Here is a 144,179-nt window from a genome sequence, read left to right on the forward strand (position 1 = left end):
TGAAAATTCAGAATAGATAGTAATGGAAGGACATGAACTATGTTAGAACAGTGGGAGAAAACATCAAAAAATGAGTTTTCATTTCCACTATTTTTCCCGTTTTTTCACCAATGAAGAAGGAAGCCTCAATTCTCAGCATCCATTGTGAGGTGTTATGGCTCCTAATTCATCAAAATTTTCAAGTCTCTTGCTTATGTTCTTCCCTTTCTTGGCAGCCCCCTCTGCTCATCTGATCGTCTCCTCACCTTTCGTTAATCAGCTATAAATTCATCTCTTGATATCTACAGTAACCCCACCAGATAAACACACTTCTTTTGGCTTTGGATTCTAGAACTATTGGCATATACTTTCTTTTTTTGCAGTGCTAATTGTAATTAGTCCTGCAAAGATGTGTCTTACTTATTTTTTCTAGAGTTGATAATGCATAAAGGAAGGTATTCAATATTCACACATTCACATGTATTTATGGAGCACTTACTGTGTGGTAGAAGCTGAATTAGGTGCTGAATCTTCATTTATATGAGGAATTAAAGAGACTTTTTTTTTTTTAACCTCAAAACTGTTGACTTCAATGGTGCCACCTTTCCCTCAAAATATCTCAATGAAAGTTCAGTGAAATAGCCTATTTACTTACTAATTGCTCTTTTCCTATAGCCTCCTTTTTAGTTTGATGCTTTAGGGACAGAGGATAAACTCAACTATACATTCATAATCACACCTCCCCCAGCCCTTAATCAGTGTTCCTGGATCCAATTTGGTCCAAACGCCGGATGAGTTTTTTCCCTCCAGAAGGCACTTGATTTCCTAATATAAATAGACTTCTGCTGGGACCACCTAATCTTCCCAAACAACTGCATTCTAGACACATCTGAATCCTAAAGTCAATATAACTTGAGTTCTTGAGACTCTGGAAGCACCTGTATAAATGAGAATGCTAAAACAATTTTCTTGAGATCTTTTTGAGAGCAGAACTATGTCTTATATCCTAAATGCTAAGTATAGTTTCTGGTACTGTGTAAACATTTGTTGATTAAATAAATCAATTTAGGATCCTTTCTTCATAGAGATGCTTCTTTTCTCATTAGAAAATATTTTGCTTCAAACTTTTTAAACCATTGCGTAATTGTGAAGTATTTCCATAGACAGTCCACTAGGGGCAGCACTGTGTATGTGGAAACTGCGTGGTTGTGTTCCCGGCACATGCTTTAAGAAATCTGTCAGCCCCTTGTGTGTAAATCTTCATGCTTATAGAGATAACATTCTATTGTCTCTTTTTTGAAGGATTGGGGAGAGAACAAATATTTATTTTTTGGTATTTAGTAGACATTACCTATTTTAGTTCTTATGACAACACCGTAAGGAGGCAAACTCCTCTTAGTTTAAATGAATGAGAAAACTGAAGCTCTGCCATGTAGGAAAAGTTGTCTCAGGTCTCACCAAAGCTCACAAACAACTAAACTAAGATTTGGAGTCAGATTTCCTTAATGTAGAGCACATGTTCCATCAATAGCACTAGGCACCATCCACATAGCCATGAGGGATGGTGAAGGGCCCTTCCAGGAATGTATTTCTCCTTCTTTGAGTCCAACATGGACCAGGAAGCTCTGGACTCAAGGAGCACTGGCTTTAAGAAATCAATTAATTCCAAACTTAAAAAATTCAGAACATATTTGGTAAATATTGATTAGTAAATGCCTATAGTTCTAGATGATAAAAAACAGATGACATAAAGGAGTGAAGAGGATATTAAATGAAAGAAAAATAATCGAAATCGAAGACTCATTTGGCATGGTGCCAACATAATTCCTAACTTAGTCTACTTTGAGACAGCATTGTCTTAAAACTTATTATGTATACTATGTGGATCATCATCCTATTTTAAGATTTACTGAGACCCTCAAGATGGAGGTGTTGAGTAGCTAATGGCTCTACTGTATTTTGTACATTATTTTGCTGTCTGGCTATTGAAACTATGAAGTTGATATTGAAGGGTGTGCAAGTTTTGATTTAAAAAACATTTTATTTAACACATATTCAGGAAAGAAAGTTTCAGTTATGTTAAAGTTAGGTAACTAGCTTGGAGATTTCAGCGATTTATTTTCATCATGGAATGAAAGGAAGAAATGAAGCATAGAATATTAGATTATTAAATCAAATTTTCCTTTTTCTTTTTATTTATTTATTTATTTATTTTAACTGAAGCACAAAGTGGCTGAGTGACTTAGTTGGTTGCATAGTTCACTAGTACAGATCTGGGACTAGTCCTAACTCTCTTGATTCTTGATTCAGTGTACTTAGTAATTAGTAGATACATGTAGTTTTCAACTAAAGAATAAAATGTAAGGTAGCTTGTTCTTGCTTCATATAAGTAAATATTTAAAATAAAATTGATACAATAAATTTCAAAAGTTTTTATACACTGAAAAGGAATTGTCTTTTATTCTTATGATTTGACTCCACACAGACATTCATTAGCTTTGCTTCCTTTCCAATTTGGCCTGGATCCAATGATCAATTGCTTCAACTATTCTCAACCAGCATCCTCAATTCCCTTAAGACACTGACTGTCCATATCACCTCCTTTCCAGGCCCCCAGCTATAGATCAATGATCTGTTTTCTGGATTTCTGCTTCTGGGTTTCTGAGAAGTGCTCAAGAAAGTTGCATAACCATGCTGATGGTGTCATTACTAGTGAAAATGTTCCAGACTCACTCAGGCCACCGATGATGCTTAGCAATTCTTTTATTCATCCGTAGCAGGGTCCCTTTTCCAGTCTTAAAAGGCTTTTGTAAACCACTCCTTTTTTTCTTAATCCCTAGCCTCATCCTTGACCTTTAACTGGGCAGATGATGTTTCCTTCTTGACTCAGAACATCAAGGCCATCAGAAAAGCATTTCTTCAGTATTATCCTTGTTCATTTCTGAAATTAAATATACTTTCTTCATCTTTCCTTCCTTTCTTAGAGGGAGGAGAATGGTCAAGAGCAGGGGCTCTGTAGTCAGACTGAGCATCTCAACTCTTCAACCTGTTAGTGTGTGACTTCAGGCAGGTTATTTACTTGTCCTGTGTGTAAGTTTTCTTCTATGTGAAACGGGGGCAATAACAGTATCTGCCACCCAGGCTTGAGATGAGGAGTAATGAGGTACTGTTCCTAGAAGCATAAGAAATTGCTCTGCTCTTCCCATAGTAAACCCTATCGCTTCCCTCATTGGTTTTGAGCAATAATTATTTCCCATCCTTCTTCAATGCCATCTTCTCTTCAGTTTAAGAGCACTTCTAACTGTCCCCTACCCTAAGAAGGTTAGTGCTTGCACTCTACCTATCTCTTTAGTTTTTATCTAACTCTAACTCTTATTGTGAACTTAATCTTGTCTCACCCTTGTTCTTCCTGTTATTACATAAAGCTGGAAACTTTGAGTAGTTTCTGAGCTGACACTGGAACTCAGGCCCAGAATTCATGGTTGGGTGAGATGGCCGTTGAAATCCACTGACTCCAAGATGTTATGATTCTGTGAGTAAAGATGTAAGGTAGAATTGATTCCTCCTCATAACTAAAAAGAGTTTGTGTGACAACTATTTCTGTGAATCCTTGTGGGGCCAATTAGAAATGAAGTCATAGCAAACCTGACAGAAACAAGCAATGGGGAAAGGATTTCCTATTTAATAAATGGTGTTGGAAAAACTGGCTAGCCGTATGCGGAAAACTGAAACTGGATCCCTTCCTTAAACCTTATACAAAAGTGAACTCAAGATGGATTAAAGACTTAAATGTAAAACCTAAAACCATAAAAACCCTAGAAGAAAACCTAGGCAATACCATTCAGGACATAAACATGGGCAAAGACTTCATGACTAAAACACCGAAAGCAATGGCAACAAAAACCAAAATAGACAAATGGGGTATTATTAAACTAAAGAGCTTCTGCACAGCAAAAGAAACTATCATCAGAATGAACAGGCAATCTACAGAATGGGAGAAAAATTTTTGCAATCTATCCATCTGACGAAGGGCTAATATCCAGAATCTACAAGGAACTTAAACAAATTTACAGGAAAAAAACAAACAACCCCATCAAAAAGTGGGCAAAAGATATGAATAGACACTTCTGAAAAGAAGACATTTATGCAGCCTATGAACATGAAAAGAAGCTCATTATCACTGGTCATTAGAGAAATGCAGATCAAAACCGCAATGAGATACCATCTCATGCCAGTTAGAATGGCGATCGTTAAAAAGTCAGGAAACAATAAATGCTGGAGAGGATGTGGAGAAATAGGAATGCGTTTATACTGTTGGTCGGAGTGTAAATTAGTTTAACCATTGTGGAAGGCAGTGTGGTAATTCCACAAGGATCTGGAACCAGAAATACCATTTGACCCAGCAATCCCATTACTGGGTGTATACCCAAAGGATTATAAAATCATTCAGCTATAAAGACATATGCATACGTATGTTTATTGCAGAACTATTCACAATAGGAAAGACTTGGAACCAACCCAAATGCCCATCAGTGATAGACTGGATAAAGAAAATGTGGCACATATACACCGTGGAATACTATGCAGCCATAAAAAGGATGAGTTCATGTCCTTTGCAGAGAAATGGATAAAGCTGGAAACCATCATTCTCAGCAAACTAACACAGGAAGAGAAAACCAAAAACTGCATATTCTCACTCATAAATGGGAGTTGAACAATGAGAACACATGGACACAGGGAGGGGAACATCACACGCTGGGGCCTGTCAGGGGGTGAGGGGCTGGGAGAGGGATAGCATTAGGAGAAATACCTAATATAGATGATGGGTTGATGGGTGCAACTAACCACCGTGGCATGTGTATACCTACGTAACAAACTAGCATATTCTGCATATGTATTCCAGAACTTAAAGTATATATATATATATGTACATACACATATACTTTATATATAAATGAAGTCATATGTATATACTATATACTATATACATATGCATGAAGTCATAGAAGTTCCTCTGTTCCTCTGTAGACAAGCTGAAAGTCTCTGTAGAGCCCTTCTAGTACAAGCTATTGCTATTCATAATATACTTGAAGAAATGGAGTCTTGGAAACATTAAATGACTTGGTAATTAAAAATAGAGTCAGGCTTAGAACCCAGGACTTGAATTCAAAGGATGGAAGGTAGTATAGTGAAGGTCGATCACTGAGTTTATCAAGTTGACTGACAGTGAAAATACATAAATACACTTCTGTGAGAGCTTAGGCATAAGGATCATTTTCAGGAAATTTTACAGCTTTTGTCTATACCTCATTCTATCTGTTTGTGATGTAGTTGTATCTCCTGAGCCCACAGAGAAATTGAAGTGTGCTTTTCAATTATCCAAAGCGATGGAGCCTTGCTGTAATTCCCTGGTAGAGTCTAGGCTACATCAAATTGCCCAGGAGGTTGATATGTCTTGAAGGATTTTGGTAGGCAAGGTCTCTAGGATTGGACCCAAGACCAATCCACCTTTATTACCAGAGGCTGGGGGTGAGGTGGGGTGGAGGGATTGGAGAGATGTTGGTCAAAGGACACAACATTTCAGTTAGACAGGAGGAATAAGTTCAGGAGATTTATTTACATCACGGTGACTATACTTAATAACAGTGCATTGTATACTTGAAATGGCTATGAGTAGATTTTAAGTGTTTTCATCTCAAAAATAATAAGTATATGAGGTAATGCATATGTTAAATTGCTTGATTTAGGCATTCCACAATGTATGCATATATCAAAACATCATGTTGTACGTGATAAATATACATGACTTTTACTTGTGATCTGAAAAATAAAGACTAATTTCAAAAGTAATTCTGTGTTCTTCTCACTGCATTCTATCACTTGGTATATCATGGCCGTTTGTCCTATAACTAATCATTTTGATTACTCAATTTAGGTGGTGTCTGTCAATCTTCTTTACTGTGAACTTATTCTTTTTCTCTTTGCAATTAATAAGTTTTCTGTGGGAAGGTATTTTGAAGCTATGTAAATATCCCATTTCTAATCAATCTTTTGTTTATTGATTTATATCACTATGGCTTCATGGTTTTCAATTTTTATTTAATGGATTATAATAATCTATTACTATTATTATTTATGTTGATGCTCAAATTGTCACCTATTTGGTCAGTCTTTCTTTAAATTGCTTTTTGTATTTTCAGACCTGTCCCTATCATTCTTTGATTACTTCCTTGCTTATTTTGCGTATAATATTCCTGCCAATCCTGTGATCAGCCATTTCTTCTTTGAGCCTTTATCCCTTTTAATGGAGAACAGTATCCAGAAGCCAAGATCTGGTTACTAGGAGTACTCACTGCTATTGGGGTATTGCTGCTCCCAGTCCTTTGGGGTGGACAGAGGGAGGTGATGTACACACATACTTATATTCACATATACACATTTATACATGCATATACACATTTATGTTCATTTTTTGATATACATCTAGATAATAAAAATTATGAGTTTACACAGGTATTTCTGTGTACATTTACTTATTTGATCAGTTTTCTTGAATATAATTAATCTCCCATCTCAACCATTACTCCTTCCCTTGCATGGATGTTTTCCTAGCTCACTCAGGCTCCAACACCTCGTGTTAGGCACTTCCTTTCCACGGAAGTCCTGCTTTATCTTTCCATGGGCTCAGTAACTGATGTCATGCTATACGTCCAAACCCCCCATGGATGCCCTCTCCAACCTGCTCAAGCTCTGACTTCCCACACTGGGACACCCTGCATAGACACCTTCCTTATCCTCCTTGGCCCCAACATCTATGCCAGTCTGCCTCTTTTTATTGATGCCCTGCTCGCCTTCCTTGAGGTTTGAAATCTCATTTTAGGTCTCCCTCCAATCTAGATGCCTTCCTCATCCCATCTCCCCATCACGTGGTTTTCCTCCCTACTCTACTCAGGTTTTGATACAGCAACCTCCTCCTCTAGGTGGATCCCCTCTTCACCCTGAGTGAGCTCTGATAGTCTGCTCAAGGTCACCATGGCTGCCTCCTACTTTCAGCAAATACTGTATGGCTATGCTCCCACAAATGGCTTTAGAACTGAATTTTTTGGGAAGGCAAAGAAACTGAAAGGGAAGTTGACAATTGGAATTTGTCATTGGAATTCATCCCTAATTCCAGTTTTTCCCTCCAGTTCTGACCATTCCTAGTCCATCTTGCCAGCTCATTGCATCATTTGTCTTGCCCGGTTATCTTGGTTTCTTACTAACTCTTGTTTGCAGTTTGCTTGATTTTGGTGTGTGTCCATTAAGACATGCCTCTGGCTTAGCCTCCCAGGGCTGCATCACCACCTCAGCTCCAGGCTGTTAGATGACAGTTCAGGTTCCGGCTGACTCAAGCTGCTTCTGCGGCAACCACAACCATTCTCAGGAGAAAGAGCTAGAGCAAGTGATACCAAAGAAAGGGTTGTCTCTGAGGGGTGGTTGTTGAAACTACAGGTGTGGAAGAAGTTGTCCAAAGGAAAAGTGAAGAAAAGGAAGCGGAAATTAAAGAGTATCTTGTGAGGAATGTTTATATGTTTATATTTAAGATAAATAAGGAGAAAAAGAAAAAAGGAGTTAGAACAGAGACATTATGGACTAACCTACAACCTGGAAAAATTGAAGTAGTTGCTGTAGGTGAGACTAAGTTCACTTTGAGGAGAATTTGACTCAATGCTGTGTCCTCAAACAATTAAAATGGGAAAATAGCATTATCATTGTTATAAAGCCTGAGTAAACCAATAAATATGACATAGAATGCCTTATTACAGTAAAAATGACTCAGTAGGCTGAGTCAAACTAAGTGATTCATCTATGCAGCCTGTCCGATCATCTGACAATTATTTTGCCTGACTTTGGAGTTCAGGGTCAGTTAAAAGAGACTTGCCTCTTCTGTTTTAGTCAACTTTCAGGGTGGATAGTTTGTTCTGATAATAACACACATGAACTTATTATAAAAAACCTTGGGGGAGAAACCCTTCAAAAAGCATAGAGCTGTCACTTGGATAGCTTGGGTGAAGTTATTTGCCTAGGTGACCTTGTTCAGATGGGCAGATTCTCTGGAAATATAAGTAGTATGTATGTCTATCTTATTCACTGCTATATCCTCAGCACCTAATACAGTGCCTGGCACATTATACATGCTCAGTCAGTACCTGTAAAGTGAATGAATAGAGGAAGATTTGTCTGTACTTCTTTGAGAAGTCATCATCTGATGGTGGAGAGGACTCACCTCAGAAATTTTTTTTGGATAACAGTGGTAAGATGGTCACGCTCTAAACATTTTTCAAGATGGTCATCAAGGGCCAAGCGCAGTGGCTTACGTCTGTAATCCCAGCACTTTGGGAGGCTGAGATGGGCAGATCACGAGGTCAGGAGTTCAAGACCAGTCTGGCCAACATGGTGAAACCCAGTCTCTACTAAAGATACAAAAAATTAACCAGGCTTGGTGGTGGGTGCTTGTAATCCCAACTACTTGGGAGGCTGAGGTAGGAGAATCACTTGAACCTGGGAGGTGGAGGTTGCAGTGAGCTGAGATTGCGCCATTGCATTCCAGCCTGGGCAACAGAGCGAGACTTTGTCAAAAAACAAAACAAAACAAAAAACAAAACAAAACATCATTATTTGGTATATTAAAGTTGTTCTCTGCAATAAGGCTTTTTTTTACTGTGAATTTCCTTCATAGAAATTGATGCTATTCTTTGGTGCTTGTAATGTAAAACTTTCCCAGAAGGTCAGACAGTAAATCACCTAAGCAATGGGTGTCTAGATCGTAGACGACAATGTAACAGTTGGAGGTTCTTTTAGAAGCAAGTAGCTATCTGGGTTGAAATAACTGAGGAGTAATGTATAATCAGCTTATTGGGCCTGAAGATGCATTCCACCCAGGAAGGCAGTTGTGCTGATCGGGTCTTTTCCTCACATAGCAAAATTTCCGTAATTGTGGTGACAAAACCATGACCATTTATGAGAAAGTTATTGCAGTGATTAAGTAATATGTCTTTGAGATGGCTTAATAAAAATTATTATAAAGTGGTCTCCTCCATCACAATTATTTTTCATTTTTATGTTTACCAGACCACTGTAATTTATTTATGTATTTATTTTTTAAGAGATGGAATCTTACTATTATGCCCAGACTGGACTTGAACTCCTGGCCTCAAGTAATCCTCCTGCCTCAACTTCTCAAGTAACTGGGACTACAAGTATGTGCCACCATGCCTGGTAAAAAATACTAAAATTTAATTAGCATATACTTTATGCCTAGCATATTTAATTTTTTTTTTTTTTTTTTTTTTTGAGACGGAGTATTGCTCTGTCGCCCGGGCTGGAGTGCAGTGGCCGGATCTCAGCTCACTGCAAGCTCCGCCTCCGGGTTTACGCCATTCTCCGGCCTCAGCCTCCCGAGTAGCTGGGACTACAGGCGCCGCCACCTCGCCCAGCTAGTTTTTTTTTTTTTGTATTTTTAGTAGAGATGGGGTTTCACCGTGTTAGCCAGGATGGTCTCGATCTCTGACCTCGTGATCCGCCCGTCTCGGCCTCCCAAAGTGCTGGGATTACAGGCTTGAGCCACCGCGCCCGGCCATATTTAATTTTTAAAGATTTATTTAGCTGTTGAGTAAAACATAGATGATGATTAATAGTGTATGCTTCACTTAGAGAAATCAGTTATGAAAACACCCTAATGGTTAAGAGCTATTGCTCAAGAATAGACAGATATAAGTTTAAATTTTGCCTCCTCTTTTTTTTCTAGCTGGGCTTTTGGGTGTGTTATCAAATGTTTCTTTGCCTAAATTTACCCAGCAATAAATGGGATTTACTAATATTATTTACTTCATGGAGATGTTTGGAGCATTCAATGAGATAATGTATTTAAAGCATTTAGCTTAGTATCTGGCAAATACTGAGCATTAAATCAATATTAATATTCTTTTGTTATGGAAAGATTTGTCATAGATTTCCTTCAAACGCTCTGCTCCCCTTAATTGTATCAATTTACATGGAACTTCCTAGGAGCTCAGATATTAGATAGGATAAACAATATATATATGAAAGAATAATATTTTTCATTAAATTTAACCCAGGGACATGTGGTTCTCAATGGAAGTAGGATGGGGAGGAGGGCAGTGCTTTCCAGTGCAATGGCTTTTGGAAATGTATGAGCTGTCTTTGGTCCACATATACTAGTTAGAGATCTCTGGGTGAGTGACATTTACCTTTCATAATATAAAGAACATTGCTATTTAGTATTATCAATATAAAATGTATAGAATGTTAACTGATTTAAAAAATGGCAGCAATGCTCATTTTCACATAGGCATTTAGAATGAAACATTGATGAGATTTGTGATATATGTTCTTATGCAATTACTATTTTTATTCAGCATAATGATTTGGAATGATGCCTAATAAAATAAATGGTTGACCAGAAGATTAAAAATGTGTTGGTTTCTCAATAGAAGAGAAGGAAAACATGTTTTTAAGATTCTTACCATAAGGTAAAGTATTCATTCAGGTTGTTCATTCATTCATTCTGTTTATTTATTCAGCAAACATTTAATGAATGTCTGTTATGTCCATTCTGCTTTATTTATTTATTTATTTATTTTTCATTCATTCATTCATTCATTTTGTGTTTGCTTTAATTTTATTCCTCTTTTTTATTTTGGATTTTTCCTCTTACCTCGTCGAGGGAGAACGTTCTGCTTTATTTAATCTGTGTCTAGTCCAGTGATTGACAGATTGTTAAGCACAATAATAGGTGCTTAGCAAAAGAACATTGGATCATGGCTTGATGAATGAGTGGTAGTTGAATAATAAATACATGATCCCTGCTCTCTAGAAAGTTATAACCCAGTGGATTAGAGAGATGGTTTGGGAGACAGAAAAAAACTCTTTGATAATGCCTTTTATGCTTTCTGCCTTAGCTTCAAATTTTAGTACGTAATATATAAAGTAGCAAATGTGCAGATTCGAGTCTGATATACAGAGATCTGTCTAATAGGGATGGGAGAGAGCCCTGGAATCTACAGTATTAGCAAGAATTCCAGGTAATTCTTATGTATGTGCTCCATGTTCCAATCTTTGAGAAATAATGTTTTAGTCCTCAAAGGGTCAAAATTATTGTCAAATTACCTTTACACTTACTTTTTATTGCTGCTACCACCACCACCAAGAACAACATAGCAAAGCAAAGAAAAACAAAATAAAACAAAACACACTTAGATTGCTCCAGGGAAGGGAAGCACTAGGAGAAGCAATTTGAGTAGCAGTGTGGGCATCTTTCTGAGTTCAGGAGTGTATGGCTTCTAATCTTCTCAGTTGGATTTCACTGGTGGATGAGTGTGGACAAGCAGCATTCTGAACCATTTTTTTATCCTTTGCTGCAGTATTTTCTCCATCTTTTGTGGGGAGAAGTTACTGCTTATACTAATTTTACAGAACTGATGGCTATTTGGAAAGGCTGGCTTATCTTACCCATTCCCGAGTTTCTGTTACTATAGCTATGGTTAACATTAGGGCTATTTGACCTTGGTGACTGTAAATGTCATAAGGCTATTCATACAAGATATGATATTCTCATAAACAGCTTCTGGAAAAAGAAAGACACATACTTACACAAAGTAGCAGGCTCAACCAGTTGGAGAACTGATAGCAAAAAAGGACTTTGACTACTTTTCTGTCACTTGGTGTCACTATACACAGTCTAAGCATAACAATGTCTTTCAATTTCCAAAGTGCAAAAATTTGACTACCTCACACATTGGAAAGAAGATGAAATTAAAAAAATTGAGAACCCCTTGTCTTTTTGAGTATCTTGAAGGAGAAACTGAGTCTTGCTCTTTTAAATTTTAATGTGTAGCTTTAGGCAGAGGGATTTGTGGTAGCTGAGCGGAAACTGGTCTTGGGGAATCCTGGCTCACTGTGGAGTCAATCACAAGTGCTAGAACATTCATCGAGCTGTAGTTGATCTTTTGGAGGGTGGATTTCCCACATCCCCAGTGTTATGGGGACAAAAACAAGAGGGCTTTAAAGGTTGGGGTGGGCCACTGGGCACCACTTTCTGGCCAGCTCAGAAACACGACAGTGGATAAATCTCTCCCATGGAAGATGCAAAGCTCCTCAGGGTGGTGGTGGCAGGTGAGACTTTCCAGCAGCACTGAGCCAAGGAAGACTGCTTCTAAAGCTAGTTATAAAATTTGGGCCAGGAGCACATGGCTAAGATGATTAGATCCTTCACTTAAGTTGCTTGCATAAATGTTGGATGGAGGCCAGTGAGAAAAGATATTCCCTTAGTATTAATACTATGTTTCATTGCGGAGCCCTCATGCTCTATCAGGCATCTGCCCAGGGCCCTGCCTGTTAGTTTTTGAGTTCAAATTCAGTCACATCCTAGGGGGCAAGCAAGTCCTGGAGTTCTGGGCTAGGACTGGTTTTAAAAATCAGCACTTTATGGATCCAAAACCATTAGCTTCCCTTTCTCTTTCAGCAACAGGTTCCTAAGGGATGAGGCAAATTTTCTATTTTTAAAAAATTATTTAATTTTATTCTTATGAAAGTAAAATTCACATAACATGCATTAGTTACCATTTAACCATTTTTAAAGGGTTTGATTCAGTGGCATTTAGTACATTCACAATGTTTACAACAGTTATCACTATCTAGTTCCAGAATATTTTCCTCACCCTCAGAGACCCCATACCCAATAAGCAGTCACTCCATTTCCCCGCTTCCTCCCCTGCCTGGATACCACTAAGCTGATTTCTCTCTCTACGAATTTCTCTATTCTGGATATTTCATATAAGTGGAATGATACAATACGTGTTCTTTTGTATCTGGCTTCTTTCACTTAGTATAGAGTTTTCAAGATTCATTCATGTCAGAGCATGTATCAGTACATCAACAGTTGATGGACATTTGGGTTATTCACATCTTTTGGTCACTGTGAATAGTGCTGCTGTGAATATTTGAGTGCAAGTTTTGTCTGAATACCTGTTTTCAGTTCTTTTGGGTATTTACCTAAAAGTGGAATGGTTGGCTCATATAGCAACTTTATGTTCAATTTTTTTTAAGGAAACACAAACTATTTTCCACAGTGGTTGCACCATTTTACATTCCCAGCAGCAGTATAAGGGTTCTAATTTTTCCACATTCTTGTCAAAACTTGCTATTTTCCATTTTAAAAAAATGATAGTATCATCCTAGTGGGTCTAAAGTGGCATTTCATGGAAATTTTGCTTTACATTTGCTTAGTGACTAATGATGTTGAGCACTTTAAATGTACTTTTTGGCTATTAATGTCTTTTTTTTTGAGAAATATCTATTAAAGTCCTTAGTCTAATTTTTAATTGGATTTTTTTAACTTTTTGTCATTGAGTTGTAAAAGTTCTTTATATATTCTAGATATTAGACCTTTATTAGCTATATAATTTTGAATATTTTCTCTCATTCTGTGATGAAAAAGTTTTACATTTTGACAAAGCCTAATTTATTTATTTTTGTTGTGCATGCTTTTGGTGATGTATCTAAGAAAGCATTACTAAATTCAAGGTACTAAAGATTTACCCTTAAGTTTTCTTTTAAGAGCTTTATTGTTTTTGTAAGTTTATTACAGCTGTGTTCTTTGTTGCGTGTGGCCATTGAAATCTGTTCTGTCAGCTAGTGATTTGAGACATTTCCTTAAACACTGAAATGTAGCAACTTCTTTCTTCATTAAGCATGTCACTGGATGCTGTGCATTGTTTATTAGATTCTAGAGTTCCAAAGTGATTCAAAAACTGACATCCTTTGCTTTTGTGGTGGAATGGAATATTGGAGTTCCTTCTCTGCCACTTTTGGTGATGACACCTATTCCTACTTTTCTTTGTTAAACACGAATTTTTAAAAACATCCTACATTATGCTGAATAGTGACATTCAAAGATATAAGATTCTGATCCCTGGGCCCTGTAAATTTTGCCATGTAAGGGAAAAGGGTCTTTCTAAATGTGATTAATGATCTTGAAAAGAAAATAATATCCTGAATTATCCAGAAGGACTTTAAATGCCATCACATGTATCCATGTAAGAGGACAACACAGGAAAATTTAAAAGACACACACAGAGGAGAATTCAATGTATCCACAGAGAAGGAGATTGAAGTGATGTGGCCACACTCAAGGAATGCCAGAGCCACGAGAAGCTGGAGGAGGCAAAACCCAAATTCTTCCTCAGAGAATTCCTCAGTTTCCTGAGGCAGTGCTGCTCAGCCATAACCTTGATTTTGGCTCAGTAAAACTGATTTCAGACTTCTGGCCTCCAGAACTTTGACAGAATACATTTCTATTGTTTCTAAGATACCAAGTTTGTGCTAAGTTATTGTAGTAGTCCTTGGAAACTAACACTCCTTCTATTATATTACTGGGCTATTTTATTTCATTTATGGCTGCTGTCAAAGGAAGCTACCTTCAGTGATTTCAAGGTGACTTTTTGACCTATTATGTAATTTACTTCACACACACACACACACACACACACACACACACAGAGTATCAATGTGTATATGTGTATATATATACACATACATACATATACAACTATGTATATATACAACTATATATATACACACACACACACACACACACATATATATAGTTGTAACTGGTACGTCCCTTGCAAAATAAGAGGAAAGGAAACAAAAAACCCCAGGAATTTAATCTTCGGCTTGGCATCTGTTCACTAGAGTATTCCATTACATACCCTATGTATTTTCCACAAACTAGAAGGAAGATGTAAAATATTTATTTGGCATTCAGCCTCAGTGAGAAGGAGCCCAACACAAATTACAAATATGAAAACCTCTGTATTTCATACAGGCAATATATAGAAGAATAATTATAATTCAATGTGATATTATAATAGTATATTAGCAAAAACTCATAGAATCCCAGAGAAGGGACTTGATTATTAGGGATACTAGATATTACTTCTTGAGGATGTCCCATTAGGTCAAGTCTAAAAGGATGACAGGATTTGCTAGGCAGGGAATGCATAAATATGGAATGTCATGTGCAGGGACACTGAAATGTGAAATGGTGTGATTATCTGAGAGATGTAATGGGAAGTTTTGTTTGTCTAGAAGTTAGGAGGTAAAGAAAAATAGATGATAATGCTGGAAAAGTAGGTGGGTCCCAAACTGTAGAGGGTCTTGAATGCTCTGATGAGCATTTGATGATATGATGATTAATCTCTAGGAAACTGGGAGCCAACAGACATTTAAAAGCAGAGAAGAAAGATGATGTTGGAGGTATTGTGGATGATGAACTGGATCAGAGAGTTAGACGTAAGAGAAGATAACAACTTAAGCTAAAACAATGGTAATGGGGATAAACTTTAGATTGGAAAGACAGCCAAATTTAGAGTTGATAAGGACTTATTAGATTTGCGGTAGAGATAGTATAGAGATACTGACATTGAAGAAGAAACTGATAATAATTTTATAGGTTGAATGTTTGTGTCTGCCTGAAATCCGTATGTTGAAGCCCTAAACTCCAATGTTATTGTACTTGCAGATGAGGACTTTGAGAGTAATCAGGGTTAAATGAGGTCCTAAGGGTGAGACCCTCATGATGAGATAAGTATCCTTGTAAGAGGAGATACCAGAGAGGTGGTTCCATCTTTCTCCCTCCTGTGATGACACAGCAAGAAGGTGGCCATCTGCAAGCTAGGAAGAGAGGCCCCATCAGCAACTGAACAGGGCTAGACCCTGATATTGGACCTTACAGCTTTCAGGGCTGTAAGAAAATAAATTTCTCTGTTTGAGTCACCCAATTTATGGTATTTTCTTCTAACAGCCTGAGCTGATCAACACAATGCTATTGGCTGGTATGTAATACTTAAATATGAAATATTAGTGGCTTTTGACATATTTAGAAGATGAAGGTTGAGTATGAATTTTCTGTTTTTTGATGAACATAACTGGATGTTGGGATCCAATGCCTGGAAATCAAAGTAATTACCATTATTGACTCATTTAGTTCCAGAGAGTGATGGATGAACATTTGCTGCTAGGACTCAATTATTCTTATTATTCACAATCACACATAATTTTATATTTGGGTTGGGGAGCCAAGGCCAAAAATTTCTCCTTGAAGGTCAACAAGTTATGTGTGCATTTATAAATTAAAAAAATAACCACCTGCCACTTTAACAGGATAATTATATACTATCAAAAAGTTTTGGAGATCATTTCTACAACAGTGGCCAGAATAGCAGAAATGTATTCAATAACTTCACAGTTACTGAAGTTTGGGTTTTCTTTATTACACTTGTTATATATAAATGATTGTGGGAAATATCTATGAAAATTATCATGTTAGAATAACTCTCATGGGAGCATAGTTTCTTAGTAGAATACAATTAGATATCATTAATAATAAAGTATGATTTTATATGTTGCTCTTTTTACTTCCTAATCTTTAGACCAATTTTATTCCTAAAATTTTTTCTCTTTGACATGTCCGCAAAAATTTAGCACTGGAGTGTCTGGACATTGCTTAGTTATATCTGAAATCATTGACAATATATTATTTTTTTATAAATTAACCTTCATTATGGAAATTAGAAACATTTCCATAAGTAAAATTGTATTGAACTTAATGAATTTACTTGTCAAAAATAAAAGACTGAAAATATCTTAGTAGCTTGTGAAATGTCGTCATTCAAAAAGTGCCAGCTGCCTTTATTCAGTTTCTACCTGTATACATGATTACATTCACGTGCCTAGATTCTCACTATAATTTTCTAGTACTGTTGTAACAAATTACTACAAACTTAGAGTTTTAAGCAATACACATTTGTTATCTTATAGGTCTGGAGGTCCAAAATCTGAAATAGGTCTTGCTGAGCTAAAATCAAGGTGTGAGCAGAGTTGCAATCCTTCTGAAGACACTAGGGGAGAATTCATTTTATTGCAATTCCAGCTTCTAGAGGCCATCACATTCCTTGGGTCATGGCTCCATTCCTCCATCTTCAAAACCAGCTGGTGGAGTCTTTCTTCTGATGTGTTTCTCTTGTTCTGACTCTTCTGCTTTGTTTTTCTCAATTTGAGGGCCTTTGTGATCACATTGGGCCCACTCAGATAATCCAGATAAGAACCTATCTCAAGGTTCTTAGCAACAATTCCAGACTTCAGGGAGTTCGTAATATAGTGGGAGACATCAATACATAAAGATGCTTACCACCATGCATGAGGACTGCTAAGAGGGGCTGTGCAGAACATAAAGAGAGGGCAGAAGGAGTACAATTGACTGACTCTTCCTGGAACTACCCAAGGAAGGCTTTACAGAAGGGCTAAGTGACCTGGGTCTTTGTGAGAAAGGCAATTGGCCATGCAGAGAATTGAGTCAGTGATATTTCAGGCAGACGAAACATCATAGTCAAGGGCAGGCAAGTAGGGAAGAGCATGTTGCATGTATTATTTGAATAGGAGCAAAAGAATGTCTTAGGAACGAAAATAGCATTTATTATTTATTCAAAGTGTCAACAAATTAGGGAAGAAGTCATATTTGCACTATCAGTTTCATATAAATGAAAATAGAAATATCCAAAAAATAGAAGATATCCAAATAGTACAAATATATCAAATAGATACAACAGAACCATGGTGGTGTAGAATGATCACTTTATTCTGCCACTAACTGGCTATGCAATCTTGGGCACATTAATGTCTTAATAAAATAAAAGAGCTAGAATAGATACATGTTAAAGTTCTTTTTAGCCTAACAGTCCATGAAGCAAAACGAACAAACAACTGATGCCACAGTTTCTCTTTTTGACTGAGAAATCTGTGAAAGTTAATCAAATCATAGCAATAAATTACTGAGCAATAATTTTTCGCTGAGACTATTGGTCAAAGGCTGATGGTCTCACCACTGCCTATAATAGAAGATTGTATTCCAAACAGTCATAATGATAGCTTGGGGGACACTTTTAGAGGAGTTTGGTCTATGATGAGGATCTGTTTTGTTTTTCTTTCACTAAAACACCTCATGTATAAATTAGTGAAAGAAAATCCAGAAATTTATTCGGTGTTAGTAAACAATAGACTTTGACAGTTACCACTGCAGATGTCATTAGTAATAGAACACGTCTTTATTTCTGCAAATGAAGAGGAAGGCTCAGTTTTACATTTTCCAAAGTTATGTGGCTCCTGTAAATTGGCTACTGTTGCATACTGAGGTAGGTTAATTTAATTACACTATTTTTTTCTGGAATAATTCATAATAGTTGCTGAAAATTTTCAGGTGGATACGGGTTAACTATTTTCCTAGAGCCTTACTATCATGTCATAATGAAATATGTCTTAGACCAAACTGGACCACACGAATAGGTATTTGTGCTAGCAGGCACAAAATACTTCATAGATCCTGTACTGATGAAGTTCAGGTTTCTGATATTTCTGGTGGTCTGACAATGCAAGAATGGTTCTCTCAAGGAAGGCCCAATGACATTTTAGAGGCAAGACTCTTCTCTCACAGTTGATATCAGGCAACCAGAGATCCTTCAACTGGAGCCAAGACCATTTACGGGTCAAGCCACAAACCCTATCTTGAAGGGTTGGGGCTAAAAGTCTCACTAGATTCTTGCACTTTGCTCATGCAAGGGTAGTAATGCCTCCCAAACATCTTAGCCAATCCACATATCTTGAATACTTTAAATTCATCACATAGGAATGTATTTCTATCATAACATTCACATTGCTAACAAGGCATTGGTTTCACCAATAAAACCCCATTTTTTTGGGATAAGAATTATGCTAATTAATAAAGTACCTACTGATGATCAGTGATACTGGTAACAGAAGCACTTGTAATAGCCACCTCTGGAGTGTGACCTTAACAGCATATAACTAGCTGACTTCTTCTGGAACACAAATTCCTGATTGTACCTGGCTTGTAACTCAACCTAATAAATGTGACACCACACTGTCTATGCTGAAGTCCTTTAAAGAAAATTACAGACAACAAACATTATATTAACATTACCTGTGTATTAGTTTCCTATTGCTGTTGTAACAAATTACTCCAAATGTAGTGTCTTATTCCATTTATGTTACTATGAAGGAATACCTGAGACTAGGAAATTTAAAAAGAAAAGAGTTTTATTTGGCATATGGTTCTGCAGGCCATATAAGACGCATGGCACCAGCATGTGGTGAGGGCCTTAGGAAGCTCCCACTCATGATGGAAGGGGAAGGAGGGCAGGCATCGCATGGTGAGAGAAGAAGCAAGAGAGGGGAAGGATGTGCCAGGCTCTTTTCAACAATCAGCTCTCGTGAAAAACAGACTCACTTTTGCATTAATCTATTCACAAAAGATCTGCCCCCATGACCCAAACACCTCCTACTGGTTCCCACTTTCAAGATTGGGGATCACATTTTAACATGAGATTTGGAGGGGACAAATACCCAAAATGTATCACTTAGTGGGTTGAACAGTACAAATTTATTATCTTACAGTTCTGGAGGTCAGAAGTCCAAACTGGTCTCACCACTAAAAATCAAGGTATTGGCAGAGTTGCATTCTTTCTGGAGACTGAGGGGAGATTCTGCTTCTTTGCCCTTTCCAGCATCTAGAGGCTGCCCTCATTCCTTGGCTCATGGTCGTCTTCTTCTGCCTTTAAGCAGCAATGGCAGGTGGAGTCTTTCTCATGCTGCATCACTCTGGTTTTATGCTTTCATCATCACATCCCCTTCTCTGACTCTCTGTGCCCCCTCTTTCCTCACAAGGACACTGTGTTTACATTGAGCCTGCCTGATAACCCCATCTCAGGATTCTTAATCACAGTTTAAGATTATACAACTTAAGCCTCCTTTTGCAGGTTCCGGGGATTAGAATATGGACATCCCTAGGGGGCCATTATCCTGCCTATCACACCCTGTTAATATTCTAAGTAATTTTCTTAAAGATAATTTTGGCTGGATGTGGTAGCTGATCCCTGTAATCCCGGCACTTTGAGAGGCCGAGGCGGGTAGATAGCCTGACGTCAGGAGTTTGAGACCAGCCTGGCCAACATGGTGAAACCCCATCTCTACTAAAAATATAAAAATTAGCCGGGTGTGGTGATGAGAGCCTGTAATCCCAGCTACTTGGGAGGCTAAGGCAAGAGAATAGCTTGAACCTGGGAGGCAGAGGTTGCAGTGAGCTGAGATTGCAGGGCCCCTGCACTCCAACCTGGGTGACAGAACCAGACTCCATCTCAAAAAAAAAAAGATAATTTTAATTTCACTTAATGGAATTCTGTAGTAAGAAGAAAAAAACATGGGCTTTCGATCTTACAGATTATGGTGTAAATTCTGGTTCCTTAAGAGTTGCAAGCCATGGGAAAGACAACTAAAGTAAGAAATATATATCTTGCAGAGTTGCCATAAAGATTAGGTTAAATAATGGATAAAAAGGACTTAGTCTGGTGTCCAGCACATAGGAGATACCAAGTAAAAGGCAACTAAAGTTAGCTTTCATGATGATTAATTGAATTTTGAAGCTATACAGATCTTCAGAAATCATTGTGTCTAGCAATTTTCTACCTTTTCAGCAGCAGAACTACCTTCTTATAGTCCCAAATAACATCTTACTTAGAACTTTATGAATAACCTCAATTTATAAGAAAAATAACAGCAATAGATATGTCCCTTTGATGGCATAAGTTTTTCCTGCTCCTCCTCCTCCTTCTTCCTTGCCTTCCTCTTCCTTTTTCCTTCTTCCTCCTTTCCTCCTCCTCCTTTTTCTTCTTCTTTCTTGCCCTCCTTTTCCTCTCCTCTTCCTTCTTTTCCCCTCCTCCTTTTTCTTATTTCTTGTCCTCTTCCTCCCCTTCTTCTTCCTTTCCCTCTTCCTCCTTCTCTCCCTCCCCTCCCCTTTCTCCTCCTCCTTCTTTTTTGCCCTCCCTCTTCTTCTCTACCTCCTCCCCCTTTCTTGCCCTTCTCCTCTTTCTTTTTTCTCATCCTCCTCCTTTTCCTTTTTACTTACTGTTTTCCTTCTCCCCCTCTTCCTCTTTTCCTCCTTCCCTTTCCCTTTTTCTTCTTCTTCTTGTTTATCCTGTAGTTCCTACTTTGGCAGACAATGTTTTTGCTGTTTCCACAGCCAATGATCTCTATAGTTTAAAGACAACCACTTGGAAACCATGGGTGTAGCATGACCTCTTAGTTTACACTGGAAGAAAAAGAGGTACAGAGAAGTTAGTGACTTCCAAGGTCACACAGCTGCTCAATGGAAGAACAGGTACCTGAATTCCTTACTCCTGATTTCCAGTCCAACTCTTTTCCCTATATTACATTGGAGGTGGGGTAAGGCAGAGTGACCAGCAAGCTGCTAGAGGAATGAGGAATTTTAGAAGATATAGTTAAGGCAAATATCCTTAATGATAGCTAAAGTAAACGGAGTCTCCCTTCCATAAACTCTGGTCTTGTACATCACAAAAACAGTACTCTGAAGTACAGAATCTGGCACTTCATCAGCACCACATGAAAGGAATGTTGTTTGTGAAATATACTAGATTAGAAACAACTTCTCTTCAGCTCAACAGTATTAGAAATTTTGTTTGAAGCCTGGACTTCTCCACAGAGATTTAGGGTTTTGACTATAGGTTCCAGAGAGCTGTACTCTGCTGAAAATCTCAGAACACATTGGTAGGAAAAGGCAAGTGCTTGCAAAACAGGGCATGGCTGTCTTCTGCTGCCCCAGTAGGCTCAGTGGCACTAGAAATCTTCATTTTCAACTTCCCATTCAACACTGGAGTCAGAGTTCTTTCTTTACAAGGTGCTCTGAGGTGTTACTGAAGAGACAGCATAAGTTGCTTGCTGAGTTATTGTATAAAAACAATTTTAGTTTAGCACAGCCCTGAAACACAACACTTTTCCCTTTCAGACTCAAACAAAAAATCAACAGTCCAATCAAACAGTCTGGCCCTTGTCTGAAATTAGTGAAGAATAAGGTACTAGTTTTAAAACCAATGTCACTTATTCTAGGATAAAGTATATTTGATTTAATTATCTTATTATTTCTTGAAGGAGCTTTAAAGTAAACTCTGAATTGTATGTTTTTCATGGTCCTACTCAACATGATATCTTGGGGTAGTACTCCAAGTATACAAGTACAAGTGTGTCTATTATCTAGACAATAGATTTAGTCCACAATAAAGACTGACAGTAAAACTGCTTAGCTCAGGTTAAACAAAGGCTCCGATATTTAGGATGAATGTTGGAAACTTCAGCCAAAAACTTCAGCAAGAAAACAAATGAGAGGTTAGTTATCTTGCCAAAAGAACTGATTTGTTTAGTAAAAAATGAAGATAAAAAACATCATGTATCCAAAACCTACCCCTTTTATTGTTTGAGTCAGCTTTTTTTTTTTTTTTTTGAGGCGGAGTCTCGCTCTGTCGCCCGGACTGGAGTGCAGTGGCCAGATCTCAGCTCACTGCAAGCTCCGCCTCCCGGGTTTACGCCATTCTCCTGCCTCAGCCTCCTGAGTAGCTGGGACTACAGGCGCCCGCCACCTCGCCCGGCTCGTTTTTGTATTTTTAGTAGAGATGGGGTTTCACCGTGTTAGCCAGGATGGTCTCGATCTCCTGACCTCGTGATCCGCCCATCTCGGCCTCCCAAAGTGCTGGGATTACAGGCTTGAGCCACCGCGCCCGGCCTGAGTCAGCTTTTTATTCTGACTATATTGCTCGTACACATACAACCGATGAATTATGTGGCAGAGGTGCTTGGTGAGAAATTTGAGACTAGATTTTAAAAATTACTTATTGGGCTGGGCATGGTGGCTCCTGCCTATAATTCCAGCACTTGGGAGGCTGAGGCAGGTGGATGACCTGAGGTCAGGAGTTCGAAACCTGACCAACATGGTGAAACCCCATTTCTACTAAAAACACAAAATTAGCCAAGCATGGTGGTGCATGCCTGTAATCCCAGGTACTTGGAAGGCTGAGGCAGGAGAATAGTTTGAACCTAGGAGGCGGAGGTTGCAGTGAGCCGAGATCATGCCATTGCACTCCAGCCTGGGCAGCAAGAGCAAAACTCCATCTTAAAAAAAAATTATCTATTTATCAATACTGATTTTCCTTAAAGGGCAGTTTGGTGTAGTAATACAATAGCATAAACACGGGATTTAGTTTAGCTAGAGTTGGCTTAGAGTTCTAGCTTTAGCACTTAGCATTAGAAACCTAACAACTTCAGGAGAGTTTTCTTATCTACATGATAATACAACATTCCATGCCTAGTTTTTGAGAGATTAAGTAATAGACTGATGTAAAAGTGTTTGGTGAAATATTATAGAAAGTTAGTATTATTTCTCTGATATTTTTCAGATAGATATCCATCCTGATAAGGACAATATACTCTTTTGTTGGCCGTATTATCTACTTCCAGTGACTTCTGACTTCTGTATTTTTTGGTAGGAAATTACTGGCTACTCTGACTTGTTACTTCCATCTTGGAATGTTGATGGAATGTTTCCCTTATTCCTTATTTGTGAGGTCTGCTTCATGTGTCATGTAGAACCTAGTTCCTGCCTCTTATTTGGAAGGTCTTGATTAATATTCCATGGGAAACATTTTACTCATTTAATTATTCTAATACTACAGAGTTTCTTTACTTCTTTTAACTTGGCACAAAAATTTTCACTCACCTGCACTATGATTTTGACTTTTGAATCTTATCTGTCTCCTTGAACTTTCTGTCTTTTGGCTTTTTTTCCTGATTGATTTCCTTAATTCTAAGGACAATTCAAGATGGGTATGGAAAGGGAGAGAGAAAAACATCCAAGTAGAGCTATGAAACACTTTATTATAGAAATAAAAACATCAGTGGGAGTTGTTTATAGTAATTCATCTAAGAAAATAATTGGTAAGAAAATATTCATAAAATAGCTACATAAGTATGTTGACATAGTGCTGCATAGTAATAAAAAGGAGAAAATGGTACCCAGTGGGTTGAAACCTAAAATCAAGAATCTATGTTAGAAAAGACACAGATTTGCTAATAATGAAAGATGAGTTATCCTACACCTAAAGTACCTATGTGAAAATCTGCTGTGAGGTTGACACATACTGTTGAAAATTATAATTAAAATAAAAATGAGAGAACCATAGAACTACCATTTTGAGATCATATTAAGAGGCTACGTGAACAGAGAGAAAAAAAGTGATTAATGTGCTAATTCAAAATATAAGATTGACGTGAGGTTGGATTTTAATAATCATGAGTACTTCAACTGTCAAGACATGCTCAAGTCTTCTTAGGCTAAATCAAGAGCCTCTAACAAAGAATGTTTAACTTGTGTTGCTGACGGTTTCACTTCCCAATAGGTATGAGAATTGTCCTGGTTAATGAAATGGTAATAATAAGAAATGCATGACAAAGTGTGTCATCTTAGCAGATCTTGGTGAACCAGAATTCTTGGTTCATAATATAAATTTTAGCCATGGAAGAAGTGAATGTTTGAAGACACATTAAATAAGATAATGCACACGAAACACTTAGTGTAAGCTTTTATTTCTTAGAGCTCAATTTATAGCAGTATAGGAGAATGTCAGTTTTCCTTGGTCTTGGACTTTTAGCAAAGTATTGTAATTGAATTATGGGTGGGTCTTTCTTGTGCTGTTATCCTGATAGTGAATAAATCTCACGAGATCAAATAGTTTCAGGAAGGGGAGTCCCTTTATATAAGCTCTGTTGCCTACTGACATGTAAGGTGTGACTTTGCTCCTCATTTACCTTCAGCCATCATTGTGAGGCCTCCCCAGCCACGTGGAACTGTGAGTCAATCAAGCCTCCTTCCTTTATAAATTACCCAGTCTTGGGTATGTCTTCATTAGCAGTGTGAAAACAGACTAATACAGCAGAATTTCTCAACTGTCTTTGTTTTTAAAATTTTTTATCAAGGTAAGTGCACTTTGGACTAGAAATATAAAGTATACAGAGAAGACTGAATTTCAAGAAGAATGAAGAAACTGGTTAAGTGACTTCCAGTTGTTTTGCCTTGTTGTATTAGGTTCTAGAATTCTGAGGCAACCAGCAAAGGAAATAGAAAAATAAAACCCTGATTTTAGTTTTCTTTTAACAGTCGTGAAAGCACTACAGCATGAAGAATGGGAATGAACGAATGTGGTTTTGATTTTCAAAAGGGGTCACAGGGAGATTTTGCATTTGATAGACCGATAAGCCAACCAAATTTGAGCTTGGTTTCAATCTCAGGAAAATTTCTGGATGCGTTATTTAAAGGATGGTTGGTGTGATCTCTAGGAAACAGTGTGTATTCACTGGAAACTGTTCACATTAGGCTTTTCTTAATGCTATCTTTCATTGAACTCTAGAACAGAGAAATGCTGCGTATGGTGTGTTTCTCACTATAACCTTACAGAAATGCTGGAGAGAGGTGAGTTGGATCTTTGTAGTTAGATGAATGTGTAACTATTTGACAGACTATACCAAAAGTATCTATAAATGGATTATTTTGAGCCTATGAGAAATAGTGGAAAATTCTTCCACTAGTTTTAAACTCTTCAAATTTATCAATGACCTCTGAATAGATGTTTAGTACTTATTGAATTTGTATTAGGTAAGTAGTAGGAATATATTGTGTGAAAAAATATAAAACTATAGGCAAGATCTACTACTAAAGATGAAATCTGTTGCAAATAAATGTTTTATCTTCCTCAAAATAAATCACACAACTATTAAATTGAAAAAATATGACTTAGAAGCTCATCTAAAACTTATTTAGAAAATGACAGTAACTTTAATGTGAATTAGCATATGGTCACCATGAAAATTAGCTCTACTGGTTGTTGCAATAGTAAGATTATCATGTCCAGAATTAGGGAAATAGTAGTCATTCTTTACTTAATTTCAGTTAAATTGCCCATGAAGCATTGTGGTGCCAAGTATAAACACTCAAAAAGATAAATTGGTGCACAGGAGGAGAGAAATGACCAGGATGGGGGAGCCATGCCATAGGATGATGGCTGAAGACACGTGAAAAGAGAAGACTTAGAGAACATGTGAGAGTTGTTTTCAAACATTTGAAGAACTATTTTATGGTGAATATAAAATTAGGTCCAAAAGAATGAAGTGGTAAGATAAGAGGTTTCAGCTCAACATGATACAGCATTCTACAGAGCTCCTCAGAATTGGAGAAGCAAATATTTAAGAATAGGGCAATTACTCAGCTGCGAATGCTACTGACAGATGAATAGTTTGCCTAGCTTACCTTTTCAAAGCTGAGATTGCAACTTAATAAACTTTTCAGTTTTGCCACTACACAAGAGCATTGAAAAGCATTCCTTAAGCCTGCTGCCTTCATCTAATAAAAAGGCAAGCTGCATATATAGCAAATGTGACTGGTCACGTTGGGTGGCAAACTCTTACTAAAATATTCAAAACCTGTCCCTGGAACCAGCCCAGTCTGCCCAGGTCTCTGGGTCACAAGATAAACTTTAGCCTTTTGTTGCTGGTTCTGTAACCAGTCATTTGAAAGGATGACCAGTAGAAGCCAAGCTTTGCAAATGTGGTAAGTATAACAAGTATGACAAGTCTGGAAAAATAACTCAAGATAATAAGTTTTTATTCTGAAATACTTGGATTAACTGCAGCCTGAAACAATCCTAGTTTCTGTTTATATTTTTGTTACCATGGCTTTAGCATTTAATCTGTTTAATCCTGTCATTAAACTTAGTTTTTGAACAAAAAAACCACCTGCTTTGGTGCCTTCCGTTTTAAAAACTGCATCCATAATGACTGAGGAAGGTCATGGCTTGTTCATACTGGCCTCCTAAGAGCACTCACTGGGGAGGGCTGGATGGAACATGGCACATCTCTCTTGGTTATTCCCATATGCAGGCAGCATTGTGTTTGGTGGGGAAGTGGAGACAGAAGATGACAATATCACTGTGTATAGGAAGGAAAAACAAGAGCAAACTGGGCATTTTCTTCCTGTTTTTGTGCTGGATGGAATGGATAGGAGTCGTTACAATTTGAGGGCTAAGGATAATTTGTGATTATTGAATGAAATGATGTAGATAATATAAAATGTAATTGCTTGGCACACAGTAAACATTTAGAAAATAATGATTATAATTGGAATTATGATTGTCACTATTTATTCTGATGGTATGGGATCACAGCCCCTTAGGATGACTTAGGTGCTTGGGGGAAAAAAAACTTTATTCAGATAAGATAAAATGGCTAGACTAGAGCTCCAGCTTGTCTAATGTTCTAAAAAGTTGGGGGCGGTTGTCCTGTTGGGATTCATTAATTCCCGTTAGTCCTCCACCCTAATTCTTACAGTCTCTACCCTTTAGCAGCTCATGGTCTAGGGGAGTAGACAGGCTAACCGTATACACTTATGATATATGGGTGATCCCCCTAAGCTCAATTACTTAACAACCCTTTCTTTGCTATTTGCATTTTTTCATGCTGTGACATTAACCTTGACAATGTAAATAGAGAAAGAGGTGTTAGGGGTTAGTTATGTTTCTCTAAAAGATATATTGAAGTCTTAACCCCTGGTACCTGTGAAGTGACCTTATTTGGAATTAGGGTCTTCACAGATATAATCAGGTGAAGATGAGGTCACACTGGATTAGGGTAGGTCCTAATCCAATCTTATTGGTATCCTTATAGGAAGAAGAAAATTTGGACACAGATAGTCACAGAGATGACATGTGTGTGCCTTTTTAGTGTAAAGGCATGTCTTCCTTCAAATCTCAAAAATTTTAAAACATGGTTTTTCTAATTAATGCCTTTCTGCCATTCACCATATTATCTTCTGAAGCTTCCATTGGATGTATGTTGAAGCCACTCAATCTAATTTTCATTTATCTTAAATGGATTTTTTTATATTCTTAAACTTATTGTTTTTATAAATGATAAAATTTAAAAATAGGCTGATATGCAGACTTTTCTTAATGATAAAAAACAAAGAAATATAATAAAATTTACTGAGGACTTGTTATGAGTTTGGCACTGTACAAATGCTTCATTTAACCATGGGATCTGATGTGTAGATAATGTATAAACTGTGTTTTAAAAATAATGGAACTGAGGATTTGAGAAGTTAAATAATTTGTCCAGCATCTTAGGGACCATAAATGGTGAAACCAGAATTTGAGCCCAGGCCAGACTCTACAGTTCTTGATGGCACCCACTCGGCTGTATTGCCTCTTTGTGGATCACAAAGATTAGGTGAGTAAAGTTAGCATTACAAAAGCTTTAAATTAAATTAACTTGTTTACCCCTGAGAAGTTTTCCTTAGGAATAAGTCGGTGGTTCTCAAGTTATTTTAATTCTCTATTCACTTTCTAATAAGGTTATATTCAAAGATTCTTCTCCTAAGTACACACATGCACACCCACGTGCATGCAAATACCCATATAGTTGTCCCTCAATATCTGTGGGGGATTGGTTCCAGGACATCCTGTGGATATAAAAATCCAAGGTTGCTCAAGTCCCTGATATAAAATGGTATAGTATTTGTATGTAACCTATGCATATCTTCTTGTATACTTTAAATCATTTCTAGATGACTTAAAATACCTAACACAATGTAAATGCTATGTAAATAGTCACTATACTTTATTGTTTAGAGAATAATTACAGGAAAAAATCTGTATATGTTCCACACAGACACAACATTTTCTTTTTTTGGGTATTTTTAATTCACCGTTGGTGGAATCTGCAGATGTGGAATCCGCTGATATGGAGGGCTGACCCTATATCCAAAAAGAATTTTAAAATCATTATCTTTTACAAATGTGTATTCACCCATTGTAAAAAAGAAGCCAATTACATGAAAAAGTGATTTTATGTGAAAATACATAATAAAAAATTATTGCTGTGCCTTTCCATTGTCTTAATTATTGCTGTTGTCAACATAATCTAATGATTAGAAACTAGTCTTTATGAAAGTCGGGTGAAACAGTTTGTTTGAAAAATAGTTGTTTTTCGATGTGCAAATAGATATGGTCTCCAAGTGTGTGTTTGTTAAAATTTAAGAAGGGTTAGGAAAATTTTTTTGGAGTCTCCCTTTGGAGAGTGAAGACCCATCTCACTTTATGGTTTTCACCTGGAATCTAACTGCAAGTAAAATCACTTTATTTATTGCATTTTTAGTTTCTGATTTTCTACAGTGAACATCTCTTTGTTTTATCAGAAACTTGCCTAATTTATCAGGGATATCTATTTTTTTACGTGACTTCCCTTGCACACTTTTTTTTTTTTGTTTGTTTGTTTTTTAGACAAAGTCTCACTCTGTTGCCAGGCTGGAGTGCAGTGGTACAATCTCGGCTGACTGCAACCTCTGCCTCCCGGGTTCAAGTGATTCTCCTGCCTCAGCCTCCCAAGTAGCTGGGACTACGGGTGCGTGCCACCACACCCAGCTAATTTTTTTTTTTTGTATTTTTAGTAGAGATGGCGTTTCACCATGTTGGCCAGGATGGCCTCCATCTCCTGACCTTGTGATCAGTCCACCTTGGCCTCCTGAAGTGCTGGGATTACAGGCATGAGCCGCCACGCCCGGCCTGCATACTGTTTTTGACAGTAGAATTTTATCCATTTTTCCTTTAATCTATACTTTCATCTTAGATCCCATCTAAGGAATAGTAGTTTTGGCCATTTTTAGGTAAGGGAAGAATCTAAACTTTTTACGTAAACTTATCTTGTAGTCTCATAGTTCTACAGCTTTATGGCAAATTCATAGAGTAGTATGTTTGAAAGCCACAACAGCTGATTGTTCACTCTGTCTTTCTGAGCAGTGATTCCCAAGTGTGGAAAAATAATATCAAATTTTGTGGTGAGATGCATGTATAGATTGAAAAAATACATTCAGCATTATCAAATAAGTTTATAACTGAAAATGAAAAGGAAATCTGTTATTTTAATAACACAAATAACAAAGAAGTAAAATTCAGCAGCATCTTTGGTTGGTATGGATACAGAGAAGCCATGGTGATTTTCCACTGGGATACTCTTTCCCAAGAGGGACAATGTCACAGCCTCTGGGGATGGGGGCAAAAATAGTTAGTCAGCTCTGCTCTAGGGGAAGTTCAAGGTATTCCTTCTCTGCCTTCACTTCAAAGCCACCCTCAAGAAGGAGAAGCTCTGGCCTAGTCAAGGAGAAAATGCAGTCATCAGGGTCACAAAATGGATTTTTAATACAAGGAAGTACAATACAGTGGAGTGAACATTCTTTCTTTTTCATACTTTTCTCTGTTGCCTTTCTTCTTTTCCATGTTCCTGGTGCTTAGGGAGCCTACATACTCCTCCTGCTTGGGATGATCAGAGTGAAACCTTAGGAAAAAGAATATTCTCTCTTTTTCATTCTTTTCCTGACATCAGAATAGAAAGATCCTGACACTCAAGAACCATCAGTAGATGGCGAAAAGTACAGGGTTTGTGGACAAGGCTGCTAAAGGCCTGTGTTTAGTCTAGACCTTATTATGCTAAATGGGCCAGAGAGATCCTTGAAGCTTACAAGACACAGCTTAGCTCACTAAAGAAAAGGAGGTGATAGAAACTTGGAGTTGAAACCTTAGCTAAAATAGACATACATTTACCTAGAATGTCCTTGAGCAGTTTGTAAAGTAGAAGAAGTACAAGATTTATTCAGTCCTGAAGTTGAGTTACAATTTAGCCAGAGTACAACTGGGACAATAAACAATTACCTAAACTCTCTGAGCCTTAGTTTCTTCATTTACGCAATGAACATAAAAATGAACATCTTCAGGATTGTTGAGAGAATTCAATGAGAAAATGAGTGTGATAACTTTTAGCACAGCTGAACCTGTTCCATAATGGGTACCCAACAGATTATTGCATTATTACTATATTTCACATCAGTTCCTAGTGAAGTTCTCCCTTGGAATCAAGAGAAAGTGGGACTTTCAGACAATAAGTGGAATAAAAGATTTTATAAATCAGTATAGAGGTAACATATACTGAATACCTATATAGAAACAAAGAAATAGGAGACCTCAATTCAAAAGGTGTACCTTAGTAAGCCTTTCTTTTAGAATAACCCTTCTGGGTCACATTCCATGGTTGATGGAGGAAATACTAGGAAAACAACATTAGAGTAAAATTAGGACATTTTGCTAACATGTCTGGTTTGAAATAAATAATCTCATGATCTTAAGAATAAACATAAAATGACATCAAGGGACACTTCTGTTACTCTCAAAGAAGTAGAGAAGCTGTATATTTAAATGTGATAACATAACTAGACACTATAAACAAAAAGATGTTTGGTAATGCTGGTATGTTAAGGTTCTGAAAAGTGTTAGAAGACATCATTGTAATAGTTGGCACACTTTTCAATGGAGTAGCTCTTTGGATGTTATAGGATAAATTACTAGATGCCTACCAAAAGCTGTTCCACCTCTAGTAGCAAGACACAGAATTACACAGCTACCCTGTGTTTTCCATCCTCCTTTCCAGTCTGTGGTTGGATGTGGTCTTATGACCAAGTTGTCTCCAGTGGGATATGAGAAGAAGTAAGGTGTGATACTTCCAGACTTGGCCTGTAAAACCTTTCATGTGACTCCTCCATGGGCTTTTTCCATGGGATTCCATGGGATGGTGACATCCAGAATGACTATGGGAGCTTTATGTTGAAAATGCCAGTGCATCTGGCAGCCTAGGTCCCAGATTAACTGGGTGGAGAGGACTTATCACCCTGATCCCTGCCAACCTGCACATTCTGGATTTGAGTGAGAAAACAAATAAGAAGCAAAAACAAACTCCCACTGTGCTGGAATCATTATTCAAATGGATTTATCTGAATCCAGTCATTCTGGATTTATTTGTTTGTACTTTGCACTTTGACCTACTTTAAACTTTTGGTCAGGATGGTGTTTTAAGGTCATTCTTTGAAGTTTGACATTTACTTCAAATATATAACAAAGATAGAGGAAATACAATTAATGTGTTAAAAGACACCTTGAAACAAAATAGGCAGTAATGAGAAGGAAGCATATATAAATACAAAAAGGAAACAATTAGAAATCTTGAAAATAAAACATGTAATTATTGAATTAAAAACTCAATAGAAAGGATAATGCCTACATTGGCTTAGTTAATAAACAATGGATTGGGATACAAAAGTAAGGAATTCAACTGGAATGATGAATTGAAGAGAAACAATCAGTTAAAAAATATAAAACAGTTTAAGATAAATGAAAGTTAGATTGAGTGGCTTCAGCATGCACCCAATAGGAGTTTCAGAAGATAATAGAGTGAATTCTGGGAAAGCATTAATTAGAAAAACAATGAATAAGAATTTTTGAGATTTGAAGAAAGATACTAATCTTTACACTGAAATGGCACTCTGAGTACCAAACTGGAAAGTAGGAATAAATTCACACTTGGAGACATTATGATGAAACTGCAGAACATTAAGTACACAGAGAAAATTGTCAGAACTATCAAAGAGAAAGGACACTTAGAAAAGTGCAACAAGTAAATCACTGGAAGATTTCTCCTCAGAAACGAAAGATTTCTATATGACAATAGAGCAATAGCTCTAAAGAACTGAGAAAAAATAACCTCCAACCTGGATTTTATACTGACTTAGTTATCCTTGAGGGTGAAAACAATATAGGAATGTGTATTACCCACACACAGCCATGAAATAAACTATTTACACCTTAATAAGTAGAAAAGTGAACCCAAAGAAAGAATATAGGATACCAGAATCAACAGTGATAACAAAATTTTCTTAAAAATAGAGAATAAATGCAATTAATTAATTGCTTAAAATTAACTGTGCAGATAATTTTATATGTTAAAAGCAATGTGAGAAAAGCGCTATAAATCAATTATTTGATGAGAGAGGGATATAATGGGTAGTCATATCATGTAAAGTTCTTGTTTAAATGACAAAAAGATATTTAACTGGTCTAATTTTTTAAAGAAAATTTATAATAAAGTATTAATAACTTAGCTGCTGAAACTCAGTAGTTCAGTACATATTTCTTTCCCTCTTTTCCCTTCCTTCCTTCCTTCCTTCCCTCCCTCCTTCTGTCCTTCCTTCCCTCCCTCCCTCCCTCCCTCCCTCCCTCCCTCCCTCCTTCCTTCCTTCCTTCCTTCCTTCCTTCCTCCTTCCTTCCTTCCTTCCTTCTCTCTCCCCTCCTTTCCCTCCCTTCCCCTCCTCTCCTCTCCTTTATTTCCCTACATCCATTGACTAAAATAACAGTGTTCAATATGGCAAGGAGTACTCTTAAAAGCATCTTTTATACATGTGTTTTTAAACATTTCATTACGTGCAGTACAGTGGCAACTAAGTTTGTTTCCTGATGATGAAACTGCCTTTGCAAAATTATGACAGTAGAAGAAATCTGCCATAGTTGACTCCATCTTGCTTCTAACCTCCAAGCTGCCTTTGGTCATTCCTGGGCATAGGCCAAGCTCACTTTGGGGTAAATTTAGTTTATAGTTTAACCTTAAAACAAGGATGAAAATAGCCCTGCCCAAAACTAAACTACCTTTGTAAAACTAATGAAAATTCACAAAGTTAGGATTATGAGAGGGGCCTGAATTCTGCTAAGATGTAGGTGTAGTTTCTATAATTACTTACTGCTTAGGAGTTATGTGGCCAGAGGTCACAAGATTTGTGACTTCTCCAATTGCTCCTACAGATAATATCACTATTGCAGAACCAAAGATTGGTCTTTTGAAATGTTTTTCAGGCTCACTCCACCCAGTCCTGTGACTCATGACTCAACTGGTCCTATGGGCCCCCAATCAAGAGATAGACTCAGCTCATGAGGACCATTTTCCATACCCCAAGACTGCATCCACAAGTATGCATCCCATCACCCATCACCTAGTCACCTGCCCATCATACTATCCTCGAAAATCTCTAATCTTCAAGCCTTCAGGGAAACTGATTTGAGTAATAACTCTATCTTCTGTGTGGCTGGCCTCATGTTAATTAAACTCTTTCTTTACTGCAACGCCATGGTCTCAGTGAACTGGCTTTGTCTGTGCAGCCGCCAGAAATAAACCACTGGGCAATTACAATAACCTATATTTCAGCTGGTGGATGAGCTAGGTAGTGGTGGTGGTGTCTCTGTTACATGCTATTATTCAGTCACCCAGGCTGATAAATGCTCTATCCTCAGCATAGGGCTTCCATTGTCCCTTAGGACATTGACATATAGCTGGCTAGGGGTGGAAATAGAGGGAATGGAGGTTTTAATGGGCCAAGTTTGGGAGTGGCATTCCTCACTTCTGCACATATTTCATTGACTTGACTATAGCTCAGTCATGCAGCCATATCTATCTAACTTCAGGGGAGGCTGGGAAGTAAAGTTTAGCTTTGTTCCCAGGAGAGAAGGAGAATGGGTTTTCCACAAGTATGTATTTTCATAATTAAAAGTAACACCCAAAGAGTAAAGTTGCTATCTACAATTTCCAAATTTGCAGAAGAACAAAAAAGACCATAGAAATGTTCAGTCATCCAAAAGAAGGCAAAAAAAGAGTATCAAGGAAAGAGGATGGCAAACAGAAAACGTAAAAGAAGATGGTAGAAATCACTTCAAGTTGGTAATCACGATATATGTAAATATATTAAACACATCCATTAAAAGGCTATGTGATTGGATTAAAACACTGTAGTTCCCTGTGATGCTTATGAGACACACATATAAAGCAAACCCATACATAAAGCTGGAAAATTAGAGGCATAGGAAATGACATATTGGTCCAATATTAAAAAAAAGAAAGCTTTGATAGCAAGTATTGGTATATATCTATAAAATGATGCAGTTATTTATAAGAATAAAGAAGAATCTGTTAAATTTACTTTTACTGTCCTATTGAAAGAATCATAATACTCTAAAACCACAGCCATATATTGTGTAATGATGAAGATACTTCCTGAGAAATGTATCGTTAGGCAATTCTGTCACTGTGTGAACGTCATGGAACATACTTATGCAAATCCAGATGGTATAGCCTACTATACATGTAGGCCATGTGGTATAGTCTACTGCTCCTAGGCTACAAACCTGCACAGCATGCAACTGCTGAATACTGTAGAAAACTGTATGGAACACAGTGATATTTGTGCATCTAAACATAGAAAAGGTACTGTAAAAATACAGTATAAAAAATAAAAACTAGTATACTTGTAGAGAGCAGTTACTGTAAATGGAGCTTGCAGGACTAGAAGTAAGCTGGGTAAGGCAGTGAGTGAGTAGTGATTACATGTGAAGGCCTACGACATATTCCTATACTTTGGTCAATAAACATTATTACCAATACAAGGTGTAATCTAAACAGAAGCCAAGAACACATTAAATGCAGATCCCTTGTCTAACCTTCTTCTCACATGTCTAATTTATTCTCTGACTTTGGTTAGAATGGAGTGACCCCAATTGAAAAATATTTAAATATCACCCAGAATAAATATTTGCTTGGTCATAATCACAAACTTAATTGTTAGAATTCAGATTTGTGTTTAGAAAAAGTCAATGGAAAAGTTTTAGAAAAAAAGTCACTTTCCTATTTCTCCTCTAGGGGTCTGCTGTTGATCTGGGGGCAATGTAAAACTATGTTCAAATATGTATATTATTGATTTTACTAAGTAGTTCACTTACAAGCTCTGATTGAACACTTATGATATGTCAAGCACTGTTAAGAACTAGGCTACAAAGACTATGAGGCCTGATTCATTCTTTTCAGGTAGAGGCATACCAATACAGGAAACAGAAAAGTACAAGTTGCAGGCAGTGTAGGAAATGCCATAAGACAAAGCCTGTGGTACTATGTGATTGCGGACAGAGAGGCAAGTGTTTCTACAGGCAGAAGCCAAACCAGCTGCTGAGTAAATTTACCAGATCTGCTTGATTCTTGTCATTAATTTTCAAATGAATAACTAATAAAGGAAGCTAAGTGGTCCATGCACAAATGTCTAGGGAGTTGTTCATACATATTTCTTTGATTAGCTAGATTAAATCAGGTCAGTTTAAACATCCTCTGAAGAAACACCTTTGTTGGTAAGACTTTTCAGAAGGTTTCAGCTACAAATGGCAAACAGGCATCCCGGGAATAAACTGACTAGTACATGTGAGCATCTCTTCAGTTACTTAGCTTAGTCATTGTTTCTAATGTTTTGCGGTCTCAAAGAACCATGTGAGTCAATAAACCACATATAACCAAGAACAGAAGGTGCTAGTTGAAGGCTATTTTGTATTTTTTTCTTTCACAATATTAAAACAAAAGATTGAAGGACAGAACCTTAAAGATCAGAGATAGATAGATAGTTAGATAGAATTTCTAGAGGCTAAACGTTCCTTTCTCCTTCAACATTTACCTACTCTCAGAAGTGCTTTCCTAACATGAAATGTGCTCGTTTTGCTAGAGGGCTGTTCTAGTTATTTATTACTGCGTAATAAACCACACCAAAACTTAGTAGCTTAAAATAACATTGTTCATTCTGCCTACAGATCTGCAATTTGAACAAGGCTTGGTGGAATCAATTTTGAGTTAATTTTTGTGTATGGGGTCCTACTTCATTCCTTTGCATCTAGTTGTCCCAGCACTAGTTCTTGAAGATTATTCTTTTCTCATCAGATGATCTTGACAACCATGTCAACTATAAATTGACATAAATGTAAGGATTTATTTTTGAATTCTCAATTTTACTTCATGGATCTATATGTCTATCCTTATGTCAGCATGCTAGCTGTTTTGACTACTGTAGCTTCATAGCAAGTTTTGAAGTCAAGAGATGATACTGTCCTTTGTTTTTATTTTCTTTCATTGAGTAAAGTAGTCTCTGTTCAGATGCTACTTTCCTTTCTTTCTTATATTGTATGTGATGGGGCCACAAAACTGCCCATAGCTGTGTGAGAAGGGTTTTTGGGTGCATACATGAAAAGAAAGGAGAGCATTTGTGATATTACTTGCAGTTCTCTATGCTTCAAATCTTTAAGTGAAAGTCAAATGCAATGGGAATTTTATAGTTCTACATAGACATTACACTACATGTTTTCGTTCCTGTATATTTACACAACCATGCTGCTATTTCTCTAAGATAGATTCCTTGAAATGTGATGGCTATGTATCCTTAAATATGTGGTAGCACTTGCAATATACTGTTATCAGTTGTTATTTGGACTAAGGAAATATGAAAGACTAACAACAATGCCAGCAATGATGTCGTAAAGGATTTTATAAAGAGAACACTAAGTCACAAAGTGATAGAATGAACATCATCATCAGCAATCATTTCCATGTGGTGTTATTTTACACACAAATGAGAATCAAAGCCATGCCTTTGCTTATGTTGCTCCCTCTCTTCCTGTACAGTCTTCTGGTGAATAATGATTTACAGGAAGCAAGCTTTGTTCTTCAGGTAAGTCTTCTCACTGTCTCTAGCTTGCCTTCTCTAATTCCTTTTCCCCCCAGCCTCACTCTAGAATAAAATATTCTCACTTGGGCAGTGCTTCCTTCCTTTGCTCTGTTGATTTTAGAGATGTCTTTTATAACACCTGCTTCTTTTATTTGTTCCAGTTATTTGCTTGCTTGTTGTTAAGTAAGAACATATTTCTTACTCATCTTTACCCCAGTTGTTGAATGACTGAGTAAGTGAAGGAAATAGGACTGCATCAGATTGGCCAGTGAGGGAATGGAGACTGAATGAAATGGGAATGAAAATTTAAATAAGATTACTATAATTAGTGGTAATTAACAAGATTACTATAAATTATAGTATCTCTAATTTCTAGAATTACCATTCAAATGGTATATTATTCAAATGCATCTGTAAAGAAAGGAAGGCTTGTCTCTTTCAGGGATGAATATGGTTTAGAAATTTTGTTGTTTTCACAGAATGGAAGGGTTACTGAAGAAAATAGCAGAAACATTAGTGGAGAGATAAGATAAAACATCGTTTCTTAAGCTAAGACTTAAGGAATACTCTAAGGTTCAAGTTAAAAAACCATCAAGATTTCTGGGAATTCACTATGGAGTGACAAGAGTGAGACAAATGTAATTTTGAAGTAAACATCAGTAAAAATAAAACAAGAGAAAATAGTTTAAAATATACTTCTATTATATTTCTATTTATAAAAAATAGTCTTCTTTATTATTTTATTATATATACTTGCAACTACGCAAAATAGGTTCTATAAGTATATCTTCCTCCTTTCTCTTTCATCAATTCACATACTTAAATATGGCATAAATTAGATGACATAGTTTTACTAGTAAACTAATAATATATTATTATTGAGTTACATTTTTTAAGAAATTATTTTTTTATTCAAGCTACCTATTCCCTGGCTGCCTTGTCATAGTTGCTAACATTTCTGGTGTTATATGTTAATATCTGGTTGAAAATTGTCACAGAACTTCCTTGAACTTCGATGTGGAAGTCACAATTGGTGCAAGTGAGTGCTGAGGTGGTCCATTGAGTTTCTCATCAAATTGGCCACATCCATGGATGGGATGAGGTACAGGTTGGGGAGACAAGCAAAATTATTGACACTTGCCATCATAAGTCTTACTGTATGTAACACAGAAAAATTATAAAAAGCCAATAGAGAAGAAAGAAAACTTTAACACTAAATCTCAACCCTAATGTAGAAAATAATTATATTGGGAGTACACAAGGTTAAGTGTTCTTTAAATAAAAGAAGTTGAAGACAGTTACCCTTATATTTGCCAACTTCCATTAGGGCCGCTATTGCATTAATTTCATTTGTTGAGGATGGTAGTATTAAGACTAACAAGTCTTCTGATTTGCTGAACCAGCTCATGGTTCTAGATATGCTATTGTGTGAATTTATGATGCAATCTCGTTAGTCTGGTCATATCCCTGAGACCAAAATGACCCTTCTGCTGTCTCGTATAACCATCTGAAATGCTAGATGTTTGTGTAAACATATCAAGTGGTGAGAGTTGAGCCAATGTAACATGCTGTTTGCTCCCTCAAGCATTGGAGAAGTTTGGCTCAACCTTTCATGCGGATTTCCCTGAAGTATTTTGGATCCCTTGACAATGATGCAGTTTAGTGTTTTCATTAAATAGAAATTTCTCTTGACAGGTGGATACAATTTTATTCCCATTGACTTATTTATAATCTTTTAAGAGTGTCTTAAAAGTGCTTCTTTCAGAAATTTGGAACTTACTGCAAAATTAAAGAGCTCCTAGCCTCCCAAATTACTTAAGACTGTTCAAAGTACTCAAGATAGTGCAAACTCGTGGAGGAAGGCTTGGATCTGGGGGTGTGTTTGGGGGTGATGTTACTTCTGTTGGAAGCACGGATTGGGCAGGATTTCCAGGGGATGAGTAGGAGTGGTTGCCTAAAGGAATACATGTGAAACATATATCCATTTTAGTGTTCAATAAATACCATTGGTTGAATGAATTATGTTTTTATGTTCTTCTTAAAGAGATTCTACATATAACTTTTTATCAATTTAGAGGGAGGGCAAAGGGAAAGATAGGACATGTTATTGCAATAACACAAAGGATTATTGTTTGGCATTTGAGTAACAAGATTGCACCATCCCAATGACATTTTTCACTCTACTTAATATTTACATTATTGCCTAGTATATGTAGATATGTTTGGGACCAGGATTATTCTATCTATACAGTAATTTTTGTTTCATATTATAATCTTACTGATTCATAGTTAATATTGGATGAATAAGTGATAGATTATCTGAATTGCCAAGAGGTAATTCAGTGAGGTACTAGTGATGTAACATGAGAGAGTTTATGTTGCTTTTTAATTTGTACTCTGAGGTGAAGTTAGCAGTTAATATATGAACATGATCTACCGTTAGGTTGAACATCTCTGGTTACATTGGATGCTTCAACGGGGCACCAAACACATGGCAGGTGGTTTACTGGATGACTAGCATAGGATAATATATTAATATTAGTATATTAAAGTCCACATTACTAACAACTGAAAGTGATTTGGAGAATATGATAGTTTTTACCACGTGTACTTTCTAAAATATGCTTGGGATATCCTTTTATTTTAGCAGAAGTTCTAGGACCTCAATTGAACTTATTGGAAGATTTTGAAGTAAGTAAGCTAAAGATCAACTATGAAACGAAGACAAAGTCAAGGTAGAGATGTCTTAGAAGCTATACTTTTCACTTAAGAAAATATTTAGGAAAATAAAATTTATTTTATTTAGGAAAGAGTTCCCACCAGGATAATAAAATATAAAATATCATTTCTTATTAGATGATGAAAATGTTCTGGAATTAAATAGTTTTGAAGGTTGCAAAACTTTGTGACTATGCTAGAAACCATGGAATAGTACACTTGAAAATGGTGCATTTTATGGTATATGAAGTATTGCTCAATAAAAAAGAATATTAACAAATTGTGAGAAGAGTGTTTATGTGGCATTATTAAGGGTTGAAGTAATGCATTAGCCCTATAAGATTCAAATTTCATGCTATTTCTAACTGCTTGAGAATGAAATCAAGGGAATATTGGCTTCTTATTAGAGGTGTCTTAGCAATCTTAGTGAAGGAAGAGCATGCAAAGATTAAAGTCATGTGACAGTCATTGTGCTATGAATGTAGGTATTTTGTTTATGCAGGTGTTTTAAAGCTAACATTCAAACTGAACAATTGCCTTTAAGCAATACAGTCCAATAGTTGAGATACCAATAGTTGAGAGACCACAAACCTCTAGAAACTAGAAATAGTAATATTTTGATTACAAAGTTTCCATCTACTAACCACAGTGGCAACATTCTTTGTAATAATCAGAGTTAAAGGTATCTTTGATGACATTAGTTAAGCAGAACTACTCAAGAAGGAAGGGAAAAGACTCTTATAATTCATAAGAATAATTAAATGTTTAAGAAAACAATGAGAAATGACAATTACTTGAAAAAAATTTTAGTGAGAGAATAAAAAATCATTGTGTACACTTCAGAATGCCCACAGCATACTTTGCAAGAGTGCTGTTTGAGGTGGAAATGTAGAGGTCTGATCCAGGAGTCTAGTCGTGGCAACACATCTAAGTGTTGGTATGCTTTTGGGAGATTGATTTGAATTCCCTGAGTTTGCTTATCTTTACTGAGGTACTTACTTGGATATCCTTACTTGGTTACAGGACAGAGAGACCAGATGATCAATGCCATTTCCTTCCTGTTCTAAAATTCTATTCTTTTAATTAATCAAGAGACAATGATTGATAGATGTATAAATTTAAAGTTGCCTCTAGATTACTTAGCTAGAAAAATCAACCTGGAAGTCGAATTAGATTTAAACAGCCATAAGCACTTTTAGAAATAATAAGGCAATTTAATAATTGATATCTTTTTATAAATCAAAATTGGAATTAAAAATATGTATTTTAGCTTCAGAGATCAGACGAGATCAGGCGCGAAACCATCATTCTCAGCAAACTATCGCAAGAACAGAAAACCAAATATCTCATGTTCTCACTCATAGGTGGGAATTGAACAGTGAGATCACTTGGACACAGGAAGGGGAGCATCACACACCGGGGCCTATTGTGGGGAGGGGGAAGGGGGGAGGGCTAGCATTAGGAGATGTACCTAATGTAAATGACGAGTTAATGGGTGCAGCATACCAACATGGCACATGTATACATATGTAACAAACCTGGACGTAGTGCACATGTACCCTAGAACTTAAATATAATAAAAAATATGTATTTTAATGCCCTACATTTTAACTCTCCAGGTAACATTATAAGCACTTCAATAGAGTCAACTCAAAAATAGTGTATCCGTGAATGCTTAATGTTAAAAGAGGCTATCCCCTTCATCATTTAGCAAATACTTGTTGAGCACCTGTGATAAATCAGGCACAATTCCAGGCCCATCTTTGCCCTCATGGAGCTTACATTCTTGTGATGAGAACAGAGCATAAATGACAAACATAATAAATACATAAATTATGTTATATGTTGGAAGATGATAATTATGGAAAATAGTTAAAAGGGTATTTTTATTTCTGGGGGTAAAGTGCAATCTTAAATAGGTGGTTAGGTGTAGATAATATTTACTTGTAGCCTCAGAATATAGGTTTAATATACTCATTTATTCAGTAATTTAAGAAATATTCATTGAGCACTTACTATATTGTAGTGTTTGTGTCAGGAGCTAGGAGAAAGGGAGTATGGTCTTTGATTGCATGGAGCTTCCACTTTAATAAAGGAGACAGATGTTAAATAAATCCACACTACATATGCAAGTACACTTTGTTTTAAGTGTAATGAAAGGAAAGAGCTGGAGGGGGCCTATTTTATGTGAAGGATTAGAGAGAGCCAGTCTCTCCAGGACAGAGACCTTGAGTGAAGATATATATTTGTGAAGAGTATTAAGGAAAGTAGTCGGCTTTACATTTTATTTCCAAATTCAGCAAGCTCAGTGTCTTCCTTTCTCTAAAAGCAGTCATGCTGAGAAACAGATGGCTTGTCTACTGGCAGCCTGCTTTTGTTTTGGCCTACAATGAAGTCTCTTTAAAAATGAAAAACAAAACAAAACAAAACAAAAACTTTAAAAAAAAGACTTATTTCCACTGTTGTCCATTAGAATAATTTGAAAAATCCAAGTTCTTGCTCTCTTAGGATCTTATAAAGAATCTAAGTGCTGAGCAGATGTGAAAAGTTCTGAAACATTTAAAATCCTTTGGCTTAATGGTGTATTGTGACTTTTTTCCTGCACACCTTTCTCAGGTAGTAGCTGCATTATCTACCACGGAATACTCACCTTTCTGGCCAGTAAAATTCAGGCCCAAAATATCCTTCTCATCTCATCTTTTGTAGAATTTGTTTGTTCGTTGAGAACAAAGGAGACTTATTTAAAGCCTCATAGGAGGGTGTTCTAACATTCTCTTTAAAAAGTCTAACAGTCCTTGTCAGTATACTTGAAGTTTGTGATAGATATGGAAAAATGTGACTGACTGTGCTTGATCCTGTTTTTGCTGCTTATATAATTCATAAGGGCCATTTTATTGCAGTTTGGCATGGTTTGGTATTATTGTCAGTCAGTACTTATGTAATGCTTTATAATGGAAAAGTGCTTTCTGGCCATATATTACGGAAGCTTCTGTTATCAGTGACAAATAGTTCTAGGAGGCTGTTCATCACACAGCTTTGTCTGCTTTATAGTTTCAGCTAAAACACTAGAGAGTTTGCCAACACTAAGAGGAAGATTCAGTACAATAACTTTTCCAGTACAATAATTCTTTCTTTGGATATGAAGTCATGGGATTTTCAAAACTCCTGGTAAAAAAAAATTGGCTCTTTTGGATGCATTTTTGTACTGACAGAGGAATGATGTGGAGATAATACTACAGGATTTGTTCAAGTCTAGAAAAGAAAAATAATAAAATGCTTTTAAAAGTCAAGCATCTAGTTAAAACATGGACGGTTCTAGAATTATTGAGGGATTGTTTCCCAAGGTGGTCCTCTATGACGCATCAGAATAGCATAATATTTAAGTTTTGGAGCAGACAAGGCTGGGTTCAGATTCTTCTTTCCACCACTTACCAAATGACTATGTGAGGGAGAAACCATCAAAAACATTACTGACACTGAATTTCTCACTTTGACATTGGGCAATCAAACCACTTTAAATCCCTGAGCCTGAATTTTCTCAATTGTCAAAGAAGGCTGTTGTTATCTTTGTTGAAGGTTAATCCTTGTGAGAATTCAATCAGATAAAGCCTAGAACAGAACAGTCCACATTTGTTCAATGATTCCTCTTTTTACTTCTCCTCTTTCCCTTCTCTTACCATCTGCCTCATAAAGAAATAGCAATAACAATGAGATTAAATGGGAGATGATGTGAAAATAATTTCCATACTGGCTAAATATAGTGGTGTGCTTATATTTCCTTCATTTAAATGTTGCTAAGAAGAAAATTTTATTGGAGACCAGTACATAAAATGAATTATAATTAGATGAAAATAATATTATCTCTTAGGAAACAGTTTCGAAAACTTGGATAAAATAGAAGTTCAAAGTGGCATGGCAAGGTCTGTCAGTAATTAATTGAATTTAGGCAAAGGGTTTACCATAATCAATAGCTGGTTGATAGGCAATTACATGAAAAGTAATTGTGTCTGATTGGAGTGGCATTACCTGTGATGTGAGTTTTGATAATGCATGGCCCACTGGATTATTTAATTATCAAAACTTCTGGGGGAACGATGAAGACAAATTTCCCTTTCTTCAAATTGCTGTGGAATTTTGGGGGACTCCAAACTGCTTCATAGAATTCTAATGCATGTAAGTGTATTGCTTTAGGTTTGCAATGGAATTTAAGGTTTGTTTGGTTGCAGTATTTGACACTCCATTGTGGAATGGATTTGTCTGATCTGCCTAGGTGGGTCTGTATCTTCTTTCTCTATCTTTTTGTAAACATTCTTTCAAATTTTGTGTTTAACCAAAGGGAATGAACCTCCATACAAGAAAAGACCCTTTTTTGGTATTGTGTTTGAAAAGCTGTACTCTCTTGCTAGAATTAGTGAACAACTCACTACAGAAACAAATATACCAACAAAGGGACATTATACCAGGGCAGGATAAAAAGACTGAATAAGGGTTTCAAATTTGTTAATAGGACTGGCAGAAATGAATCCTGGGCAGCAGCTGTATGGACTAATGAGACTGGGTCTAGGTAGAGTTGTGAAGAAACAGAATGTAGAAGTGGAAAGATATACTTGAGAGATTCTAAGATAGGCTAGTGAGGATTTAGACTTAGTCTGCCTCTCACAATTTATCATAATCACTTGTGTAATAAATGGTTGCAAATTTGTTTGTGACACATAGGGTGTAAGTAATATATTTCTCTCTGTTAAAGTCTGGCTTCCAGTCCCTCTTCCATAGTTGGCAAGAGAAACAATTTCGGATATTTTTTGAGATTCCTTCCTTCTCCTTTGGGTTGAGCCAAGGCCCTGGGGCTTATGCAGTATAGAACGGATAAAAGAGAGGCCAGGAGTTTGTTATGGTCACTACTGCAGGCTCATGTCCAGCCTCTACCTGGTCCTTTCAAAGGCAGAGACTTGGCTGGGTTATCCACTCCATTCATTCCAAGCTCAGTCTTTGAAGCTGAGGTGCTTGGTGCTTAGCTCTTAGGCATTCTTGTACCCATCTCCACTTAAGTGTCCTGTCACATCCAGGTGTTGGGTATGGACTGACTCTAAGCATCTCTCTTTTTTCTTTCCTTATTCCTTCTGTCCTCACTACCTCCCCCAACACATACACACACACACACACACACACACACACACACTCACACTTTGGGTTTGGACTACAACCTTTCTCTGGGAAGCATCAGCTCTTATCACCCTTTGGAACACAGAGATCTTCCCTATAAAAGAAAGATCAACATTAGTTTTACTAGCAAATCCAAAAGAAGAAATATAAATATATGTAAAATCTGTATCAATTAATTTCTCATTAACTCATCTTGTTTGACTTGTTTAATCACATATCCTTCCTGTCACTATTAAGTTTTCTGAGATAGGAACTATATCTTCATACACACAATTGTTTCTCTAATACTGAGCCCATAGTAGATACTCAAAAGGTATTTGCTTAAAAAAGAATAAATAATCAGATAAGTTGAGTGGGGTCATAAAGTCGTAAAACAAAAAATCTTTTCAGGAAGGTGTTGGGAGAGTTAAAGTTTTACTAAGTTTAAGAAGCGTGAAACCTAAAATAATAAAGAAGGATCTAAAGACCTAGGCAGAGTCAGAAAAGAATTCTGCTTCTCCAAGGATCCAGGAAGCTGAAATCAAGTGTGACTTAGGTACAGGACAGAAGAGTGACTTACTAAGGAGGACAATGACCTCAAACTCTGAGGTTTAAGGAAGGTCTGATATTCAGCAGGATAGAAGAGTGGGGAAAGGTTGAAAGACATGAATTTTCATTTCAAACACTTGACAAGCTACGTGAGTCATTTTTCACTTCTGTCTGTTAGTTAGCTCATCTCTATAAAAGTTTTGCCTTCTGTAATCATTCACTGTAGTAAAATGGAGTACACTTCTATAGCAGATATAGGACTAGGGTAGAAATCAATTACAGAATCCTTTTATGGTTAATGATGACGGAACAGTGACGATGGTTGCAGAAAACTACCCAGAGAACTTCTATTTGTTCTAAAGGAACATCTTTTGCCATTTGCTAAATTTTCGTTTTCTATTTGAGATTCTTGAGGAAATAGCAAAAGAGTATGCATTAAAAATCTCACTTATTCGCATATTCAGAAAATATTTTGTGATATTATATTCAAGGCAGCAAAAGAATTTAAGATGTCATTGCTGTAATCTATAGGTTGTGCTGGTGGTGATGGTGTGTGTCATAACAAGGAACTAATCCAAGTGTAGGAAAAAACAATAAAACAATGTTTTATGATAAAGGCCATATTGTGAGATATACAATAAAGCTTTCAGAAGAGACATTATATCTAATAGAATGATCATGAAAAACTTCGCGAAAGAGAAGATGATGATTTGTACCTTGAATGATTTTAACAGAGGAGAAGGCAGAAAGATATTTCAGGAAGAAAGAATGAAATAGCCTTGTCTCTAGATAACAGCTTTGTCTTCTTCCTGGTAATCAATTGAGTAACCATATTGATGGTAGCGTGTGGTTGCCCTGCTGTGCTTATTATCTTGTATTCATATACTGTGAATCTCAAAGCTTGATTGGCGTAATTCCCCTGCTATTATGGTGTCTTCGAAGTGGTTTGTGGTCTTTTGGAAGGGTAAGATTTCCCAGAAAAAATAGTGGTGAGATTATTATATTTGGAAAATACTGGGTGTGCATTATTTTTCTTGGGTTCCAAGTGATTCCTTTTAGTTAACTAAATAATCTGGGAAGATGGCTGTCATTCTATCCCATACTTTGGACTCTACTATTTGAACCTCATCTGGCAGAAGGTCATGTTTTAGGTTTAATTACTCTGTGTAAGTCAGAGAAAATAAGATCTCACATTACATATGCCTATTTTTTTTCCCCAAATGAGCTGAGGGGCAGGGTAAAGTTGCTTTTTAAAAATACATTCTGTCCAGGAAATTATCCATTTCTTCTAGATTTTCTAGTCGATTTGCGTAGAGGCATTTATAGTATTCTCTGATGGTTGTTTGTATTTCTGTGGGGTCGGTGGTGATATCCCCTTTATCATTTTTTATTGCGTCTATTTGATTCCTCTCTCTTTTCTTCTTTATTAGTCTTGCTAGCGGTCTGTCAATTTTGTTGATCTTTTCAAAAAACCAACTCCTGGATTCATTGATTTTTTGGAGGGTTTTTTGTGACTCTATCTCCTTCAGTTCTGCTCTGATCTTAGTTATTTCTTGCCTTCTGCTAGCTTTTGAATGTGTTTGCTCTTGCCTCTCTAGTTCTTTTAATTGTGATGTTAAAGTGTCAATTTTAGATCTTTCCTGCTTTCTCTTGTGGGCATTTAGTGCTATAAATTTCCCTCTACACACTGCCTTAAATGTGTCCCAGAGATTCTGGTATGTTGTATCTTTGTTCTCATTGGTTTCAAAGAACATCTTTATTTCTGCTTTCATTTCGTTATGTACCCAGTAGTCATTCAGGAGCAGGTTATTCAGTTTCCATGTAGTTGAGCGGTTTTGATTGAGTTTCTTAGTCCTGAGTTCTAGTTTGATTGCACTGTGGTCTGAGAGACAGTTTGTTATAATTTCTGTTCTTGTACATTTGCTGAGGAGTGCTTTACTTCCAATTATGTGGTCAATTTTGGAATAAGTGCGATGTGGTGCTGAGAAGAATGTATATTCTGTTGATTTGGGGTGGAGAGTTCTATAGATGTCTATTAGGTCCGCTTGGTGCAGAGATGAGTTCAATTCCTGGATATCCTTGTTAACTTTCTGTCTCGTTGATCTGTCTAATGTTGACAGTGGAGTGTTGAAATCTCCCATTATTATTGTATGGGAGTCTAAGTCTCTTTGTAGGTCTCTAAGGACTTGCTTTATGAATCTGGGTGCTCCTGTATTGGGTGCATATATATTTAGGAGAGTTAGCTCTTCCTGTTGAATTGATCCCTTTACCATTATGTAATGGCCTTCTTTGGTCTCTCCCAAGACTGAACCAGGAAGAAGTTGAATCCCTGAATAGACCAATAACAGGCTCTGAAATTGAGGCAACAATTAATAGCCTACCCACGAAAAAAAGTCCAGGACCAGATGGATTCACAGCTGAATTCTACCAGAAGTACAAGGAGGAGCTGGTACCATTCCTTCTGAAACTATTCCAATTAATAGAAAAAGAGGGAATCCTCCCTAACTCATTTTATGAGGCCAACATCATCCTGATACCAAAGCCTGGCAGAGACACAACAAAAAAAGAGAATTTTAGACCAATATCCCTGATGAACATCGATGCAAAAATTCTCAATAAAATACTGGCAAACCGGATTCAGCAGCACATCAAAAAGCTTATCCACCATGATCAAGTGGGCTTCATCCCTGGGATGCAAGGCTGGTTCAACATTCGCAAATCAATAAACGTAATCCAGCATATAAACAGAACCAAAGACAAGAACCACATGATTATCTCAATAGATGCAGAAAAGGCTTTTGACAAAATTCAACAGCCCTTTATGCTAAAAACGCTCAATAAATTCGGTATTGATGGAACGTACCTCAAAATAATAAGAGCTATTTATGACAAACCCACAGCTAATATCATACTGAATGGGCAAAAACTGGAAAAATTCCCTTTGAAAACTGGCACAAGACAGGGATGCCCTCTCTCACCACTCCTATTCAACATAGTGTTGGAAGTTCTGGCTAGGGCAATCAGGCAAGAGAAAGAAATCAAGGGTATCCAGTTAGGAAAAGAAGAAGTCAAATTGTCCCTGTTTGCAGATGACATGATTGTATATTTAGAAAAACCCATCGTCTCAGCCCAAAATCTCCTTAAGCTGATAAGCAACTTCAGCAAAGTCTCAGGATACAAAATTAATGTGCAAAAATCACAAGCATTCTTATACACCAGTAACAGACAAGCAGAGAGCCAAGTCAGGAATGAACTTCCATTCACAATTGCTTCAAAGAGAATCAAATACCTAGGAATCCAGCTTACAAGGGATGTAAAGGACCTCTTCAAGGAGAACTACAAACCACTGCTCAGTGAAATCAAAGAGGACACAAACAAATGGAAGAACATACCATGCTCATGGATAGGAAGAATCAATATCGTGAAAATGGCCATACTGCCCAAGGTTATTTATAGATTCAATGCCATCCCCATCAAGCTACCAATGAGTTTCTTCACAGAATTGGAAAAAACGGCTTTAAAGTTCATATGGAACCAAAAAAGAGCCCGCATTGCCAAGACAATCCTAGGTCAAAAGGACAAAGCTGGAGGCGTCACGCTACCTGACTTCAAACTATACTACAAGGCTACAGTAACCAAAACAGCATGGTACTGGTACCACAACAGAGAATAGACCAGTGGAACAGAACAGAGTCCTCAGAAATAATACCACACATCTACAGCCATCTGATCTTTGACAAACCTGACAAAAACAAGAAATGGGGAAAGGATTCCCTATTTAATAAATGGTGCTGGGAAAATTGGCTAGCCACAAGTAGAAAGCTGAAACTGGATCCTTTCCTTACCCCTTATACGAAAATTAATTCAAGATGGATTAGAGACTTAAATGTTAGACCTAATACCATAAAAACCCTAGAAGAAAATCTAGGTAGTACCATTCAGGACATAGGCATGGGCAAGGACTTCATGTCTAAAACACCAAAAGCAACGGCAGCAAAAGCCAAAATTGACAAATGGGATCTCATTAAACTAAAGAGCTTTTGCACAGCAAAAGAAACTACCATCAGAGTGAACAGGCAACCTACAGAATGGGAGAAAATTTTTGCAACCTACTCATCTGACAAAGGGCTAATATCCAGAATCTACAAAGAACTCAAACAAATATACAAGAAAAAAACAAACAACCCCATCAAAAAGTGGGGAAAGGATATGAACAGACATTTCTCAAAAGAAGACATCCATACAGCCAACAGACACATGAAAAAATGCTCGTCATCACTCGCCATCAGAGAAATGCAAATCAAAACCACAATGAGATACCATCTCACACCAGTTAGAATGGCAATCATTAAGAAGTCAGGAAACAATAGATGTTGGAGAGGATGTGGAGAAATAGGAACACTTTTACACTGTTGGTGGGATTGTAAACTAGTTCAACCATTATGGAAAACAGTATGGCGATTCCTCAAGGATCTAGAACTAGATGTACCATATGACCCAGCCATCCCACTACTGGGTATATACCCAAAGGACTATAAATTACTCTACTACAAAGACACACGCACACGTATGTTTATTGCGGCACTATTCACAATAGCAAAGACTTGGAATCAACCCAAATGTCCATCTGTGACAGACTGGATTAAGAAAATGTGGCACATATACACCATGGAATACTATGCAGCCATCAAAAAGGATGAGTTTGCATCCTTTGTAGGGACATGGATGCAGCTGGAAACCATCATTCTTAGCAAACTATCACAAGAACAGAAAACCAAACACCGCATGTTCTCACTCATAGGTGGGAACTGAACAATGAGATCACTTGGACTCGGGAAGGGGAACATCACACACTGGGGCCTATCATGGGGAGGGGGGAGGAGGGAGGGATTGCATTGGGGAGTTATACATGATATAAACGTTATGCACATGTACCCTAGAACTTAAAGTATAAAAAAAAAAAATAAAAAATAATAAAAAAAAAAAAAAGGAAAGTAAAAAAAAAAAAAAAAACATTCTGCTAGAAAATAGGAGTTGTACTGATTTGAATTGCATAAATATTTAAAATAATCTTATGTACTCCAAAAATAAAAATAAAAATATAATTACAAATGGGGAAATATTGATAACAAATATGGTAAGGTAGTATTATTTGTAATATATATGTATATATTAAATAATATATATATACACACACATATATATACACACACACACACATATGTATGTTATAGATGCTGGATATTAGACCTTTTTCAGATGCATGGTTTGCAAAATCTTTCCCATTCTGTAGGTTGCTTGTTTACTCTGTTGACAGTTTCTTTTGCTGTGCAATATCTCTTAAGTTTAATTAGAACACTTTTGTCAGTTTTTGCTTTTGTTGAAACTGCTTTTAGCATCTTCGCCACAAAATCTTGCCGGTTCTTATGTCTGGAATGGTATTGCCTAGGTTGTCTTCCAGGGTTTTTATAGATTTGGGTTTTATGTTTGTCTTTAACCCATACTGAGTTAATTTTTGTATATGGTCCAAGAAAGAGGTCCAGTTTCAATCTTCTGCATATGGCTAGCTAGTTATCACAGCACCATTTACTGTATAGAGAGTTCTTACCCTATTGCTTGTTTTTGTCAGTTTTGTTGAAGATCAGGTGATTGTAGGTGTGTGGCCTTATTTCTGGGCTCTCTATTCTATTCCATTGGTCTATGTGTCTGTTTTTGTATCAGAACCATGCTGTTTTAATTGTTGTAGCCCTGTAGTATAGTTTGAAGTTGGATAATGTGATGCTCTCTTTCACCACTCCTATTAAACATAGTGGAACTCCTGGCTGGAGCAATCATGCAAGAGAAAGAAATAAAGGGCATCCAAATAGGAAGAGAGGAAGTCAAACTATCCCTGTTTGCAGATGGCATAATTCTATATCTGGAAAACCCCATAGCCTCAGCCCAAAATCTCCTTCAGCTGATAAACAACTTCAGAAAAGTTTCAGAATACAAAATCAACATGTAAAAGTCTCAGCTGGACATGGTGGCTCATGCCTGTAATCCCAGTAGTTTGGGAGGCCAAGGAGGGTGGATCATCTGAGGTCAGGAGTTCAAGACCAGCCTGGTCAACATGGTGAAACCCCATTTCTACCAAAATGCAAAAATTAGCTGGGCATAGTGGCACACACCTGTAATCCCAGCTACTCGGCAGGCTGAGGCAGGAGAATCTCTTGAACCTAGGAGGTGGAGGCTGCAATGAACCAAGATTGCACCACTGCACTCCAATCTGGTTGACAGAGAGATACTCTGTCTCAAAAAAAAAAAAAAAGAAAAAGAGAAAAAAAAAAATCTCTAGCATTCCTATGCACCAACAACAACCAAGCAAGGAGTTAAATCAGTAACACAATCCCATTCACAATTACCACAAAACAATAAAAGACCTAGGAATACAGCTAACCAGGGAGGTGAAAGACCTTTTGAGAATTACAAAACACTGTTCAAAGAAATCAGAGATGACACAAACACATGGATAAATATTTCATGCTCATAGATAGGAAGAATCAATATCATTACAAAGGCCATACTGCCCAAAGCAATTTATATATTCAGTGTTTTTCCTACCAAACTAACAATGACATTCTTCACAGAACTAGAAAAAACTATTTTAAAATTCACATAGAACAAAAAAAAAAAAAAAAAAAAAAAAAAAAAAACAGCCCAAATAGCCAACACAATCCTAAGCAAAAAAAAAAATCATGCATTTTTTTGTTTTTCATTCTGTTTGTGTGTTGAACCAAACTTGCATCCTGGAGATAAAGCCTACTTGATTGTGGTGGATTCGCTTTTTGATGTGCTACTGGATTTATTTTGCAAGTATTTTGTTGAAATTCTTTGCATCAATGTTCATCAAAGATATTGGCCTGAAGTTTTTCTTTTTTGTTAAGTCTCTGCCAGGTTTTGGTATAAGGGTGATGTCTCAAAGAATGAGTTGAGATGTCTCTCCCCCTCAAGTTTTGGAATAGTTTCAGTAGGAATGATACCATCTCTTTTTTGTACATCTGGTAGAATTCAGATATGAATCTGTCTGGTCTTGGGCTTTTTTTTGGTTGGCAGGGGATTTATTACTTATTTAGTTTCAGAGCTTGTTATTGGTCTGTTCAGGATTCAATTTGGGAGTAAATGGTAACATCTACTTTATCATTTCTGATTTTTTTTTGGATCGTCTCTGTTTTCTTCTTTATTAATGTAGCTTGCAGCCTATCTTATTAACTTTTTCAAAAAAACAACTTCTGTATTTTTTGATCTTTTGAATGGTTTTTCATGTCTCAGTCTCCTTCAGTTTAGCTCTGATTTTTGTTATTTCTTTCTTGTCTTCTGCTAGCTTTGCTGTTGGTTTGCTCTTGCTTCTGCGGTTCTATAAGTTGTGATGTTAGTTTGTTAATTTGAGATCTTTCTAACTTTTTGATGTGGACATTTAGTGCTATAAATTTCCCTCTCAACACTACCTTAGCTGTGTCCCAGAGATTCTGGTATGTTATATCTTTGATCTCAGTTTCAAAGAATTTCTTGATTTCTGCCTTAATGTCGTTATTTGCCCAAATATCATTTAGGAGCAGGTTGTTTAATTTCCTTGTAATTGAATGGTTTTTAGTGACTTTTAAAGTCTCGATTTCTATTTTTATTGTGCTTTGGCCTGAGAATGTGTTTGGTATAATTTCAGTTCTTTTGCATTTGCTGATGATTGTTTTATGTCTGATTGTGTAGTCAACTTTCGAGTATGTGCCATATTGCAATGAGAGGAATTTATTATCTGTTGTTTTTGGGTAGAGAGTTCTGTAGAGGTTTGTCAGATCAATTTGGTTCAATGTTGAGTTCAGGTCATAAACATCCTTGCTAATTTTCTGGCTGAATAATCTGTGCAATACTGTCAACGGAGTGTTGGAGTCTTCTACTATTATCATGTGGGAGTACAAGATTCTTTGTAGGTCTCTAAGAACTTGCTTTATGAATCTGGGTGCTCCTGTGTTGGGTGGATATATATTTAGGATAGTTAGGTCTTCTGGTTGAATTGAACCCTTTACCATATGTAATGCCCTTCTTTGTCATTTTTGAACTTTGTTGGTTTAAAGTCTGTTTTTTTTTTTTCTTCCTGAAATTAGGAATACAACCCTTGCTTTTTTCTGATTTTATTTGCTTGGTAGATTTTCCTCCATCCCTTTATTTTGAGCCTATATGTGTCATTGTGTGTGAGATAGGTCTCTTGAAGACAACAAACCATTGAATCTTTCTTTTTATCTAGCTTGCCATTCTGTGCCTTTTAAATGAGGCATCTAGCCCATTTACATTCAAGGTTAGTATTAATATGTGTGTATTTGATCCTGTCATTGTGGTGTTAGCTTGTTATTAGCTTGTTTGTGTGGTTGCTTTATAGTGTCATTGGGCTGTGTATTTAAGCGTGTTTTTGTAGTGGCTGGTAACAGTCTTTCGTTTTGATATTTAGTGCTCCTTTCAAGATCTCTTGTAAGATGGATATGGTGGTAAAAACCTCCCTCAGCATTTGCTTATATGAAAAGAAATTTATTTTTTCTTTGCTGAGGACGCTTACTTTGGCTGGATATGAAATTCTTGGTTGAAGATACTTTTTTTAAAGAATGTTGAATTTAGATCCCCAATCTCTTCTGGCTTGCAGGATTTCTACTGAGAGATCCACAGAAACCATTTGAAGGGGATCTGCTGTTTTCTCTCTAGCTGCCTTTAATATTGTTTCTTTCATTTTGACCTTAGAAAATCTGACAATTATGTGTCTTGGGAATGATCTTGTGTAGAATCTTGCAAAGGCTCTCTGTATTTCCTGATTTTGACTGTTGGTTTCTCTAATAAAATTGGGCAAGTTTTCACAGATGATATTCTGAAATATGTTTTCCAAGTTGTTTGCTTTCTCCCTATCTTTTATCCTAATGCTATCCCTCCAACAGCCCCACGTCCCCCAACAGGCCCCTGTGTGTGATGTTCCCCTCCCTACGTCGATGTGTTCTCATTGTTAACTCCCATATATGAGTGAAAACATGCCATGTTTGGCTTTCTGCTCTTGTGTTAGTTTGCTGAGAATGATGGTTTCCAGCTTCACCCATGTCCCTGCAAAGGTGATGAACTCATCCCTTTTATGGCTGAATAGTATTCCTTGAGCTGTGTACCTCAGTTGGAAATGCAGAAATCACCCACCTTCTGTGTTGATATAGTTGGGAGCTGCAGACTAGAGCTGTTCCTTTTCAGCCATCTTTGCCTGTCTTATTTTAAAGAGCTACTCTTCAAGTTCCAAGATTTTTTCCTCAGCTTGTTTTTTTCTGCTGTTAATTCTTGCAATTGATTGCGTTGTGAAATTCTTTTTGTGTGTTTTTCATCTCTATCAGATTATACTGGTTATTTTTTCTGTTAGCTCCTGTATCATTTTATCATGATTCTTAGTTTTCAGATTGAGTTTTGGCCTCCTCCTGAATATCAATGATTTTTGTTCCTATTCATATTCTAATTTCTGTTTCTGTCATTTCAGCCAATTCAGCCTGGTTAAGAACACCTATTAGAGAACTAGTGCAGGCATTTGGAGGACATAGGACACTCTGGCCATGTGAGTTACCAGAATTCTTGCATTGATTTTTTTCTCAGCTCTGCATGTGTGTGTCCCTTTAATTGATGGGCTGCCTCTAATTGAAGTGGTCAGGCAGGGGCTGCATGGATGTACTCAAGTCCCAGGTCAGGTGATCCTGTCCAGTGAGGAGAAGTGAGGACTGGGACCTGTGTGGAGAACAGTCTGGCCACTTTTCCATGAGGTAGGTGGTCTGTCCTGGGAATTTGGACCAGTCCCTGGTCCCTTGGATTCTCCAGACCCTTGAAACATCTAGGTGAGAGCTACAAGATGGCAATTATGGCAGCCTGCTCCTCCTACTGGGAGTTTCGTTGCCAAGTTGCTACTGGCTTGATATTCCCAGTGTGGGGTGATTGGAGACCCAGGCTGGGAGGACACACTCACTGAGGAGACACAGGTTTGGGGACCCATGTAGCAAATAGTCTGGGCACTTTTCCATAGGGCTGCTCCAGTATGCTGGAGGTCCATTCCAGTTCCTAGTCACCTTGGATATTTAGTACCTGAAGGTATCAGTGAAGGCTGCAAAATGTTTCTTGCTTTTTTAAACTCCACTTATTCATGTGACTTCATCTGCCTATCGAAAATCATATTATTACCACAAGACTGTTGGGAAAATCAGAGGTACCTAATGGGTGTTCAATATGATAATTTTTATTGTGTTGATACTCACAAATTTGACTATCACCTAGTCATTAATTGTAATATTTAAGAAGAGGCCATGCACAGTGGCTTGTACCTGTAATCCCAGCACTTTGGGAGGCTGAAGCAGTTGGATTGCTTCAGCTTGTGAGTTCAAGACCAGCCTGGGCAACATGGTGAAGATCTATCTCTACGAAAAAATACAAAAATTAGCTGGGCATGGTGGTGCATGCCTGTAGTCTTAGCTACTTGGGAGGCTGAAGTGGGAGGATGGCTTGAGCCCAGGAGTTAGAGGTTGCTGTGAGCCGAGATTGCACCACTGCATTCCAGTCTGGGCAATAGAGCCAGACCTTGTCTCAAAAAAAAAAAAAAAAAAAAAAAAAGAAGTGCACCTTGTCTTATAGGCGTATAAATGGACTTGTGATATTACATTCACTAAATGAAACAACATAATAAAAGTGTGTAAACTAGATGTCCTTAACTATTTAAAATTTATAAAGGGAAAAAACTGAAAGGAAATATGTCAAAATGTTAATTCTAGTTATTTTTGATAGGGTACTATAGATGAATGCTCTTTCTGATTTTAAAAATTATATTTAAAATTTTTTTGTTTAATAATAAAAGGAAAAATACATTATGTCATATAACCATAAAAACTTGAAAGTGATTTGTAATTAAAACTAATTTAGATTTTTTAATAGTAAAATGTTTGATTTCATTAAGAATATCTCATTGCTGCAATAAAATGAGATTGTTATGGAAGAATGACATTTCTCGATTGCCACTCTTAGAATTGAGGAAAACATGCCTTTTTATAGTATTTTATTATCAAACATACTTTGTTTTTATTTTTATTTTTATTTTTTTATTATACTTTAAGTTCTAGGGTACATGTGCATGACGTTTATATCATGTATAACTCCCCAAAGCAATCCCTCCTTCCTCCCCCCTCCCCATGATATGCCCCAGTGTGTGATGTTCCCCTTCCCGAGTCCAAGTGGCAAACTATCACAAGAAGAGAAAACCAAACACCGCATGTTCTCACTCATAGGTGGGAATCAAACATACTTTGATTTGTAATTGCAAGTTATGTTATATAAACAAAAATTAAGAAATACTGACCCTTCGTGGAAGCGCTGTGTTCTCTGTAGAAACATATGTTCTTGTGAATAAAATTTGCCTTTTCCACTCCTGCATGACCATTCAAATTCATGTCTTAGTGTATAACTGCTTTGTTTTCCTTTTATCTTTTGATTTTGAAAATGTATTTATATTCTTTTTAAGTTTGCAATATTATATAATCATTGTAGAGAGTTTGAAAATTATTAGAAAATATAAAAATATAGAAAATAATTAGTGATTCTATTGTCTGTACATAAGAGTTGTTAATACTATAAAACATTTTTTCTACATTTTTTCAACAAAGTTGAGTAAACTGCAAATGATCTAGTACATTTGGTGAGAATTTCATATCATTAAGTTTTGTTTCAAAGTATGACTTTTTGTTTAATAATTTGAATATTCCATGATTTGTTTAAATTTGTGTTTTTTAAATTAGTAGTTTGAACATTCTGTTGGTCAATTGGGTTTTTCTATAAATTATTGTTCCCTAACTTTTCTCACTTTTTAATGGAATGTTAATGCTTATCTAATTGATTTGCTGAACTCAGTACATTAAATATGTTTCTGTAAATTTTAAAACAAATTGTTACTTATATTTTGTCTGTTAAAACATTTTAAGAACTGTGCATATTAATATACATAAACAGCATTAAAAATTCTAAACATCTAAACACTGAATATGTTGCAGTCTCTTTTACTTTCAGGAAATAATGAGTCACAGAGGCACTAAGACAAATATTGGTCACTTTCACATACATTCTGTTGCTCTGTGGAGAGGCAGCTGTAATCTAAGGATTTAAGAGTGTGCATTCTGGTGTATGACTATTTGAGTGTGTACCCAGATCTTTCAATTACTAGCTGCATGTTCTCAGGCAACTTTCTTAATCTTCATGTCTAGACTTCATTTTTTTTTAAGACTTTAATTTTTTTAGAGCAGTTTGAGGTTCACAGCAAAATTAAAATGTCTTTCATTTTTGTTTCTATATTTGAAGTACTGGATTTTAGTATTTTTATGTCATTAAATCTCTTGACATTTTACTTTTGATTTTCTCCATTGCCTTTATTATTAGAGCACCTTTTCCTAACATTATTTCAGTTAAATTTATTTAATACTTATGTCTTCACAGTTTCTACATACTTTGACAATACATCTAGAATTTATTTTGACATATAATATGAAAGTTAAACATAATTCTCTTTCTCAATATTTAATGCATTTCCCAGGGCTCTGTTATAAATAAATAATTCATTCCTTCCACGTTTGTTGTAATACTTGTTTTGTCATATGCTGTATATGGATATCAATAATTTGACATTAATCATTTTTCATGATTATTATATTTACTTGAGCTTATTTTTCTGGAGTACACAATTCTAGCCTGTTGATTCACAGTGCAGTTGTCCCTTGATAATTACAGGGTATTGGTTTAAGGATATCTTCTGGATATATACCCATTTTACAGATGGTAAATATATATACCATGTATAAATGTATGGCATACATTTATATAGTGTGTATATACATATATATACACATATTTATATATACACATATATACACATGTATGTATATATAGTATATACACATACATGTATACATATTTATATATGTATATATATATATACACACACACACACACATACATGCATGGTTAAGAAGATTTAATAACTTAAAATGCATAGTGTGTGACATGCCTGACAGATGGCCCAGTACCAGTAAATTTTCAATAAGTCGTAGAAACTGGTATTATTAAACCAATTTTTCCCAAACTAGCTTGAAATCAAATGAAAAGATTCTTGATTCCTGATATGGAAGGGAGTGGAGCCACATTGTTGGCTATCTACTGGATCTGAGGTTAAATCCTTTATCGATATTGGAATCTGGTGATATTGGATATTTAAACTTGAAGCAGTTGTGACCTTTAATTTCTGAACTATTTGGGGGATACTTAATGAGAAGCTGAACCATATTGCAGATTCCTAAAATGATTGTTACTTAATTACATAATACATGTTTTAAGGAATTGATTAGAACATTTTTTGTTATATGCTGTATTTGTGATTTATTCTGTGTAAATGATGGGAGGTCAGTTTGTTGTCTTCAGGGCTCTTACATTCCCTTTTTGTGCCTGTTAACTTTCCATTCCTGTGCCTCTAACACAGACACTGTGTGTTCTCAAATATAGCCCCAGCCTCTGCCATGTAGGACTTTATCCTTTCCAAAAATTAATTGTATTTCTCAAAGCACCTCTAGACTGAAGGCATTGGAACTTAACATGACAAAGAATTGCTAATGATGAAATTTAAGATTTGTGGGGAAGATAACTAGTGGGTTCTTTTTGCCTTCTTTTTGTTCCATGGGAGTTGGATGCTGTTTGTCTGCTCTTATTTTCTCATATTTAACATGTCCCCGCCTGAATGTTGGAAACACTTTCTGTAACCAACAAAAGTCCCTTATCCCAGGCATTCTGTTCTATATTTTTTCTGCAGATGGGTTGTTCTATGTTTCAGCAGCAGTTCCTGGACTGCTAAGCTCTATTTGTTTATAAAGTATCTTGCCTTCTGGGGCAAGCCATTTTAGGACATAATAACTCTTAATACCTTTTGCACATTTGTCCCATAATATGGCTGTGTCCACACATGCAAATATATTTGATTGAATTCAGCAAAACTAATTAGGTTTTGTTATTCTACATAATGATGAATAACTGGTTTCATGGCATTTTCAAATTTTTGGCTGTTGGATTTAGTCTCACCCAGATGTGACCCATAAGAATTATTAGTTTACGTAAAAATTTTAAGGAAGAAATAAAAAGTTTAAAAAATCTTTACCACAGAAAAAATGAAATTTGCCTTGGTACCTGTATTAGGGTTCCACAGAGGGACAGAACTAATAGGATGCGTGTGTGTGTGTGTGTGTGTGTATATATATGGAGCTTATTAAGTATTAACTTATATATGTATAACTCCATATATATGGAGTTTATTAAGCATTAAATTATTTATATAACTCTCTCTATATGGAATTTATTAAGTATTAACTTATATATATAAAACTCCACATATATATATATGGAATTTATTGAGTATTAACTTACATGATCACAACTTCCCCCAATAGGTTGTCTGCAAGCTTGAGGAGCAAGGAGAACCAGTCTGAGTTTCAAAACTGAAGACCCTGGAGTCCCATATTTGAAAGTAGGAAGCGTCCAGCACGGGAGAAAGATGCAGGCTGGGAGGCAAAGCCAGTCTCGCTTTTTCACGTTTCTCTGCCTGCTTTATATTCGCTGGCAGCTGATGAGGTTGTGCCCACCAGATTAAGGGTGGGACTGCCTTCCTTCCTCAGCTCACTGACTCAAATGTTAACACCCTTTGGCAACACCCTCACAGACACACCAAAGATCAATACTTTGCATCCTTCAATCCAATCAAGTTGACGCTTGGTATTAACCATCACAGCACTAGTCTACCTAATATAGCTAATATATTTTAGAATTTAATTTTTAATTCAGTTTCTAAAATAGCCAGTTGTGTTACACGTTTATAGCAAGAAAGACCAGTGGACACTGGTCTTTTTTTTTCCTGTCTTTGAACTCATTTGGATACAATGTCATGGAGAGTTATGAAAGAAAAATAATAATTCTGTACTGAGCAAACATTAGCTTGAGCTATATGAAATGACTTATATTAGGCCATTTTAAAACTAAAACAATGGCAGTTAATATTACTAATAATTATTCTCATAAACTTATTGATTTTCCCCCAAATTCAATGTTTTCATCACAATTTGAATATTAAAGCACTGTGCTCATTAACTCCTAGAAGTTCATGTGGTCAATAATGGGCTTTTCTTATCGTCTAGTTAGATGACGTCACATTTTCGGTCTTCATTGTCTTAGTCTGTTGTTGCTGTGACAGAATACCCAAGATTGGGTAGTTTATGAAGAAAACAAGTTTATTTAGCTCGTGGTTCTGCAGGTGCAGAGTTCGAGGGGCATGGTGCTGACATCTGCTCGGCTTCTGATGGGGGCTTTTTGCTGTGTCAAAATATGACAGAAGGTCAAAGGGGAAGTGGCATGTGCAAAAATGGACCAAACACAAAAAGAAACTGCCTTTATAACAAACCACTCTCACGGGAACGAATCCATTCCTGTGGTGACTAATCCAGTCTCACGAGAGACAGAATTCACTACCTTGAGAAGACATTAATCTATTAATGAGGGTTGCAACCCCTGGATCTAAATCTCTTCCACTAGGCTCCACCTCCCAACACTGCACATTGAATAGCAAGCCTCAATATGAGTTTTGGTGGGAAAAAATCACATCCAAATCATAGCACTCGAAGTTAACATATAAGTAAAAATATATTTGTGTCTTCTTTTTAGGATGACTATTTTACTTTTCAGGAGTGTATTACAAATTCACTCCTGAATTTTACAAATTCGAGTCAAAACAAAATGTTCAGTAGTAATTTTGTCTCCTTTATTTTGTTAAAGACCAACAGAACTCACGTTTCCTGTGTCCATTGGGGCAGGTCTTGAGAATGCCCTTGTGTTCAGTCCAGTTCACAAGGACTTATTGAGCCCCTATTATGTGCCAGAGAGTGAACCAAGTCTTGGGAATACAAAGATGACTATGTGAGAATAGGTGAGTAGGTGAGAATAGGGCCACATGTTGCACCAATAAAGGTTAAAACAGTTTTAAGTAATTCTGTGGAGCTCTCCCCAACTAATAACACATTCTAACGATAATTAATTCAACAATATTTACAAAGCCCTGTCACATGACAGGCACTTTGTTAGGCACTGTGTATCCAACAAGCCATAACAGTGAATAAGACGTGCTTTTCCTGGCCATCTGAAACACAGCACTTTCACGGCACATATTGGCATTAAAAAAATGAATCCTTTGTAATTGTCTTCACTTTGTTTTTTCATTAATACATAATAATTGTACATATATATGGGGTACATGTGATATTTTGATAAATGTGTACAATGTGTAATGATCTAATCAGGATAATTGGGATACTCATCATGTCCAACATTTATCATCCTTTCTGTTAGGAACATTCCATTTCAAATCTTCTCTTCCAGCTATTTTGAAATATACAGCAAATTATTGTTAACCATAGTCACCCTACTGTGCTATTGACCACTAGAACTTGTTCCTTCTATATGACTGTATTTTTGTACTTGTTAGCTAAGTTGTCTCCATCCTCCACTTCCCCTGTATCTTTCCCAGCCTCTGGTACCCATCAATCAACACTCTACCTTTATGAGATCCATTATTTTATCTCCCGCATATGAGTGAGAGCATACAATATTTATCTGTCTGTGCCTGTGTTATTTTACTTCACGTAATATCTTCCAGTTCCACTTATGTTGCTGCAAATGATATTATTTTATTCTTTTTTTATAGATAAATAATATTCCAGTGTGTATATATACACACCATATTTTCTTTATCCATTCATCCATTGATGGACATTTAGGTCAGATTCATATGTTGGCTACTGTGAATAGTGCTGTAATAAACATGGAAAAGCAGATATCTCTTTTTGACTTACTGATTTCCTTTCTTTTGGATATATACCCAAAAGCGGGTTTGCTGGGTTAAATAGTATTTCTATTTTTAGTTTTTTGAGGAATCTTAATACTGTTTTCCATAATGGTTATATTAATTTCCATTCCCCCCAACAGTATATGAGAGTTCCATTTTCTCCACATTTTAAAAAAACAGAATGTTATATTTTTTGTCTTTTTGATAATAACCATTTTAACTGGGGTAAGATGATATCTCATTTTTGGTTTTGATTGCATTTCCCTGATGTTAACATTTTTCATATATGTATGGCAATTTGTATGTCTTTTTTTGAGGAACATTTATTTAGAACACTTGCTCATTTAAAAACTGGATTATTATTATTATTTTTGCTGTTGTACTGCTTGAGTTCCTTATATATTCTGATTATTAATCCCTTGTCAGATTAATAGTTTGAAAATATTTTCTCCCATTCTGTAGGTTGTTTTTTCACTCTATTGATTATTTCCTTTGCTGTGCAGAAGTTTTTTGGTTTGATAAAATCCCATTTGTCTATTTTTGCCTTCTGAGATCTTACAATAGTTTTTTTTTGCCCAGAGTATTGCTTGAAGTGTTTCCTCAATGTTTTCTTCCACCAGTTTTGTAGCTGCAGTTCTAATATTTAAGTCTTTAATCCACTTTGAATTAAGTTTTGTATATAATGAGAAGTAGGGGTCTGGTTTCATTCATCTGTGTATGGATATCCAGTTTTCCCAGCCCCATTTATTGAAGAGACTGTCTTTTTCCCAATGTATGCTCTTGGCACCTTCATTTAAAATAAGTTGGCTATCACTGTGTGGATGTATTTCTGGATTCTTTATTCTGTTCCATTGGTCTATATGTCTGTTTTTATGCCAGTACCACGCTGTTTTGGTTACTATAGCTTTATAGTATATTTAGAAGTAATGTAACACCTCTGGCTTTGTTCACAAAGATCAATAGGATTTCTATATGCCAACAGTGAACATGCTGAAAGAAAAGTTAAAAAAGCAATCTCATTTACAGTAGCTACAAAAATACATAGAAATACATTTAACCAAGGAGGTGAAAGACCTCTATAATACAAACTATACAGCTGGGCACGGTGGCTCATGCCTGTAATCCCAGCACTTTGGGAGGACAAGGCGGGTGGATCACGAGGTCAGGAGAGCGAGACCATCCTGGCCAACATGGTGAAACCCTGTCTCTATTAAAAATACAAAAATTAGTCGGGCATTGTGGTGTGCACCTGTAATTCTAGCTACTCAGGAGGTTGAGGCAGGAAAATTGCTTGAACCCGGGAGGCGGAGGTTGCAGTGAGCTGAGATTGAGCCACTGCACTCCAGCCTGGCAACAGAGTGAGACTCCGTCTCAACAAACAAACAAACAAAAAACCTATAGAATGCTAATGTAAAAATTTGAAGAAGACACTAAAAAAAAAAAAAAAAAAAAAGGGAAAGATACTCCTTGTTCATGGATTGAAAGAGTTAATATTGTTAAACTATCCATACTACCCAAAGTGATTTTACAGATTCAATGCAATTCCTATTAAAATACCAATGACATTCAAAGAAATAAAAAAAAAGTTCTAAAATTTGTATAGAACCACAGAATAGCTCAAAGAGTGAAAGCAATCATGAGCAAAAAGAACAAAGTCTTCACTTTGTTTTGCCTACTGCTGCTGGTGTGAGCTCTGTGAAACAGGAATCTGATTATGTCAATTTCTTTGCTTAAAAACTTTAAGTGGTATTCTCATTGCCTGAGAAGAAAAGGCCAAATTCCTTGGTATGGATTTGCACTCTGACCTCAGATTAATTTTCCAGTTTCTACTCCTTCTCATAAGTCCTAGGCTGTCCACATTTGTCCTTCTGTCAAACTTCTACTCACTTATTCGTAACCTCTTCAATGACCTCCCGAGCATAGTTCACTATGTGCCTGTAGCACTGTAATCTGCTTATCTACCATATCACTTTACTACAGTTATTTTTGTGTCAGTGTACTGGGCTAAATGACAAAGTCTTTGAAGGATTCTAAACTGGAAGCAGCTTTTGTTTAAATTATCTCCAACACTGAAACTCCATCCTTCTTCCTAGGGAGTTGTTTTTGTTTAGTGTTGCATCTTCCCAAGGACTTCTATGTTCAAGATCTTCTCACAAACTTAGAATTACCTTGTGGAGCATTCAGGGCAAGCAGAATTATATCCAGTTCACAGTCAAAGAGTCTGAAGCACAGATGCATGAAGTGCTTGTTTCAAAATAATTAACATACTGGGATTATGAAAATTCTCACCTCTGCCTATTCGTATCCATTCTACTAGTTGTCCACATGAACGATTACATATAATTGCTTTCCCGTCTATAAGATTCTAGCCATATAAGAAGTTGAACTCAAGTCATGGCCTGTGTACTAGACTGACTATCTATAAACTCAGTAAAATAGAATTTCTTTATATAGTTCTTTCTAAGTTAGCCAGGAAGATGGGTTGTTGTGATGATGGCTTGTTCTCTGAACCCCACCAGGTAGTATTACTGAGATTTCTTTGGCTCTAGTCTGTTGATTCTGAGGGCTCTTGGATATGGTTGGTGGTTTCTACCATTGCTGCTGCCTTGCTTTTCTTGCCTTGACCGCAGGGCTGCTGTCTGTAAGTGTCTTCACTTCTCCCACTGCTCTGGTAGCAGGGTCAGTGGTCCAGTTCTCAAACTGACAAATATTCTTCCCCAGGGTATAAGACTTTGGGCCTATAAGATGTAACCTGAGGACATAATGGACCTTACTCCTGTGGAACTCGAAGTTATCACCCTTTAGCAGTGATCAGTTTAGGGTGACATCCTCATACTTTAGGGTAAATTCCCTATATTTTAGTGGGAACTTTCTATACTGGGGCTATTGCTTGCTTTTTTTCAGTGCGTTAATCTTGAACATCATACTGATAGTCCTGTTCATTATTTTTTCCAAGATTCTTCAGGAGTCTGATACACGTAGAATTTTTATTTGATTTTGTTTAAACCAACACTTATTGAACACCTATTGTACCTCAGGCACTATGCTAGACTATATATAGAGTATTCCATTTAATAGTCTCAAAACACAGGGATATTCTTGTTAGCTCTCTGTTACAGATGAGAAAACCTAGCGTCTGAGAGTTAAATAACTTGTCCAAAGTATCAAAGCCACTATCTGGGACTGAAACTCAGGTCTGTCTGATTCCAGAGCCAAAGTTCTTTCTCATGTTTCATGCTACATCCCAGTACATGTGCCACCATACTGTATAAGGCTTCAGAGGATTCAGCAAATGTTATCCTGAAGTTAGCATTTAGGAGTTTACTGGAAGACTATTCCTGCTACTACCACAAGTGCCAGTAAAATCTATAAGATTCGTAAGAAATTGTGAATGTCAATAAAAGTTAACCTTCTGTACATATTTAATTTTTTCTCTCCTTCTTAACTACAAACACAGGAGAAAGACAGATTACTTTTTACAACTTAACTTTCTAAGTGACTTAGACATTTTTGAGGGCTTCTTGTTTTCTCTATTTTCATGAGCCCTCTAAGGGCTATCATGCTAAAAGTGATGATTATTCTTTCCAGATGTTGAAGTTTTGATTGCAAGGAGAATAGGAGCAGCTAAGCGATGGTGGTGGAGCTGGCATTGCTTAGTGGAAAATATTCAGACACCACCATGAAAACCTGCCAAGTCTCTTGTAATATTTTATTTGTATTGATATGTGTTTGGCTCAATCAACTCTGCCTGAGGTTGTGGGAATGATTAGAATGATCAAGCAAAAACACTCTGGGGATATTTTCCCCTTCTTACTATGATTCCTGAATATTAAGCAGGTTAATGACAGGACCAATTCTGCATTTAGGTAAGACAGTGAACAACATATACACCCTCAGTGGCTATGTTAAGTATCTTAAGAAATTGTATAACTCAGAAAGCAAATGATTAGAAGAAAATTCAGAATATTTAAATGAATAGTTGCCTATAAAACTACCATTTTGTGATTTAAGAAAATCAATGATTCACCATTAAATCATATTAATTTTTAGAATTATTCTTCTGCTTTAAAAAAAGGACTTCAGAAGATGGCTGACTAACAGCAGCTAGTGTGCACTGCTCTCATGGAGAGAAATAGAAGGGGTGAGTAAATACAGCATTTTCAACTGAAACATCCAGCTACACGTATTGGGATTCATCAAGAAAACAACTTGACCCATGGAGAATAGAGAAAAGCAAGGCAGGATGACTGCCCATTTGGGAGCGACTTGGAGCCTGGGGAGCCTTCTCTGCCTAGGGAAGCAGTGAGTAAGTGTGCGACTCTGGGGACTCACGCTTTTCCCATATATCTTTGAAAACCTCGGGTTAGGAGATCACCTTGTGAACTCATCCCACCAGGGCCTGTGGTCTGACATACAGAGCTATGTGGTGTCTTGGCAGAGCAGCTGCTTTGGCACATGCAGAGCCCCAGGAGCTTTAGAAACTCAGGCTTCTCAACAAAAGTGGTTGCAACCCTAGCAAAGAGGAAGGTTAGAGCCCTATATATATCTCTAGGAAGGGGGTTGAATCCAGGGGGCTGAGCAGTGATGGTCTGCAGGTCCCACTTCCAAGACACCTCACAGGATAAGACCCACTGGCTTGGGAATCCAGCCATGCACAGGTAGCAGTGTTACATCTCCCTGAGATGAAGCTCCCAGAGGGAGGGGTAGGCTGCTATCTTTGCTGTTTCATAGCCTTAGCTATTATTGCCTTCAGTTCAGCTGCCCTACAAAAATGCAGCCAGACTCTTTTTGTATGTGGGTTCCTGGCCCTGCTTCTCCTCATTAGGTGGGACCTCCTGACCAGGGTCACCAGCCCAACCTTGCCAGTGTTTTCCAGCTGGCAGGCGTTCTAAGTCTCCTTGGGATGGAGATCCCAGGGGGAGTGGTGGGCCACCATCTTTGCTGTTTTATAGCCTTAGCTGTTGTCTTTGGGCTTTAGGGAGTCCAAGGTGACTAGGGACTGGAGCAGTATCCCAGCACAGTGCAGCAGCCCTATAGAGAAGTGGCCAGACTGCTTCTTCAAGTAGGTCCCAGATCCCATTTCTCTTCACTGGTGCAATCTGCTAATCAAGGTCTACAACCACCCCTGCTGGTGTTTTCCAGCCAGCAGCAGTTTCAAACCTCTCTGGGATGGAGCTTCCAGAGGGAAGGCTGTGCTGCAATCTTTGCTGTTCATCACCCTTAGCCATTGTTGCTTTCAGGCTTTGTAGATTCTGAGGCAAACAGTGACTCGAGCAGAACCCCCAGCAAAGCCAGCTGCCCTACAGAAAAGTGGTCAGACTACTGTTTATGCAGGTCCCCAATCCCATTTCTTCTCACTGGTTGGGATCTCCTGACTAGGGTCTCCAGCCTTTTCCTATTGGTGAGTTTGGGTTGTCCACAGGTCTGTCCCTCCTGGGATGGAGTTCCCTGAAAAAGAGGAAGGCTGCCAGGTTTGCTGTTTCACAGTCTTCACAGTTGATACCTTCAGGTGCTGAAAAATCTGAGGTGACTAGGGACTGGAGCAGATCCACGGTATACTGCAGCAGCAGTAGAAAAGTGGCTAGACTGTTTTTTACATTTATGGGGTCTCTGATCCCATATCTCCTCACCAGGTGGGTCCTCCCAACCTGGGCCTTTAGCTGTCCCCCACCAGGGCTACCAAGCCAGTACAACTCTGCAACTCCCAGGGACAAAGCTCCAAGTAGGAGGGGTAGGTTGTCATCTTTGCTGTCTTGCAGCCCTTACCCTTGCTGTCTCCAGGCTATGGAGAGTCCACGGGGACCAGGGGCTAGTCCAGATCCGTAGCATGCAGAACAACCTCATGGAAAAGTGGCCGGACTAGTCTCTACACAGTTCCTAGTCTTCACGTCTCCTCACTGGAAAGGGTGGCCCTACCTGGGACCCCAGAACAACTACCCTGCCCTCACCTGACCACTTCAATTACAGTCAGCCCAGAAGTTAAAAGAACATCCACATGCAGCAATAAGAAAGAACCAATGCAAGGACTCTGGTAACTCAAATGCCCAGAATTCTTATGTCCTCCAAATGACTGCACCAGTTCTCTTACGAGGGTTCTTAACCAGGGTGAGTTGGCTAAAATGACAGAAATAAACATCGCAATATGGATAGGAATAAATATCATCGAGATTCAGGAGAATGGCCAAAACTCAATCCAAGGAAACTAAGAATCACAATAAAATCTTACAGGAGTTGATAGACAAAATAGCCAGTATAAAAAAAGAATCTAACTGATCTGATAGAGCTGAACAACACACTACCAGATTTTCACAATGCAATTGTCAGTATTAACAACAGAGTAGAACAAGCTGAGGAAAGATTCTTGAAACTTGAAGACTGGCTCTCTAAAATAAGGCAGACAAAATACGAGAATGAAAAGAAACAAAAAACCTCTGAGAATATGGGATTATGTAAAGAGGCCAACACTATAAATCACTGGCATCCCTGAAAGGGATGGGGAGAAAGCAAACAACTTCAAAAACATATTTCAGGATTTCATCCATGAAAACTTCCCCAACCACACTAGAGAGGTCAACAGTCAAATTTAGGAAATAAAGAGCACCCCTGCAGTATTCTACACAAGAAGATCATTCCCAAGACACATAATCGTCAGGTTGTCCAAGGTCAAAATAAAAGAAAGAATGTTATAGGTAGCTAGAGAGAAAGGGCAGGTCATGAACAAAGGGTTTCTGTGGACCTCTCAGAAGAAACCCTGCAAGCCAGAAGAAATTTGGGGCCTATATTCAACATTCTTAAAAAAATACATATCTTCAGTCAAGAATTTCATATCCAGCCAAACTAAGCTTTCTCAGTGAAGGAGAAATAAAATCCTTTTTGCATCAGCAAATGCTGAGGGAGTGACCAACCTTACAAGTGATCTTGAAAGGAGCACTAAATATGAAAAGGAAAGTGACTGTTACCAGCCACTACAAAAAACACACTTAAGTACACAGACCAGTGACACTATAAAGCAACCACACAAACAAGCTTGCATAATACCAAGCTAATAGCATAATGACAGGATCAAATCCTTACATATAAATACTAACCTTGAATGTAAACAGGCAAAATGCCCTATTTAAAAGGCACAGAATGGCAAGCTGGATAAAAATTCAAGACCCAATGGTATGCTGTCTTCAAGAGACCCGTCTCACAAGCAATGCCAGCCATACGCACAAAATAAAAGGACGGAGGTAAATTTAGCAAGCAAATGGATATCAGAAAAAAGCAAAGGTCACAATTCTGATTTCAGACAAAGCAGATTTTAAATAAAAAAATCAAAAAGGACAAAGAAGGGAATTACATGATGGTAAAGGGTTCAGTTCAACAAGAATACCTAACTATTCTTAATATATATGCTTCCAATACAGGAGCACCCAGATTTATAAAGAAAGTTCCTAGAGACCTGTGAAGAGACTTAGATTCCCATATGATAATAGTGGAAGGCTTAAATACTCCATTGACAGTATTAGATCTCTGAGGCAGAAAATAAAGGAAGATATTCAGGATCTGAACTCAACATTGGACCAAATGGATCTAATAGACCTATACAGAACTCCCCACCACAAAACAAAAGAATACTCATTCTTCTTACTGCCACAGGGTACACATATTAAAATTGACCACACAATTGAACATTAAACAATCCTCAGCAAATATAAAATAACTGAAATATACCAAACACACTCTCAGACCACAGCACCACAAAAACAGAAATCAGACTTTAAAAAATGGCCCAAAACCATGCAATTACATAGAAATTAAACAGTCTGCTCCTTAATGACTTTTGGGCAAATAATGGAATTAAGGCAGAAATCAAGGAGATCTTTGAAACTAGTGAGAACAAAGATGCAACATACCAGAATCTCTGGGGCACAGCTAAGGCAATGTTAAGAGGGAAGTTTATAGCACTAAATGCCCACCCCAAAGAGTTAAAAAGATCTCAAATTAGCAACGTAACATCAGAACTAAAAGAACTAGAGAAACAAGAGGAAATCTACTCCAAAGCTAGCAGAAGACAAGAAAACCAAAATCAGAGCTGAACTGAAGGAGATCGAGACAGAAAAAACCATTAAAAGACCAACATACTCAGGATTTGGTTTTCCAGAAAAAGTGATAAGATAGGTTGCCAGCTGGACTAATAAAGAAGAAAGGAGAGGAGATACAAATAAACACAATTAGAAACGACAAAGGGGATGTTACCACTTATCCCACAGAAACACAAATAAACTACCAGAGAATACTATGAATACCTCTATGCACACAAACTAGAAAACCTAGAAGAGATGAATAAATTCCTGGACATACACACCCTCCCAAGACTGAACTGGGAAGAAATTGATTCCCTGAACAGATCAATAATGAGCTCTGAAATTAAATCAGTAATAAACTACCAACTAAAAAAAGCACAGGACCAAATGAAGTCACAGCCAAATTCTACCAGGTGTACAAAGAAGATCTGGTAGCATCCTTACCGAAACTATTCCAAAAAACTGAGGAGGAGGGACTCCTCCCCAACTCATTCTATGAGGTAAGCAACATATTGATACCAAAACTTGGCAGAGTTCACACACATACACAAAATCAGAATAATATTCTTGATGGACATTGATGCCAAATTTCTCAATAAAATACTGAGAAACCGAATTCAGTAGCACATAAAAAAGCTAATCCACTGTGATCAAATAGGCTTTCTCCCTGGGATGCAAGTTTGGTTTTACATATGCAAATCAATAAATGTGATTTACCATATAAACAGAAATAAAGATAAAAATCACCGAATTATCTCAATAGATGCAGAAAAGTCTTTTGATAAAACTCAACATTGCTTCATGTTAAAAATGCTCAGTAAACTAAGTATTGAAGGAACATACCTCAAAATAATAACAGCCATCTATAAAAAACCTGGAGCCAGCATCATACTGAATGGGCAAAAGCTGGAAGCATATCCCTTGAAAACCAGCAGATGACAAGGATGCCCTCTCTTAACACTCCTATTCAACATAGTAGTGGAAGTCCTGGCCAGAGCAATCAGGCAAGAGAAAGAAAGAAAGGGCATCCACATAGGAAGAGAGGGATCAAACTATTCCTGTTTGCAGACAGCATGAGTCTATATCTAGAAAACTCCCATAGCGCGTGCCAAAAGCTTCTTGTGCTGATAAAAAACTTCAGCAAAGTTTCAGAATACAAAATGAACATACAAAAATCTCTAGCGTTCTTATGCACCAAAAACAGCTAAGCTGAGAGTCAAACCAGGAACACAATCCCATTCACAATTGCCGCAAAAGAATAAAATACTTAGGAATACAGCTAACCAGGGAGGTAAAAGATCTTTACAATGAGAATTGCAAAACACTGTTCAAAGAAATCAGAGGTGACACAAACAAATGGAAAAATATTCCATGCTCATGGATAGGAAGAATCAATATCATTATAATGGCCATATTGCCAAAGCAATTTACAGATTCAATGCTATTCCTGCAAACTACCAATGACATTCTTCACAAAACTAGAAATCAGGATCCTAGAAACTAGGATCAGAACAAATAACTAGTGGGTACTAGGCTTAGTACCCGGGCGACAAAATATCTGTACAACAAACCTCTGTGACACAAGTTTACATATATAACAAACCTGCAAATGCACCCCTGAACCTAAAATAAAAGTTTAAAAAATTACAAAAACATTTCAAATCCTGTTAATTTCTGTACAAACCAGAGATACCTTCCCTGTCCTAATAACAGGCTTCTATTTATTTCAGCAGTAACTACACAGCTTGCTTCTCCATCTTTCCTGGAGTTTCTAGTGGGAATCAATTTTTAAATCATCACTGTTTCTCCTGTTGAATTACTTTGCCAGTCTAGAAGTTGACATGTATCAGTAAAGCTGGTGCAATTTTAACTGTTACTATATGCCAAGTTTTAAGTGAAAGACATTTCATTTTCTCCATTTTCTGCAGGGACACATTTGTTACCTAACTGTGGTCTGATTTCCAAAGTTGCCTTAGTTTTTTTATCCATGATACAAGAAGGCAAGTATCACATTGTGGTATGTGTGTGTGCAGCTGATGCTCAGAGAGGAAACTTCTACCTCAGATTCCTGTATTTTGTCCCCGGTTTCTGTTACATAGAAGACAAAATGGGAGAGAGAAGGGAACTATAATATCATCAGCCTAAACGTTAAATTGTCAAGGTCATGTTTTTTCACTCAAATCAACTTCAGTTTTTCTACTATTGGGAAATAAGTTTGGGTAACAAGATACAAACTGGAAAAATTTTTCTTTGTGTATAGTTTTGTCAGAATAATTGTTAGCAAATCCCAGACATCTTTTTGGAGTCTCTAGGGATTCTGGATTCAAGAAGAAAGAATGGTTTGAAAAACAATTTTATAAATTCAATTTTATTAGTGAAAGTGTTCCAGAAGAGGCAGCACAACAAATGTGAAGACTATGTAGTCAGACAAGTTCAGATCTGAATCCTGGTTCTGCCATTTACTAACCGTCAATGTGGCCAGACAATTTCACTCCAGAAGCCTCAGATTCCTCGTCTGTAAAATGATGAAACAAATCTATACCTTTCAGAATTGTTATGAGAAATCAATGTCTGCAGATTTAGGCAAGAGAAGGCCTCTCAAAAATAGAAAAATATTTAGCACATTTAAATAATATTTCGATAATATAAAAGTTGTTATTACATAGGTTGAATTTGCACTGTGAAGTATATTATAGTAGGCAAAAGATGAATGCTGGCTGGGCATGGTGGCCAATGCCTGTAATCCCAGAATTTAGGGAGGCTGAGGTGGGAAGATTGCTTGAGCCCAGGAATTCAAGACCAGCCAGGGCAACATAGCAAGGCTCCCTCTCTACAAAAAATAAAAAAATTAGCTGGGCACAGTGGCTCATGCTTGTAGTCCCAGCTACTCAGGAGGCTAGGATGGGAGGATTGCTTGAGCCTGGAAGATTGAAGCTGCAGTGAGGTATTGTCACACCACTGAATTTAAGCCTAGGTGATAGAGCAAAACCCTGTCTCAAAATAAAATAAAATAAAATAAAATAAAATAAAATAATAAAAAGATTGATGCTATGCAGTCTAAAATGTGGACAAATTTTCCTCCCTATGATCACTGTTGTGAATAATAATACTAATAATACTAATAGCTGTCATTTATTGTGTTAGTTTAGTCTGTACTCGTTATGGTACAAACAATACGTCATTTCAAAACTATCCTAAGGGGTAGCTTATGTGATTCCAAACAATGAGCTTATATAAAATTAAAATTAAAAAATTTATTTTGCCATTGTACAGTCATAGCTGGTGGATTTTTATAAAAATAAGTTGGACTAACTCAATACTCTTCTGAGGTTTTGTGTAAATGGTTCTAATCAAGTGGGAAAAGTTCCAGAAAAGATACAATTGTAAATAGAATCTCAATGTTTTGTTTATTCATTTTTTAAACAGGTGTATGTTTGAAAGGATAAGTCCTAGGACTTACCTATCAAGTTTCCTAGGATTGTGAACAATGTGAACTGAATGATGTTAGCAATGCCAAGCTCTGTGAGGAAGCCAGAAGTAGCTTTCATCTGCTCATTACCAGGCAGTTGCTTGAAATAGGCAGATAACACCTACTTAGTAGGTACTTATTATAGCAGGCACCTAATAATACCTGTTGAATGAAATTTCTTGAATAAATTAATTAGTTTTTAACATGGAAAAAATACCCATGTGAATCACTTTAAAATAATTTCACCATTGATAATTTTAAAGTTTCAAAACCTTTTTAAATACTTGAAGCTTAAAATAGATTTTGAGGCTATTCTGAATCTTGCCAAATAATATTTGATTTTGTCATTGTTGTAATGTAAAAAATTTTTTAAATGTGAGCAAATGCACTCCTAAGAAAATTGCATTTTTGAATCTTATGTGTAAGTATATGAAATGCTATATTTATAAAGCTAGTTACATCATAAGCAGCCAAAAAAAAAAAGTAGTAAAATAAGCAACATTCTAGTAAGCTTAAGTATTGGGTGTAATTCAGTTTTTATGTTTTCTAGGCTAAACAGAGTAAAATCAAAAGGATAATGAAAAATAGGTTATATATTACAGTGCTTATAAAGTTCTAAATCCTGCAAAGTGTTTCATTTACATTATATTTCTTATTCCTCACAATAACCCTGTGAGGTAAGCATTGGTATCTTTCCCATTTTGCAGTTGGGAAAACTGAAACATGCAGGTCAAAAGAGTTGCCCAAGGTCACATTGCCAGCAAGTGGCAGAATTCGGATTAGAGAACAGGTGTCTCTGACTCCACATCCCCCAATCCTGTTTGCCTGTTTTGCCAATATTCAGCCTGAGCTTGGTGGGCAGAGCACCTGCCAGACTTGATTTCTAAAGTATGCAGAGATGGGGTCATTGATCAGTATATTGGTATATTGAACCCAACTAGCAAAATATCTTGTTCACTCTAAAGTATCCAACATTTTTTTGGCAGAAGGAATATCTACATACCTTCTCAAGAGAATCAAACAAAGAACCTCTAGGTTTTAAAAAAATGGATGTCTGCATAAAACAAAACTCCATTTGACACTAAATTCTTTTTAAAAATAAGCTATTACAGGAGTCAAGCTGAATAATGAGGAGTCTCATAAACTATTTAATACGAAGTTTGGTTTCAATTTAATATTGTTGCTCAGTCTAGGAGTTTTCAAAAATGACATCCATTTGGTTATTGTCCTCCTGTGTGAATAGACTAAAATACGGAGCAGACAATGGTTTGAAATCTGCAATAGCACCTGAAAAACATTCAGAAAGCATTTTTCTCCTATGTCCATTAATGCAAAATTCCAGTTTCATTTTCTTCATTTTAAATGGATCTCTGTGTAAAAGTAGGGAAATTTGAATGCAAAAATAATTTGTATGCAACATTAGAGTGAAATTTTCATTATATGAAAGCAACTATTAAAATCAAAAGGACTATACAATAATAGCTCTACAGTGATTTTTTCTCCCTCACTGCATTTTTAATGTTCTTTTCATATTACATTACCCTCTATACTATAACATATATCAAATTAAAAAAACACACCAATAATGGGATAGTGAGAGAAATAAACTTTGCTTGTTGGCAATGTGAGAAAGATTCATTTGGTTTTGAAAAACTCAAGCAAATAATTGTAATGTCCGCTCATTTATATTTCAAGAACTCTTTTCTCTAAACATACTCAAATAGCTAAACCCAATTGTCTTATCTTGTGTCTCTGCATCTTTATTTTAAAAATAATGTGAATGGATTGAATAATCTTATATTTACTGTAGTAGCACTAAAGAAAGTCAAAATCAAGTAGAGTAATCAAAAGAATGCACAGTATTTTAATAACTAGGCTGTGAAAAACAGCACCTATGTTTATTCAGCGATCTTATTCTCAGACAGAACTAAATGGATTTACAAACTTTCCAAAATAAGCACAAACCAAAGAAGAAAAATCGCTCTCAGGCTTAGCAAAAGCATGAGACTTCTAGCTTAATAGGTAATTGTTTTGGAAATTTATGTTTCTAAAAGTTGGGGGAGCAAAATGCAAGCACCATCTCAATCATAGCTAATTTAAAACAGTTGGTGAATGAGCTGATTTTGGCAAAAAGAAATGAGTTGCAACACTGAGATGACTGGTGCAGAACTCAGAAAGAAGTCCAAGGAAGTAAATATTTCTTTGCCTTGTGGGCAATTAATTTTAGCCAGACAACTGCATGAAGGATGGTAGTATCCAGATTACTCTCTTTGAGACAACTAGATAACTACCCTTTTAAGGCAATAGTGTTCTCTGAAAAGCAAAACAAAACAACAAAAAAAAAGAAAAACAAACAAAAAAAACCTGGTTCTCAAATATGCTGACTCTCTAAGCACTACATTTTTTTTCTTCCAAGGAAGGACCTACGGAATTAGGTATGATTACTTTAAAAATTAATTTAACTTATTTCACTGAAATGTGATAATTCTGCTAGCAAGAAGAAGAGGAAGGAAAATGCTGATGGGAGAACAAAGTGTTAAAACTTTTCTGGAAGACAATTTGTTAACACTACCAAAATCCTTAGTGTATGTACAGATTTTATCTCAGTGATTTCACTTTTAGGGAATTAACCAAAGGAATAGCCAGAGATGCAGACCAAAAATGCCAACGAATAAGAAAATGGTTTTTTGAAAAAGATAAATTTATACAGGAGAACACTTTGGAGCCAGATTCTGAAAAATGTTTCTTGACATAAAAAATAATTTTAATATTTTACTATGCTGCTATGGGGAAAAAGAGCAGACCAAAAATAGTATATAGAATAGATATCATTTAAATAAAAACAAAATAAATACATCCCCTGTTTTTTCTCTTTTTGCAATGTAGTGAGGGTGGTGATTGATGATCTGCAAACCACAATAGGGAAAAAATAATAAACACTGCAAATGACTGAGATTGCCTTTAACTGTGATGTGTGGTAAACCCTCTGCTAGATTTGGGAGCCAGAGCTGGAACAGCAGAATTTTCTGAGTTGACTGGGACATTGATTCGTATTTGGAGTAGTCCAAACGTAGATAATGTTTGTGAAATATGTTTTGTATTTGACTATGGATTAGATTTATTTAGAATCCTTTTACACATAAAAACGCTCAAATGATTATAATCACCAAGCCAAGCTTTTATTTTATTTTTTACATTGTGAGATTTTGCACTCTATAAATGTCATCAATAAACCACCTTAAGTTGTATTTGAGCTTGTCAAATTGTCAGCCACTTTGGCATGGCCGGCCGGCCTTCCTTCCTTCTTCCTTCCTTCCTTCCTTCCTTCCTTCCTTTCTTCCTTCCTTCCCCCCTCCCCCTTCTCCCTCCCCCTCTCCCTCCCTCCCTCCCTCCTTCCTTCCCCCTCCCTCCCCTTCTCCCTCCCCCTCTCCCTCCCTCCCTCCCTCCTCCCTCCCTCCCTCCCTCCCTCCTCCTTCCTTCCTTCCTTCTTCCTTCCTTCCTTCCTTCCTTCCTTCCTTCCTTCCCTGCTTTGTCACCCATGCTGGAGTTCATAGGCATGATCTCTGCTTACTGCAACCTCCATCTTCTGGGTTCAAATGATTGTCTTACTTCAGCCTCCCGAGTAGCTGACATTTCAAGCACACACTACCATGTCCGGCTAATTTTGTGTGTGTGTGTGTGTGTGTGTGTGTGTGTGTGTCTGTATGTTTAGTAGAGACAGGATTTTGCCATGTTGGCCAGGCTGGTCTTAAACTCCTGACCTCAGGTGATCTGCCTGCCTCAGCCTGCCAAAGTGCTGGGATTACAGGCGTGAGCCACTGCACCCATCCCCTGGTACTTTTTAAATGGCACACTCTTAAAACTATGCATATCATAAGCTGTCTGGTACTGAAATAGGCCTGTGGGATGCCAATTTTGGTTTCAAAATTAGCTTGTATATGGAATCAGGGCTTCCCATGCCAGAAGATAAACAAAGACGTAAGCTCCCCTGATAGATTTTGGCATTCAACACTGTAGTGGGAACTTGCAGACATAGATAGAATCACTTTTCTGCTCCAGTGCCTCCTCTGGGTGCTCCACTTGAAAAGCAGTGGCAGGATCAGCAGTGGTGGCTGCCAAACATGCAATGGCCATGGAATGGAAAGTAAAGCATATTTTGTTTTACAAATCTTCACATAGAACTTGTTAGGTAGTTTGCAGCAACCACTGAATTGCTTTGAGATCTTTGCTTCTATCTTTTCATGATGTATCGAAAGTTCTTGTACTTCAGTGCATTGATATTAGTGTGGTTGCTTATAAAAAAGTATTTTACTTTAAAGCAGTCTCAAATTTATGGAGAAATTACAAGAAAGAATACAAATAACTTTTTTTTCTGAATTATTTGAGAGCAGATAGCCTTCATGATGCCCTATCATTCTTGGACACTTTAGTGTGTATTTCTAACTAATGAGGACGATATCCTAATGAACCACAATAAAATAATAAAATTCTGAAATTAACATAGACACATTACTACCATCTAATCCTCAAACACGATTCAAGTTTCACGAATTATTCTGAAAATGTCCTTTGTAACCAAAAAGGTCCACATGAAAACAATACATTACCATTCAGTTGTTCTGTATGACTTTTCAATCTCCTTCAACCTTTCCTTATTCTTTCCTTGACTTTCATGACTATGATGATTATAGGGCAATTATTTTGTGGAATGTCCTCACTGCATGTTTTTCTTATGTTTTCTATTGATTAGTTTCTGTTTGTGTGTCTTTGGCAGGACTATCACAGAAGTAGTGCTGGGTTATTCTCATTGTATCCCATCAAGATTTCTATTTGCCCCATTACTGGTGATGATTACTTTGATTATTTGATTAGGAAAGTATCTGCCGGCTTCTTTTTGTAATCAATTACTCTTTATAATTAATAAATGTTTTATGCAGAGGTACTTGAGGTGAGCTAGACATCTCTTTCCTTATCAAGCTTCTTATTTATTTGTAAGAGTGTAAACTCATGGGTTTCTATTTTGTTCAAAGGATTGGGATCCAAATCTATAATTATTTATTTTGAAGCTCAAATTGTCCCTTCTATTTGATAGAAGAAATCTCCTTCAAGCTGACTTCTATGTCCTTTGAAATATTCTTTGAGCACTTCCTTACTTTCTGGCACAACAAGAAGTTCCAGGCTCATCTTGTCCTTTCCTTCCTCAGCTCTGGAATCATCCATTTCTACAAGGATTCCTGAGTCTTTTTATTAAAGAATAGTATTTAGAAACTAAAATATTGGTGCTAGGTAACTTCATTGTCACTGGAATGCTGCTGCTCCAAGGCCCTTTGCGTTAACAGAGCTGGAGAATATATGGATACATATTAGTATATTTGTATATTTTCTATGTCTGTTTATATGTTGAAACTACGAGTTCACAGAGATATCTCCAATTCCAATCCACAGGAATAATTTTAGCTCTTTCTCTTTCCATATTTGTGATTTCTCTTTCTGTATTTCTATATTTTCATTCTGCAACAACTGAGAAATTAATTCCCAGTAGCCTCAATATTTTTACTTATTTGCTCAACTCCCCAGAGTATAACAGATTTCCTGATGCCAACACTTTTTCCATCGAGGATGACATATGCACCTTGCTAGCGCTTTGACATATGGACATCCTCGTTACCTTGCTTTGGATTTGACATCCCATTCTGGATTGCAACCACATATGGAGACTGTCCTGTTTCCATTACCTCTGAAACCCCTTGCCTGGGCATCCTTCTTCAGGGATACCTTCCTCACTTTGCTCAAGCTTTGGCAACACACCTTGGGCTCTCTCCCAGCAGGGACTTTCTCTTCAACTATCTTGACCTCTCATTGGGCTGCCACACTCACTCCTCATTCTACTCATGCTTCAACATTTCCTCCAGGATTCTCGTTCCTCCACAGCCCCTATGCTAATGCTTACCTTGCTCAACCCCACCTAAAAGCTTTTGGGTTAGAAAGGAGAGACAAAGGAAAAAAAGAAGTAGAAGAAAAAAAAAAGGGTTATTAAAATTCAGGCCTAAGAAATGGCCAGCAAGCATTCTGTCTCTGGACTACTCTGCCTTTCTTATTAGATGAGGGGAAAATTATTAGAACTCTTATTAGAGTGTGGGTAGCTTGACTAAACAAGCTGTCAGAAAAATGGCCAAGGAACAAGGGTTCAGTGGGCAGTTTCATAGCATGTTAAGAAGAATAATAGCCAGTACTTATTGGGTATTCATTTGCTAGGCACTCGTTATAATATTTAGTAATTTTCATGATAGGTGGGCATTATTCTGACCATTTTATAAAACAGGAAACAGGTTTTTAGAGATTCACCCACTTGCTAATGATCAATAGGAAAGGTCTAAGCCAGGGCTCTGATCCAAGTCTGACTGACTTTTATAATTGTTGTTTCTTTTACTGCACATGGTAATTTGGGAAAGTGAAGTGATAGAAATAATTCAAAAATTACATTTTACTTTAATATGGATTTGTGTACAGGTGTTTCTGAAGTTCTTAATTCTTTCAACAAAGGAACAAGGTTGTTCTGGGAAAAGCAGATTCAGGAGTTGCTGGCCAATTTCGTAGTTCTTACCTTAGCTCTCTGTTATGAAAAAAAAAAAAGATTCTGAGAAGGAGCATTCAGACAGTTACATGTCAACTACAAGGAAAGAATGATCCATAAAGACAACAGGCAGAAATGGGGCCAAGGAAATGAAGCTTATTTACACTGGTCCTTTAGAGCAATCTGTCTGTATGTGGATGATATTAATCCCTAACATGGAAGTGATAGAAAGAGCAGGGTAATACATATTTGTATCATTACCTCATTTTGATTCCAAGGGCCTCCTTTTTAACTTCTGTTGAGCAGGTGACAAGTGAGATGACAATTTCAACCGGTGTGTATATCTGCAGTTAGATGATGGCTCCAGGGGCACTGAGAGCCTGCATTTTGTCATTTTCCCCTCTACATCTGCATGGAAGTGGAGTGTAACATTATTCTGGTGACCTGTATATCACATAATATTGCAGACCACTTGCCAGTTGTCCCACCATAAGCATCACAACAGAGACAGCATCCCTCTGTTTCCAGGATCTTGCTCTAGTCTGGCGTTGGCACCTGTTGTTTATTTAGATCATTCAAATGGTGTGATTTAACTTTCTATAACAAATGGAATATAGCTTTAGGCTTTATGGTTTCCCTCATATAAACAACAGTAAACAAATCCATGATTTATTCAGAAAGAATTTATAGTTGTCTTTCTCTCAATTATAAAGAACGAAGCATTTGTAAATGAAAACATGATTCTCACCCAGACTTATAAAATGAATTCTACCAGACAACGTAGACAACAAATTTATGACACTTTGTGGGGTCTCACAGAATGTTTGAAACTGAGTGGCCTAGGAAGGAGGCCAGAATGGATTCAGCTGTAGGAGGAGGGAATAAAATCTAGAGGTATGTTCTCAAGTTGTGTGGTTCACTTAAATTGTCTTCTTTATTTCTGATGATGTAATGTCACTTGGCATTTATGTTAACTTTTTATAAGGTACTTATTGCTTTTTCAACTCCAACTTGTACGTTTTCAATCTATGTCTGTGTTGGTGAGCAATAAATAGCACTGCACATATGCAGATGGTGGAATTGGGCCTTTCTACATGAAGTGATGTGGAGAATTGAGCAATTGATTGGTTTTATTAAGTTAGAGAGGATGTTAAAGTAATCATCTAGTAAAACAAGCTAGGACTATTTTGGAGAACTATTTTTAGTTTTCTACAAATTGTAAGGTTATAATATAGTTATTGCTTTTTTCAGAGAGCTGGACTCTACTATTAAGATGATTTAAATTTTATGCCTGAATTTCATATTGGTAATAAATTGTTGGACCTTTTAGTGTTAAATGTAAAAAGCAAGTTACTCAGCTGCTTGAAGAGAATAGTATGACTGCATGTTGAAAACAGGTACTAACTAAAGGAATTCTAATATATTCCAGAGAAAGGGGGATACATCACCCCTTATTTTGTTTAAAAAGAAGATTGTGGTCACATTTTTGCTATGTAGTCTAGCAAATTCTAAACAATGGGAGAGAATGTTGAAGAGTTAAATTAAAACAATGAAGGAGTAGAATTTTAGAATATTATAGGAATAATGACAATACAGGAAAGAAATAATTATTACATTATATGCAATTATACCCTTAAGTGAATTATAGAGAGTCCATTATTATTGATGTTAATAATACATTGGTTTCAATCTCAAACTAGTATAGCGTACTATATTGTACTACCTAGTATAGTGCTGGGCACAAACAGAAGTTTAACGTTTCTTGAGTTTTGATACATGTATTAGACATTCAGTAACTCTTTAGACAGCCTAATGAGGGCTGAAACTTGAAAATACGTGCTAGAAGCTTGTTCACTGTCAATAAGAATATACTTTTAAATGTTATGAGCATGTTTGCAATCTCAAAGTATTTTTAAGCATAAAGATAGAGGACCTACATTATGAGCATGAATTGAAAGTTAATATGGGTCTGAAGAAACAAATTATTTTATAAACATTAAGACGATTCTTTGTAGAAAAGGCAAGTCTTCTAAGTATACAAATAGGTTGCCAAACATAGGCTTAAACTTCAAATACAAATATGATAGTATAACTAGAGAAACCATTAACCTAATGTATGAGTGTTATGATTTTAGGAAGAAAAGCCTGCAGAAAAGGGAAAAATATTAGTTACTGGGCCAGGGAGCTCAGTACCTAGGACTTGAACTTCAGAGCCACCAGCAAGACGTGAGTTGTTGCCTGGCTGTTTGTCCTAGCATCTAATTCTTCAGGGTTCTCCAGTGGACAGACAGATTTGCTTATGTTGTGAGTAAATGACTAAGAATTCATGTTGTATGGAAAGGAAAACAATAGGAACAACGACAATTAAATAACACCAAACATTTCCTCAGTGTTCCACCAGCTTCGTGGCAGGAACGACCCAGTCTGTTGGAAAAGGAAAGATTTTTATTGTCTCCTCTGTGTATTTTTCTTCGGTTCCTAACCAACCAAACTGCTGTGTGTGTTTCACCTTTGTATAAAAAACAGAGAATGCGGGATAGCCTTCTATCTTAAGTGTTTTAAATAAAATGGACAATAAAAGAATTATTGAAATGGGTAGAAGAGAAGAAGGATTTAGAGGAAAAGAAGCCCACCTACTTTGTTTTATGAGAAGTGGAAATTTTTAGAACTGCCTCTGCTTTGCCTCTGAAGAGAAACTAAAGAAAGGAATCTTTTGGAACACGAGATAACTAAATTCATTTGTTATGGTCTTTACAATAAGTTTTGCTGGTTTTGACCTGTGAGAGGACAGAAAACAGAAATACTAAGCAGTAGAGGGTTGGGGACACTTTATAATCATTTCTTGGTGATACAAGAGCTAATTGTAAAGAGGATGAACAGAGCTTATTAAGGCCAAAATGAGTATTTAGTAACTAAACAGCTACATGCACATTTTACTCTCTTTATGCAACAAGGAACTTTATGTACTCCCACATGGTAGGGGAAAATAACTCACTTGTGTTTATTATGTGCCGTCTACTGTGGTGGACGTTTAACTTAAAATATTTCTTTAATTCTAAAATATCCATTAAATTATCACAGTGTTATTTACTGAACATTGCAAGGTTGATGTGAGAATTAAATGAGATAAAATGGATAGTATCTGGAACATTAAATTTTCACAGTGACCCTGCAAGTCTCAGCAAAGGTAAAGTGACCCAGCCAATGTCACACAGCTGGGAAGTAGCAGAGGTGGTGTTCTAATCCAGAAGTGACTGCACAGCTCTCACTTCTGTTGCCACACCATAGGACTATAAAACAGGATATGTGATAGATAATTGTGTGCTACACATGTGATAGGAGAGATCTTGGGCCAGAAATACCAAGCAAAAGTGTATTATTGTTAAACAAAATCTATTTCGAAAATAATTTATAGTTACTGGGAAGAGTATTTTTTTTTGCCTCTTCTACTCTTAAAGAACAATGTTTTGCAATTTCTTCTTTGCGAGCTCTGTGTTGCTGGCAAGTTATTTTCCCACTAACAAGATATTTCTAAATCTATCTATGGATATTAAGTTTGAAGAAATTTGATATCCCCAACTTTATGTAGATAAATGAATGTAAAACTTATTTAGGAATTTTATGATCCAGTGATGATAATTTAGTTTCTCTAAGGCTTCGGGTGCAAAATCCTTTAAATAGTCTCTTGATCTGATAGAATGATATGCTACACAGACAGAAATGTGAGTGGAATTTAATATTTATAGAGATATCAGGGCTGTGATTTTTAGTCCTAATATTTATTCATTATACATTTTGATGCAAACATTAGGGTAGGTGCACCGATATCACTTGCAGTTGTAAACAGCTTAAGAATGAAAATATTTAGGCAAAAGGACAGAAGGTTAAGAAGTTGAATCCTAACAGTGTTGGAATAGAATTTCTTATCAGAGAAGCAGAATATTACAGAATATTACTAATAGATAAACTATTAGTATAGAAATAATTATATTGGATTAAGTCTTCAAATTAAATTTAAATATTTTGTTATTTTAGGTATTTATATCACTATGACGAAGAGGTAGAGCCTTTGCAAATTATCAAAGATAGTCTGCACAATTTTCACAGTTATTCAGAAGAAAAGATGAAAAGGATCACACTATGATGTCAAATGTTAAATTTTAAGGACTGCTTTTAAAAAGTGTGTGTGTGTGTGTGTCTGTGTGTGTGACAGGGGCAGGTGAAGGAATGAAGTGGAAAGAAAGAATGCACAAAAATTTCAAATGAACTCCCTTGATTACATCTTGTTTTAGGGAACTAACCATCAAACAATTGCTTTTGTCAAAAGCAATTGACAAGTGTCCGACTAGGGTCTTTTTGGTTTTAGCATTGTCAGTAATAATATAATGCTGCATAGTTAGTTTTTAATTTAATTCTTATTTACCTTTGCCTATGCTAAACAGAGTTTGCCAAAGTTGCCACTTATTCTAGGGTCTTAAATACTTTGCATTAAATTCTTCCATTAAATATGCATTTTTTCCCACTAATAACATGTAGAAGGATCTGCAAGAAAATCTCCCTAGTTTTCTATCTTTATGTTATTAGGGAAAACATGGAACTTCCTTATATTTGTAACTGAAAACAAAACAAAAAAATACTACCTTTAATATTTTAATTACTTTGGGGGTATAAGAGTGGGGAATAAGAGGAAGCTTTAAGTGAATTCAAGGGAAAAACAAGAAATTGCCTATTTCTATGAAAAAAGACTTTAAAAGATTATTAAAATAATTCAGATAGTTTTTGAAATGCTTTTGTGGACACCAATAGTTCTTACAAAACAAAATTTTGATTATTTGTATATATTGAAATCAGAAAGATGTGAATTAAATTTCACATAAAATACACATGACTTTAAAAATTAAATGTAAGAAAGTGGTTGGCAGAACTTATTTGGTGTTTGGTAAAACACAAAATGTGTTTTGGGTTTGGTGGAGCCACAGATATTTGAAAAATATCTTGGAATGATCGTCAAGCCCAAAGTGTTCCTAAGCTAGCCCATCCTCTAGACACTTTTTATTGTGATGATGTCTGATGATTGATTTTATTTTTTAGCTAAAGAAAAATATCCACTTAGGAGAAATTCCAGGAAGATCAAATTTTCTTTTTCCAGTGAATTGTGAGAATTTGAAAAGCCAATAATTTAACAGGCATGTTGTTTGCTTGTTTTTAACAATCTGCAGAGGCACTATTATTACAATTGCTATAATATTCAACAATTGGCCTCTACTTTCACAGCTCGTGTTTCCTTTTAAAGTCTGAAGAAAGCCGAAGAGTTCATCTCATCTATCTCTTGAACTTTCTCCTCTCCTTTCTCCTTTTTGCTTTCTTTCTTTTGTACTTCGTTGTTTTTCTTGAATCTGTCTCAATGATAGTACCCTTGCTTGCATGGTGGGAATTGCAATATGAGCAAATGTCAACCCTTGTCCTCTTTCATTCTGGCAAACGTGTTCCTCCTCTCATAATTCTTAGCTTCTCTACAGGTGTCCAGTGTTCTATGGCTGCCCCTACTCTTTGCAGTCTCAGCCAGACAGACCTATGAAAAGCTACAATTCCGAAGTCCCCAGACCATCCTCTTATCAAAGTTTACATTGTGGATAGCCATGACCATGTTGTGGAGATGGGTGTTGAAAATGTCTTGTATCTTTTAATTATAATTGCTTACATGACTTTGTTGAAGAATAAAACTGACATTAGACTTTAGTTGGAGAGTTTCTAGTAAATTTTTCTTATGGCAACAGGATTTCATTCAAGCTCATTAAAACAGAAAGATGTAGGGATAGATCATGATACCCAAGGATCAGGTAGTAAGATCTAGAACTAGGTGCTACAATATCAACAGGCTCTTTCTGTGTCTCTCATCATCTACTCTTGTTGAGTCTGTATATATGTATATATGACAGAGTCTTGCTCTGTTGCCAAGGCCGGAGCACAGTGGCATGATCTCGGCTCACTGCAACCTCAGCCTCTCAGGCTCAAGCGATTCTTCTACCTCAGCCTCCTGAGTAGCTGGGACTACAGGCATATACCACCACACCTGGCTAATTTTTGTATTTTTAGTAGAGACAGGATTTCACCATGTTGGCCAGGCTCGTCTCGAACTTCTGACCTCAGGTGATCCACCTGTCTTGGGCTCCCCACGTGCTGGGAGCCACTGCACCCCACCAAGTCTGTATAATTTTTCTTTTTGCAAGTTTCTTCTTGCAAAAAATAGGCCTCTTCTACTTCTTTGGTCTACATAGAAGAAAATGGCTGCATATAGTTTCTGACTTTGCTTGTAACAAGTCCCGCCACCAGAAAACAGACTCAATTTTTCTTTTGTTTCAAATTCTAAATTTTGGAGTCATAATTCTTACTGGCCCAGCTTGGTTAAAGTACTCACTTTCAGACCAGTCAACTGTGGCCAGGGGATGTGGCCAGTTACACTGTAGAATCATGACTACTACTGGCAGCCATTCTTTTAACCACTTGAAGGGGGTTGGTGTGTATGTGAGAAAAGATGGTGTTCAGATAAAGAGGAGCTGGAGGGATAACCCAATAGATGCACTCTATGAAAGTTGCTCACATCTGTCTTAAATTTCTTGTTGAAAAAATAAGGCTATTCTTTATTTATATTTTATTTACTTGAAATTTCAGAATAGATTTCTAATGTAGATTTTTATTAGGCATTGCAACAGAATGGTAGGAGATGGGTAAAGAGGTAGGACATGTTCACTTTAGCTTTTCATATATACTTGTAGACAATTACATAGTCTACTAAATATTATTTGTTAAAATTTCATGCTGGTTTTAATTTTCCTCGTTGGAAAAATGTTTCAGGAATATTCCGATACTCTCATTAAAGGTAGGGCATTTATTATTCATTCAGTTCCTTAAATAAAAAGGTATTGAATACCTAGACAGTGTATTAGATAAAGACACAGAGATGCTGAAGATAGTCTTTCCCTGAAGGGAAAGACTTCCATAGTTAATTTTGGAAGACTAATGATAAAAATATTATCCTACATAGAGCTAAGTACAATAATAGAAATATTTACTAGGAACACTGGTGGCACAAAAGATGGAAAAATGAAATGGTTGTCTGTGGATCAGGGAAGTCACAGAGAATGAAGAAGACTTTTGCCAGGAAAAGAGAGAGAAAAAAGAGTCCTCTAGGCAAGAGAAATTTGATCATAGGCATGGATTTATGAGACAACAAAGTCTGTGAAGAGGCCTCAGACAAGAGCCCGAGTCTAAGGAGGTGGAAGTATTTCATAACTGTTCTCTCTCTCTCCCCTGTTAACTTAGCTCAATTAATATTACTGCCTCTATATCCTTGCAGGCTGATTTTATTTGGAATCTTCAATGCTGCTCAGCAATCGCACCCTATTTTTCTTTTACTTTACTTTATTTTATTTTTTTGAGATGGAGTCTCGCTCTGTCTCCCAGGCTGCAGTGCAGTGATGCAATCTTGGCTCACTGCAACCTCTGCCTCCTGGTTTCAAACGATTTCCTTACCTCATCCTCCTGAGTAGCTGGGATTACAGGAGCACGCACCACCACACCTGGCTAATTTTTGTACTTTTAGTAGAGATGGGGTTTTGCCATGTTGGCCAGGCTACTCTCGAACTCCTGATCTCAGGTGATCTGCCCGCCTCGGCCTTCCCAAAGTCCTGGGATTACAGGTGTGAGCTACCGTGCCCAGCTGATTTTTCTAGTCTACTGTCTTTGCCATTTTCTTAGATGATTTCATTTCTTTTCTCAGTTCGAACTTTCAGTATTTTTTCTTCCATCTTGAGCGTCAGCTAACGACCTTGTTTTCTACCTTACTGAGGAAAAAATGGATACCTCCTACAGAAACTTCCTCAAGCTCCCACGTGTTCAACTGTAGGCAGAACTGTGTTGCCTATGTTAATGTTGAGACTGTTTATACTCTTATCTAAAGTTGATTCCTCCTCTTGTACATGAGTTTGCATCTCTTTCCACCTAATCAAAACCTCATGCAGGCAATTTCCTCTACTCTTGTTACTGGATCATTCTGACTAGCACAGAGATGGGCTGCTTGTTTCCTTCGCTTAAACAAATCCAAACAAAACAAACAAACAAAAATGCTTCTCCCTTGATCTCACTTCTTTGGTTCTCGACTCATGTCCCCATTCTCCTTTAGAGTAAGACTACTTGAAAGAGTTGCTTATACTTTTGGTTTTTGATGCCTGTTGTCCTTTGTTTTTTGAACCCACTCCAACTATGCTTTTACTGCTATCAGTCCACTCAAATTGCTCTTGTCAAGCTTACCAGTGATGACTGTGTTGCTAAATCCAGTAGTCATTTCTTAGTCCTCACTTTGTTTTTGACTTATTAGTACAATTTGATATGGTTGATTACTCTCTCATTCTTGAAACATTTACATGATTTGGCTTTCTAGCCCATCTTACTCACCAGGTTTTCCATTTCCCTGGCCACTTTTAGACTATTTTGGCTGGTGCCTTCTCATCCTCTCAACATCATAACCTTGCGTTTAAGTCCTTAGAACCCCTTTCTAACTAGATTTACTACTGTGGTAATCTCATCTGGTTGTTATGGATTTAAACACCAGCTATATACCTTTACTTAAGGTGTGTCTTCTGTAGCAGCATATACTCTTATTTTTCTAAAGCCTGGTTTTATAATCTTTTATTTAAAGTATTTGGTACATTTGCTATAAATATTGATATATATGAGTTAAATATATCAATTTTTAATTTTGTTTACTATTAATTCTCCTTGTCCTATGTTCCTTTATCCTCTCTCTTTTGATCCTTTTATGATTAAGTAAGCATTAAAATTATTTTATTGTTTTCCTAACTATCTTGTTAGTTATCTACTATGTTACTATAGGGTTAGTGGGTACTCTACATCATGCATTCTTGATTTAAAGTCTAATATTATTCCTTATATTATTTTCTTGGTGTTAGAATACTTTAATTCCGTTCACTCACCTCCTTCATTTTGTGTTACTATTGTCATGTATTTTAATTCAATTTTTTTATACTCATTAGAAATTATGATTGGAGTAAATATGTGGGTAAATAATATGTCCAATAGTTGTTTAGATTTACCCACATAATCATCTTTTCCACTGCTCTCAATTTCTTAAGAAATTAGAGGGCTTGCAGCTAAGATAATTTTCCTTCTGCTCAAAGAATTTTCTTTTCTTTCTTTTTTTTTTTAGTATGGGCAATACATTCTTTAGCATACTGGTAATGAATTTCTTTAGTATGCTTGTAATGAATTCTCTCAGTTTTTGCTTTTCTAAGAAATATCTTTGTTTTACATTTAGTTTCAAGGAATATTTTTGATGAGTATAGAATTCTAGGTTGGCAGTTATTTTCTATTTACACTTTGTACATATGATACCATTGTTTGTTGAGAAGTCAGCCATATTCTCTGGAAGCTTTTAAGATTTTCTCTTTGTCTTTGATTTCCAGCAATTGTATGGGGCCTAAGTGGCTTTTCATCATCTTGTCTTGCTTATGGTTTGTACAGGTTCTGAATTCTATGGTCTGATGTTTTTCATCAGTTTTGGAAAAATATCAGCCATTGTTTCTCAATTACTACTTCTTACCAATGCTTTCTTCCTTTTCTCCTTCTGCAGCTCCAGTTATGTGTGTGTTAGATTTTTGCACTATGATCTTTGCATCAGTGTGGATTTTTTTTCTGATTAATCTTCCAGCCCACAAATTCTCTCTGCAGCTGTGTCTCATGTTCTTATTAAAGTCACCTTAGTTTTAATTATTGTGTTTAAAAATTTCTAGAGTGTCTATTCTTTTTCTTATTCCTTTCACTTCTCTTATGAGATTTTTTATTTTTTTCATTTAATTTCTGTCATATTAATGACAATTAATTCAAGGTATGTTTTCTAACTTCAACATTCAGATCTCCCATAAGTCTGTTCTGTGTTGGTTTTTCTCCCTTAGTTTGTGGTCAGTTTCTTTCTTTTCTCCATTAGTAGACACCAATTTCGGGGCATATATAGTAATTTTCTAGGGTTTATATAACAAAATACCACAGTCTTGGTGGCTTAAACAACAGAAATTTATTTTCTCACAGTTCTGAAGCTACACATTCAAGATCAAGTAGGTTTGATTTCTCCTGAGGCCTCTCTCCTTGCCTGGCAGATGGCTGCCTTCTCACTGTGTCCTTCCGTGGCCTTCCGCTGTGTGTGCATCCCTGCTGTTTCTCTGTGTGTCTTAATCTCCTTTTCTTATAAGGACACCAGTCTTATTGGATTACAGTCCACCCTAATGGCCTTGTTTTAACCTAATTACCATTTTAAAGGTCTAGTCTTCAAATACAGTCACATTCTGAGGTACTGGGAGCCAGGGCTTCAATATATAATTATGTGGGAACACAGTCATAACATCATTGTATATGAAGAATTACGGGAATAATTTGAAGGTCTGGATAATGTTGTCTGTCTTCAGAGATAATTTACTTTCACATCTGGAAAGTAGTTAGATTAGGGACTATCTATTTCATTCAGTCAAGGATTTAGATGATGAACAGCTGGTCTTCAGTTTTGATAAGGACTGATCAGTTCCACTTTACCTTTACTTCTAAGGTATATGCTTCCATAGACCCACCCAAAAGCTTTAACTGCTTTCCAGGATCCTTCCCTTTAGGTGGCCCTGAATTTCAATTTTTGTCCACTCAGACTCTCAACTACAGATTATAAATCAGCAAATGCCTCAGGAGAAGCAATATCAAATGCCATGCTAACCTTTCTGTGTTTCCCTTCTTTTGAGCTTCCATTACTGGTGCTCTTTGATACCTTCAAGTAGATTTTAAAAACACAAAATGGCCATATTTTCTATTTGTTCTCAGCAGGAGAATTAGTCTGAAACAAGGCAGCCCACCAATGTCATCAGGAGAAATCCCAGTTCAAGCCCCTAAAGTCAGTTCTTAGAATATCCATCACCAAAGGATCAATCAAATGACCAAGTTTCTAATTTATATTTTGCTAAGTCCTGTCTTTCTTTTAAGTATTTGTACAATTTATAATAATTTGTATTGGATAGGATGGTTTTAATAATTTGGGGAGTTTTTGACAATTCATGTAAGGTTTTGATGAGTCTTTTTATAATGGTATTTAAAGGAATATTGAGTTTGCCTCAACTCCATGCTGCTGCAGCTAAAATGTGTCAGGGCAGATACAGAGGACCTTCTACCTGAAGAAAGATGGAGAAGAGAGACGGTCATAGCATGACCTCAGTTGAGTTCTTGAGAGTGGGAAACTAAGGAGAAAGGAAGGGATAGAAGCAGGGTAATTCTAAAGGTCTAAGGAACTTAGAGTCCTAGTTTCTCAGTCCTTTATTGGAGGACTTTAAATTGTTGATAATTTTATAAAAATGTGAAGGAAAGGGTTTGGGTTAACAAATAAATTTGGTAAATTTTACACACTGGCATTTAGCAAACTGATCCTTAGGCAAAGTAGGTTTTTGTGATTTTTGATATTTATTAGATTACACAATGCTGTAATAGAGACTCCAAGATATCAGGGCTTAAACACAATGAAAATTGATATCTCTTTCACTTAATATTCTGAGCCCAATATTGGTATAGCAGCTTCTTTGTACTGAGGACCCAGAGCCTACAATCTTTAAGTGTTGGCTTTGTCAAAATGGCCAAAGAAGGTCAAACCATAATCATTGCTTCCACATCACAGTGACTAGGAAGAACAAAACAGGGGTGAAGGAGGGCACACATCTATTACAACTGCAAGGGTCAAAATTTGCACATACTCTTGCTTATATGCTCCAGGCCAAGACTTAGTCTCATGGACACAGCTAGATTTAAGAGAAGCTGAGACATGTAGTTTCCATGCTGGGTGGCCATAGGCCCAACTAAACTGTACACATTTTATGAGTTTAAAGGATGGGGAGATTGATATGGGAGAAGACATGGAATCTCTGCCACTCCTGACCAAGAGCAAACTTAATACAACTTGATTTATATTATTATTTATTCATTATTTTGGCAAGTTTTTATTGGCTGCACTGAGGGATATATTCATGCAGTCTACATGTGAAGGTGAGCTGTAAAAAAAATAAATGTGTAAAACAGAGTGTCTATGTTAGCGTTCCTGGGAAATACACTCCATGATGGAGTTGAACCTGTAGGCAGTTTGTTGGGGAGTGCACCCTGGTCAGCCCCTGTGGGGAAGTGACCGGAAGACTGCAGGGCAGTGAAAGCAGTTGAACTGTTACCACAAAGTCCTCATGGGAGCTCTGTGGCTGGGATAGCAAAGTGGTTGTTGTCTTGCTTTGGAGAAAGGGGTCCTTTGTACCCTATCCTCTTCACTCACTAGGGGATTTGAGCTGCCTTGGGGAAAAGAGGTTCTTTCTGGATAAGGGCAATTTCCCCAAGGGATTTGGCTGGGACTTGGTGCCTTGGTCCTGAAACAAGAAGCAGGACAACAGACACTTCAGAGTGGTGCACAGTATTAAGGTTCAATGGTGGAAATGTGTTGAGATACTGTGAGGAATGAGAAGACAATTCTAATGTGAGTGTGTGTCTCTGTCAGGAAAAGGTTTCATAGGAGAGGTGATACTTGAATTACCTTGCAAGATGGTGGTATATTTATCAGGTAGAATAGAGAAATAGTATTCCACCTGGAGGGAGATTCACAAGCAAAGCCTGGCACTTAAAAAAAAGTATGTCCTTCAGAGTGACTGGGAGTGTAGGGTCCAAGATGAGGGGAAGGAGAAGAGGATAGTGAGGTGATAATAAGGAATGAAGCTAAAAAGGCAGCAGGGTCTAGATTATGGAGGGCCAAATAGGTCCAGCAGTTTGCATTTTATTCTAATAGCAAGGTAAGCCTTTGAATAAAGGAGTGTCTAGATTATATCTGACTTTTACAAAGATCACTCAGGCTCCTGGATGGATTGGAAGGCAGGGAGGATAAATCAAGATAGCTCAGTTAGGAGACAATTGCAGTACCCTCTGTTCTTTCCTTCTTCAGATTTTGAACATCTTAAAAGCAGAGATTGTGATTTTATCTACATAGATATAGATCTCCTGCCTGATGCCTGTGAAATAGCTTCATTATTTTATATTCTTAAAGGTAGTAAAACTGCATTTAAAATTTTTTTAATGCAGATGTTTTGCCTGTTGGAACTGATTTTCCTGTACCCCACAGTTGATATTTTTAATTTGCAAATTTCTACTGAGGATGAGGTCAGAGAAGAAAGCATAAAGAAGAAATCTCACATTTGCTATTTTATTTTACAGGAAGGATGGGGCCTGTTCTTTGCAGACTCTTTTCAACATTCCATTTCTGCTGTATGACATTCTTTGCTTTCCTTCCACTGCCTCCCCCTTGAGTCCAATCAGCTCCTCATTGCTATAAATTCATTTCTGAACATCCCTTGAGTACTTATTTTTTCCTCTAGTATGAAGATCAGGACAATGAGAGAATCCAAGTGACTAAAACCTACAGGGCAGCAAGACAAAGCTTTGGAGAGAGGATTATAACATAGAAAACTGGCATGCTTTGTTATGATGCTAAAACAGTTGATCAATTCAATTTGCCTACTTAGTCATTGCATTAGTAAATAGAGGTCAGTTCATCTAGCAGTTGACCAAAAATTTCTAGTTCATATTTTTAGTAGAAATTATATATAACTCTATACATATATACATATGTGTGTATATATGTATATATATGTGTACATATAGATAAACACACACACATGTATATACACAAATCCCTACATCCCCTTTTCTATGTTAACATTACATTGATTGCCTATTATTTCTGTCTATTTCCTGTCAATTGTAAGCCCTTTGTGGGCAGGGTTCTTGTCAATTTTGTTCTCCCAATATTTCCTCAGTGACAGCTCAGGTTGAGTATAATCTATTCGGTGCACTTAGTAAATATGTGAGTAATAGAAATATGAATTCTCCAGGAAGTTAGTAATAACAGGAAATACTTGCTTGTTTGAATGCTGCCTATCTGCAGAGTGCTAAGTGCTTTAGGTAGATTATTTCATTTAAGCTGCACAATAAATTTATGACAAAGAGCCCCTTACTTTCCGTGTTTTAATTTATAACCAAGGAAGATAAGGCACTGAGAGATTTAATAACTTGCTTAAAGTTGCACTATATAATAAATAGGAGAGTCAGAATTCAAACCTAGAGACTGTCTCTCAGGAGCCCTTTCTCTGAGCTCCCATGCTTTTTAACCCTATTTCATGAGCTGTAGTTTTTTGTATTTCTGGTGTTTAGAAAATGTTCAGCCTACTCTTCTAGGTTGTTGAACTTGCTTATACAAAGGGGGAATACCTTCTTATGTACTTTGCATTGTTTTGTTAAGGATAAACTAAAGAATACCTTCTTGTGTACTTTGCATTGTTTTGTTAAGGATAAACTAAACTTTCTCAGCTTTACATGGCTGAATTTTCTTTACTCTCAATTCTTTCTATGCTACCTGTATTAGTCTGTTCTCACAATACTATAAAGACATACCTGAGACTGGGTAATTTATAAACAAAAAAGGTTTAATTGGCTCATGGTTCTGCAGGCTATACAGGCTTCTGCTTCTGGGGAGGTCTCAGGAAACTTATAATCATAGTGGAAGGCAAAGGGGAAGCAGGCACATATTCACCTGGCCAGCAGGAGAGGTAGAGTGCTACACACTTTTAAACAAGCAGATCTTGAGAGAACTTTATTACAAGACATAACTAGGGGAATGGTGGTAAAGCATTAGAAACCACCCCCTTGATCCAGTCACCTCCCACTAGGCCTCTCCTCCAACACTGGGGATCACAATTCCATATGAGATTTGAGTGGGGACACAAATTGAAACCATATCACTCTCCGTTTTTGAGTTGAACTTAAAATTCATTTTTTCTTTTTGTTTCGATGATTTGTTCTGATCTTTTCTTCACCATCATCAATTTACTATTGTTCTAAAGTTTTGTTCTTTAGTTTTTTGTAAACTCTTCTCTCATCAGTTGAAGGTAAAAGAAAACCACAAATTCTCATAGTAAACACACAACCCAGTAATGTACATGCAATAGTCTGTGTTTATAAGTGTGTTGCCTCTAGACTGTGATGCCTTGAGGCAATGATTGTGTCATGCAGCACTCTTTCTCCAGTGCAAGTGTCTAGCACATAGTAGGTGTGAATCAGTATGTGGTAACTGAACAAAAGGAATCAGTGTTGCTTTTGGAGGTGTAATTCCTTTGGGTCAATACCTAAATCTTAGATTTTTCAGTCAGGAACTTACTTGATATCTTACATGATAATGAATTGTAAGGAACTACTAAGTAGAATTTGAATGTTTTTGTTATGTAAACTCTCATATATTGATTTCCTCACATAGAACCTGACATCATTCAAAACAATAGTTCATTCACGTGGTGCTTGGAATACATGACATTAAACACTTGTTTGGACATGTTACTGGGTCAAATATTATACTGGCTCAGCGTCATAAATTAGTTAATCGAGTTGCTTTGTAACTGATGGAGACACAGACCCTAAACCACACATGTTACCACATTATCTTCTTCAAAAGGCTGGTCACTATCATAAGCAATCTTTTTTTAAGACTGAGGAATTAATTTTATCTGACAGATAGAAGTTCATGGTTATTTTATTGATTTTATTTAACTATTGATCAGCTTACATGTTCTATAGGTGAGTAATTTTATTGCACTAGTTAATCTAGCTTAGTTGGTTCCTACAGCTCAAGCAGAGAGTTTGACTTTGAGATAAGAATCCTGGAACAGCTTATTTTTGTATTTCTCAAAACAACATGTAACTCAAGGCATGAGTTTCTTTTTAATGCAGAGATGCTGGCCAGATAGTTACTCTTGCTTTGTGTGTGTGTGTGTGTATGTGTGTGTGTGTGTTTTAGAGAAAGGGTCTTTCTCTGTTGCTCAGGCTGGGGTGTAGTGGCATGATCATTGCTCACTGCAGCCTTGAACTCCTGGCCTCAAGCAATCTTCTTGCCTTGGCTGCCCAAGTAGCTGGGACTACAGGTGCATGCCGCTGTGTGTCCTAGCTAATTTTCTTGTTTTTTGTAGAGATGGGGACTTGCAGAGTTGCTCAGGCTGGATTCTTTGGCATTTGACAAAAAATTACAGCTGTGTGTAAGAGTTGATCAGAAAAAGGAAGCTCTCGGCATTGTACATGCTGCTCTGGCTGGAAATAGCTAGGCTCAGTTTGGGTCCTACAGACCTCTATAACCCCGATTGTATTTTCTTTCTCTCTGAGCTGTTTAAATAGCTACAAGAGAAGCTTCTTTTTTGTTAGGGCTGGAGGGTTGACAGTCATGACGTAATCCATTGCTTTCCTCACACTGCATTTTCCTTTAAAAAACACTATAAATTTAAATTAATAAAATATACCTTGTTTTGATTTACTCAAAAGGCTTGTGGAAATCGCTGACCATAATCTCTCTTTAAGTGATCTCATTCATCCTCATGGCTTTAAATATCATCTATTACTGATGACTCATATACTTAACTCTATTTAGAACTTTTCCCTGTTCTTCAAGGCCATATATCCAACTACTAACCTGATGATACACCTGAATGTTTGCTGGAGTGAATGGGTAGTTGGGGTGAAGATTTGTTTAATTTTGAATATGGGAGATTTGAGATTTCTATTTGATATCAAGTTGGATTATAGAGGTAGAAAAGTAAAAAGAATCTTGGATGGAGCCCTAAAATTTCGGGAGTCAGTGGAGGAGTCAGTGGAGCAGAAGTGAACAAAGATGTAGAGACACCCAGTGAGACAGAAAGAAAATCAGGAATTGGGATGTCATTAAGCCAAGTGAGGATTGTGTTCCTCACTTGGAAAGAGGGCTGCTATCTATGTCTCCTCCATTGGACTCTTACTCAACCCTTTGTCTAGAGATGTGACTGTGGTTGTGTCTTTTAGGCTTCATCATATTTGAATGCTACCATGGTTTTCTCAATCCTGTATTTCAGTTTCATACTTTTGTTTTCTTTTACCTACTTATTTTTATACGGTAGGTCTATTTGTATGACTAAATAGTTTTACAAGCCTGCATGGATGATTTATATACTTTTGTTTGCTTTTATTGGAATTTTTTTGTTAAGACATCTTGTTACTAGAAATATTTATAAATCTTTGAGGGCAGGATATTTCTTACTAAGTCACCTATCATACTGCTAGGCACTAGAGTAAGGTAGGAAACATCTAAGTAATCAAATGATTACTTTGATGGCATGAAACTGGTCACATGGATATACATATACTGTTGACAAGCAGCTTTATTGGCATGATAGGATAGAAGCCAGATTGGAGTTTATTTTTATTTGTTTGTTTATTTACTGAGATGGGATCTTGCTCTGTCACCCAGGCTGGAGTGCAGTGGCACGATCTTGGTTCACTGCAACCTCCGCTACCCAGACTCAAGTGATTCTCCAGCCTCAGCCTTCCAAGTAGCTGGGACTACAGGCATGCAGCACCAACTCCTGGCTAGCTCTTGAGCTTTTTGTCAAGACAGGGTTCTGCCATGTTGCCCTGAGCTCAAAACGATGCACCTAACTCGGCCTCCCGAAGTACTGGGATTACAGGTGTGAGTCACCATGCCTGGACTGGAGTGGATTATATAATGGATTGTCAAATCAATATAGAAAGTAGCAAATAATTTATACCATACAACTTCACTTTGTAAGGACAACAACAACAAAACCCCGTATACGTGCATATATATCTTCATGCACATGGAAGAGGATGTAGATGAATACAAACCATGTTATTAACGCTGGTTTCCTTACACAAAACACATTTACACTATTTTCACTTCTCCTTGGTACATTGAATAAGTATTATTAATGTCACTAAAAATTAACGAAAATGTTTAAAAAAGGGAATGGAAGCCATAAAGATGGAGGCAGAGTATTGTGGGCTATTTTGCTAAGTTTTGTTGTTAAGTGGAATAGGAAAATGAGACAATAGCTAGAGGGGGACTTGGGGTCCAGGAAGGAAGATCTTAGGGCATTTCTCAATGTGCCAGGATGATTGCATAGAGGAGGAGAGACTGATGATGCAGAACATGGGGAATAACTACAGAAACAAATTTTAGGAAAGATATCTGTATGTCTGTATTCTTAACTTCCCAGTTGAAAAATTATCACAGGGAACTAAGGACAATTCAGGACATTGCACTGTGGAGTCATCTTCCCTATGACTCAGTGTCTCAGTAATTGAGAGTTAAGGGTGTCAGCATGAAAGAGGGCTGCTATCTATGTCTCCTCCATTGGACTCTTACTCAACCCTTTGTCTAGAGATGTGACTGTGGTTGTGTCTTTCAGGCTTCATCATATTTGAATGCTACCATGGTTTTCTCAATCCTGTATTTCAGTTTCATACTTTTGTTTTCTTTTACCTACTTATTTTTATACGGTAGGTCTATTTGTATGACTAAATAGTTTTACAAGCCTGCATGGATGATTTATATACTTTTGTTTGCTTTTATTGGAATTTTTTTGTTAAGACATCTTGTTACTAGAAATATTTATAAATCTTTGAGGCCAGGATATTTCTTACTAACAATGGGCCTCTTTCTTTCTCTCTCTCCCCTACCCATATACAGATGGGTAGAACAGTTCTTTTTCTGACTCCTTACTCTGGATGGAATCATTAAGAGATTTCTTGAACAACAGAACAAAATGGAGATGACATTTTGCTACTTGAACAACTTTCACGTTATGACTTACCCTAACCCCAGTTGAGACAATTGACAGACAGGCTTTGACTCTTCCAAAAATAGATTAATAATTTGAACATTTTATTGGAAAACCATTACTATTTTAAATTGGAAAAATCAGTGTCTTTCAGCAACTCATTCTTTAAAGTCTGAGCAAGCATACTACATCACAAAGTGATGGATCAGCTACTGTTTTTATCATGCTTATTCTAGTTTGGAAACTAGTCAGTGGCCAGATCTGTATCCACCTCTTTCTTATCCTGAAGGTGATAAGATCTTTATACATGCTCAGGGAAATACAAATGTATGCCACAAAATGGAATAATGTAAAGAACTGGGGGATATTTAATCTGAAGAAAAGAAGAACCAGAGGAATATGTTTTTGAAGAGCTATTATTTATAACAGGAATGAATTTATCATTCATGAGCATTTAGTGGACATTGTAGTGAAAATCAGATTACAGCAAAGTGTAAAGACATATTTTCTGACATTTGGGAACTCTTTCTAGGGATTCTAAGATCACATCATAGGAGGCTTTTAAGAATGGAATGGGAAAACAGGCTAGGATGAGTATTATTCAAGAGGACTAAAAAATAGACTTTGCAGTTGAAATAGGTAAATTAAACACCATTTATTGAATTTTTGTTTTCCAATTACAGAGATTTTTGAAGATTTTGCAAAATGGAAATCCTGAAGGAAATACAAATCACCAAAAATCTTACTCAGAAGAGATAAGCACTGGTAATATTTTAATATCCAGGGCACTCACATGTGGTTGTTCAAACTTTTGCTTGCTCAGAGGTAACCTGCTGTGGGAATAAGTAGAGATCTGAGAGCATGTGTATTTGTAAACCTGAGGTCACACTGTATATGCTGTTTTGCAATCTTCTTTTCTCTGTTACCATATTATGAACACTTTCTCATGTGGTCACATAATTTTAAGATTATCTTAGTATACCTTAAGATAGATGTACTGTAATTTCTTTGAATAGGCTTTTGTGCACACCGACAATGTTAGTTTCACTCTAAAATGTGGTATGAACACTATTGTGCATATTTTGATCTCTTATGATAAAATCTTTGATGTGGACATAAGTGTTCATATTCATCAGGCTTTTTGGTCCATATTAGGTCACTCCAATTTTTTAAAAATCCTGAGATCCTATAAAATTTTTGACCCAGGAGAGCTACCTTGTCAAAAGTCACATGGCTAACTATGGGCAGAGTTACGTCTAATTGTACTATCCAGTAGCATATGGATTAATACAATTCTCTATGAAAATACAAAATTCAGAAGCAAGGGAAATGGATTTTTTTTCCAGTCATTATTACTACCCTTGAGATAAGACTAGTGGCATTATTAAATAATTTATGCATTTTCAATGATTTTTACCCTCTTATTCTTATTTTCTTCACTCACTACACATAAGTCTTTCTGGACAAATTGTAAGCAATGTTTATCCTCATTGAGGATAGAGATCAATTTATATACATACTTATTTTTTATTTAACGCTCTAAGTTACTGCCTTTTTAAGTTTTTAATGGATTGTCTTGATCTTGATGTAGACGATTAAATCATTTACAAATAGTTTTTTCTTTCCAATATTTATATTTTATTTTTTTCTCTTTTATTGCACTGACAAGTAATTCAGAATAGTGCTAAATCATAGCGGTCATAGAGGGAATCTTTATTTTGTTAGTAATTGTAGTCCAGATGTCTTTAGTGCAGTCTTTGCAAAATTGTAGCTGTGGATACTAGTTTCCAGAGTTGAGAACAAAGGGTTTAGTAATCAAAGAAGCTTGGGAAATAGCACCTTATATTTCCTTTCAAGAGAGTCACAGAACAAACATATTAGCATGTTAAAGCCTCTGAGAAAATCACCAGTGATAAATAAATCTGTTTAATTTGTTTAGCTATTAAACATATTTGCTCTGGGGAAGACTTATCTTTTCTAAACATACCTGTGGCCATCTCTTCCCTTAATACTTGCTTGAGAAACTCTGCTCTCTTTTTTCACCCCTGAGTATTGCATTTGCTGTTGGCTTCTGAGAAATATTTATTTTTTTGATCATGTAAGGAAAGTTGATTTTTTTTAACTCATGAGTTGATATTGCATTTTATCAAGTATCTTTTCCACTTTTATTGAAATAATCACAATTTTTTCTTCTTTAATTCTTAAAAACAATGTCTTGTCAAAAGTAAATCATTCCTGCACATAATAGAGAGGTTAAGAAGATGAGCTTTGTGATCCCTTTACAGTCTGTCTTCCAATACTAGGCCTACCACTTATTGTGTGAAAGGTGGCAAGTTAACTTTGCCTGTCTCTGTCTCCTTGTTTAGCAAATGAAGTGAGGTAGTAGTCGCCTAACAAAGTGCTATATACAGTGCTTGACAAATAGCAGGCAACTAGTAAATGCTGACTGCTAACAATACCTCTTGTTGATTGCTGAGTATTAACAATTATAGCTGTTAAAAACATGGTAACTTTTAGGATCGTAAAAATTTGACAACTTTTTAATGTTTTTATTTTTTAGAATTAGTCTTTTCAGGTTATCTCTGCCTCTTGTTGTGGCACTTTTGATAATTATTGTTTCTCTAGGCTACCGTTATTTTATCTAGATTTTCAATTTCATCTGTATCTATGATATTTGCCTTCTATCTCGAATTTTGCATATTATGTTTTTATTCTATATTTTGTTATTAATTAGGGTTGCTAGATATTTGTCTATTTCATTGGGCACTAGAAAAGATTTCCCTATCATGTTGCAATTTCTAGATATGCTACATTTTTAGTTTATTGATTTCTGCTTCTATCTCTATAAATTCCTTCTTTTGACTCCTTTTTGGCTTATTTAATTGTTTGTTTATAAGCTCCTTTAGAAAATAAGTTAACTTGGGTTTGATATTTCTTATTTTTTTGATAAATGTAGTTGAGCTTATATTATTTTTATCATATACCCTTTGGCTGAATCTTAAAGTTTGAGCTGTACAACAACATAATTATCCTTCATTTAAAACTTCAGTAATTTCAGCATAGATTTCCATATAACCTTACTTAACTAGAGGAGGGTTTTTAAAGTTGCATGTGGGTAGGTGGATGGTGGGAGTATGGAGGGTGCTTGTTAATGATATCTGGTTTTATTGTAGTGGTCAGTGAACATTGCCCATATTATTTCTACTTTTCGGAATTTATGATGATTCCTTTTGGTTTACTATGTCATCAAATTTTAAGACAATTCCATGGTGTTTGGAAAGAACAGATATTTGTTAGGTACAAAATTCTGCATAGTAATAAATTAAGCTGATTGAGTTATTTGAATCTTCTGTTTCGTATTTAGATTTTCTCTACTCAATCTGTACTCAATACTCATGGTTGTTTTTCTCAAAACTCTACTATTTTCTAGTAGCTGAGAAATGGTCTACTCATTTGGAGTAGACTCCAAATTTGGAGACCATGTCATTTGAAGAACATTGGGTATACAATGACACATGTTAAGCAAGTGGGCAAAATTAATAAGACATATTTTTAAAAATTGTTCTAGATGTGGTGTGGAACATTGGATGTAGACAAAAGTGAATGCAGAGAGACTAGTAAGGAGGCTATCATAGTACTCCAGGTGAGGATTATGGTGCAACTTGGGCTATGTTTTGGGACAAAGAAGAGGAGAAGAATGGATAGTTCCTGATTCAGACTGCAAGTAGGACAAATTTGTAAATGCAAGCATTTACAAATGCTTAGATAAAGGGGATTTGGGAGTGAGAAGAATTAAGGAAACTGAAAACATTTTAAATTAAGGAAACTGAAAAAATTTTAAATTCCAAAATTGCATTGATGGAAAAGAGGTAAGAATTATAATGACATATGAAAGACAGTGTTAACACTGTCTTCTTTATTATCTTCATCAGTTTCACAAACATTTATGTGACTGGATGTGTGCTAGGAACTGAGGATGTAAAGATTACTGAGATCCTTGTCTACTCTCAATAGGGTCCCAGGATTATCCTTTATTTAGTGAGCATAAATTCATGGGCATAGTCTTCATTAAGAGATGTGGCTATGGTCCCTTACCAGCAAAGAGTTTGCATGACAGTGGAGCCATGTTAGAGATCTTTGGTGTGGGTGGATTGTTCAGCAACAGCATAAGCTCAGCTGCTGCTCAACTGATTGTTGAAGTTTGACAGCATCCCCCAGTCAAGATTGAAGTTAAGGTCTGACTGCTTGCTCAAAGAACATTCTGTTTAGGTAGAGACACCAGGTTCTCTGACACCTATTTGTAAAAAAAAATGTTAGTTGGGAGGCCGAGACGGGCGGATCACAAGGTCAGGAGATCGAGACCATCCTGGCTAACACGGTGAAACCCTGTCTCTACTAAAAATACAAAAACTAGCCGGGCGAGGTGGTGGGCACCTGTAGTCCCAGCTACTCGGGAGGCTGAGGCAGGAGAATGGCGTAAACCCGGGAGGCGGAGCTTGCAGTGAGCTGAGATCCGGCCACTGCACTCCAGTCCGGGCGACAGAGCAAGACTCCGCCTCAAAAAAAAAAAAAAAAAAAAAAAAAGAGTTAGAAAATAACTCACAATATTGAATCGATAAAAATAAAAATTCTAAATTGAGGTAGAACAGCACAATTGTTAGTGGAATATATATATTGTTAATACATTTAATATATTACCATATATTGAAATATATGCTTCTAATTGTCAGTCAAGTTGAATATATATACATACATATATGCACAGACATATACATATTGTACGTATTATATAAAATACTTATAGGTATATATACATTCCTAGATGATTTTCTAGTTTTTTAGCCTAGTAGTAAATCATTCATGCAGATTTTGGGAAGCAGTACAATATAAATTCCAAGCATGAATCTTAGGAATTTGGGTAAAGCTGACTCATGGAAAAATTCTGTGATGAAATTAAAAGGTTTGGAAAAACATTAGAGCAATGCAAGTAAGAGTATGCAAATTAACAGATTTATTTAATAAAGAAATTTTATGATGTTGATTGATGTAGAAGAAAGCACATATTATACTATGATATCATTGGAACAGCCTAATGCTTAAGGAAGTTCTGAAGAACACAGGAATGGAAATAAATCACTCAATTGTACACCTCTTGAAGTCCAAATTGAAATAGTAAGACATAAGAATCACTGCATTTTGAACAATGTAGTAGTACAGAATATTCCATAACAACATGCTCTGTAAGGTTTGTGTATATAACCTGATAAAATATAGGATTTTGAAGTAATCAGATGAACAAAGAGAAAAATGCATAAGCAAGTGTTGTAATATTAACCTTTCACTGCTTTAAAATACCTGGAAAATGAAGCAGATATGAATATTTAAAATGATTTTTAATAGCTTTCCAATATCTTTTCCCATGGTTCCACATAGAAATAATAGCAATTACTATTTATATTGTGCTAAGCATTAATGGTTTGGTTAGGATTTGATCAATACAGTAGACAAGTAGGCTCAGTTAGTAGAGGACAAAGACAAGTCTTATCCTGGACTTAGTGTTATCTTACCAGTGGGTTCAGTGAATAGGAAATGATGAGTGCATTTTTGATGGATTAATAAACATTTCAGTCTCCAATTGTAAATACCTAATTTTGAACACAAAATCAACCTTTTCAAGCAACATGAATTATCTCTGTTGTAGATAAACATGTTTTTATGCATTAGTCCATTTTGTGTTGATATAAGGGAATACTGGAGGCTGGGTAATTTATGAAGGGAAAAACGTTTATTTGGCTCATGATTCTAATGGCTGGAAAGCTCGAAATTGCATTCATGCATCTGGTGAGGAACTCAGGCTGCTTCCTCTCATGGCAGAAGGTGAAGGGGAGCTGGGATGTGCAGAGATCACTTGATGAGAGAGGAACCAAGAGAGAGAAGGAGGTGCCAGGTTCTTTTTAGCAACTAGTTGGGGCTGCGTGCGCTGGCTCATGCCTGTAATCCCAGCACTTTGGTAGGCCCAGGTGAGTGGATCACTTGAGGTCAGGAGTTCAAGACCAGCATGGCCAACATAGTGAAACCCTCTAAAAAACAACAAAACAAAACAAACAAACAAACAAAAAAGCAACTAATTGTTTCTGGAACTAATAAAGAATTCACTTACCCTCAAGGGAAGGCATTAATATATTCATGAGGAATCTGGCTCCATGACCCAAACATCTCCCACTAGACTCTGTCTCCGACATTGAGGATCAAATTTCAACATGAAGTTGGAAAGTACAAACATCCAAACCATAGCAGACACCAAATCCAATTTTAGGTATTTAAAATTGCTTCTGTTTTATATAAACACCTCTGAATTTGTTTTCTGAGTTAACTCTTGTACATTGAACAAGTGAGTCAGTGAATTCCAAGATCTGTACTTGTGCTATATAGTTTGCCATATCCACCAGTAACAGCAGTTAAGAGCATGGACTTAAGAGTTAGAGTAATGTTAGCTTATATCCCAACTCTGGCACTTAATAGTTGCAAGACCTTTGGAAGGTTACTTGTCTCTAGGCCTGAGTTTCTTCATTTGTAAAATGGATAATAAGAGTATCTATTTAATAAGGTTGGTGAGAAAATAAAATGGGTTAATGCATGTGAAACAACACTTATTGAAAGACATTTTTACACTTGTCATTTCCCCTTCTTAACCTTCATTCGTTCTTTTTTAAAAAAATTATGATTAACACAATAATTTCATTTACTCTTAAGCCAATTCTAATCTGGCTTCTATCACCATTGAAACCACTCTTGCAAATTTCACTAATAACCTTCATATTGTATTTATGTAGATTTATCTTTGTTTCTTTTGTGCTAAATATCTTAGTGGCCTTCCTCTCTTATCTTCACCTCTCCCAGGGTTATCTCACTTTTTCCCGTGTCTTTGATTACCGTCTGCATGTCAGTAGTCTTGAAGTGTATGTCTCCATATCAAGTCTCTCACTTGACTTTCAGACTCAAATATCTAGCTGCTTACCTGGTATTTACATTTGAGTGTCTCCTCATAGGCTTCTCAAATTTATAAATTCCAAAACAGAGCCCTTGATATACTTGTACCCAGGTCTGGACCTATCTTCCCTATCTCAAAAATGGTATCACTTCCTGCCCAGTTTTGAAATCTACAAATGTGGGAATTACATTTCCTTTTCCTTTTTCTTTACCTCTTATACAGTTCTGTCATTAGTACCTCCAAACTCCTTTGATATCTAGCTATTCTTCAATATTGATACTGCCATCATTTTAGTCTATTATCTCTCCTGTGATTTCTATAGAGTCTCCAACATCAGTAGATATATTCTGAGGCCTGCATCTCATCCAAACACTGGATTTTAATGACACTTTCCCCTTCTTATTACTTAAATCAAATGAAACCTATAGACCTTAGAATGAAAACTAATGATGTAACCTACATTCCTTTAATTTAGGTGCAAATGTTATGCTTACAATCTAAAGATGTTATTGGAATTTAATAAAATATTTTTAAAGAATTTGTGGATTAGTTGTACTTATGCAGGCCAGACACCAAATGCCTGGTTTCTCTCCACAGGACTAAGCATGACACCCAGCTAGGCCCACAAAACAAGATTTCTTTGACAGTGTTTCCAGGGAAGTTAGAGCCAACAAGACATTCGTTTTGACCATTCTGCTTCTGTTGCACCTGCAAAGACTCTGGATCAGTTGCTACTCCTCCCCTGACCACATGACCAGACTATTTGGAAAACTCTAGGCTCACAGAATGGTGGCCATCTTCCTTCTCTGTCAAATGTATGGGCTATCCCAGGCCCTGCTCCAGCCTCTCTCCTTTCCTTCTCACTAGTTTTAGGGAGAAGTCAGGAAGAACTAAGGCTGGCTCTTTGTTGACCCTCTCTTGGGAATCTGCACTATCTGTGTAAAGTCTTGTATAACTAAAGAAATAAATTTTCTCTTTTTTCAACTTTTAGAATTAGAAAATGATCTACAATCAAGTGAACATATCTTCTAATTAGTCTCTCTGATTTCGCTTTTGCTCCTGCCGATCCAGTTTTTTACACAGCAGCCAGAAAATTGAGCTTTAATAAACTTCAAAATTTGAAATATGCATAGTGAAGAAATACAAATCCTAACCTGATAAGTTATTGCAAAGTAATCACTACTCAATTCAAGAAACAGAGTATAACTATTAGAGTGATGCTATGATGAAAACTGCCTCCAGCTTGTCAGAAAGCTAAATTTCGGAAGGCGCATAGTATAATGGAAAGAAAATAAAAAACTAGGGTGTGAAGACCTAGACTTGAGACCCAATTCTTGCTTTCCAACCTTTCTCATAATACAGCACAAGCAAAAAATTGTAGTGTTCAGTTGGGGTAAACGGACCAGCTTGCTTGAGGCCAGAAGCAACTAGCCCATTATTCTGGCTGCTGTTGACCTCTTCCAGCTGAAGAATAGGGGCCAATATTTTGCCACAGCTTCATGGCATGCCAGCATTCATTTACACTTGTCATTTCCCCTTCTTTACCTTCATTCATTCTTTTTTTAAAAAAATTCCCTTTGGGAAGCTCTGACATAACCTATGATTTTGTGTTAATGCACATATTTCTTAACTGAAGTTATCTTCAGGTTCCTTCTCTGTAAAATAACAAAACACACCTCACTGGTAGTTGTGAAATTCATAGATGATTCTTTTTTAAAAAATGCTAGAGTATATATAACATTGACTATTCTAATAATTTGTTGTGGAAGATCATTTGATGTTGACAACTCACATGTGATGTTAAGAAATTGCTTAAGAAGTTGATAGATGTGTGTGGGGTGGTAATCTGTGAATACCATTACCTTATTATATTTTTCAATGGCTTATAACTTGGTATCTTTCTGTGTCAGTTGAGCTAGCATGAGACTTTCTATAAGGTCCTTGTTTGAACCTCACAGTTCAAACTACGCTATGGTCTTAATATGTATCCTAAAATTCATATGTTGAAACTTAATCATCGATATGATGATAGAAAGAAATGGGGCTTTTAGGATGTGATTAAGTTATGAGAACTGAGCCCTCATGAATAGGATTAATGATCTTACAAAAGATGTGAGGGAGTGGCCTTTTCCCCCTTTGTTCCTTCCACCATATGAGGACACAGTGTTTGTTTCCTCATGGAGAATGCAACAACAAAGGGCCATCTTGGAAGCAGAAAGACTGGATCCTCACCAGACACTGAACCTGCCAGTGCCTTGATCTTGGATTTTCCAGCCTCCAGAGCTGTGAGAAATAACCATAAGAAAGTTACTGAGTCTCGATTTCTTTTGTGAAATGGGGAAAATGATAGCATCTCCTTTATAAGATTATTGTGAGGCTTAGGTGAGTTATTACATGCAGCAAACATTGTGTCTTGCACATTTGAGCACAAGATGATAGCAATAATCGTTAGTCATCATAGCACTCTTTCTGCTCAGCCCTTAAAGTTCATGCTGGCTTTTTTGTATTTTTCATTTTAAAATTAATTGTTTCTTATACAGTGAGCAGTGTACAATTAAGGGAGCAGAATTTACTGACAGTATTCTGCTCTGATTTCATTGAAAATCTATAGCTCTTTGTAAGGTATCCCAGATGCTGACTGGTAGATAACCTCACACTGATTCAGAGGTTTTAACAACATCCTTAGTGGATTACATGTTTCCTCTACAATACTTTTTGTCTGTAATTAAAAAAAAATTAGACTAAGAGAGTTATGCTCAAATCCTTGGGTCTTTTACGATGGTTTTGAGTTACCTGACGGCAGAAAAATTCTAAGCACTATCTCACTATTAGTTTGGAATTACACTGGTTACTGATGATCACATATTTAATGGATGGAACATATGGGCATGATTCTGGTGTAGAAAGCTGAGTTGATATACTTCATTTCATATCATATCTTTGTGATTAATAGGTCAAAGTCCATATTTTTGTTTTATTTCATTTTATACTTTTAATTTCTTCCAATCATCCTGATTATGTTTCTCATTTTTCTCCTTACCCCATTATAGGAATCATGTAATGCATTTGCTGTATGTCCTTAAATACACATACATTTGTATAAAATATACTTTTGTGTTTTTAATTTATGTAATGATAGTGGGCTATAAATCTTGTTCTATATCTTACTTTTTAAAAACTCGACTATGTTTTTAAGAATTATTCACATTTGGGGGGCGGAGCAAGATGGCCGAATAGGAACAGCTCCAGTCTCCAACTCCCAGCGCGAGTAACACAGAAGACCGGTGATTTCTGCATTTTCAACTGAGGTACTGGGGTCATCTCTCTAGGGAGTGCCGGACAATCGGTGCTGGTCAGCTGCTGCAGCCTGACCAGCGTGAGCTGAAGCAGGGTGAGGCATCGCCTCACCTGGAAGCGCAAGGGGGAAGGAAATCCGTTTTCCTAGCCAGGGGAACTGAGACACATAACACCTGGAAAATCGCGTAACTCCCACCCCAATACTGCGCTTTAAGGAAACAGGCACACCAGGAGAATATAGCCCACACCTGGCCGGGAGGGTCCCACGCCCACGGAGCCTCCCTCACTGCTAACACAGCCGTCTGCGGCGATCTATCCGCAAGGCAGCAGCGAGGCTGGGGGAGGGGCGCCCGCCATTGCTGAGGCTTAAGTAGGTAAACAAAGCCGCTGGGAAGCTCGAACTGGGTGGAGCTCACAGCAGCTCAAGGAAACCTGCCTGTCTCTGTAGACTCCACCTCTGGGGACAGCGCACAGCTGAGGTCCAATAGGGAAAGCAGCGGGGGCGGTGCAGAGGCGAACGACTCTGTCTGACAGCTTTGGGGAGAGCCGTGGATCTCCCAAGGCGGAGGTTGAGATCCGAGAACGGACAGACTGCCTGCTCAGGTGGGTCCTGACCCCTGAGTAGCCTAGCTGGGAGACATCCCCCACTAGGGGCAGTCTGACACCCCACACCTCACAGGGTGGAGTCATCCCTGAGAGGAAACTTCCAAAGGAAGAATCAGACAGGTACACTCGCTGCTCAGCAATATTCTATCTTTGGCAACCTCTGCTGCTGATACCCAGGCAAACAGGGTCTGGAGTGGACCTCAAGCAATCTCCAACAGACCAACAGACAGTCCTTCTGACTGTCAGACGGAAAACTATCAAACAGGAAGGACACCTATACCAAAACCCCATCAGTACGTCACCATCATCAAAGACCAGAGACAGATAAAACCACAAAGATGGGGAAAAAGCAGGGCAGAAAAGCTGGAAATTCAAAAAATAAGAGCGCATCTCCCCCTGCAAAGGAGCGCAGCCCATCGCCAGCAACGGATCAAAGCTGGTCAGAGAATGACTTTGACGAGATGAGAGAAGAAGGCTTCAGTCCATCAAACTTCTCAGAGCTAAAGGAGGAATTACGTACCCAGCGCAAAGAAACTAAAAATCTTGAAAAAAAAGTGGAAGAATTGACAGCTAGATTAATTAATGCAGAGAAGATCATAAACGAAATGACAGAGATGAAAACCATGACACGAGAAATACGTGACAAATGCACAAGCTTCAGTAACCGACTCGATCAACTGGAAGAAAGAGTATCAGCGATTGAGGATCAAATGAATGAAATGAAGCGAGAAGAGAAACCAAAAGAAAAAAGAAGAAAAAGAAATGAACAAAGCCTGCAAGAAGTATGGGATTATGTAAAAAGACCAAATCTACGTCTGATTGGGGTGCCTGAAAGTGAGGGGGAAAATGGAACCAAGTTGGAAAACACTCTTCAGGATATCATCCAGGAGAACTTCCCCAACCTAGTAGGGCAGGCCAACATTCAAATTCAGGAAATACAGAGAACGCCACAAAGATACTCCTCCAGAAGAGCAACTCCAAGACACATAATTGCCAGATTCACCAAAGTTGAAATGAAGGAAAAAATCTTAAGGGCAGCCAGAGAGAAAGGTCGGGTTACCACAAAGGGAAGCCCATCAGACTAACAGCAGATCTCTCGGCAGAAACTCTACAAGCCAGAAGAGAGTGGGGGCCAATATTCAACGTTCTTAAAGAAAAGAATTTTCAACCCAGAATTTCATATCCAGCCAAACTAAGTTTCATCAGTGAAGGAGAAATAAAATCCTTTACAGATAAGCAAATGCTTAGAGATTTTGTCACCACCAGGCCTGCCTTACAAGAGACCCTGAAGGAAGCCCTAAACATGGAAAGGAACAACCGGTACCAGCCATTGCAAAAACATGCCAAAATGTAAAGACCATCGAGGCTAGGAAGAAACTGCATCAACTAATGAGCAAAATAACCAGTTAATATCATAATGACAGGATCAAGTTCACACATAACAATATTAACCTTAAATGTCAATGGACTAAATGCTCCAATTAAAAGACACAGACTGGCAAACTGGATAAAGAGTCAAGACCCATCAGTCTGCTGTATTCAGGAGACCCATCTCACATGCAGAGACATACATAGGCTCAAAATAAGGGATGGAGAAAGATCTACCAAGCAAATGGAGAACAAAAAAAGCAGGGGTTGCAATCCTAGTCTCTGATAAAACAGACTTTAAACCATCAAAGATCAAAAGAGACAAAGAAGGCCATTACATAATGGTAAAGGGATCAATTCAACAGGAAGAGCTAACTCTCCTAAATATATATGCACCCAATACAGGAGCACCCAGATTCATAAAGCAAGTCCTTAGAGACCTACAAAGAGACTTAGACTCCCATACAATAATAATGGGAGATTTCAACACTCCACTGTCAACATTAGACAGATCAACGAGACAGAAAGTTAACAAGGATATCCAGGAATTGAACTCATCTCTGCACCAAGCGGACCTAATAGACATCTATAGAACTCTCCACCCCAAATCAACAGAATATACATTCTTCTCAGCACCACATCGCACTTATTCCAAAATGACCACATATTGGAAGTAAAGCACTCCTCAGCAAATGTACAAGAACAGAAATTATAACAAACTGTCTCTCAGACCACAGTGCAATCAAACTAGAACTCAGGACTAAGAAACTCAATCAAAACCGCTCATCTACATGGAAACTGAATAACCTGCTCCTGAATGACTACTGGGTACATAACGAAATGAAAGCAGAAATAAAGATGTTCTTTGAAACCAATGAGAACAAAGATACAACATACCAGAATCTCTGGGACACATTTAAAGCAGTGTGTAGAGGGAAATTTATAGCACTAAATGCCCACAAGAGAAAGCAGGAAAGATCTAAAATTGACACTTTAACATCACAATTAAAAGAACTAGAGAGGCAAGAGCAAACACATTCAAAAGCTAGCAGAAGGCAAGAAATAACTAAGATCAGAGCAGAACTGAAGGAGATAGAGTCACAAAAAACCCTCCAAAAAATCAATGAATCCAGGAGTTGGTTTTTTGAAAAGATCAACAAAATTGACAGACCGCTAGCAAGACTAATAAAGAAGAAAAGAGAGAGGAATCAAATAGACGCAATAAAAAATGATAAAGGGGATATCACCACCGACCCCACAGAAATACAAACAACCATCAGAGAATACTATAAATGCCTCTATGCAAATCGACTAGAAAATCTAGAAGAAATGGATAATTTCCTGGACACTTACATTCTCCCAAGACTGAACCAGGAAGAAGTTGAATCCCTGAATAGACCAATAACAGGCTCTGAAATTGAGGCAACAATTAATAGCCTACCCACGAAAAAAAGTCCAGGACCAGATGGATTCACAGCTGAATTCTACCAGAGGTACAAGGAGGAGCTGGTACCATTCCTTCTGAAACTATTCCAATCAATAGAAAAAGAGGGAATCCTCCCTAACTCATTTTATGAGGCCAACATCATCCTGATACCAAAGCCTGGCAGAGACACAACAAAAAAAGAGAATTTTAGACCAATATCCCTGATGAACATCGATGCAAAAATTCTCAATAAAATACTGGCAAACGGATTCAGCAGCACATCAAAAAGCTTATCCACCATGATCAAGTGGGCTTCATCCCTGGGATGCAAGGCTGGTTCAACATTCGCAAATCAATAAATGTAATCCAGCATATAAACAGAACCAAAGACAAGAACCACATGATATCTCAATAGATGCAGAAAAGGCTTTTGACAAAATTCAACAGCCCTTTATGCTAAAAACGCTCAATAAATTCGGTATTGATGGAATGTACCTCAAAATAATAAGAGCTATTACGACAAACCCACAGCTAATATCATACTGAATGGGCAAAAACTGGAAAAATTCCCTTTGAAAACTGGCACAAGACAGGGATGCCCTCTCTCACCACTCCTATTCAACATAGTGTTGGAAGTTCTGGCTAGGGCAATCAGGCAAGAGAAAGAAATCAAGGGTATCCAGTTAGGAAAAGAAGAAGTCAAATTGTCCCTGTTTGCAGATGACATGATTGTATATTTAGAAAAACCCATCGTCTCAGCCCAAAATCTCCTTAAGCTGATAAGCAACTTCAGCAAAGTCTCAGGATACAAAATTAATGTGCAAAAATCACAAGCATTCTTATACACCAGTAACAGACAAGCAGAGAGCCAAGTCAGGAATGAACTTCCATTCACAATTGCTTCAAAGAGAATCAAATACCTAGGAATCCAGCTTACAAGGGATGTAAAGGACCTCTTCAAGGAGAACTACAAACCACTGCTCAGTGAAATCAAAGAGGACACAAACAAATGGAAGAACATACCATGCTCATGGATAGGAAGAATCAATATTGTGAAAATGGCCATACTGCCCAAGGTTATTATAGATTCAATGCCATCCCCATCAAGCTACCAATGAGTTTCTTCACAGAATTGGAAAAAACTGCTTTAAAGTTCATATGGAACCAAAAAAGAGCCCGCATTGCCAAGACAATCCTAGGTCAAAAGGACAAAGCTGGAGGCGTCACGCTACCTGACTTCAAACTATACTACAAGGCTACAGTAACCAAAACAGCATGGTACTGGTACCACAACAGAGAAATAGACCAGTGGAACAGAACAGAGTCCTCAGAAATAATACCACACATCTACAGCCATCTGATCTTTGACAAACCTGACAAAAACAAGAAATGGGGAAAGGATTCCCTATTTAATAAATGGTGCTGGGAAAATTGGCTAGCCACAAGTAGAAAGCTGAAACTGGATCCTTTCCTTACCCCTTATACGAAAATTAATTCAAGATGGATTAGAGACTTAAATGTTAGACCTAATACCATAAAAACCCTAGAAGAAAATCTAGGTAGTACCATTCAGGACATAGGCATGGGCAAGGACTTCATGTCTAAAACACCAAAAGCAACGGCAGCAAAAGCCAAAATTGACAAATGGGATCTCATTAAACTAAAGAGCTTTTGCACAGCAAAAGAAACTACCATCAGAGTGAACAGGCAACCTACAGAATGGGAGAAAATTTTTGCAACCTACTCATCTGACAAAGGGCTAATATCCAGAATCTACAAAGAACTCAAACAAATATACAAGAAAAAAACAAACAACCCCATCAAAAAGTGGGGAAGGATATGAACAGACATTTCTCAAAAGAAGACATCCATACAGCCAACAGACACATGAAAAAATGCTCGTCATCACTCGCCATCAGAGAAATGCAAATCAAAACCACAATGAGATACCATCTCACACCAGTTAGAATGGCAATCATTAAGAAGTCAGGAAACAATAGATGTTGGAGAGGATGTGGAGAAATAGGAACACTTTTACACTGTTGGTGGGATTGTAAACTAGTTCAACCATTATGGAAAACAGTATGGCGATTCCTCAAGGATCTAGAACTAGATGTACCATATGACCCAGCCATCCCACTACTGGGTATATACCCAAAGGATTATAAATTACTCTACTACAAAGACACATGCACACGTATGTTTATTGCGGCACTATTCACAATAGCAAAGACTTGGAATCAACCCAAATGTCCATCTGTGACAGACTGGATTAAGAAAATGTGGCACATATACACCATGGAATACTATGCAGCCATCAAAAAGGATGAGTTTGCGTCCTTTGTAGGGACATGGATGCAGCTGGAAACCATCATTCTTAGCAAACTATCACAAGAAGAGAAAACCAAACACCGCATGTTCTCACTCATAGGTGGGAACTGAACAATGAGATCACTTGGACTCGGGAAGGGGAACATCACACACTGGGGCCTATCATGGGGAGGGGGGAGGAGGGAGGGATTGCATTGGGGAGTTATACATGATATAAACGTTATGCACATGTACCCTAGAACTTAAAGTATATAAAAAAAAATAAAATAAAATAAAAAAAAAAAAAAAAAGAATTATTCACATTTGTCTACGTACATCTATTACTCTATCTATAGGATATAACTACCACCACTTCATATTATCAAATCTCCTAATGATGGTCACCAAAGTTGCCAGCAATTCCTCATAACACAAACAGCTTCATAGTTTATATCCTCATACATGTTCGTATACAGGCCGGTTTAAGCATTTTTCTGGCAAATATATTGGGAATAATATTGTTGAATCAAAGGGCAAATCATGCACATACTTAATTTCCTAGTAAATAAAGCAAGCTTTCCAGAATGGCTACACATTTTTACATATCCACCAATAGCATTTAATCTACCTCATACTTAAATAGCTATTTAGGGTTCTTTTTCTGTAAATTGCCCAACATATTCTTTGCCAATTTTTTCTTTTGATTTTTTTTCTGTTAACTTTTGTCGATTAGAAGGTATTCTTTAAATGTATTTTAAATATTAGTCCCTTATTAATTTTAGACATTGCAAAGATTTCTCTTAGTCTTTCCACTATCTCTTAAATTTGATATTCTTTCTTGAGAGAACTTTGTGTATATGCTCCTTTGTTGAACTGAAATCCTTAATTCGGATGCCATCAAAACTATTTTTAATACATGTCTTGTGTTTTGTTGGTTTCCTAAGAAGACCATTTCTAGTACACAAGGTTAGTTTCCTACATTTAGAAAATTCAACTCTGGACATTACAAGGACCAGATTATTAGTTGTAAAGAACTGAATCTATATTATAGAATGAATTATGTATTAGTTCTGCATTAGTTTGTTAAAGTTTCCATAACAAAATACCACAGACTGGTGGCAGAACCAAGCTGTTTTTCCTCACTCTCCACCTTTCCTCCATAGGTAAGCTCATCTAGTCCCATCTAGTCCAAATGTTAATGATTTCTAAATTTTTATCTCTTGTCCCTGGTTCCTTTAAACTATACAAACATGCGCCCATTTGTGTCTCCCTACCTTTTAACAATTTAAATCATTTTTTGAGGATCTATCTATCTATCTATCTATCTATCTATCTATCTATCTATCATCTATCTATCTATCTATGTAATCTAATATGGTTTGGCTGTGTCGTTACCCAAATCTCATCTTGTATTGCAGCTCCCATAATTCCCATGTGTTGTGGGAGGGACCTGGTGGGAGACAATTAAATCATGGGGGCGGTTTCCCCCATACTGTTATCATGGTAGTGAATAAGTCTCATGAGATCTGATGGTTTTATAAGGGAAAACCCCTTTTGCTTGATTTTCATTATCTCTTGTCTGCTGCCATGTAAGACGTGCCTTTCACCATCTGCCATGATTGTGAGGCTTCTCCAGTCACGTGGAACTAGTGAGGCCATTAAATCTCTTTTTTAAAATAAATTACCTGGTCTCAGGTATGTCTTTATCAGCAATGAGCAGTGTGAAAATGGACTGATTATCTATCTATCTATCTATCTATCTATCTATCTACTATCTATCTATCTACCTATCTATCTATCTATCTACTATCTAATGGTTAATTTTATGTATCAACTTGATGGGCCATGGGGTATCTAGATTAAACATTGTTTCTGTGTGTGTCTGTGAAGTTGTTTCCGGGTGAGATTAACATTTGAATTAGACTCAGTAAAGTGATTGCCCTCCCCAATGTGATCAGTGTTATTCAATCCATTGAGGGCCTGAATAAAAAATACAGAAAAACTAGCCGGGCGAGGTGGTGGGCGCCTCTAGTCCCAGCTACTTGGGAGGCTGAGGCAGGAGAATGGCGTAAACCCGGGAGGCAGAGCTTGCAGTGAGCTGAGATCCGGCCACTGCACTCCAGCCTGGGTGACAGAGCGAAACTCCGTCTCAAAAAAAAAAAAAAAAAAAAAGGTAGAAGAAGGAGGAAGAGGAATTGGCCCCATTTTTTCCCTGACTCACTATTTGAGCTAGGACATCTTTTCTCATCTTCTCTTGTCCTTAGATTTGGATTTATATCATTGGCTCTCCTGGTTTTCATGCCTATGGACTTGCATTAAATTAACACCACCACCAGCTGTAGTGGTTTTCCTGTGCAGCTTGTCACCACTGGAACATTCCTGTGTATAAGCTCCCCCGATAAACCCTATGTCTTGTTCACTGTACCCAGGTCTCTTCTTCAGCCTCTCCGATATGGTGCCATCCCTATTGGAGTTAATAGGGGTCCAGCACACCTTTCTCTACTCTTTTGATGACTTTTTCATGTGATCTAGGAAACAGAATCAATTGGAAGCGAATTTCACAAACTCCCACCACCACATCTTCCCACTAACTGCATCTGTTCTTTTTTCTTCTTTTACCGGAGATGAACTGTCCATCCTCCTGTCAAAGGTGAATCTGCCTTTCTTGTATTAAGCACCCCTCGCATCTGCCTACTCAAGGAATTGCACCAGTGATTTGCTACTGTTCTACTGTACTGTAATTTTTCCCAGCCTTTGTGGCATTATCTCAACATAAGAACATGCTGCTATTTTTTTCCACTAAAAATAGGAAGAAAAGTCCCACCTCTATTGAGGACTCATTCCTCTTCTGCTGCTATACCGTATTTTAATTGCATCGTTGCGGAGCATAGAGGTGATGCTGGGGGAGGGTGGAGTGTTGTGTGTGTATGGAAACTGGGAGCTTGAGAAGGCAGCTATAATGTTCATCTACTGGCATAAAAGTATTTCCACATTTTAAGAATTAGAGCTCTGGGGCTGGGGCATGCCAGGAAATATCAGTGCTAGAGGTAGTACTTTATTATCCCCCAATTTGCAGTCAAGGAAATCAAGGCACAGAGAGATTAAGAAATTTGCTTAAAGTCACAATGAATTTGTGGCACATCTGGAGTTAAACTGGGAATGTTGGTGCCCTGGCCTGTGCTCTTACCCAGTGTGTAATATAACTTCATAAAGAGGTTTTCTGCTTATTGGCCACAATGGGTTCTGGAGGGATTTGAGTGGGAGATCAATGGATTGTTTTAAAAAGTGTCTGCCTGTTTGTTTTTCCATCCCAGGTGATATTATAAGTAACTAAGTTGTTCAAGTGACTTCCATGAACCATGAGGCAGAGAATTGTAATAGAAGCTATCTTGGAATATATATTTTTTAGTTTGTAAAATTATAAAATGTTATTTCTGTATTATGTATTTTTTATGGAAACAAGGTGACTTAGAAATGAGAAAAAGTTATAAAAATATTTAATGAAACTGTGATGTGAGAAATGTCATGAGCATGTAAAACATATAAAAATATAATAGGCATATTATAAAATAATTTATGCATAAAATATGCAAAATTGTAAAGTGAGAAAATGTTATGAGTACATAAGTGACCCATCATAAAATGTGTAACAGTAAGCAGTAATTATACTCTAAGCTTTGCTAGATTATTTAATTACTTTAACTTTGATCCCACACTGGTTTTATGAGATGTGAGAGATTGGCTACTGTGTGTGAGGTCAAGATCCAGGTGAGGGTCAATTAATGTTTTGAGAGAACAAGAATTCAGTCTGTGTCTAGCACAATGTCTACTGGGTTTTCTATAAATATTTGATCTAAGTACAAAGGATTGAAGATGTGGGATGAGCACAGAGAAAGATGTGTTAACATTTCTGGGGATAATAAACGCACAAATTCTTCAGTGAGGAAACTTCCATACTTATATAAGCATTTTCTCATCTGATCACTTCGGTTTTGTTAGAGTGAAATGGCAGTAGTAATACATCTCAGTTTCCTCTGATATCTTTGCTGTGAAGTCAGTCAGCAGAATTTGATTAAGAATGTGGGCTCCAGATCATTACTGCTTGAATTTTCTCTCAACCTATCACTTACTAACTTTGATAACTTGGACAATTTACTTCTTTGCAATTCAGTTTCCTCATCTGCAATATTGGGATAATAGTACCTGCCTCATAGTTCTGTCATGAGGATAAAAGATGTTTGTGAGTCAATGTGTGTGAAGTGCTTAACAGTGTGTGCACTTTTAGTAGTAAGTGCTAAAAAATGTTGATTACTTCTGAAAGTCCAAGCATGCTGATGACCAATTAAAGATGACTTTACTGATGAAAATGGGGAATCTTGAGTTGTAAAAGTGTATAATATTCCTTGAAAACCATTATTAAATATGTATGGATGATTAGGAGAAATAAAGACTTTGCTCTCATTTAATGGGATCTAGTCATTGTCATTTTGTTTATTACAGGGCATGAGATCAAGACGGAGTGGTAAAGCAGAGGTGGCTTGCTGTTCAGATGACCAAGGCTGTCCTTCACGACCAAGTTAGTATGGAGAATAAGACAGTATCTCTGCCTAATGAGGTGGTTCAGACGAACTACTTCAACAGAATCATCATATTTAATTAATTTTATTTTAATTCATTAATTGTAATGAATTATTTTCACTAATTGTAATGAATTCTTTTCACTATTGCTTGAGAGAGAATGACATAAAACAATTGTTTTGAATGTCAAGTGTATGTTGCAGCAGAGCAGTGTTGGAACTGTTCTCATCATAAATTCAAATGCACCCATCAGCCATAGCTCTCTCAGCCACAGACAGTTATTGGCTATCTCTCAATCCCCTACTTGTCCCCATCCAATGATGCATTTATTAATTTGCACCACTTGCATCACTTGCTCTGTACAGCAATTGTTTGAGGTAGGTATTGCTGCCCATGTTCAATTGCTTAGCATGCATCACATAATTTGTTCTCTACAATAATACTAAGTAGGTATTTAAAAAATTCTTGTTAACATGAGAAATTTGAAGCTTACAGAAGTTAAGTAGTGGGATTAGTTATCGGATCCAGATCTTTTATGACTCCAGCATTCTTAATTACCATTATATATTACATGTTATATCATGCTATACATATTAACATTATGGTATCTCTTCCCTATTTCCTAGGAATAGTTTTTCCATTCAAATAACTTGCATTACCACTCCTTTCTTTGCCTATAATAACAATATGACTATTTTTCCCGTTTTTACTGTGTCTACTAAGAAGCTTAAATCCAAATATGAGGCTTAATTGTAGTAATGTTGATGAATTGCATGTTTAAGCTTTCTTAGTCTTGGTATCTTGCTCTCTTATTTGTATTTCACCCAGGCTTGATTTTTAATTCTATCCTTGGATTTTCATTTTATCATTTGTTTTAATGCCTCCTTCACATCACACAGTCAGATCCTTTGTGGAAGATGATGAATGGGTGAATAAGCATTCAAAGCATATGTTCATAGCTTCATCAATTGTACAACAGGATGGATTAAAGATAATTATTAATTAAAAGTGACCTATGCTTCTGGTTGTTTCCACAAGTCGTTGAGTCCCCCAAAGTCAAGTGACAAAATATATATTTTTTGAGAGTCAATATTGTGAATTATTATCTGGAATAAACATCTTTAAGAGTGTGCTAAGTCTAACATATCATTCAATAACTGTTTGCTGGCTAGTTAAACATTCTGAATTAAGAACTATAAATTCAGGCATATCTCATTTAATTGTGCTTTATGTTACTGCACTTTGCAGATATCGCATATCCAAAAAATTGAATGTTTGTGGCAATCCTGTGTCAAAAAAGCCTATTACCATCATTTAGGTCAATAGTACTGCTCAATTCATGACTCTGTATCACATTTTGGTAATTCTCACAATATTTCAAACTTCCTCATTATTATTATATCTTATGGTGATCTCTGATCAATCATCTTTGATGTTATTATTGTAAATGTTCTGTGGTGCCACAAACAGTGCCCTAAAATTAGTTGTGTCTAATTTTAGACACAACAGAAATTAGAACAATTAATAGCCCTATGATGCCTTCTAACTGCTTAGGTGAAGAGTTATTAGTCTTTCACTTTAAATCAAAAGCTAGAGGTGATTAAGCTTGGTAAAGAAGATATGTTGAAAGCTGAGCTAGTCTAGAAGCTAGGCCTCTTGTGCCAAACTGTTAGCCAACTTGTGAGTTCAAAGGAAAAGTTCTTGAAGAAAATAAAAGTGCTACTTCAGTGAACACCCAAATAATAAGAAAGCAAAAGAGCCTATTGCTGACATGGAGGAAGTTTTAGTGGTCTGGACAGATCAAACCAACCACAACATTCCCGTAAGCCACAACTTAACCCAGAGCAAGGCCCTAACTCTCCTCAATTCTATGAAGTTCGAGAGGTGAGGAAGCTGCAGAAGAAAAGTTGGAAGTTAGCAGAGGTTGGTTCATGAGGTTTATGGAAAGAAGCTGTTTCCATAACACAAAAGTGCAAGGTGAATCAGTAAGTGCTGATGGAGAAGCGGCAGCAAGTTACCCAGAAGATCTAGCTAAGATCATTGATAGAAGTGGCTACACTAAACAACAGATTTTCAATGTAGACATACAGTCTTCAATTGGAAAAAGATGCCATCTAGGACTTCCGTAGCTGGACAGGAGAAGTCAATGCCTGATTTCAAAGCTTTAAAGTACAGGTTGACTATATTGTTAGGGGCTAATGCAGCTGGTGACTTTTAAGTTGAAGCCCAATGCTCATTTACCATTCTGAAAATCCTAGGTCCCTTAAGAATTATGCAAAATCTACTTTTTCTGTGCTCTGTAAACATCAAAGCCTGGATGACAGCGTATTTGTTTACAGTGTGGTTTACTGAGTATTTTAAGTACATGGTTGAGACCTACTGGCAAGAAAAAAAGATTCCTTTCAAAATATTGCTCCCCGTTGGCAATGCACACAGCAACTCGAGCGCCAGTGGAGATATATACAAGGAGATGAATGTTGTTTTCATGCTTTCTAACATAACATACATTCTGCAGCCAATGGATCAAGAGGTAATTTCTACTTTTAAGTTTTATTATTTAAAAAATACATTTTGTAAGGCTATAGCAGACATCAACAGTGATTCCTCTGATGCATTTGGGCAAAGCCAAATGAAATCCTTTTGGAAAGGATTCACCATTCTTTGTATTTTATTTATTCATTTTTCTTTCCAACTTTTATTTTATATTCAAGGGGTAAGTATGCAGGTTTGTTACATGTGTAAATTGCATGTTGTGGAGGTTTGTTGTACAGATAATTTTGTTACCCAGATAATCAGCATAATACCTAACACTCGATAGGTAGTTTTTCAGTTCTCACCCTCCTCCCACCTTTCACCCTCAAGTAGGCCCTGGTGTCTATTGTTCCCTTCTTTGTTTTCATGTGTACTCAATGTTTAGTTCCTACTTTTAAGTTTGAACATGTGGTATTGATTTTCTGTCCCTGCATTAGTTCACTTACAATAATAGCCTCCAGATCCATCCATGTTGTTGCAAAGGACATGATCTTATTCTTTTTTTATGTCTGTGTAATATTCTGTGGCGTACATGTACTGCATTTTCTTTACCCAATCCATTGTTCATGGGCACCTAGGTTGATTCCAAGTCTTTGCTATTGTGAATAACGCTGCTATGAACATACACATGTGTGTGTCTTTATGGTAGAATGATTTATATTCCCTTGGTATATACACAGTAACAGGATTGCTGGGTCGAATGGTAGCTCTGTTTTATTTTCTTTGAGAATCTCCAGACTGCTTTCTACACTGGCTGAACTTATTTATATTCCAATCAGCAGTGTATAATCATTCCCTTTTCTCTGCAACCTTATCAACATCTGTTATTTTTGACTTTTTAGTAGTAGCCATTCTGAGTGGTATGAGATGGTATCTCATTGTGGTTTTGATTTACATTTCTCTAATGATCAATGATATTGAGCATTTTTTCATAGGCTTATTGGCTATGTGTATGTTTTCTTTTGAGAACTAGCTGTTCATGTCTTTTGCCCATTTTTAAATGGGGTTGTTTTATGCTTGTTGATTTGCTTAAGTTCCTTATAGATTCTGGATATTAGACCTTTGTCTAATAAAACTATGTCAGATGCATAGTTTTCAAACATTTTCTCCCGTTCTGTAGGTTGTCTGTTTATTCTGTTGATAGTTTCTTTCAATATACAAACGTTGTTTGTTTAATTAGGTCCCACACTTCAATTTTTGTTTTTGTGGCAATTGTTTTTGGAGTCTTTGTCATAAAGTCTTTTCTCGGACCAATATCTGGAATGGTATTTCTTAGTTTTCTTCTAGAGTTTTTATAGTTTTATGTTTACATTTAAATCTTTAATACATATTGAGTTAATTTTTTGAATATGGTGAAAGGAACAGTTCCACCTTCAATCTTCTGCATATGGCTGGCTAGTTAATGCAGCATGATTTATTGAATGGAGGGTCCTTTCCCTGTTGCTTGGTATTACCAGCTTTGTCAAAGATCAGATGGTTGTAGGTGTGTGGCTTTATTTCTGGGTTCTCTAACCTGTTCCATTAGTCTATGTGTCTGTTTTTGTTCCAGTACCATACTGTAGCTTTGTGGCATAGTTTGAAGTTGTGTAATGCAATGTCTCCAGCTTTATTCTTTCTGGTTAGGATTTCTTGGCTATTCAGTCACTGTTTTTTGGCTCCATAGGAGTTTTAGAATAATGTTTTCCTAATTCTGTGAAGAATGTCATTGGTAGTTTGATAGAAATAGCATTGAATCTATAAAGTGCTTCAGGTAGTATGGCCATTGTAACAATATTGATTCTCCCTGTCTATTAACATAGAATGTTTTTCCATTTGTTTATGTCATCTCTGATTTCTTTGAGCAGTGTTTTGTAATTTCCATTGTAGACATCTTTCACCTCCTTGGTTAGCTGTATTTTTAGGTATTTTGTTGTTTTTATGGCTATTGTGAATAAGCTTGTGCTCTTGATTTGGCTTCTAACTTGGATGTCTTTGGTGTAAAGAAATACTAATTGTTTTTGTACATTAATTTTGTATCCTGAAACCTTGCTGTAGTTGTTTAATAGGCTTAGGAGCCTTTGGATAGAGACTATGGGGATTTTTAGATATAGAATCATATTGCCGGCAAAGAGAGATATTTTAGCTTCCTCTCTTCCTTTTTGGATGATGCCTTTTATTTCTTTCTCTTGCCTGATTGCTCTGGCTAGGACTTCCATTACTAGGTTAAACAGGAGTGGTAAGAGTGGGCATCCTTGTCTTGCTCCAGTTTTCAAGCAGAATGTTTCAAGCTTTTTCTTATTCAGTATGATGTTCACTGCAGATTTGTCATAGATGGCTTTTATTATTTTGAGGTATGTTCCTTTGATGCCTAGTTTGTAGAGGGGTTGTAACATGATGGGATGTTGAATTTTATCAAAAGCCTTTTCTGCATCTATTGAGATGATCACGTGGTTTTTGCCTTTAGTTCTGTCTATATGATGAATCACATTTATTGATTTGCATATGTCAAACCAACCTTGCATTCCAGGGATAAAGCCTGCCTGATTGTGCTGGATTGGCTTTTGAATGTGCTGCTGGATTTGGCTTGTCAATATTTTGTTGAGGATTTTTGCATCTATGTTCATCAGGGATACTGGCCTGAAGCTTATTTTTTTGATTGTGCCTCTGCCAGGTTTTGGTATTAAGATGATGTTGGCCTCATAGAATAAATTAGGGAGGAGTCCCTCTTCCTTGATTTTCAGAATAGTTTCAATAGGGGTGATACCAGTTCTTCTTTATATGTGTGGTAGAATTTGGCTGTAAATCCGGCTGGTCTAGGGCTTTTTCTGGTTGGTAGGTTTGTTATTACTAATACAATTTCAGAGCTTATTATTGGTCTGTTGAGGATTTCATTTTTGTTTTTGTGGATAGAGGTCTTCACAACAGTCTCTAAAGGTGTTTTTTCCCATTTCTGTGGGGTCAGTGGTAATGTATCTATTGCCATTTCTGATTGTGTTTATTTGAATTGTCTCTCTTTTTCCTTTATTAATTTAGCTAGTGGTCTATCAATCTTATTTATTCTTTCAAAAAACCATTATTTGTTGACATTTTGTATGTTTTTACTTATCTCCATTTCATTCAGTTCAGCTCTCATTTTGGTTATTTGTTTTCTTCTGGGAGCTTTGGGGTTGGTTTCTCCTTGTTTTTCTTGTTCCTCTAGGTATGATGTTAGGTTGCTAATTTGAGATCTTTCTAACTTTTTGATATGGGTAGTTAGTGCTATTACCTTCCCTCTTAACACTGCTTTAGTTATGTCCCAGAGATTCTGCTATGCTTTATTTTTGTGTTCATTAGAATTTATTTATTGATTTCTGCCTTAATTTCATTGTTTATCCAAAAGTCATTCAGCTAAGATTGTTTAATTTTCACTTAGTTGTGTGGTTTTGAGAGATCTTCTTGGCATTGATTTCTATTTTTATTGCACTGTGGTCTGAGTGTGTCTGGCTGGTGTATATATTTTTAATTTCTTGAGAATTGCTTTATTGTTGATTTTTTGGTCAATTTTAGAATATGTGCCATGTGCAGATGAGAAGAGTGTGTATTCTGTTTTTGTCAGGTGAACTATTCTATAGATGTCTGTTAGGTTCATTTGGTCAAGTGTTGAGTTTAGGTCTCAAAGTTATTTGTTAGCGTTCTGCCTTGATGATCTGTCCAATACATCAAGTATTGAAGTCTCCTACTATTATTGTGTGGTTGTCTGAGTTTCTTCATAAATCTCTAAGAACGTGTTTGATGAACCTGGGTGCGCCAGTGTTGGGTGCATATATATTTAGGATAGTTACGTCTTCTTGTTGAATTGAACTCTTTATCATTGTATAATGCTCTTCTTTTTTTTTCTTTGATAGTTGTTCATTTAAAGTCTGTTTTGTCTAAAATAAGAATAGCAACCCCTGCTCTTTCTTGTTTTCCATTTGATTGATACATCTTTCTCCATCCCTTTTACTTTGATCTTATGGTTGTTCTTGCATGTCAGATTAGTCTTTTGAAGACAGCATACTGTTGGGTTTTGTTTCTTTATTCAACTTGCCACTCTGTGCCTTTTAAGTGGGGGTGTTTAGCCCATTTATATTCAAGGTTAATGTTGATATTTGTGGATTTGATCCTGTTATCATTTTTTTTTTTTTTTTTTTTTGAGACGGAGTCTCGCTCTGTCACCCGGGCTGGAGTGCTGTGGCTGGATCTCAGCTCACTGCAAGCTCCGCCTCCCGGGTTCACACCATTCTCCTGCCTCAGCCTTCCGGGTAGCTGGGACTACAGGCGCCGCTACCTCGCCCGGCTAGTTTTTTGTAGTTTTTTTTAGTAGAGACGGGGTTTCACCATGTTAGCCAGGATGGTCTTGATCTCCTGACCTCGTGATCTGCCCGCCTCGGCCTCCCAAAGTGCTGGGATTACAGGCTTGAGCTACGGCGCCCAGCCATCATGTTGTTGATTGTTATGTAGACTTGATTGTGTCATTGCTTCATAGTGTCAGTGGTTTATGTACTTAAGTGTTTTGTGGTGGCTGGTAATGGTCTTTTGTTTCCATAGTTAACACTCTCTTAAGGAACTCCTGGAAGTCAGGTCTGGTAATAATGAATCCCCTTAGCATGTGCTTGTCTGAAAACGATTTCATCTCTTCTTTGTTTATGAAACTTATGTAGTTTGGCTGGACATGAAATTCTTAGTTGGAATTTATTTTCTTTAAGAGTGCTAAATATAGGCCCCCAATCTCTTCTGGCTTGTAGGATTTCTGTTGAAAGGTCTGCTGTTAACCTGATGTGGTTCCCTTTGTAGTTGGCCTGCCCTTTTTCTCTAGCTGCCTTAAATAAATTTTTCTTTCTCTTTGGTCTTGGAGAATCTGATTACTGTGTGTATTGGGGGTAGTCATCTTATATAGTATCTCACAAGGGTTTTCTGAGTTTCCTCAATTTGAATGTCAACCTGTCTAGCAACATTGGGGAAATTTTCATGGACAGTCTCCTCAAATATATTTTCCAAGTTGCTTGCTCTCTCTCCCTCTTTTTCAGGGATGCCATGAGCCTTTGGTTTGGTCTCTTTACACAATCCCATCTTTTCCAGGAGGTTTTGTTTATTTTATTAAATTTTCTTTATTTCTGTCTGACTGAGTTAATTTGAAGAAGCAGTCTTTGAGTTTTGAGTTTCTTTTCTCAGCTTGGGTCTATTCTGCTTTTAATACTTCCAATTGTGTTATGACATTCTTGTAGTAAGCTTTTAAGCTCTATCAGCTCAGTTTGATGATTTTTTCAAATGGCTATTTCATCTTCATCACTTGAATCATTTTACTGGATTCCTTGGAATGGGTTTCAACTTTATCCTGAATCTAGTGATCTTTGTTGCCATCCAGATTCTGATTTCTGTCTTTGATTTCAGTCGTTTCATTCTGGTTAAGAACCATTGCTGGGCAGCTAGTGTAGTCATTTGGAGATATGGAGACATTCTGACTTTTAGTGTTGCCAGAGTTCTTGCATTGGTTATTTCTGATCTGTGTTGGCTGATGTTCCTTGAAGTGCGGTGTAATTTGAATATAGTCAGTTGGCTTTGTTTCTGTATATTTTCAGAGGGCCGAGGCTTTGTGTGTGGTCTTTACTTATGGCTGAATTCTTGTCTCTGGTTTCACAAGGGGGTATACTTGCTAAGTAATTTTGGGGTGGAAGTTGGGCTTAAGAAGAGGAGCCACAAGGTTGAGTAAGAGCTTATCTATTGGTGATTATGATTATCGGCCATTATGTGTTGGCCTTAAACACAATGGCCAATAGATAAGCTATTACTCAGCCATGTGGCTCCTCTGTATTTCCGCATGTTTGCTGTCATGCTTCCTCTCAGTGCTCTGAGAGTGTGGGCTTCTCTCTCATTTGAGTGTTGGTCACAGATCTCATCTTGTCACTCTTGGGCTGTGTACTACCACCCTGGGGTGAGCTCAGGCTTTTGTTCCCTCACCATCTTTGAGGCAAAAGGAAGGGACCTTGGTAGTGGCAATGACAAGGGGCCTTTCACTTATCTTTTGTGGCTCTACACCAAAGAAACACAAACCACTGCCAATTGGAATGATCCGCTGGTGGTGGAGTAGCTATGTTGCTGGCCCAAACTGAGGGGCCCTGTCTGATGAACAGCAGGGGACACGGGGGAGCTCACAGGGAGACAGCCTGGTCTCTTCTTTGCAGAACAGTTTCAGCATGCTGGAGGTTCTAGTAAAGCACTCAGGCTCTTTGTTTCTTCCACAGCCTGGTGGTGGCAAAGACTGGTACTGCTGCAGTGGCAATGGCTGGGGGGCTGTCAGTTGCCTCTGGGAACCACACTCAGAAAAACACAGAGCTGCTGCCAATGGGAATGGGGATTTAGCTGGGGATGGAGTAGCTGTGCTACAGGCTGAGCTGGGGGCCCTGCCTGGTGAAGAGCAGTGGGTGAGGGCTCACAAGGAAGACAGAATGGGCTCCTCTCCATATGTGCCATGCTGGAATGTCAAAAAAGTGATCAGGATCTTCATTCTTTCTCTAGCCTGAAGGCAGCAAAGGGGTATTGCTGTGGCAACAGCAGATAGCCGGTGGATTGTTTTTGGGATTTCTTCCCCAGAGAGACGCAGAGCTGCCGCTGACAGAAGTGATCAGGAGGGGCAAGGTGGCTGTCCTGGGGCCCGGGTCAAGAGGCCCTGCCCAATGAAGAGTAGCAGGAACAGGGACCCACATGGAAAAATCTGGCCACTTTTCTGTAAGGCAGCTGGGGTATGCTGGAAGCCCATAGTAGTTCTTGGGCTCTTTGCTCCCTCCTCAGCTTGGATGCAGGAGATGTGGGGGCCATAGCACTGGCAAAAGCTGTAGGCCTGCCAATTACCTCTGGGAGCTCCATTCCAGAGAAATGCAGAGGAGAAACTGACCAGAGTGTTCAGGCAGGACTCGGTGGCTATTCTGGGGTCCCAGGCCAGTGGACTTTGCCTGATGAGGTGTAGGAGAGGTGAAGACTGCAGTCTATCTGTTCCTTAATGCCATGGAGGGAGTCTCTATTCTGGGGGCAGGTGAGAGATCCTGATCTCCTTTGTTGGTGGAGCTATGCCATCTGATGCTGGGATGCTTAGGAGTCTAAAGCCCTTGGAGTTGTGTGTGGATCTGAATGGTAGCTCTTCCCAGACTCCATACAGCTCTCCAGGTCAGTCTGGAGGTCCCTAGGGCAGGGAGTAAAGGGGGATCTCCTGTGCCTGGGATTGCAAGGGTCCTTGGCAGAAGTTTGGGTCCCTGGAGACTCTTGCTCGCTCACCACTTCCCTGCAGTGGAGAGTTTCCCTTGGCTCCACACCAATCCTGGGTGGGTAGCTGTTCTCTCTCACTCTTCTCTGCTCTCTGGGGGTTGTATCACTTCCTTGATGAATCCCTCCTAGATGATCCATTTGAAGAGCTAGTATTTACTTGCCACTCTATCTCCACTCTGTGAGAGCAGTACACACTAGCTGTTTCTAGTCAGCCCTCTTGGCACCTCCCATAATCCAGAATACACCATCCTTGATCCATTAAGGAGATTTGTAATTTACAGAAGGAGGTCAAAGTACTAACATTAAGAGGAATTTGGAAGAGGTTGATTCCAACCCTCATGGATGACTTGGAGGTGTTCAAAACTTCGGTGAAGGAACGAACTGCTAATGTGGTGGAAATATCAAGAGAACTAGAAATAGAAGTAGAGCCTGAAGATGTGAGCAAATTGCTGCAGTCTCATGATAGAACCTGAAGAAATGAGGAGTTGCTCCTTATGGATGAGCGAAGAAAGAGGTTTCCTGAAATGAAATCTACTCCTGATGAAGATGCTGTGAGCATTCTAGAAATGACAATGAAGAATTTAGAAGATGCCGTAAACTTAGTTGATAAAGCAGTGGCAAGGTTTGAGAGGACTGGTTCTAATTTTGAAGGTTCTACTGTGGGTAAAATGCTATCAAATGGCATTTCATGCAATAGAGAAATCTTTTGTGAAGAGTCAGTTCCTATGGAAAACTTCATTGTTGTCCTATTTCAAGAACTTGACACAGGTACTCCTACCTTCAGCAACCACCACCTTGATGAGTTGGCAGCCATCAATATCAAGGCCAGACTCTCTACAAGCAAAAAGATTATAAAACACTGAAGGCTTGGTTGTGCAGTCATAGGTCACTGTAGCCTGGAACTCTTGGGCTCAAGTGATCCTTCTGACTAAGCCTCCCAAGTAGCTGGGACTGCAGACATATACTACCACACATGGATTGTTTGTTTGTTTTCTTTGGAGATGGGGTCTTGATATGTTACTCAGGCTGGTCTTGAACTCCTGGTCTGAGTCTCTCAAGTAGCTGGGATTACAAATGGGAGCCACCACACCCAGTTTAAACATTACCTTTATATGCACTGGGAAACCAAAAAATGTGTGTCTTCCTTTATCGGGATAGTCACTTTATTGCTGTGGTCTGGAGCCGAACCCATGATATCCCTGAGTTATGCCTTACATATATATCCTGTGAAGAAGTCCTTCTCTGATATTATAGCCTATATACAAAACATAAAGCTGAGTTTAAAAAATGGAAACAGAAGGGATCATATTTCAGTCTAGTCACTCAGAAGAGATTCAATTGAGAAAATAATTAATTTGTTATAGCAGCCATGACACACTAATAAATGCACAGAGATTTCATTCTAGAGGAGATAGCGAGTAAATAATAATTACAATCAATCAATCATATAGTATGTTAGATGGTAATAAGTACTATGGAAAAAGAGGAAAGGGAGTGCAGGAAAGGGTGAGTGAAGGTCCCTCATCTGTGCAAGGGTGCTGGAGAAGAACGTGGGGGACACTTCACATTGTAACTACCATGGTGAGAGTAGACCTCATTGAGAAGATGAGATTGGAGCAAAGACATGAAGTTGGTAAAGGAGTTAGTTAAGTAATTATCTGTGGGAAAACTTTCCAGGCTGAGAGAACCACAGTACAAATGCACTAAAGCAGGAGTCAGCCTCGTGTGTTTAAGGGAAAGAATAACAGGTGACTAGAGTGACAGGAAGACAAGAAGAAAAATTAGATAAGTAACTGCAGGCTGATTATGTATGCCATTGTAAAGTCTGGAAGCAGAAGTCATCTTACAGATTTACTAGAAGTTATTTCCCAGATGATAATAAACATTTGGTCAATTCAATAACTTTCAACTGAAGAAAATTATTAGCAGGGCAAACTAGAGGCTAATTGTAGACATGAAGACTTCTCCTATATTAGTTTCAGAACACTAAATGGTTTGAAAGAATGAAATCAACCAACAGATTGATTATATGTGTGACACAAAAACTGAGTATAAATGCATAAAGAATCCACTTAAAGCTAACTAAAATTCATCTGATATCACCTTCTGCTATTTTATAAATTTTTGATTATTTTAAAGTTAAACTTTCATAATTTTGTTGAAATAGTTTCTTCTTAAATTTCTTTATCCTTTTAGCATATAGCTTTGAATCACAGAACCCACACTTGTTACTGTTTTTATCTGGATTTAATGTCATTGAAACTGTGGCAGATTCTGTGTGTGAGTCAGGGGTATCATAAAAAAATGACCAAATTTCAGTTGAATGGATCAGCTACAGGCCTGCATGGCAGAATAGCCTGGAATAACTGCTTTGAGCACATGTCCTGGCAAGTTGTAGGCACAGCGACACAATGACTGCCATCGTAGTCCTGGCTCAGCAGTTCATTTTATATCCAAGCATCTTCAGCCTTTCAGCAGCAGCAAGGTTTACCCATATGTTTTCCATTCCACACCCTTAGATGTGGTTAGATTCTAAAATCACCTGCAGATGTGGTGTGATTCTGAGCTCAACTTCTCTTTCTTCTCCCCATGTTACATTTGGATTATGTTTACCATGCCAATTTTATCATAAGTCTCTTGCCCACTTAAATTTTGGCCATATAACATGGTGGAAAACTAACTCCAGAAACAGTCTAGAATCACTGCATTCAGAATTTTGTTCAACCTGAACAAATAAATATTTGTCAAATAAATGACTAAGCTGATGTTATGGGAGTGTCTATAGCACTGGGAGTGTCTACCCTTGCCTTCCCCAGCTACTCTTCATTTTATGTGTTTGTAGATTACTGAATCTGTTCTGATATTAGATGGCAGTACATCAGCATTCTGTACCATGAGCCAAGGGGAACTGGAGCAGACTTGGTTTACAGGGTACCTGGAATGAGTTCTAGACACCTGCGTGTTTGGTGAGGTGAATCTTCTAATCCCACTACATCCATCCACTCTGTACAAATGGGGTTCTCTCTTGGTTTCTTATTCTCTGCTCCAGTTCCTTGTGTGACTGAAATGCTATTTCATTTGGCTGGTGACTTGAATGGTGACCTAAATGGTGTATGGGAGGGTGAATTTCACTTAGCAGGCCAAGGGATAGGATTAAGCTACTGTATAAGTCAGGGGTTTCCAGAGAAACATAACCAATAAGACACACACACACACACACACATACACACACACACAATATCTATATTGCCACAGTAGAGATATATTTATTTGAAGGAATTGGCTTATGCTATTGTGGGGCTGGAAATTCCAAAATTTGCAGTGCAAGCTGGGAGGCTGGAGTCCCAGGGAAAAACTGATGTTGCAGTTCAAGTTCAAAGGCCATCTCTTGGCACAATTTCCTCTTCCTAGGGGGAGGTCAGTTTTCTCTTCTTTTTAGGACTTCAACTACTTGGATGAGGGCCACCCACATTATGGAGGGCAATCTGCTTACTCAGAATCTGCTGATTTAAGCATAAGTCTCATTCAAAACATCCTTCACAGAAACATTCAGAATAATGTTTGAGCAACTATCTGGGCACTGTGGCAAGCCATGTTGACATACAAAATTGACTATCACATATATATTAAATATATATATATTAAAAAAAATATATGCCGTAATTGTTTTCTTCTTGTTACTCTAGGTTTTGGAAAAACTTTGTGTAGTTTTTCCCAGTTCAGCTGTGCATAGGGCATTCTGTCTGTCTGATAATTAAAACATTCAGATGAAATGCTACACATCTCAGGGACAGTGACTAACCACAATGATTTAAGTTACAGGATCTCAAGCAAAGGCTGAAAGTCAGGTGATAAAGTCAGAGATATTTTATTACTTCCAACCATTCTCCCCCACCTTCTCTCATGGGGTTCTCAATCCAGAATAAAAATGGTTAGGCTAAGTCCAGGCTCCTTATAATTTTATGTACCATTCCACTGCTGTTTTGTATTGCTTAGAATTCGTCAATGCACTAAAAATGGTTGGGCAAAGCATTCTATCAGATTTGCCTGGTTGTTCAAAATGTCCGCTGCATATCCACTTAAACAGATGCATGCATTCATTAAAAACATTTAATTGATGTCCCTGTCATCAAGTAATTGATAGTGAGCAGAAAGAGTGAGATTAGAACAAATATCCAAGATGCAAGATAAGAGTGATAACTTAAAAAAAAGAAAATTATTTCTTTAGTAATTAAGAGAAATAGCATTCCAGCTTGGAACAAAATAGGGAGAGGAACATTTGGGGAAGGTTTGATAGAGGAGATGGTGGTTGAATGGGGCTTTAAAATAGGGGCAGGATTTGGATAAAGAGAGTGGAGGGAAGGGCATTTAGGAAAAGAGAAATAATGGGAGCACAGGTACTGGGTAAAAAACTAAGCATGAAGTGTATTTGAAAGACGGTGGGTCAAAGTGTAGGTCAAGTGGGGAAAAACTAGAAGACAGCACTAGACTGGGGAGGTCTTGCTAATTTGACTGCAGAGACTGGATTTTTACATGATGGTTAATTAGAAGCTACCGGAAGATTTTAAGCTTAAATTTATATTTTGGGAAGACTAACCCTACAATAGCGTATAGTATTCTTTAAAGTCAGAAGAAAGAGGAAGCAAAGCCTTGTCTTAAGATTTTTTTCCAGTGGAACTGAAAAGAAGTAAATAGATGCAAGAAATTCTATAGAGCTAGAATCAATGGACTTGGGAACAAAATGTGACATAATTTACATGGTAGAAGGAATATATGATGCTTAATTTTATGTGTCAACTTGAGCAATATTTTTGGATGAGATTAACATTTAAATTGGTGAACTTGGCCAGGTGTGGTGGCTCACACCTATAATCCTAGCACTTTGGGAGGCGAAAGTGGGAGGATTACCTGAGGTCAGGAGTTTGAGACCATTGTGGCCAACATGGTGAAATCCCATCTCTACAAAAATTACAAAAATTAGCTGGGTGTGGTGGTGCACACCTGCAGGCCCAGCTACTTGGGAGGCTGAGATGGGAAGATTGCTTGAAACCAGGAGGCAGAAGCCACAGTTAGCTGAGATGGCACACAGTACTCCAGCCTGGGTGACAGAGTGATACCCTGTCTCAATAAATAAGTAAATAAATAAATAAGAAAATAAATAAATAAATGGATGAACTTTGGGTAAAGCAGGTTGCCCTCCATCATGTGGGTGGGCCTCATCCAATCAGCCGGGGGCCTGAATAGAACAAAAGGGCCAGCATCCCACAGCAAGGGGAATTCTCCAGAAGACCGACTTTCCATTGGAACTGGAACATGACATGGGTCTCTACCTGCTGGCCATTGGACTGGGATTGCACCGTTGGCTCTTCTCCAGCCTGCTGGGTCACACTTGCAGAGTTTGGACTTGCTACTTATAACAAACTCCTCCTCCTCCTCTCTCTCTATATCTATATATCTATATATCTATATCTATATATAGATGTATACATACACACAATACACTATACATGTCTATCTCTATATGTATAGATATGTGCATATGCATATATCTATATATATAAATAGATATGTATAGTGGTATATGTACCGTATCTATCTATCTATCTATCTATCTATCTATCTATCTATCTAGGGAGGGAGAGAATCTCTCTCTGTGTGTGTGTGTGTGTGTATGTGTTTATATGTATACCACTTACACACATCCTATTGGTTTTATTTCTCTGGAGAACCCTAATAGATAATCTTGAAGATCATTCTAAGGCCTATCTATGTCTTCTCTTTTTCTTTCCTCTTTTTGCTGCTCTGCAGTGTGTGGATGACATCTGAAACCCAGGGGAAGGGGGGCGAAGTGACTTGTCTAATTTAATCAGCTAATTGGTGACTGAGTTGCTGTGTTGAGATATTGATGGGGTGGGGAAGAAGGGAGGCATAGTGATGACTAATGCATTGATCTGCTGGATACCTGGAAATTGCTGATAGAAATGTCAGGAGAATTAACCTATTTTGAGGCAAAGTTTTACCCCTGTCAATTGCATTTTAACCATCAACTGTGGCAGAGATATGCAGAAGGTATTAGATATACAAGTGAGGTGTTCTGAAAAGGGAGACATTTCTGTCTGATGATTATCCTGTTGAGAATAAAAATTTGATTATATGAAAGATCAAACTTCCACATGTGTTTCAAAGACACAGTGTTCTGACAACACTTTTGTTCCCTCTGGTTAGTGATAATTGACTCTGACTGGCATTTTCACAAGATGAGATCCTTCTACTGTCAGAGAAGTGACTCAGAAAGCCAAGATTTTTTTTGAACATTTAAAAACATTTGTGACAATACAGTGCTTTTAATTTTTAATTTAATATGTTAAAAAATTCTTTAATAGAAGAAACAACATCATTCACATTAGAGTTAGTTATCACTGGCTTTTAGAAAATAAGATGTGATGCCTCAGCTCTGTCTAGACATGAAACATGTGGAGAATGACACAATTCAGGCTTAAAAAGACATTTTTTTCCTATCCCACTGGATAATTTGAGAGTATGTTTCTGTTATAATTTATTCAGTCTATACTTCTTATTTTCCATTTAATATTATCTAGAGAGATACAGTTTCTGAGACAAGGGAAAGCAGAAACATATATAGTTATTCAACATACATTACCACCAACAAAAGAACTGTGCTAAGTTTTATGGAAGATGCAAATATAAAGAGGACACAGTCTCTTTGTCAATTTGGCAGGCAGAACATTGTTAGTGCCATAAGGGAAGGAAAAAATGCCATGGGAGCTTATTCATTCACTAACCAAATATTTATTGATTGTATGTTGCACCGCAGGCACGATGATATGAGATATGTAGATGTCTGAGACCCAGTCGCTGCTGTGAAAGATGAGAGAAATGCAAAAAGCAGAAAAAAAAGTGCTGTTAAAGTATGAAAATACACAGCTGTTTACTTTTGTGGTCTCTCTCTTGACTAGTCATGATGATTTTTATTTGCTATTAACTTATTAAATAAAGTTAAAATGTTAAATTGTTAGCATGAATTTTATAGTTTATCTTTATATTGTGCAATGCCAGTTTAAATGCAAACATCAGGACATTTCACTTGTGTGCAGAATCTCCAAAATTACACAATTTGTATTTTATTGCTTGTCCTTGGAGGGTGCCTCCTGCTGGTTGGAAGAGACAGACTCAAGCAAGATCAGGAAGATTGGAAGGAAGACGAAAGGATCTCCAAAGTATCTGTTGGCTGAGGGAGAACTTGGGGTATAGGAATACTCGTGGGGCTAGTACGGACTCTTATAGGCACCCAAGGGCCCTGCTCTGTGATTTGGGTTACATTTGTGCTTGCTTGGGTCCAGTGGCTACTAAGTTCCTCCTCCTACTAGCCAAGGAATCTTTGTGTTGCCCCCTCCCGGACAGAGGGCTAGGGCGGGAGTTGAGTTAGGTCCCTTCCATTTCCTTGGGCCACCATCACACAATAGATGGGTCCCCTCTAAATATCTTTAAACCTTTGTGCCAGGATGTGCTCAGTGCCTGGATGAGGGTGAGTGAGAAGGTTGTCCCTCCCTCCCTAGACACTTCTCACTTGGAGTGAGAATGGCAGCCATCAGGTGCCATCCTGAGCAAGATACAAGGTGTCTGTGCTAGACCACAAGCATATCCAAATTTGAGACCAAGCCCCTTCCCTGGTGAAGGGTGGCAGCAATCACTGAGCAGGGCATGTCAAAGAGGATGGGGGAAGAGACGGGGGTTGGGACGTGGGTAAGGGTGCCTGAGAACCCATTACACAGAGGCTCTTCCCATGGAGACAGGTCTGTGCAGTTAGTTCCAAGATCCTGGCACGTGCTCCATTGTTCTACTGGATTTCATTTACAAAACACAAATTCAAAGATATAATAATTAAGAATTCCAAACCCCCACACTTTGGGATCCTGAGGCAGGTGGATCATTTGAGCCCAGGAGTTAGAGAGTAGCATGGGCAACAGGGTAAAACCCAGTCTCTCAAAAAAAAAAAAAATTAGCTGGGCACCTGCTTGTAGTCCCAGCTACATGAGGGGCTAAGGTCAGAGGATCATTTGAGCAAGAGAGTTTGAAGCTGCAGTGAGCCATGTTTACCCCTCTGCCCTCTGGCTTGAGTGATAGATTGAGATCCTGTGTCAAATAAAATAAAATAAATAAAATAAAATAAATTTAAGAATTTCAAGATGGCAGCTGCAGAGTATTGACCCTAAGTGTGAAGTCTAAGTTCCATGCCTTGTGGGATTGCATTGGTTGCAAGCCCAAGGAGTCAGCTGTACTCTCAAGATCAGCTTTTTTGATGTTATTGTTTCCATTGTTTTCACAGCTGTGATGGCTGCATCTCTCAGAGAAAACTGTTTTCGCTTTGTGCTAAGTTAGGAGTACAGCTAGCCTATCAGTATTTTCCCTTTCAGGCTCTCTTTACTTGAATTACAGTTCAGGAGACTAATTTTTAATGGTTTTTAAAGAGGTAATTTTCTTTACTTTTCTAAGGATGATCTCATCATCTTTTATGGTGGTCCCGGATTTGCTTTGGATGTAGATGCTGGTATTTTGAAACCTCACTAAAGTGAAATTCATGTGAAAATTGCAGGCAAGTATTGATTGCATGCAGTCAGGGACTCAAGATGACTCTCAATAATCAGCTACAAGAAAACATGCCATGATAGTTGCAGATATGCAGACAACCCTCTGTGTCCAGATACAGTGTGCAGGGGAGTTTTGGCTGCTTATCATTTTCAGTGAGGCAGTGTGGGCCAGAGGTTAAGGTCATGGGGCTTGGGAACTCAGCAGGTCTGGGACTGAGTTCCTCCTCTACTGTTATATCATTTAACCCCTTCATCTTTCTGTGATTCGTTAGACTCATGTACAAAATGAGGATTATGGTTTTGCCTTTTCTCATGGAGTTTTTATAAGAGTTAATTAAAGAATACATGTGACATAATATTCAATAGATGTAAACTTTATACCTTTTAAAATGCAAGCATGAACAAAAAAGTGAAGGAGGGAAAGTCTGTTTCCACAGTACTGTCTCATTTTTATCACCCACTCTAGGAGCCCCAGTGCTCTCAGGCATTTCTGTGATGCTGCAGCTGATTTATTCCCTTCCTTGCAACAAATTTTAGCTTGTTACTTTCACTCTTGCTGAACACTATTTGTATTATGTCCCACTTGCTCAGGGCCATTAGGAAAAGTTAGCTGACTAGATTAAACCTGTTTCTTAGTTGGCTGGATCATGATTTCTATTTCAAACACTGAAGTGAGATAAGTCGGAAGATAAAGTTCTGAAAGAGTGAACATGGACACAGGGAGGGGAACATCACACTCTGGGGCCTGCTGTGGAGTGGGGGTCTAGGAGAGGGATAGCATTAGGAGAAATACCTAATGTAGGTAAAGGGTTGGTGGTTGCAGCAAACCATCATGGCGTGTGTATACTTATGTAACAAAACTGCACATTCTGCACATGTAACTCAGAACTTAAAGTATAATAACAAAAAAAATTAAAAAAGAGCAAATGGGTGTCTGGAAAATGATGATGATAAAATAAAAGTAAAGTAAAAAGCAGGAAATGTTATCAAGAACTGTCAGGTCACTCCAGATTTTAAGTTTCTTTGAGGGCACAAACTGGGGCTATCACATTTCCATATCATCAATATCCTTAGCACAATGTCTCACTCACTTTAAGAGCCCAGCAAATTTGCAGAATTTACAGTGAACAGCGTTCGGCATTCAAGATTCTGGAGGGAGTGGTCAGGAACAGGGTCCTGGCTGAATGAGAGATATGGAAATAGACAGGAAGTTTAAGAGGGTCTGTACTGTCTGCTGATTCCCCGAATGAAGCAGAAGGAGCTGAGCACTTCATGGTTTGGGCTGTATCTCACTTTCACCATAGCTGTGTAATCTTGGGCAAATAAGTTACACTCTCTGAGCTGCAGTTTCCTCAACTCTTTTCTGTATAATGAGAATATAACCACCCGATGGCATTAATGTGTGCATTACAAGAGCCTCTCACAGTGCCAGGAACAGGGTAAGAAGCCAAGAATTATTATTTTTCCAGTCAACTTCCTCCTAACCTTTCCTTTCTTTCTGCCTCCTAAAATTTCTACGTTGTTCTTGTCATGAAGAGTTAACCAAAAAGTGCCACTGTTGGTCAGGGATATTGTGAAAGAATGCTGATGCGCTATTGCAAAACCTTCTGCAGTGAATGAAAAACAATACAAGCATCTGTCCTTCTGGCGGTAGAGTGAGCAGCAACAACCTTGTGAATAAAGGACAACACTTTATTATATTTTGTTAAACCCAGAGGCGGTATGAAGACTTGAGAGTATAGGTTTTGTGGTCAGACGGATGCGGTTTTGTCATATGTGTTAGCCATTCCAACCAGCTAAGTTACTTAACTTCTTTGTGTTAAGATTTCCAAATCTGTGATATACCTACTTCATTTGTTCACTTATTCATTCATGCATTCTTTCCTGAGCACCTACCATCGTATGTGAAGGTGCTGGAAACAGTGACGATTACAGGCTTGTAGCTATTGTGGGGTACAGAAAGCACACAAACTTGTGGGGGTGCCGAAGGCTGAGGAAGAGTCAGGCAGTGTGTGATTGTTAAAGGAAGGAAACCAACTGCACGAAAGCCGAGAGATGAGATTCAGGAGCAGAGAATGCCAGTGGTGCTGAGGCATTTACCTCTGAGAGTTCTAGGCGTGATGAAAGAGAGTTAAGTGCTGTGGATGAAACAGCTGGAAAGATTAGGAAGGGCCTTGAATGCCACTTTAAGGAATTCATAGTTTATTCTTCCTGAACAGTACTTTCTGATGAGACCAGAGGATCCACTGGGACTCACTGAACATTCTCTTCTTTCCAGAAGATTCACAGTCACATTAGTATCTATTAATTATCTACAGTATTCTATTTAAGGTGTGTTTAAAAGCTTCCCTAAACCTAATTAATATTTAAAATATGTATTACCCTCTTATGAACTGAGGCTCCAAAAAACCTGCTTGGGGAGAAATGATGAGAAATGGGAAGACATTTCAGGATTGTAAGTTGGGAACCAACATAATCATACTTGCAGTTTATAAAGATATAATAATATCTACCTCTGTGGAGCTCTAAGTACTCTTCAGAGTACTTAACTAATTTAATTCTTATAACAAGTCTACGAGGTAGGAAGTATTACTTTTGCATTATGAAAATGAGCAAACCAATGAATATAGGACTTTATTTCCTAAGGTTACAGAACTGGATATAAGTGGAAGGGCTTAAATGTGAGTGAGCTTGGTCAGCCTGCTTTAGAGACTCTACTCAACAGAGGATTCCATGAGAACAATGGATTGGAGTCAAACAAGATGGGAGATAACTAAGAGGAGGTTATTCTAATTTAGGTGAGAGATGATGTTCACTTGGGCTTCATACGCTTGTTTAGAGAATTAAATACTATAATATGTTTAAGTCACCTATTTAGTTTCTACTATATGGTAGGCAGTAAAAAATGATAGTTTTCCTATGCATATGTGGAAAATTGATATATGAAAGATGCATATTCCAGATTAGTGGAGAAGGCAGGGTGTATAAGGCTGCCATAACAAAGTACCACAAATTGGGTGCATTAAACAACAGGAATTCATTGTCTCACAGTCTGGAGGCTAGAAGTCTGAAATTAAGGTGTGTAAGTTTGGTTCCTTCTGAGGGCCATGAGGGAAGGATCTGTTACTCCTTACTTTGACTTGTAGGTGGGTACCTTCAGGTTTGCACTGTGTTTCCTCTGTGGGTATCTATCTCTAAATTTCCCCTTCTTAGAAAGACATTAGTCATATTATTTTAGGGTCCACTGTAATGACCTCATTTTAACTTGATTATCTCTTTAAATACCCCATGTCCAAATAAAGTTATATATTCTGAGATACTGAGCATTAGCACTTCAACATATAAATTTTGGGGGACAAAAATCAATTCATAATAGAAAAATTCTTTAATAATGGCACCACAAAAATTGGTTATCATATGGAGAAAAAAATCTAGATTCTTACTTCACATCATATTAAAAATCATTATCTTAAGGACTCAAGATTTAAATGCGAGTGACAGAAATGGTAAGATATTTAGAAAATATATACTAGAATATACTTATAGTCTAGTATCTGGAAGGACTTTTAAAATGCAACACAAAAATGATGAACTGTAACATGAAAGATGGGGTTTAAAATATTTAAATGTGATTACTTTAAAATTGAGGACTGTTAAAAAAAGAGAGCATTAAGAAAATGAAAAAGCAAGCTACAATTGGATAAATATATTTGAAAAACATAATCTACAATGGATTAGTATCGAGAACATGTAAGGAATCAATAAGAAGACAACCCAATAAAAACTGGACAAAAGAAAACAGACATTTCATAGAAGAAGAAACAGGAATGGACAGAGAAATGTAATTTATGCCTATTATGTGATATTTTATAATCATCTGGTTGGTAAAAATTAAAAAACTAGACAATTTCAAGCATTGTCATGAACGTGAATGAACGGGAGCTTATATACACAGCTTGAGGGAATGTGAATTAATACAACAGCTTAACATTATCTTGTAAAGTTGAGCGCTATGATTCAATAATTTCACTCTAGGCATATATCCTAAAGAAACTCTTCCACAAGGTGATGGGTGCAAGACCATTCATAGTATAATATTTCATAAGAACAAAACCTGGGAAAATAACTTCATAGCTATTAACAGAATACTATTCTAACATTTGAATGTCCTAACATTGAGATATTATAGAACTTTGTAAATGAGTAAACTACTGCTGTGTATATCAATATACATGCATTAAAAAATTTTGCATAAAAAAGCAAGTTGCAGAAAATTTACAAACCAAAATAATTAATATATTGGCTCATCTGCATATTTATATAACAAAACAATATAAAAATGCAAGAGAATTATGACACAATTCAGGACAGTGGTTATCTGGGGGAAAGATAGAGAGAAATGAAATGGAGGGAGAGGCATATAGGCAGATGTAATATTGGCAATCTTCTAATATAGTCCTGGCTGTGGATTGAATTGTGACCATTCCAAGAAAGATTTGTTGAACTCCTAACACCTCGAATTTCAGAATGTGACCTTATTTGGAAATAGGGTAGCTGCAGATAAAATTAGTTAAGATCAGGTATTGGAGTAGGGTAGACCCCAATCTAACATGACCGAGGTCTTTATAAGAAGACAGCTATGTGAAGATGAAAACACAGGGATAAGAGTATGTGAAAATAAAGGCAGAAATTACAGTCATATTCCTCTGCAAGCCTAACAATGTAAAAGATAGCCAGAAAATCACCAGAAGCTAGGCAAAGGCATGGAATAGATTTTCCCTCACAGTTCTCAGAAAGAGCCAATCCTGTCAACACATTGATTTTGGACTTCTAGCCTTCAGATTTGAAAACAATACATTTTTGTTGTTTAAGCTGCCTAGTTTATAGTACTTTGTTACAGCAGTCTTAGAAAATGAATACAGTTTTTTAATAAAGTGGCAGTTCATAATGTTTATTTTATAATTTAAAACTCACAAATGTGTACATATACTACTTTTTATATTTAAATAGTTACATAATAAAAATGAAAAGACAAAGTTATTATTTTTATCACTATGAAACGGTGGCATGTATTCACTATTAATCTTTTTTTTTTTTTTTTTTTTGACAAGGTCTCACTATGTTGCCCAGGGTGGAGTGCAGTGGCACAATCACAGCTCACTGCAGCCTTGGCCTTCCAGGCTCAAGTAATCCTCCCACCTCAGCCTCCCAAGTAGCTGGGACTATAGGCATGTACCACTACACCTGGATAATTTTTGTATATATATATATTTTTTGGTAGAGATGGGGTTTCACCATGTTGCCCAGGCTGGTCTGGAACTCCTACACTGAAGCCATATGCCTACCTTGGCCTCCCAAAATACTGAGATTACAGGCATGAGCCACTGTTCCCAGCCTCCACTATTAATCCTGATGGCAAATTCCAATAAAGTTTTTCTGGGCAATTTTATTAAAACTATAAAGTCAACTTCCAGAACTCCTCTTGATTTTTATGGATCTTTTATCTTAACCTCAGTGACATGGAGTCTCTGTTTCTCTGATTGCAATTATAGTGTGCCCATCTTCTGAGAGAAGTGTTTTGCTTGTAATCCTGAATGAAGGTGATTGGCAAACACACACCT

This window comes from Trachypithecus francoisi, unplaced genomic scaffold, assembly GCF_009764315.1.
Source record: "Trachypithecus francoisi isolate TF-2019V2 unplaced genomic scaffold, Tfra_2.0 Lachesis_group12, whole genome shotgun sequence".
Taxonomy (NCBI): domain Eukaryota; kingdom Metazoa; phylum Chordata; class Mammalia; order Primates; family Cercopithecidae; genus Trachypithecus; species Trachypithecus francoisi.